Source organism: Rattus norvegicus, chromosome Y, assembly GCF_036323735.1.
Source record: "Rattus norvegicus strain BN/NHsdMcwi chromosome Y, GRCr8, whole genome shotgun sequence".
NCBI classification, from domain to species: Eukaryota; Metazoa; Chordata; class Mammalia; order Rodentia; family Muridae; genus Rattus; species Rattus norvegicus.
The window spans coordinates 28,029,812-28,171,534 of NC_086040.1; the positions used below are offsets into that span (position 1 = coordinate 28,029,812).

Genomic DNA, 141,723 nt, shown 5'->3' on the forward strand with positions numbered 1-141,723 from the left:
CTTTGGAAAACACCCTGGTGTTAAGAAAGAAAGTATTAGATATGAAAATCTGTGAGAATAAATCACATCTAAGCTTTGATTTTTGTGAGTACAGAGAAAGACTTTGACTCCGATGTGAGTGTCTAAAAGTATTAAAAAATCAATATTTCTTTTCTGCAAGTATTCTTCTAATTGCTTACTGCTCTGTCTTCCAGGAGATGAGTGTCAATTGTGTCAATTGCTCTTTGTGGCATGAAAAGGGCTTGTCTTTCGAATGGTTTGCAATTGCCAAGAACTTTGAGGTTCCTGGAGAATGCTTCATCCTGTTAACCCTCATTCTGCTCTCATAGCATTTGCTATCTACACAAATCCAACTCGACACACCCCCATGTACTTCTTTCTGGCAAACTTATGTATCCTGGAAATTGGTTACACTGGCTCTGTCATACCCAAGATATGGAGAGCCTTGTAAGTGAGATCTGAGGAATCGCTCAGGAGGGATGTGCCAAACAAATGTTTTTCTTCACACTTTTAGGTATAACTGAGTGCTGCCTTGGCAGCCATGGCCTTTGACCACTGTATGGCCCTACTTCACTATTCAACACAAATGAGCAGTGAGGTATGTTCCCGTTTGGCAATTTTTTCCTGGGGAATAGGTAGCCTTGTAGGGTTGGGACAAAACTACTTGTGACCCAAATGTAACCACCCACAAGTAGTTGATAAATTCTTGGTCATCTTCCATACTACTGTGATATTCATGCTGAACCCCATCTTCTATAGCTTAATGAACCAAGAAGTCAAGGCAGCACAGAGAAGAACTCTGGGTCAGAAGAAAGTTCTGATAATAAATAGGTAATTAAGAGTCCTAAAGTGCTCTTTCAAAAAGGTGCAAATTCTGTGAAAGAAAGAAAACAAATCCACTATGCTCTTTCTTGCTGTCTTCAAACTTTAAGTAACATAACTTTGTTTTTTTTTTTTTTATTAACTTGAGTATTTCTTATATACATTTCGAGTGTTATTCCCTTTCCCGGTTTCCGGGCAAACATCCCCCTCCCCCCTCCCCCTCCTTACGGTGTTCCCTTTATTCACCACCATGCTTAATTGCAAACAATTGTAAAGCATGCTTGCTACTAAATTACTTTAGTAGATTAGTCCAGTACTTAAACGTTTTCATCTGGTCAGAGTTTAAACCACATACTAATCTCTCAGGGGCCTTGAAAATTCCCTATATCCATTCTTAGCTCTTTGGAAATCTTCCAGAAATTGTTTGTAAATGATCTCAGCTCATTATGCTACAATTCCATATTCCTCAGTACATGTAAATTCATTGCATTGGACAGGAACTGGTAAGTAGTTTTCAGGACAGTGAATTGTTATCCTCTGCTTTGTGTACTATTTGGTCAGTCCATACTTCAGTTCTGGGCACCCAGGTCCTATGATTTTGGAACATGAGTCGTCTTTCCTCCCCTTTTTGATTTCTAATAAGGCAGTGGAAAAGAATTTCAGCTGGTTGATTCTCAACTTCAATATCATAGTTTCAGATAAACAAACACAGACACACATACACACACATGTACAAACACACATGTACAAACACACAGACACACACACATACACACACAGACACACACACACACTCACAAACACAGACACTTGCAAAACTGCTCTTTACTTAGTTTACTTACTTACTTACACACACACACACACACACACACACACACACACACCTGCTTCTTACCTTCAAGGTTACCTAGTTATTTTCATAGTTATTTGTTTATTTATTCACTTTACCTACTGCACACTCCCCCCTCCAGTTCACCCCTCTCACAGTTTTTCTCCTAGCCCTTTCTCCTCTGATCAGGAGTGGACCCCACGGGTATCTCCTCACCTTGCATATCTAGTCTCTGTGTTCACATCATCTGCTACAGAAGCCAGATACAGCAGCCTAGATGGATATAGGTGTGGAGGTAGAGGTCATATCCAGAAAGAGGCAGAGAGCTGGGGTAAGAGATGCCCATGAATCAATGAGTGTTTCCTTAGCTGAGACTCACAGCCTCAGTGATATGGACCTGAAGAAGCCATCTCCTGTAGCCAGAGAGCAAACCAAATGGAATGATAGAGACACCAACTTTTGACCCAAAATTTATTGTGACCACAAGAAATGAATTTCCGTGAATAGAGCAGAGAGTGTGGAATGATTGACCAATGATTAGTGCAGATTAAGACTCACCCCATTGATGAGCACCGATCCCTGACACTATTAATGAAACTCTGTTATGCTTGGAGAAAGGAATCTAGGTTGACTTCCCTCTGAGATACTCCACTAAACTGCTGACTCAGACAGAAGCAGACATCAACTAGCCAAACTCTAGATAGAGCTTGGGACTCTGATGGAAGAATAGAATGAAAAGGATTATGACATCTAAGGACATAGGCACTCCAGAGTCTTCACGTGGGTACCAAAAAAATACAATTGGGCTTTCACAAAATATATTGTCCATAGATGGGACATCTGTGTCTTTAAAATACATTTATTTATTTATTCACATTACATCCCAATATCACAGATGTGCATTCTGATCTTTTAAAGCAGATATGACATATTTATACAGACGTTTAGATTTCTGTTTTTTTAAAGATTCTTATAAGAGTAATTATAAAGATAAATAATACAATACTTAACCATTTATTTCTCTGTAAATTCAAATTGCTTGCTTATGAAGTTGCATTGGCCTTGGGAGTAATTTGTTTTCTTTATGTGTACTTTGTAATATTTGTTCTAATACAGTATTGGGTATCACTTTTTTCATCACTAAGCAAGAGAAGAAAACTAGAACATAATCACAATTGTGTAATACAATATTCAATAAATTAGTGGTCTATATGGAAAATACTGCCTGTTGGGAAAAAGAGAAAACATAGAATTTTGAACTGTAAGTCACATGAATGAACTTGGGAATAAAAATATTATCTAGAAGAATCTCCTAAACTTTTGTTTCTAAATCATTTCTACCCATGCCAAGCCCCAGACTAACTTTCTCCATTCAGAACATGTAACCATTGATGAGGACAAAAGAAGTCTCTAGACTTAGAGAGATGGAGTACATAAAGGTTTCCCCTGGGTCACAAGAGAGTCTCCTGGAAAAGGCACTCTAAACTGGTCAGAGTAAGGAAAGCTGTTCAGCAGGTAGGCCAGGGCAGTTCTCAGTGACATTATCATTAGGCCCTCCCTGAAAAATCTCTTTTATCCTGGAGAGCCCTAGATCCTTCTGTAATGTCACAAGTGTTGCTGTGACAGCAAATGCCTCTCAGATATTCTTTCAGTACCTCTAGGGCTTACTAATTGGCCTTTAATTAAGAGTAAACAGCCATTTGGGAGGGAGAACAAAGAGGATGAGGAGATCAGAGATGGGGAGAAAGAAGCTGCCCCTCTCTATTGGTATAAAAAAGGAAGAAATATGTGGTCCATTGCAGAGATCAGTTAGCACTGGGTAGGGGTTTAGTGGGTTCCCTGAAGAGACAGCCTTGATCTGAGCCTTCCACATATGGGAATCCGGAGATGGAAGAATCTCAGAAACATCTGGACTTCCCTGATCTTATGGTTCCTGAAAATCACAGAGTTTATATCATTCATTTCTTTATTCCAAAAGCCATGTTTTGGGAATGGCACAGTTGTTTCCTGAGAGCCCATGGCCTTTATTCTTTTTGTCAAGAAGAAAAACATCCTAAGGAAGAAGGGATGGACAAGTATTTTGTCCTAAGCTCAGAGTAAACTCCTCCAGGATTATGATCCCTGTAGTGCAGTTTGTGTATGACACTGATATCTGGGAGAGAGAAGTGCTTCTAGTTCAGTCTTCATCATCTCTGTCTTTCACTAGTATTACTCTGACTACCATTCCCTGACAGTGACTCTCTAGACTTCAGAGTCAATAGGTGTGATTAGCTGGCAGTTTCTTTTTTTCATTTTTTTTTTTTACTTTTTACCAAATATTATTACTTTTGTGATTGGATATTTCTATAATAACATTTCAAATATTTTTCCTTTCTCAATTTCCTGTACAAAAGTTCCCTAACAGGTCCCCCTCCCCTTCTTCTATAAACCCCTTGCATACCTTTGACATTCCCTTGAACAGTGTGTCAACAAAGGAAAAACCAAGGGATTCTCTTTCCATTCGTGCCCACCAAAGCCATCCTCTGCTACATATCCGGTTTGAGCCACAGTTCTCTCCTTGCACATTCTTTGAATATGAGTTTAGTACCAGAAATCTCTGGTTCATTGGCTTTGTTTTTCTTATGGGGTTGAAAGTCCCTCCAGCACTTGTAATCCTATCTCAAAATCTACCAACAAGAGACCCTTTCCAAGTTTACTGGTTTGACAGTAGCTTTCCTTTCTGTATTTGATATGCTCTAGCTGTTTCTCTCAGGAAAGATCTATATCCAGTTCCTGGCATCAGGGACTTCTTAGCTTCATCAATCTTATCTAGTTTTGGTGGCTGAATATATATATATATATATATATATATATATATATATATGTATATATATATATATGTATATATATATATATATATATATATATAATATATATACTTTTGGTGGCTCCTACAGGTATGAGGCTAGGTGGAATTGTAACATGGATTCTGTGCAACTAGGCCAAGAATTTAAAATCCAGAAATGACAAAGCCAAATAGACTCCATCCTGTAGTTATGAAACTATTGAAGTTGAGGTTTCCCTTGACTTCAAGACATTCCTCTCCCTGCCCATCTTCCTGACTCTTATGTTTGGCCAGAAGAAAGAATCATGGTAAAACATCCAAAACCCTCAACTCTGGCCCTAGGAACATAGGAAGGTAGATATTATAGAACTAATATCAAATGGGAATATAGAACTGCATTCTATAGTCCATGTTGTCTCTTGCTTTACAGATGTCTCGTAATTTTTGGATGAAATATGCATTTCAGAGTTCATCATTTGAAGTAAGCACAAAATATTTTCACTGTTCTGTTCACTACATAGCTGTGCCCCCTTTGTTACCAAAATCATTGCAAAAATTGAAATGGAAAACAGGATTTTTGAATGCACATTCAGGTATATATATATATATATATATATATATATATATATATATATATATATATATTCCCCTATCAAGTAACGTACAATTAGAAAATGTAATACAATAGTCATTCAAGTAAAGGTCTGAAGGAAAATCCTGGCCTTTGGGAAACATAGGAAAGGTAGGAAATTGAACTGTAAGTCACAGGAACAGACCTGGTAATAGGATAATGATCCAGAAGAATCTCCTCGACTTCACGTTCTGAGATCATTTCGACACATGTCAAGCCCCTGAATAATTTTCTCAATTCAGAGCATGTAACCAATAATGAAGCAAAGAGAAGTCCCTAGCTTTAGAGAGATGTAGCACGTAAAGGTTTCCACTGTGTCACAGGAGACATCCTGGAAAGGGCACCCTCAATACTCTTCAATGTAAGGAAAGCTGTTTAGCAGGTAAGCCATTGCAGTACTCAGTGACATCATAAATAGGCCCTTCCTAAAAAAAATCTCTTTATCTTGCAGAGCCCTTGCTTCTTCTGTGATGTCACAATTGTTGCTGTGACATCATCTGTCTCTCAGATATTACTTCAGTCCCTCTAGAGTATACTAATTGATGTGTAATTCAGAGTAAACAGTCATTTGGGAGGGAGAAAAATGAAGATGAAGAGATAAGAAATGGGTACAAGTAACCTGGACTTCTGTCTTGGTATAAAAAAAGGAAGAAATACGTTGTCCATGGGAAACCTTTGTGAGACCTTTGTAAGGGTTGAGTTGGTTCGCTGAAGAGATAGCCTTGAACTGAGCCTTCCACATATGGGAATCAGGAGCTGGGAACCTCTCAGAAGCATCTGGACTTCCCTCCTTCTTATGGTTCCTGGAAGTCAGAGAGTTTCTATCATCAATATCTTTATCCCAAAATCCAAGTGATGGGAAGGGCACAATTTTCTTCCTGAGAGCTCATGGGTTATGTTATTTTTGACCAAAAGTAAAAGGACCTAAGGAAGAAGGGAAGGACAAGTATTGTATCCCTAGCTCAGAGTAAACTCCTCCATGATTTCTATATCTATAGTGAAGTTTGAGTCTGACACTGATATCTGGGACAGAGAAGTGCTTCTAATTGAGACTTCACCATCTCAGTCTTTCCAATATTATATCTGTGACTACCAATCCCTGACAGTGACCCATTAGATTTCTGTGTCAATAGCTGTGATTAGCTGGCTGTTTTCATTTCTTATATTTCTTTTTTTTTAATTTTCTACAAATTTTATTTGTTTTTCTAAATATGTATTTCTCTATTTAAAATTATAATATTATTTCCTTTAAGAGTTTCCTCCCATAAGATCCCTAACCGGTCCCTATCCACTTCTTCTATAACCCTCTTATTGTCCCTTCAAATTTTCAATAACTCTGAATCAAACCAAGGGAGGACCAAGGGTTTCTTCTTCCATTGGTGCCCAACAAGGCCATTCTCTGCTACATATGCAGCTGGAGACATAGGTCTGTTCACGTTCAGTCTTTCAATATTAGTCTCATACCAGAAAATTTTGGTTCATTAACATTGCTGTTCTTATGGGGTTGAAAGTACCTTCAGCTCTTGTTAGCCTTTCTCAAAATCTACCAACATGAGGTCCATTTTCAGTTCACTGGTTTGCCACTAGCATACACTTTTGTATTTGACATGCTCTAGCTGTGTCTCTCAAATCATATCTATATCCATTTTCTGGCAGAATGCACTTCTTAGCTTCATCAATCTTACCTATTATTGGCAGCTGTATGTATATATATATATATATATACACTTTTGGTGCCTACAGGTGTTTGTTTAGGTGGAATGTTAACGTGGATTCTGTGCAACTAGTTCAAGAATGTAGAATTTACAAAGGACAATGTTAAATAGACTCCCTCCTGTACTTGAAGTTGAGGTTTCACTGTTCCTCAAGCTTTCCTAACCCTGCCCATCCTCCTGTTCCTTATATTTAGCTTTAAGAAAGAATCATGGTAAAATATTTAAAACCTTCAAGGCTGGCCATGGGAACACAGGAAGGTAGATAGTGTATTACAGATATCAAATATGAATAGAGAACTGAATTTATAGTCCATGAGGTCCTTTGTTTTATTGATGTCTGGTAATTTTTCGATAAAATAAGGATTTGGGAGTTGATCACTTGACTTATGTACACAATATCTCCACTGTTGTATTGACTCAATAGAGCCAAGTTTTTTTCCGAATTCATTGCAAAAAAAAAAAGAAATTGGAAATATGAAATTTTGAGTACGCATGCAGGAATGTATATAATGTCCACTGTCAATGAATGTACAATCAAAAAATGTAAAAAATATTCACTCATTTTAAGGTCTGTAGGTAAAATACTGGCACATGGAAAACTGAGGAAACCTAGGGAATAGAATTGAATGTCACAGGATTGGACCTGGGAATAAAATTAATCTCCAGAAGAATCTCCTTCACTCCTTGCTCCTATATCTTTTCTACCCTTGCCATGCCCCTGAGGAACTTTCTCCATTCAGAGCCATAATCACTAATGAAGCAGAGAGAATTCCCTAGAATAGAGAGATGTAAAATGTAAAGGTTTCCACTGTGTCACAGGAGATTCTCCAGGAAAGTGCACCTCCAAATCTGGTCAATGTAAGGAAATCTGTTCAGCAGGTAGGCTATGGCAGTTCTCAGTGACGTCATCATTAGGCCCTCCCTGAAAAATCTCTTGTATCCTGGAGAGCCCTTGCTTCTTCTGTGATGTCACAAGTGTTCTTGTGACTGCAAATGCCTCTCAGATATCCCTTCAGTACCTCTACGGTTTACTAATTCCCCATGTAATTCAGAGTAAACAGCCAGTTGAGAGGGAGAAAAAAAGAGCATGAAGAGATCAGAGATGGGCGAAGGAAGCTGGCCTACTGTCTTGTATGAAGAAATGAAGGAAGATGTGGTATATGTGAAAGCTCAGTGAAACATGGGTAGGCATTGAGTGGCATCATTGAAGTGATAGCCTTGATCTGAGCCTTCCACATATGGGAATAAGGAGATTGGAGCCTCTCAGTAGAATCTGGACTTCCCTGCTTGTTATGGTTCCTGAAAGTCAGAGAGTTTATATCATTACTTTCTTTATTCCAAAGGACAGATTTTCATCTTGGCACATTTGTTTTCCTGACAGCTCATGGCTTTTACTCTTTTTGTCCAGAAAAAACCCTCCTAAGGAAGAAAAGAAAGACAAGTATTGTGTCCTCAGTTCAGAGTAAACTCCTCCATTATTTGGATACATATAGTGAAGTTTGTGTCTGACACTGATATCTGGGAGAGAGAAGTGCTTCTAGTTGAGACCTCATCATCTCAATCTTTTGACTAGTATTACTCTGACTACTATTCCCTGACAGTGAATCTTTACATTTCTTAGACCATAGATGTGATTTGCTAGAAGTTCTTTTTTCTTTTATTTCTTTTATTTTTTTATTATTTTAAAAACTTAATTGTATTTTTAATTGCTTATTTCTATATTTACATTTCAAATGTTATTTCCTTTCCCACTTTTCTGTCCAAAAGATCTCTAACTAGTCCCACTCCCCTTCTCCTCTAATACCCCTTACTGTCCCTTGACATTTCCTTGAACTATCAGTCAAACCTAGGGAGGACTAAGGGCTTCTCCTTCCATTTGTGCAAGACCATCCTATGCTACATATGCATTTGGAGCCAGAGGTCTGTCCACAAACAGTTTTTGATTATTGTTTTAGTTCCAGAAAGCTCTGGTTCATTGACTTTGTTGTTCTTATGTGATTGAAAGCACAATTAGCTCTTGTAATCCTTTCTCAAAATCTACCAACAAAAGGTCCATTTTCAGTTCACTGGTTTGGCACTAGCATTCACTTCGCTATTTGACATGCTCTAGTTTTGCCTGCCAGGAAAAAATCTATATCTGGTTCCTGGCAGCATGCACTACTTCTTAACTTCTTCAATCTTACCTTGTTTTGCGCTGCACATATATACTCTTGTGCTGCTCTGACTATTATTCACCTGACTATGACCCTTTAGATTTCTGAGTCAATAGATATGATTAAGTGGCAGTTCTCTATTCAGGTATATTATCATAGGCTAGCTATGGAAGAGGCTTTGATGAGGGACAAGCTCACCTACACATCTCCTCCCACCCCAGGTAAGAATATTTTTGTCCTTCAGTCAAATGAGGCCAACATTCTTTTCTGCCTACTGTCCTGATGCCTTTGCTGAAAAATCAAGAAATTGTCACTCCTGTGTGCTAAGCTGGACAGTCAATGACTGGTAAGAGAGTGATATATTCATGAATAAAGGGCCAAAGACATGTGACTGGTGGGCGCCATTACTTGCTGCCTTATCCCATGACGGACCCTGGCTAAAAGAGTCTCTTGGCCATGTGACAAATATCACTCCAACCTAAGACCGACAAAGTTCTGGAGGGGTTCATTCCAGGATAAGCATGGCCATTTGACACATATTCTCTTGACTATAGGAAGGGGGAGATGTTGGGAGTGATGTCATTGAAGACCTACGTTGTTGATGTTATTATTATGGTTAGAATTAAGTATGACTGGGTTCATGCAAAATCCCCAGCCAGGTGCAGGAGCCTATTACAAATCTGGTGGTTAAGAAAAATAATAATATGATAAAGTTGTCCTGATGACTAATAATATGACAAATCTGTGTACTTTCTGACATCCTGTAAACATTGCCCGATTTTCTGACCACATGAATATTTTGTCCTTGTCCTACATAAGTGTTTCTTACTTCCCCCTCCCTCTGTTACCCCTGTTACAGTATAAATTCAGCTATGGTGAAAAATAAAATTGACGTGTGGTTCAGACTCTTGTCTTGGTGTCCTTCTTCACGTTGCTTGTCCCCATTTCTCTACCAGGTACCCTCAGACCCCTAACTTACACAGCTCCTGTAATCCTTTCTCAAAATTTACTAACAAAAGGTGCATTTAAAGGTCACTGGTTTGCCACTATCACTCACTGCTGTATTTGACATGCTCTAGCTGTGTCTCTCAGGGACGATCTGTATAAAGTTCCAGGCAGGATGCACTTCTTACCTTCATCAATCATACCTAGTTTTGGTAGCATACACACACATATTGGTGGAATATATACACATTTGGTGTCTCCTAAAGCTTGGAGGTAATGAGGAATTTTAACATGCATTCTGAGCAACTAGGTCAAGAATGTAGAATCCACAAATGACAGTGCCAAATAGACTTCCTCCTTTTCTGATGAAACTATTGACGTTGAGGTTTCCCTGGACCTCAAGCCATTCCTCTCCCTGACCCTCCTCCTATATTTTATGTTTGGCCTGAAGAAAGAGTTATGGTAAAACATCTAAAACCCTCAAGTCTGGCCATGTGAACACATGAAGGTAGATATTAGAGAACTGATATCTAATGGAATTACACAACCACACTATGTAATCCATGTTGTTCTTTGCTTTACTGATGTCTGGTAATTGTTGGATAAAATAAGGATTAGGGAGTTTTTAATTTGGAGGAGGTCCACAATATTTTCACTGTCATATTCACTCTATAGCTGAGCCCTCTTTGTTGCCAAAATCATTGCAAAAACTTGAATTGGAAAACAGAAATTTTTGAATACACATTCAGGAATATAAAGTCCCATATAAAGGAATGTACAATAAGAAAATGTAAAAAAAATTCACTCAATTAAAGGTCTGTAGTGAAAACACTAGACTTTGGGAAAAAGAGAAAACCTAAGAAATTGAATCATATGTTACAGGAATGGTTCACTGAATAAAATTATTATCCAGAAGAATCTCCTCCACACCACATTCCTAGAACATTTCTACCCATGCCAAGCCCCTGACTAACTTTCTCCATTCAGAACATGTAACCACTAATGAAGCAAATGAGGTCTCTAGCTGTAGAAAGATGTAGTACATAAAGGTTTCCTCTGTGTCACAGGAGACACTCCTGTAAAAGGCACCCTTGAATCTGGTCAATGTAAGGAAAGCTTTTCAGCAGATAGGCCATGGCAGTTCTCAATGACATCATCATTAGGCCCTCCCTGAAAAATCTCTTGCGTCCTAGAGAGCCCTAGCTTCTTCTGTGATGTCACAAATGTTGTCATGTCTTCAACTGCACCTCGTATATTCCTTCAGTACCTCTAGGGTTTACAATTACCCTTCTATTCAAGGTAAACAGCTATTTGGGAGGGAGAACACAGAGGATGAAGATATCAGAGATGGGGAACAGGAACTTGGCCTTCTATCTTCATATAAAAAAGGAAGAAATACATGGTCCTTGGTAATACTCAGTTATTCCTGGGTAGAGGTTGAGTGGTTCCACTGAGGTGACACCCTTTATCTGAGCCTTCCACATACGGGAATTGGGAGGTGTCATACTTTTCGAAGCATCTGCACTTTCCTCATTTTAATGGTTCCTGAAATTCAGAGACTTTAAATCATTAATTTCTTCATTCCAAAAAGCACGGTTTGGAATGGGCACAGTTGTTTACCTGAGAGCTCTTGGCTTTTATTATTTTTGCCCTGAAGAAAAAGGTGCTAAGGAAGAAGCCAAAGGCAAGTATTGTGTCCTCATCTCAGTGTAAACACCTCCATGCTTTGGATATCTATTGTGCAATTTGTGTCTGACACTGACATCTGGGAGAGAGAAGTGCTTCTAGTTGAGACTTCATCATCTTAGTCTTTCCACTAGTATTACTCTGATTACCATTCCCTGACAGTGAGCCTTTAGATTTCTGAGTCAATATGTGTAATTAGCTGACAGATTTCTTTTCTTAATTTTCTTTCTTTTTTTTTAATTTTTAGCAAATTTTATTATTTTTTTAATTGGATATTTCTATATTTGCATTTCAACTTTATTTTCTTTCCCAGGTTCCTGTCCATAAGAGACCTAACTAGTACCCCTACCCTTCTTCTATTACATCCCTTAGTGCACCTTGATATTCCCTTGAACTGAGAGTTAAACCTAGGTTGGACCAGGAAATTCTCCTTCCATTGGTTCCCAACAAGGCCATCCTCTGGTATATATGCAGTTGGAGCCATAGGTCTGTCCATGTACAGTCTTTGAATATTGGTCTAGTGTCAGAAAGCTCTTGTTCAATTGCATTGTTGTTCTTATAGGGTTGAAATCTCCTTCAGCTCTTGTAATACTTTCTCAAAATATACCAAGAAGATGTCCGTTTTCAGTTCACTTCTGTGCCACAAGCATTCACTTCTGTATTTGACAGATTCCAGCTGTGTCTCTCAAGAAAGATCTATATCTGGTTACTTGCAGCATGCACTTCTTAGCTTCTTCAATCTTATCTGGTTTTCGTGATATGTATGTATATATATATATATATAATATTTATTATAATATATACATATATATACACATATATATACACATATATATGCATATATATATATATATATATATATATATATATATATATATATATATATATATAAAATGTATATTTTCCATGAGGATGTAATGCTCAGAATGGGATCCTTCAGTTTCTCCTCTAATTTCATAGATATTTTTGTTCCCCCTTTTAAAAAAGAGTGAAGCAAGCACATTTTGGGAGTCCTTCTTGGGCTTCCAGTGGTCTGTAGTCTGCATCTTCGGTAATTTGAGCTTTTGCGGCAATATCTATTTTTGGTGATTTCATACCATGTGTTTTTTTCTGTGGTTGTTACCTCAGTTACTATTACATTTTCTATTTCAATCCATTTGTCTATGAATTTCTTGAAATCTTTGCTTTTAATAGCTGAATAGTACACCAATGTGTAGAAATACTATATTTTCTGTATCCATTCCTATGATTAGTGCAGTTAGGGTTCCTTCTAGCTCCTGGTATCATGAATAAGGCTGCTATGAACATAGTTGAACGTGTCTTTTTTGTTTGTTGGAGCATCCTTTGGTTATATGCCCAGCATAGGTATATCTGGGTCCTCAGGTAGTGAAATTTCCAATTTTTTGAGGAATCTCCAGACTCATTTCCAGAATGGTTGAATCAATTTGTAATCCCACCAATGAAGAAGGATCATTCCTCCTCTTGACATCTTTATCAATATCTGCTGTCTCCTGAGTTTTTTACTTCAGACATTCTTACATGTGTGAGATGGAATCTCAGGGTTGTTTTCATTTACATTTCCTTGATGACTAAGTACTTTGAACATTTCTTTAGATGCTTCTCAGATATTTGATTTTCCTCAGTTGAGAAATCTTTGTTTAATTCTGGAACATAATTTTAATAGGGTTATTTGTCTGTCAGAAGTCTAACTTATGAGTTCTTTGTATATATTGGTAATAGCCCTCCATCAGATGGAGGATTGGTATAGACCTTTTCCAAATCTGCTCCTTGCTCTTTTGTCCTAACAGTGTCCTTTGGCAGGCAGTTTCCTACTACAGTGAAGAACTGTCAGTTAGTAAACTAGAACACGGAGTGGCTCCTTCCTGACTTCCTGACAGTAATTGGGAAAACTAAACAACCATGTTATACCCCTACAAGCATCCCTATCTATAGTAGTGGGTCTAGAGAGACTTATCTGTGATTGTGGGCATCAGTCAAAGAAATGTAGGCTGGGGGAGATTGCAGTTTTCATCCTGACTTCTTTAACTACAGGCTGTGGTGTTGTGAAGCCAAGATATACCATTTGCAGCTGTGAATAGGCCTGAGAAGTCTAACCTCTTGGATTTCTGAAGCATTGCTAAGGGATCCAGAGGAAATCAGCACCCCCTGCACAACAGAGCTCTGGGAATGCTGACACTATTGCTTCATATCTATATGAAGCTAATTAAAAATATCACCTCTCAGGAATGTTCTTGAATATCCTTCAGTGTGCTAGCATTGGACTGCAATGAAATACTATGCAGGAGAAGTGTGGGAAACACCTGAAGTCTTCCATTCAGGATCAGAGCGATGAGCTGTATTCACATTCAATTGACTGTGTACGTTCCTGATCTTTTGCTTTGATCATGGAGATCTATTGTATCATACTTCATTGTTCATGTGGCCAAGTTGTGGGGGAAGCACGACACACAATTATTTCCCATTTTCTAACTCTTCATTTTAGGGTAATAGATTTTAGTGAAACCCTTCACATTTTATATTGTAAATCAACTGACCAACCTTTTCTTCAATAAACTCTTCTCTAATATCCATACACCGTGTGTGTGTTTGTGTGTGTGTGTGTGTTTGTCTACTTATATTTTTAATTTTTATGCAAGTTTACAGAAATCTTGTCACTGAAAGGAGTCTATGTAAGAAATTTAGAAACTGTGGATGAGGAAGCATCCAAATATTCTCCCAAACATGACCTCCTAGAAATAGTAGCATAATCTACAAAAAATAATACACTTGAAAGTAAAACTTGGAGGAAATGTCCTGGCATGGCTACATTATCACTGTTAGCTGTTACATATTTCTCTTGGCTTCTTTGGCCAGACATGAAGGCTCTGAAGCAAAGGTGCATCCTGTTGATCTGTGAATAACCTGTAGCAGACTATCAATTGGTCATATGAATCATATGAAAGGAGTGACAAGAGAGTATCAGGCCATTGTGACACTGCTCTACCAATGGAAACATCGAAGGGTTGACAATCACAGAATGAGGTCTCATGTTTGAACTTTGACACCCAGCTTGGCAAAGTGTAATCAGTCAGTTCACTTCCTGAGTACCATCCACAAGCCAAGGGTAGGCTCAGATGATGGACCGTTGAAAATAGCTGCTATTCATTTTGAGCTACTTTTCAGGATAAGTGGAAGACCATTCATCCTCTTGTGATATGGGAGATCAGAGTAATGAGAGGGGACGGAGGGGACAAATCTGTGTTTTTTTTTGGACCACCATAACTACATTTTCCAAGCTAAGGATTTGCTCAAGGAAGTCTAGTGTCTCACATTGGTATAGACCAATTTTGTATGATCTCAATAGCAGAACTGGCTCCAGGTTTCTTTCTTAGTTACTGGGATTTACAGGCAGTCATTTATACTTTGTTTTCTAGATTGACAAATTATTTTCTGGCTTCTTATACAAAAGGCATAGTATTCTCTCTCTCTCTCTCTCTCTCTCTCTCTGTATGTATGTGTCTTTGTCTCTTTGTCTCATCTCTCTTTCTCTGTCTGCCTCTCTGTCCTATTTTTCAGCTTTCCTACAACAGTCTTTACTAATGATAACATATTTCATGTCATTTTATGCACTTGCTTCTCTCATAAACCCCAGTGTGTTCTGAACTTGCTGTCCACTGGAGAACCACAATTGAAAATAGAATTTATGTCCAAATCTACTAGACTAGAACTTTAACAACTGAGAAGAAGTAGAATATTCAACAACTCACAACAACCCTAGGGGCCAAGGATCATGTATGGAAGGAATATTGGCAGAGATCCAAGAAATGCATGCCAGGCTGACCATGGACTGTCTTCTCTTTACAGGGACGGCCAGCATCAGGAGAAAGGTAACATGGGGTTTTAATAAACATGCATCCTGTAATAATACCTAGTCTCCTCCCTTACTTTACCCTTCCCTGTCTGTGTTTTCCTAATGGATGTTGTACATAAATGTAGTAGTGACTGCCTTTCAGGAGTACAGAAGTTGTCACATGTGGCACCCAAATGAAGAATTTGACTTTTCTTCCCTGGCTGAAACTCCATACCAATGATCTACATACAACATCTTTTTCCCAATGATTCCTGCTTTGTTTTGTGTGTGTGAGTGTGTGTGTGTTTTTTTTTTTTGCGTGTGTCTTTCTGTCTTTCTTTCTGTCTTTCTGCCTTTATCTCTGTCTGTTTCTTCCCCATGATACCTCTCTGTACTTCAGTTTGACAACTTAATTGCTTATTCCAAGATTGACCCATCATGCTTTCTCTGAGTGTTTGCTTTTGATGACTCAAATTACACCTGTCTTAATCAATGCACCTATAGCCAGAACTGTGTACCACTGATCTCATCACAACCAGCCTCATGGCTAAAATAAGTAGTTTTCGAGGCTCTGAAGGAAGTTTTAACAGAATGTATGTTTTCTGTATTTTTTACCCCCTATCCAATCTGTTGTAGTCTGTGGATCTTCCCCAAGTCTTTGCTTAATTGTATTTATCTATGTACATGGCCTACTGGGAAGCCATCAACACAAACTACCAATATTACTTAGCAGGAGGAGTAGATGAAGAATTTGGATACATTACTCATTGAGCTACAGAAGATGTCCCCTGAGATGGATTAACTGTGTTGAATCATCGAATCACTGACAAACAGTCTGAACTATGTTTTCAGTTTACTTTCTTCTTTGTCATTTTGAGTGTGCTACCGAAGGTGAGGGCAAAAATTTGTGGGCTATGTTTGAAAATTGAGTCTTCTCTCTTCATGCATGAACGTGGTAAAAAATACAATAGATCAGTGATATCTCTGGGTAAGAAGGGACAGTGATAGAAAGTCTTCCCTTGTGTCTCAGGCAAAAATCCTTGAAAGGGCAACTTGGCTTGTTTATTTGGATAAGATCTAGTTAATGGGTAGTTTTGTGCTGTTGAAGGGGACTCTCATCTGGATACTCTAATGTATGCTGGAAATTCCACGATATTCTCTGTGATGTCTCTAGTGTAATGGAAACAGAAACTGCCCTTCTGGCATTTAGTAAGTACTCATTGGTTTACCCACAAAAATGTTTTTCAGGATGATCAAGCTATTTACAGAGAAAACAGAGAGCATGGAGAGGCAAAAGAGAGAGGAAGAATAAATTAAGATACTTTCTTGTTATAGAAGTGAACACATAAATTATCTGGTGGGAAAGGGAGAGGGAGAGCAGTGGACTGGTTCTTAGGAGCTTCCTAGAGGAGGTGTTCTTGCCTCAGGCCTTCTAGGAGTAGGACTTATGACCTGAAGTCTCTGGATTCCTAAAGAAGAGACCCAGAGTCAGGAATACCTGATGAATTTTTGGCAGAGAGCCAGGAATTGTCAATCATGCAGCTGGTCTACTATGAGTTCCTTAATTTCATTCTAAATGAGGAAGAATACCAATAAGATCAACAGGGATAAAAGCTTTGACTCTCAGGGTACAGTATTGAATTTTATCTTCAGAGGATTTCTGGACATGCCTTTGGAATATTATGAGAAGGGCTACTTCTCTGGACATGCATCAAGGTCTCTGACTCTTTTTCTTTAACATGCATGATTAAGTCTTGGTGGTTCTAAACACTATGGACTCCAGGACTTACCTGCATCCCATCAGATAAGAACTTAAAATGTCCTCAATTTCTTCATGTCTTGGACTGATTTTGTTGTTAGGTGCCAGGGGGACTACAGAAAGGAGTGAGTCATATGTCTATCGATCATGGTTGGGAGAAAGAAAATAGCTAGTAGGCCAGCTTGAAGAGAGCTTTCCTCCTCCTTCAGCGCTTCAAGTGTCTGTAGATTTCCTCTTTCATCAGGCTTCATTGGGGGATTCAGCATATTCTCTCCTTTGTGTGGGCCTTTGCTGTGCATGTTCCCTGTATTTATCTACACGATCTGCAGGAAAGCCATCTTTCCAAACTTCCACCATCAATGAGCAAGTACAACAGATTAAGAAGATGGAGAAACTGACTATTGAGCTCCAAAAGATGAACTGTGAGTTGGAAAACTCTCATGTATACTGAACAATTGCACGAACAGCATTAGGATTTAAGTTAGTCATTATGCCCACTTCTTTGTATACAGTCCTGACCCCTCTGTGTTAACCTCAGTTTTCTCACACAACAGGAAAATTCAACTGTAATGTCCTCATGTACAAACTAATTTTATTATGTGGCTCTCAGAGCCAGGACATGAAGAAAGGATAGGAGTGTGATAAGAAGCTATTTAATTTCTCATAAAAGCAGAAGCTGTGTTTTGAATAACAGCCTAGGAATATGGCAAGTAATGTGTGAGCTCTCATCATGGATTTTAATAGACATGGAACACATTTTCTGTCCTCAGAGGAATACAAAAAGCTGGTCAGCTAAAGAAGCACAGTACTTAAACTTAGATAAGTAAACTTTTATTTATTTCTTTTTAAAGATTTTTATTATTTGATTTTTGATTATTCTGTAACTTTCAGACACAACAGAAGTGGGCATCAGATGCCGTTATACATTGTTGTATGCCACGATGTTTTTGCTGGAAATTAAACTCTGACCTATGGAAAAGCAGTCAGTTCTAATAAATGCTGAATCATCTTACCAGCCTAAATTACTTTTGATGGTGATGGTGATTTTATTGATGATGCTGATGTTATTGATGATGATGATGGTGATGGTGATGGTGATGATGAGGATGATGATGATGATTAATATTATTATTATACTGCAACTCTAAATAGATCAAAACTTACCCTCCTCCCATGCTCTTCCCCCTATCCTGTCTCAAGAAGAACCTACAATAAGGAAGACACTATCAGAGATGCCCATCCCCCCCAGCACTAAAGAAAGAAAAGATTTTCTTTGACTTGGTTATGGAGATTTTCTTGTTGACTGGGCTCATAACTTCAGACCTGAAGTCAGGTAAACTATGGAAATGGGAGCTCTTTTGGAGGAATCTGTTTATCTTGGAGTAACTGCGAAATAATGAGTAAGCATAAGATGTTGGTCCACCACCTTATCACTTCCTGAGAATAAAGTCTCCTGAGAACTGGGTAAGCAGGGTAAGTACGCATGGTTAACAAGTCAATCCAGGTGGGTAAACGTTTGTCCAATAGGTATACAGGGGGAGCATTTCATTGACTAAACTCAATGTATCTCCTGTCCACTATGTCTAATCCCAAGAAAGGAAAGTATTGTTGATTTTGTCTATCCTGTGGCCCAGCAAGTGTTTTTCACATTCTGTGTGCAGTTTCTTCACTGATATGAACCTTGTGAGAATGGAGGGAGTCAAGGAAAGACACAGACAACAACATTCTACATTCTAGAATGTCTAGGCCTTCTCATACTTTCTTGTAGCTGTGAATTCACCAGGGAGGAAAATTACAACCACCCTCTGGTCATGCTGCATAAAAATTAGCATGAGATAGAAAAACGACTTAAAAATGAGTCAGATCTCTGATACATAGCAAGAAGTGGTCCCGGACAGTGTCACAAATAACATGAAGGTTATTTTGTTGATCAAGAGTTACTCTCCTGGAGTCCTCAAATGTTCATATGTGCTTGGAAATCTGTCATGGAAGATTGTATTGATATCATACTCTAATCCAGAGAGACCATACCCAAAAGTATATTATTTGTTCTGCAGTACTGAGTTAAAATTAATTCACTTCACACATTTGTATGTGAGGCTGAAATTAATGTTCTACATAGATAAAAGCATTATCTCAATACTTGTCTTAGTAATTTGTTTTGTTTTGTTTTGGTTTGGTTTGGTTTGTTTTTTTTTTTTTTAATTTGGAAAACGACTGAGTATTCTTCAGTTCCACAACTGAACTGTAGTGACTGTCATAACCTTAGACGGTATACATAGAGGACATCTGAGTAGTAGTTGACATTTTTAGTCGGCACGTCTCCCCATGGATATATTTGGGCCTGAATAAGTATGCATAGACTTATTTCAGTTACGGGATTCATGTAGTATCCAAAACATTACGGAATCCGTCTGCTGTAAATATTTTCTTTTACACAGGTGAAGGAAGGTGTATCAAAGGCTGTGTATCAAGGGTTGTAGATATGACACCATCAATAGAAGATAATATATCAAGAAGAATTCTGTAGGGCTACACAGATTGATCTAAGTATCCCCACCCAATTCTAAGCCAGGATGGAGAGAAAACACTTCATGGAGAAACTTAAAATAATCTGATGCTATGGTATGTGGACTGTTAATAGACAAAGAAAAATTTAAAAATTATCCGGAGGAATGCAAACTTCTAAAGCAACTTTAGAAATCAGTATGATGTTTCTTCATGAATGTAGAAATGGATACACATAAAGATATACTTCGAGATCATATATCTAAATGTTGATTTATTCTAGTATAGAGACACTTGATAATTTGGAAATATTCAAGTTGTTCTTTAACTTATGAATGCATAAGGAAAATATAGTGCATTGACAGACTGGAAGAGGAAAGCATGTAATTTTCCGGACAGTGACTGGATCTTGTGAAAGTCATAATTGATGACTTAACCCAGATCAAAAAGGGAAAATGGGATACTTATTCACTTGAACCATAATGTTAATTCAGAAGACTGTGTATCTGTGTGATCAGTTTAGTGTCTGCTGTCCTCATTTTGGGAAGTACCAGTGTACTTATGTATTGCTGAGGGACACTGTAAGGAACACGAATATCAAATGTGAAGAGAGAGAAGAGGACGACAATGGAGGGAATATAGAGATGTACAACTAAAAGTACGAGAAATTTGAGTCAGAGAATGGAAACCAAATTGAGTAGAAATACTTTTTTTTTACATTTTTATCAAGGTTAGTAACAATTTATTATAGGTACAGGGACAGAGAATAAAATATTGATTGGTTTTATTTATGTAAATTTTCAATAATAAGTACATCTCAAAAATTATGGATTTCAGCTTTCAGTAAACCTGTAGTACAGATAATGACTGTACAGTCCTTAAGGAGTGAGATGTGAATGTCTCTGTTGGAAACATATATGTATTATATTATAAACACTATATGTGTACAATAAACTATTCATTTGTTTACATTTCAAATGTCATTTCCCCAATTTGTCTTTCTTTATTGAATCACCCAAGCCATTCTGATCCTCTCTGTTTTTAAGATGCTACTCCCCCATCTAATTGCCCACTTCCAATTTAGTCTTCTACCATCCCCCTTCTCTGGGATATGACGTCGCCACAGGACCAATTGACTCCCTTCCCAGATATGGGAGATGAGACAGTTGTCTTCTCCATACACTCTATGATCTATGTAGTAGAAGCCATGGACTGACCCAAGTATGCACTTGTCTGTGGTAAATTTCCTGAACCTCTGAAGGGTAAACTTAATTGATAGTGTTGTTCTTCATATTGGGCTCCAATCCCCTTGAGATCCTTCAGACAATCCCCTAACCATTCTTTTCTGGCTCTCAGTTTCTGTCAAATGGTTATCTGTATGTGAATCTGTCACTGTCAGTTGATGGCAGAGCCCCTCAGAGGACAGACATATTAGAGTCTTATCTGCAAGCACATCTTGATATCAGGAATAGTCTGAGGATTTGGAGTCTGTGGATGAAATTGTTTTTCTGGTTGGTTGGTCTCTGGATTGCCTTTCCTTCAGTCTCTGCCTCTTTTTTTGTCTTTGCAATTTTTTTTGGACTTTGAACATTTATAGGTTAAAGATTTTGAACTGTGTGGGCATCACCTGGTCTTCACAGGTGGGCATGTCTAGCGACCGGAGGCAGACTCTTGTGGTTCTAACTCTTTGCTGCTTATTATTTCAACTACCATCATCCCAATACATTTATGGGACCCTCTTGCATCCCTGGCATCTGTGACTTTCCTGGCAATACCCAAGTTCACCACCCACCACTGATGCTTATTGTTATTTTTTCCAATTTTCCTCCAGATTTCTCTCTTTTCTCTTTATATTGTTTCTACTCCCCCTATTTTGTCCATCCTTCTCTACTTCTAACAATGTCCCTCCATCCCTCTGTCTTCCATTACCATTTTGTTCTCACTTCTTAGTGGGTTGCAAGAATCCACAGTTTGGCCTTCTAACATTTTGCCCTCCATGTGATAAATGATTTGTGTATTGGGTATACTGATCTTTGGGGCTAATGTCTACTTCTTACTAAGTACATCCCATGTTATGTCCTTTTCGATCTCTGTTACTTCACTAATTTCCAGGTCCATCCCTTTGCTTAAAAATTTCTTGGTTTCCTCATTTTTAATACCCAAGTAGTATTTCATTCTTTAAATATAGCACACCTTCTGTATTTATTCCTCAATTGATTTGACATATATCACGATTTTTTCCAGTATTTGACTAAAAAAAGTAAGGCTGTCCTGAACATGTTCAACCCCATGTCACTGTTATATGTGGATCATGTTTGAGTATTTGCATTGAAGTGAGTGGTAAGGCCGGGTTTTCAGGCAATGCTATTTGCAATATTCTCAGAACCTTCACACTGACATCCAAAGTGGCTGTATAGATACCAATCCCACCAGAAGTGGAGGAGTGTTCCACTTTCTCTACATCCTAGCCTACTCTGCTACTGAATTAGTTTTTGTCTTAGTCACACTGGTGTAATGTAGACTCTCAAGTTCATTTCTCTTTGCATTTTTCTGATAACTAAGGATGTTGAACATTTTATGATGTGTTTTCAGCTATTGAGATACCTCAGTTGAGAATACTAGGTTATCTCTCTAACCCATTTTAAGAGTTGGGTTACTTGGTTGTGTGGGAGTTTACCTACCTGAATTATTTCTACATTTTTTATTATGCCACACTACCAGATATAGGGTTGTTTAAAGTCTTTTCCAAATATGTAGATTTCTGTTTTGTCCTATTGGCAGTGTACTTTGCTTTAAAGAAAATGTTCAGATTGATGAGATTTCATATATTGACTGCTGATCTTAGAGCTTGAACCATTGGTATTTTTTCTGAATTTTTTCTCCTGTGCAAATGTGTTTTAGGCACTTTCTGACACTTTGCCTTCTGTTGGTTTCTGCATATATGGTTTTATATAGATTCCTTTGATGCACTTTGACTTAAACTTTTAAGAAAGAGATAGAAATGAATCAATTGGAACTCAGCTATATACAGAACAACAGCTAGGGTAGCATCATTTCTTAAAATGCTTTCTGTTATGTTCAACATACTTAGTCATCAGGTAAATGCAAATCAAAACAACGCTGAGATTCCACCTTACATTAGTTAGAATGGCTAAGATAAAAACTCAGGTGATAGCAGATGCAGGAGAGGATGTGGAGAAAGAGGAACATTCCTCCATTGTTGTTGGGATTGCAAATTGGTACAACCTCTCTGTAAATCTGTCCTGAGTTTCCTCAAAAATTGGACATTGCACTGACTGAGGACCAAGCTATAACTCCCCTGGGCATATACCCAAAAATGCTCCAACATACAACAAACAATCATGTTACACTATGTTCATATCAGTCTTATTAATAATATTCAGAAGGTGGAAAGAACCCAGATGACCTTCACCAGAGGAATGGATACAGAAAATGACATATATTTTCAGAAAGCACTACTACTCAGCTATTAAAAACAATGAGTGCATGTAATTCATAGTCAAATGGATGGACCTAGAAAATATCATCCTGAGTGAGGTTTCCCAATCACAGAAAAACACACAAGGCATGAACTCATTGATAGGTCGATATTACTCCAAATCCTCAAATTACCTGGCATACAATGCACAGACCAAATGAAACTCAAAGAGTTCCAAAATGGAGATGATTCACACCTTCCTTAAAAGGGTAACTAAAATATCCATAATAGGTGTAGGGCGGCATTGTTTTAGGAGACTGAAGGAATGGCCACTCAGAGTCTGCTGGACATGTGCTGGATATATATATATATATATATATATATATATATATATATATATATATATATATATGTCAAAACTTGATAAGGTTGATGAAGCTAAGAAGTGCATGCTGGCAGGTAATGTTTATAGATCTCTCCTTAGAGACACAACCAGAGCATTTGAAACACAGAAATGAATGTCAGCAGCAAATCACTGAACTAAGCATAAGACCCCCTTTGGAGGAATTAAAGGAAGGACTGAAGGAGCTAAGGGACTTGCAACCTCAAAGAAAAAAAAAAAACTGCCAGCTAACCAGATATTCAAGGTACTAAACCACAACTCAAAGACTATACATGATCTGATCCGGGGCTCCAACTGCATATGTAGTCCATTTGGGGCACCATTGTGAAGCCCTTGGTCCTATTAAGGTTGGACCCTTCATGTAGGGGAAAGTACAGATGGGTGATTTAAGGAAGGGAATGGATGTGGAGAGTACAACCATATTATAGAAGGGGAGGGGGAGAGGATAAGGCTGATGGCCTGGAACCACAGAAAAGGAATAAAATTTGAAATGTATATAGTAAATACCCAATTTAATAAAAATGGAAAAAAAGGTGTAATCTTAAACGTCAAAAATCTTACTCTTAAATAAATATAGCTTTTGCGATTTTAACACATTTATTTCCTATGGAGATTAGTATTGTGTATGCACATGGAATACAAGTGATCAGCTCTATATTAGCTAGTTATATGGAGCCTGAGAGTTGAACTCAGATATTCTAGAAATAAATTTCAGAATAATTTTAAAAAGTTTTTTTAATTATTTCTACATTTATCTGACACTTCTTTATTGACTGTATCCAATTGCTATTTAAAAGATACAGAAAAGTACTTATTCTTATTACAAACATTATTACCCATATTCCAGCACTGACTCAATGTTAATTAGGGTCGATATTATAAGGTATTATTTACCTACTGTCTTCCTATAAAAGTAAATTCTGTAACTATTCATTGGATCTTTGATTTTTTTATTGTATGAAATATAAAAATCTAAATTTGCTTGCCATTGTCATTTACAAAGAATATTAAATTAATTGATTGTAATATGGCCCACATGTAATGGACTATGGGAGAAATGTAAGGATTGCTGAAGAGCATACAGTCTGCTCTTTGTTATGCTTGGTATGTATCAAAATCATAAAAGTAAAGTGATTGATATTGATATGTAAAAACGAAGTAATTACATATGGTTTTTTATGCTGTTAAAATGATAAGCAAGCACAATATTCAAGATTTTTAATATTTAAAGGAAACAACGTTGTGTTAGATTGCTTTTAATGGATATCCTTCCGAGGAGATAATGGGCATTAATAAGAAAGGCCCACAAATATGATACACTGCTATGTTATTATTTTAAATTAATAATACCTGGAGGAGGCAAATGCTATATGAAGTTTCATCCACTATACCCCCGTTTAGAGATTGGATATGTCAGAGATGAAAAGGGTTATCTTCGGTTCCTTATTGAATTTTATTTAATTAAATAAATGTACTTAAAAAGAAATATTAAATAATATAGTTTTCTCCCTCCGTGAATTTCACTATAGAGTCAAGAAATTTTGGGGGTTGGGGATTTAGCTAAGTGGTAGAGCGCTTGCAAAGGAAGCGCAAGGTCCTGGGTTCGGTCCCCAGCTCCGAAAAAAAAAGAACCATAAAAAAAAAAAGAAATTTTGTTAGTATATATGAGTCATTCATCAAATTATTCATCCACTAACCTTCAGCATGTTGAAATTAACAACATCAATATTGAAACCTGTACCAACTTTAACTTTATTTCCTTTTCTGCCCTATTACTATTTGTTGCCATTTTTCTAGTATTTACTATGGATTTGTAAATAAACATATTTATCTAGTCCACTCAGAATCACTTGTAAATATTTTTCAACAACTTTCACTCTATATAAAAGTTCAGGCCTTTTACATTTTTTGTTTACAATTGCATGACGCACTTCCCTGCATGAGGTCTTCTACAAGCTCTGCTTTCCCTTCCAGAAGTGTTCTTCCTATTCTTCCTGTCACATGAAGCTATCTTCCACTCCACCCCCATTCTACCAGACCTCTCCACTCCCTGGGGTCTCAAGTCTCTTGACAGTTAAGTGCATCTTCTCTTGTTGTGTCCAGAACCAGCACCCCAGTTTTAGGGGCTTCATATTAGCTGGTGCATGATGCCGCATTGGTGTCTCAGTGTCTGAAAAATCACTGAGGTCCAGGTTAGTTAACACTGCTGGTCCTTCTACAGGGCTGCTCCCCTACTCAGCTTCGTCCAGTTTTTCCCTAGTTTGACCACAGGGCTTAGCAGCTTCTGTTCAATGGCTGAGTGTAATTGTCTGCATGTGACTCTTTCAGCTGCTTGTTGGGTCTTTCAGAAGGCAGTCATGACAGGTATGTTGTAGGAATATTGCAAAGCATGAGTAATAGTGTCAGGCCTTAGGGGCCTCTACTTAATCTGCTTCTCAGATATGGCCGATCACTGGAATTTCTTTTATTCATGCTCTTCTCTGGTTTTGTCCCTGAAGTTCTTTCAGAGAGGAAGAAATATGGGTCAGAGTTTTGATTTGTGGATGGCAATCTTATCCCTCACTTGATGCTCTCTCTTCCTCATGGAGTTAGTCTCTACAAGTTCCCTCTCACCACTCCTGGACATTTCACTGAGTCCTGATAGTCTGTTACGTCTCAGGTCTCTGGAATATTCTAGAGATACCACCCACCCCCAACCTTTTAGTTCCTGAAGTTGCCTTTTTCCATTCATTCTGCTGGCACTCAAGGCTTCAGTCCTACTCCCCATCCATACCTGACCATGTTCTCCTCTTTCCCTTACTGTCTCCTTTCTCACCCAGGTCCCTCACTCTTCTCTCCTGGGGTTTATTTCTTCTCCCTCTCATGTGGGATTGAGATTCATCACTTTGGCTCTTCAGCTTGTTAAACTATTATTTTTTCCTGTTATAAAAATTGGATATTTTTGTTTAATTTCAAATATTATTCACTTTCCCAGTTTTCCAGTCATAAGACTCCTATCCCTTCCCCCACCAGTTCCTCTATAAAGATGTTCCCCCTCACCAACTACTCCCTTTCCCAGCATCCCCTGACATTCCCCTACACTGGGGGTCCAGCTTTGGTAGGCCTAATTGCTTCTCTGCCCATTGATGTCCAAACAGGCCATTCTCAGCTACATATGCAGTTGGAGCCATAGAACTGTCCATGTACAGTGTTTGAATATTAGTTTAGTATCAGAAAGCTATAGGTCATTGTCATTGTGTTCCTATGGGCTTGAAAGCCCATTCAGCCCTGGTAATTCTTTCTCCAAATTTACTAACAAGAGGTCCGTTTGCATTCCAATGGTTTGCCAATAACCTTCACTTCTGTAATTGGCATGCTCTACCTGGGTCTCTCAGGAAAGATCTATATCCTTTTCCTGGCAGCATCCACTTCTTAGCGTCATCAATTTCATGTAGTTTTGTGGCAGATCTATCTATCTATCTATCTATCTATCTATCTATCTATCTATCTATCTATCTATCTATCTCTATATCAATTTCCAATTTCTATATCTTTATCTATATCTTTATCTATATCTTTATCTATATCTATATCTATATCTTTCTCTATATCTATATATGTATATATTTGGTGGGTCCTACAGCTATGTGGTTATGTGGAATTTTAGGATGGATTCTGTGCAAATAGGTAAAAATGTAGAATCAGCAAAGGCCAGTGCCAATGAGATTCCCTCCTGTTATTATGAACCTATTAAAGGTGAGGATTCTCTGGACATCAAGCCATTTCTCTTCCTGCTCATCCCCCTGAGACTTGTGTTTGGCCTGATGAAAGAATCATGGTAAAACCTCCAAAATCTTTAAGTCTGGCCCTTTGAACATAGGAAGGTAGATATTATAGAACTGATATCTAATGAGACTAGAGACCTGCATTCTATAGTCCATGATGTCCTTTGCTTTACTGATGTCTCATAAATTTTGGGTAAAATAAGGATTTAAGAGTTTATCATTTGAATTAGGTATACAATATTTACACTGTTATATTCACTCTATTGCTAATTCATTTCAAAAAATGGAATTGCAAAACAGAATTTTTGAGTACATATTCAGGAAAAAATATATATATATACACACACACATATAGTCTCTTATAAAGGAAAGGACAATGCAAAAATGAAATACTATTCAATCAATTAAAGGTCTGTAGGGAAAACACTGGACTTTTGGAAAGAGAGAAAACCTAGGAAACTGAAGTGTATGTCACAGGAATGGACCAGGGAATAGAATTATTATCCAGAATAAACTCCTCCTCCCCATGTTCCTAGATCTTTTCCACCCATGGCAAGTGCCTGAATAACTTTCTCCATTCAGAGCATGAAACCACTAATGAAGCCAGAAGAAGTCTCTAGCTTTAGAGTGATGGAGTATGTAAAGTTTTCCCCTGTGTCACAGGAGACACTCCTGGAAAAGGCACTCTCCAAACTGGCCAATGTAAGGAAAGCTTTTAAGCAAGTAGGCCAAGGCAGTTCTCAGAGACATCATCATTAGGCCTTCCTGAAAAATCTCTTTTAACCTGGAGATCCCTATCTTCTGTGATGTCACAAGTGTTGTCCTGACAGCAACTGCCTCTCAGGTATTCCTTCAGAACCTCTAGGGTTTATTACTTGGTCTCTACTTCAGAGTAAACATCAATTTGGGAGGGTGAACAAAGAGGATGAAGAGATCAGAAATGGGGAGAACGAAGGAAGCTGGCCTTCTGTCTTGGTATAAAAAAAGGAAGAAATACCTGGTCCTTGGTACAGCTCAGTGAGTACTTGGTAGGGATTTAGTGGGATTGCTAAAGGGATAGCCTTGAACTGAGCCTCCCACCTATGGGAATCAGGAACTTGGAGTCTCTCAGAAGCATCTGGACTTCCCTGTTCTTACGGTTTCTGGAAATCAGAGAGTTTATATCATTAATTTCTTTATTCCTAAAGCCAAGTGTTGGGAAGGACACAGTTATTTTCCTGAGAGCTCATGGCCGTTACACTTTTTGAGAAGAATAGAACGGTCCTAAGGAAAAAGGGAGAGACCAGTATTGTGTCCATAGCTCATAGTAAACTCTGCCATATTTTGGGTATCTATAGTACAGTCTGGGAAGCAGCAGTATTATTAGTTGTGACTTCATCATTTCAGTCTTTCAACTAATATTTCCACTGACTAACACTTTACTTTTCTGAGTCAATAGGTATGATTAGCTGTCAGTTTCTCTTCTTTCATTTCTTTCATTTTTTATGTTTTAGCAATTTTTATTGCTTTTAACTTGACATTTCTATATTTACCTTTAATATTATTTCATTTCCCATTTTATTACCATAGGATTCCTAACCGTATCCTTCTCCTTCTTCTCTAACCCCCCTGACTGTGCCTTCACATTACCTTGAACTGGGAGACAAACCTAGAGAGGAACAATAGCTTCTTCTTCCATTTATGATGCACAAGGTCATCCTGTGCTACATGCAGTTTGAGCCATAGCTCTGTCAGAGTACATTCATTGAATATTGGTCTAGTACCAGAAAGCATTGACATTATTGTTCTTGTGGGTTTTAAAGCTCCTTTACCTCTTGAAATTCTTTCTCAAAATCTGCCAACAAGAGGTCTGTTTCAGTTCACTGGTTTGCCACTAGCATTAATTTCTGTAGTTGACATGATCTACCTGTGTCTCTCAGGAAATATCTATATCTGGTTGCTGGCAGAATGCACTTTTTAGCTACAAAAATCTTATCTAGTTTTGGTGGCTGATGTACATATATACTTCTGGTGGCTCCTACACCTATGTGATTAGGTGGAATGGTAACATGGATACTGAGCAACTAGGTCAAGAATGTGGAGTTCAGAAATGACAATGCCAAATAGACTCCCTCAAGTTCTTATGAACCTATTGAAGTTGAGGTTTCACTGCTCCGCAAGCCATTCTTCTTTCTGCTCGTCCTCCAGTATCTTATGTTTGTCCTTCAGAGAGAATCATGGTAAAACATCTGACCTTCAAGTCTAGCAATGGGAACCAGGAAGGTAGATAGTGTAGTACTGATACCAAATAGGACTAGAGAACTGAATTCTATAGTCATTTTGTCCTTTGCTTTAGTGAAAATGGAATTGGAAACAAAATTTTTGAGTACACATACAGGAATATTAATAAAGTCTCATATCATGGAATGTACAATGAGAAAGTGAAATACAATATTCATTCAGTTAAGGTCTGTAGGCAAAATACTGTCCTATGGAAAACAGAGAAAAACTGGGATATTGAACTGTATGTCACAGGAATGAACCTGGGAATAAAATGTTATCTAGAAGAATCTCCTCCACTCTATGTTCCTAAATCTTTTCCAGCCATGCTAAGCACCTGACTAATTTTGTCCATTCAGAGCATGTAACCACTAATGAAGCAAAGAGAAAACTCTAGCTTTAGAGAAACATAATATGTAAATGATTCCACTGTTTCACAGGAGACACTCCTGGAAAGGGCACCCTCAAATCTGGTCAAGGTAAGGAAAGCTGGTTAGCAGTTAGGCCATGGAAGTTCTCAGTGACATCATCATTAGGCCTCTCTGAAAAATTTCTTGTATCTTGGAGAGCCCTAGCTTCTTCTGTGATGTCACAAGTGTTGTCCTGACTGCAACTGCCTTTAAGATATTCCCTCAGTACTTCTAGGATTTACTAATTGGCCTCTAATGCCGAGTAAACAGTCATTTGGGAGGGAGAACACAGAGGATGAAGTGATTAGACATGGGGTGTAGGAAGCTGGCCCTTTGTCTTGGTATAAAAATGAAGAAATTTGTGGTCAATGGGAAAGCTCCTTGAGTCTTGGGTAGGGGTTTAGTAGGTTCACTGAAGAGTTAGCCTTGATCCGAGTCTTCCACGTATGGGAATCAGGTATTGGGATCCTCTCAGAAACTTCTGGACTTCCCTGCTTATTATTTATCTTGGAAGTCAGATAGTTTATATAATTCATATCTTTATCCCAAAAGCCAGGTGTTGGGAAGGGCACTATAATTTTTTCTGAGAGCTCATAGCTTTTACCCTTTTGCCAAGAAGGAAAAGATCCTAAGGAAGAAAGGTAAGACAAGTAATGTGTCCTCAGCACAGAGTAAACTCATCCATGCATTGGATTCTAATAATGCAGTTCGTGTGTGGTACTGATATCGGAGACGGAGAAGTGCTTATAGATGAGACTTCATCATCTCAGTCTTTCCACAAGTAATACTCTGACTACCATTCCCTGACAGTGACCCCTTAAAATTCTGAGTCAATAGGTGTGGTTGGCTGGTAGATTTCTTTTCTTTTATTACTTTCATTTTTTAATTTTTAATAAATTTTATTGCTTTTTAATTGTATATTTCTAAATTTACATTTAAAATATTATTTACTTTTCCAGTTTCCTGATTATAAGATCCATTACCAGTCCCCTTATTCTTCTCTTATAAACCCCCTTACTGACCCTTGACATTCCCTTGAACTGGGAGTCAAACCTAGGCAGGACCAAGGGTTCTCCTTCCACTGTTGACCAACAAGGCCATCTTCTGCAACACATGCAATCGGTGCCATAGGTCTCTTCATGTACATTCTTTGAATATTGGTCTATTACCAGAAAGCTCTGTTTCATTGGCATTGTTGCTCTTATGGGGTTGAAATCACCTTCACCTCTTCTAATCATTTCTCAAAATCGACCAACAACAAGTTCGATTTCAGTTCACTGGTTTGCCACTAGGGTTCATGTTGTGATTTGCCCTGAAGTTATCTGTGTTTGATGCTAATTCCACTACCCCAAGGTCAGCTACATAGTCCTCTACTCAGAACTCAGGTGAATTCACCAGAACCACCTCCCTATTGAATTTGTAAAGTATATGTGAGTGGCAGGAATAGGATAGAAGGACGGTTATCATGGAGGAGAAGGAAGAATGGGCAAGAGAGATATTTGAAGGAAGAGGAAGAGACAAGAGGAAAAAAAGAGAGAAAGGAATGTGACAGAGTGAGAAGCCATGGCAGGTGAATTTAAGATTCTGCTCTGTGTATTTACAGGTCTTTATTAATGTTCCTAAGTGATGGATAGTACCCGACGTTGTATGTTTCAGTGGGCAACTATATCTAATCAACTAAATCAAAGATTATTGTGCTGTGTGTTTTTTATGTGAGGGTTTGAGTATAGGAGAGTGTGTGACGGCATGAAACACTCGGTAGCCGAGGAGCAGGGTGGTGTTTCTCCCAAGATATCTAGCAGAGAATTTCAGACTCTTCAGTGCCAGAGTTAGCAGGGTAAAACAAAATTTTACTTTTTTTATTTTATTTTTATATTTTTAAAAGAACACATTCAGTTCTCTGTATAATATGCTCTAGCTGGGTCTCAGGAAATATCTATATCTTGTTCCTGGCAGAAAGCACTTCTTAGCTTCATCAATCTTATCTAGTTTTGGATATATATATATATATATATATATATATATATATATATATATATATATATATATTCTTCTGCTACTTGGGTAGGGGGAATTTTCACATGGATTCTGTGTAACTAATTCAAGAATATAGATTCCACAAAGAACAATGTCAAATCCCTCCTGTTCTTATGAACATATTGAAGTTGAGGTTTCACTGGACGTCAAGTCATTCCTCTCACTGTTCTTCGTCTTGTATCTTATTATTCCTCAAGAAGGAATCATGGTAAAACATCCACAAACCTCAAGTCTGGCCACGGGAACACAGTGAGGTTGATAATGCAGAACTGATATCAAATGGGACTAGAGAACCATTGAATTCCATAGTCCATGTTGTCCTTTGCTGTACTGATGTCTGGTAATTTTGGGATAAAAATAAGGATTTGGAAGTTTATCATTTCAAATAGGTACACAATATTTACACTGTTATACTCATTCTAAAGCTGGGCCACATTTGTTGCCAAAATCATTACAGAAAATGGAATTGGATAACAGAATTTTTGAGTACACATTCAGCAATATTTATAAAGTCCCATATCGATTAATGTACAATAAGGAAGTGAAATACAATATTCATTCAATTGACGGTCGGTAGGGAAAATACTGGCCTTTGGGAAATAGACAAACCTACAAAATTGTACTGTATTTTTCAGATTGTACCTGGGAATAAAATTAATATCCAGGAAAATTTCCTCCTCTCCATGTTACAAGATCTTTTCTACCCATTCCTAGCCTTGACTAACTTTTTCCATTCAAAGCATGTAACCATTAATAAAGCAAAGAAAAGTCTCTAGCTTTAGAGAGATGAAGTACATAAAGGTTTCCACTGAATCTCAGGAGACATACCAGGAAAGGGCACCCTCAAATCTGGTCAATGTAAGGAAAGTTGTTTAGCAAGTAGGCCATGGCAGTTCTCAGTTACATCATCATTAGGCCCTGCCTGAAAATCTCTTGTAACCTGGAGAGCTTTATCTTCTTCTTTAATGTCTCAAGTATTGTCAAGTCTGCATCTGCCTCTCAGATATTCCTTCAGTACCTCTAGGGTTTAGTAATTGACATCTAAGTCTGAGTAAACCGCCATTTGGGAGTTAGAACAAAGAAGTTGAAGAGATCAGAAATTGGTAGAAGGAAGCTGCCCTTCTGTCTCGGTCTAAAAAATGGAAGAAATATGTGTGTGTGGGAAAGCCCAGTGAGTCCTTGGTAGGTGTTGACTGGTATTGATGGACAGATACCACTGATATGAGCCTCCCACATATGCAATCAGGAACTGGGATCCTCTCAGAAGCATCTGGACTTCTCTGTTCTTATGGTTCCTGGAAATCAGAGAGTTAATATCATTATTTTTTTTTATTCCAAAGCCATGTAATGGGAAGGGCACTGTTGTTTTCCTGAGAGCACATGGCCTTTATTCTTTTTGACAAGAAGAAAAAGGACCTAAGCAAGAAAGGAAGGAAAAGTATTGTGTCCCTTGCTTAGAGTAATCTCCTCCAAGCTTTATATATCCTTTGGGCAGTTTGTGTCTGACACTGATATCTGGGAGGGAGAAGGACTTCTAGTAGAGACCTCACCATCTCACTCTTTCCAATATTATATCATTTATTTCTCATATTTTTTATTTTTTACAAATTTTATTTGTTTTCTTAAACATATAAATTTCTATATTTACATTTAAAATATTATTTCCTGTAAGAGTTTCCACCCATAGGGGCCCTAACGGGTTCCTCTCCACTTCTTCTATAAACCACCTCACTCTCCCTTCACATTTCTTTTAACTGCGAGACAAACCAAGGGAAGACCAAGGCCTTCTACTTCCATTGGTGCCCAACAAGTCTATACTCTGCTACATATTCAGTTGGATGCAGAGGTCTGTCCAATAACAGTCTTTGAATATTGGTTTAGTGCCAGAAATCACTGGTTTTTGGCATTGTTGTTCTTATGGGGATCAAAGCTCCTTCAGCTCTCGTTATCCTTTCTCAGAATCTACCAACAAGAGGTACATTTCAAGTCATTGCTTTGCCACTAGCATTCACTTCTTTATTTGACATGCTCTAGCTGTGTCTCTCAGGACATATCTATATCTGTTTCCTGGCAGAATACACTTCTTAGCTTCATCAGTCTTATCTAGTTTTGGTGGCTGATATATATGTATGTATGTATGTATGTATGTATGTATGTATGTATGTATGTATGTATATACTTTTGTTGCCTCCTACAGCTATTTGGTTAGGTGGTTAGGTGGAATGTTTACATGGATTCTGTGCAATGAGATCAAGAATTTAGAATTTACAAATGAAAATATCAAATAGAAATCCCTCCTGTACTTATGAAGGTATTGAAGTTGAGGTTTCACTGTTCCTCAAGCCTTTCTTCTCCCTGCTCATGCTCCTGTTTATTATATTTGGCCTTAAGAAAGAATCATGATAACACATCTAAAACCTTCAAGTGTGGCCACGGGAACACAGGAAGTAGATAGTGTAGTACAGATATCAAATGTGTCTAGAGATCCGAAATGTATAGTCCATGTGGTCATTTGCTTTATTGATGACTGGTAATCTTTGGATAAAATAAGGATTTAGAGTTTATTATTTGAGTAGGTACACAGAATTTACACTGTTATACTCACTCTGTACAACAGCCTATTTCATTGCCAAAATCATTGTGGAAAATGGAATAGAAAAACAGAATTTTTGAGTACACATTCAGGAATATTTATAAAGTCCCCTATCAAGGAATGTACAATAAGAAAGTGAAATACAATATTCATTCACCTAAAGGTATATAGGGAATATACTGGCCTTTACAAAACAGAAAACCTAGAAAATTGAACTGTATATCACAGGAATGGACCTGGGAATAAAAATATTATCCAGAAGAATCTCCTTCACTCCAAGTTCCTAAACCATTTCTACCCATGCCAGGAACCTGACTAACTTTCTCCATTCAGAGCATGCAACCACTATTGAACCAAAGAGAAGTCTCTAGCTTTAGAGAGAAGGAGTACATAAAGGTTTCCCATGTGTCACAGGAGAAACTCCTGGAAAAGGCACTCACAAAACTGGTCAATGTTAGGAAAGCTGTTTAGAGGTAGGCCTTGGCAGTTCTCAGTTATATCATCATTAGGCCCTCCATGAAAAATCTCTTGTATCCTGGAGAGTCCTAGCTTCTTGTGATGTTACAAGTGATGTCATGTCTGCAAATGGCTCTCAGATATTACTTCAGTACCTATAGGGTTAACTAATTGGCCTCTAGTTCACAGGAGGCATCAATTTGGAAGTGAGATCAAAGAGGATGAAAGGCTCAGAGTTGGGGAGAATGAAAATGGCCTTCTGTCTTGGTATAAAAATAAGGAAGAAATATGTCGACCCTGGGAAATCTCACTGAGTCCTTGGTAGGAGCTGAGTAGTTACGTTGAAGAGATAGAATTGATATGCGCCTTCAACACATGATATAAGGAGCTCGGGGCCTGTCACAAGCATCTGGACTTCCAAGCTTCTAGTGGTTCCTGTAAGTCAGAGAGTTTATATCATTAATATCTTTATCCCAAAAGTCAAGTGTTTGGAAGGGCACTGTTCTTCCTTTAGAGCTCATGGCTTTTATTTTTTTTGCCCAGAAGAAAAAGGTCCTAAGGAAGAAGTGAAAGACAAGTAATGTGTCCTCAGCTAAGAATAAACTCCTTGATTATTTGGATACCTATAGTGCAGTTTGTGTCTGATACTGGTTTTGGGAAAGAGACGTGTTTCTAATTCATCATATCAGTCTTTCCTCTAGTATTACTCTGACTCCAGTTGCCTGATAGTGACCATTTATATATCTCAGTCAATGTGTGTGATTAGATGGCAGTTTTCTTATCTTTAACTTATTTTTTTATTATTTAGCAATTTTTTAGACCAAGGGCATCTCCTTCCACTGGTGCCGTACAAGGCCATTCTCTGCTACATATGCAGTTGGAGCCATAGGTCTATCCATGTACAATCGTTGAATATTCGAACAGTACCTGAAACCTCTGCTTGGTTGGCATTGTTTTTCTTATTGGATTGAAAGCTGTTTCAGCTGTTATAATCCTTTCTCAAAATCTACAGACAAGAGATCTTTTTTCAGTTCACTGGTTTGCCACTACCATTCACTTCTGTATTTGACATGCTCTAGCTGTGTCTCTCAAGAAAGAGCTATATCCGTTTCTTCTAATCATGGAAGTCTATGCTTCATCAATTTTATCTAGTTTTGGTGGCTGATATATATATATATATATATATATATATATATATATATATATATGTGTGTGTGTGTGTATTTACATATATCTATATATCTATATTTATATCTATCTATATATATACATATATATGTATGCATATATATGTATGCATATATATATATATATATATATATATATATATATATATATATATATATATCCTATAGATATGAGGTTAAGTGGAATTTTAGCCTGGATTCTGGGAAATAAAGTCAAGAAAGTAGAATCCACAAATGACAGTGCCAAATAGACTCTCTCCTGTTCTTATGAACCTAATGAAGCTGAGGTTTCACTGGACCTCAAGCCATTCCTCATACTGCACATCCTCATGAATCTTATGTTTGGGCTATAGAAAGTATCATGGTAAAACATCCAAAAACCTCAACTCTCTTCCTGGGAATACAGGAAGGTAGATATTAGAGAACTGATATCTAATGGGACTACAGAAACACATTCTATAGTTCGTGCAGTCCTTTACTTTAATGATGTTTTGTAATTTTTGGATAAAATAAGAATTTTGGAGTTTATCATTTGAAGAAGGTACAAAAGATTTACACTTTAATTGTTGGTAGCCACCCATACCAGCTGTTGTCTGTTACTACAGGGTACAGCTATTGTCCCCCCTGAAGGACGAAGTGCGCATGCGCAAAGGTTTGTTCACGCCAAGTCTTTGCCCACTCTGGGGCGTTCCAATGAGAATACGGCTATGCAGCCAATCAGGAAGGAACACGTTGCTTTGGGGGATAAAAACTAACACTCTCTGGGGCCGCGGTGCCGCTCCTCTTCAAGATGCAATAAATGCTTTCCTGCACAAGGATCCTTGTGGCCGCGTGCGTTCTTGCTGGCAAGACAATAGCGCGGGTCATTTAATATTCACTCTATAGCTGTTCCTCCTTTGTTGCCATAATCCTTGCAAAAAGTCAATTGGAAAACAGAATTTTTGAGTACACATTCAGGAATATATGTAATGTCCCCTATCAAGGTATGTAGAATAAATTTAAATCAATATTCTTTCAACTGAAGGGCTGCAGGAAAAATAGTTGCCTTTGAGAAGCAGAGAAAACTTAGGAAATTTAAGAGTATGACACAGGAATGTATCTAGGAATAAAATTATTATCCAGAAGATTCTCCTCCAATCCATGTCCCTGACTAAATTTCTCCATTCACAACATGTAACCACTAATGAAACAAAGAGAAGTACTTAACTTGAGAGAGATGGAGTATGTAAAGGTTTCCACTGTGACACAGGAGAAACTCCTTGTAAGGGAACCCTTGAAATTGGTCAATGTAAAGAAAGCTGTTCAGCAGGTAGGCCATGGCAGTTCTCAGTGACATCATCATTAGGCCCTGCCTGAAAATTTTTGTATCCTTGAGAGCCCTAGCTTCTTTTGTAATGTTACAAGTGTTGTCCTGACAGCAACTGCCTTTCAAATATTCCTTCAGTACCTCTAGGGTTTACTACTTGGCCTCTAATTCAGAATAAACAGCCGTATTGGAGGGAGAAGAAAGAGGGTAAAGAGAATAGTGATGGGGAGAAGGAAGCTGGCCTTCTTTATTTGTATAAAAGAGGAAGAAATACTTGGTCCATTGGAAAACTGAGTGAGCTTGTTTAGGGTTTGAGTGGGTTAGCTGAAGACTTATTCTTTATTTGAGCCTTCAACATATTGGAATCAGGAACTGAGAGCCTCCCAGAAACAGCTGGACATCCCTGCTTGTTATGGTTCCTTGATGTCAGAAAGTTTATATCATTAATTTCTTTATACCAAAAGCCAGGTGTTGGAAAGGACCCAGTTGTTGTCTGAGAGCTCATGGCTTTTATAATTTTTCCTAGAAGAGAAAAGTCCCAAGGAAGAATGGAAAGACATGTATTGTGTCCTCAGCTGTGTAAACTCCTCCATGATTTGGATTCCTATAGTGGAGTTTGTTTCTGACACTGATATCAGGGAGAGAGAAGTGCTTCTATTTGAGACTTCATCATCTCAGTCTTTCCACTAGTAGTATTCAGACTATCTTTCCCTGACAGTTACCCTTTAGATTTCTGAGTCAATAGGTTTGATTGGCTGACAGTTAACTTTTCTTTTTTTTCTCTCATTTTTTTAATTCTTAAGCAACTTTTATTGCTTTTTCTAATTGAATATATTTAAATTTACAATTCAAATGTTATTTCCTTTCCCAGGTTCCTGACCATGAGATCCCTAAACAGTCCCACTAACCTACTTCTATAAGCCCCCTTACTGCACCTTGATATTCCCATGAACTGGGGGGGGCAAACCTAGGGAAGAGCAAGGGCTTCTCCATCCATTGGGGCCCAACAAGGCCATCATCTGTTACCTGTGCAGTTGGAGCCATAGGTCTGTCCATACACTGTCTTTGAATATTGGTTTAGTACCAGAAAGCTCTGCTTAGTTGAATTGTTGTTCTTATGGGGTTGAAAGTCCTTTCAGCTCTTGTAGTCATTTCTCAACATCTACAAACATGAGGTCCATTTTCAGTTCTCTGGTTTGCCACTAGCATTCACTTCTGTATTTGACATGCTCTAGCTATGTCTCTCAAGAAAAATCTATATTCAGTTCCTGGCAGCATGCATTTCTTAGCTTCAACAATAATATCTAGATTTGGTGCCAGGTATATCAATATATATATACTTTTGGTGGCTCCTCCTACTATGAATTTTGATGGAATATTTATTGGAATCTGTCAAGAATTGAAACCAGGTCAAGTATATAGGATCCAAAAATGACAATTTCAAATAGACTACCTCCTGTTCTTATAACCTATTGAATTTGAGGTTTCACTGGACCTCAAGCCATTCTTCTTGCTGCCCACCACCCTGAAACTGATGTTTGTCCTGAAGAAAGAATCATGGTAAAACATCCAAAAACCTCAAGTCTTTCCCTGGGAACACAGGAAGGTCGATATTAGAGAACTGATGTCTAATTGAACTACAAAACCACATTCTATAATCCATGTTGTCCTTTGCTTAACTGATGTCTGGTAATTTATGGATAAAATAAGGATTTGGGAGTTCATCATTTGAAGGACCTAAACAATATTTACACTGTTATATTCACTCTATATCTGGTCCCCGTTTGTATCCAATTTTATTGCATAAAATGGAATTGGAAAAATGAAATTTTGAGTACACATGCAGGAATAAATTATATATATATATATATATATATAGTCCCTTATCAATGAATGTACATTCAGAAAATGTAGCACAAAAGTCACTCAATTAAAGGTCTCTAGGGAAAATACTGACACTTGGAAAACGAGAACACCTAGGGAATTGAACATTATGTCACAGGATTGGACCTGGGAATAAAATTAATCTCCAGAAGAATCTCCTTCTCTCCACATTCCTAGATATTTTTTACCCATGCCAAGCACCTGACTAACTTTCTTCTTTCAGAGCATGTAACCACTAATGAAGCAGAGAGGAAGTCTCTAGCTTTAGAGAGATGTAGCTTATAAAGGTTATCACTGTGTCTCAGGAGACATTCCCGGACAGGGAACCCTTGAATCTGGTCATTGTAAGGAGATCTGTTCAGCAGGTAGGCCATGGCAGTTCTCAGTGACCTCTTCATTAGGCAGTGCCTAAAAAAACCCTTGTATCCTGGAGAGCCCTAGCTTCTTCTGTGACATCACAAGTGTCATCTTGACAGCCACTGCCTCTCATATATTCCTTCCTTATATCTATGGTTTACTAATTGGCCTCTAATTCAGAGTAAATAGCCATTTGGGAGGGAGAACATATAGGATGAAGACATCATAGATACAGAGAAGGAAGCTGGGCCTCTTCTTGGTATAACATAAAAGAAGAAATATGTGGTTCTTTGGAAAATACCCTGGGAAGATGACTTTAGTTCATAAAAATCTAGGTGCACCGAGCTCTTGGAGAAGTTGCTGAATATCCTTAAGACTTTTGGGCAGAAGAAGACTTTTGGTAAAGTTTGTAGATACCCCTTTTTAGATTTCAATTGTCCTGGGGATTGTATGGCAAATGGTAAATGTTTCCCAGGAAGAGTGCTAGAGCCCGATTGATTTTTAGATGTTTTAGAAGACATGTGATTTTTCTAGTATACTTAGGCTAATGGCATAAAGTCCAAATGATTTTCTTTTCGATGTGGACATTCCTTCAGACCTTTGGAAATATAAAAATTTTTGTATTTTTGAAGTGTAATTTGCACAATGAAAAAATCACTTTGAGCATCATTGGACGACATGGGATGTCCAGCATTCCCTTGAATGGATTGGTAACTTTTCACATTTCCTTCGTCATTTTTTGAAAATCCAAAGGCCCTTTGGACAGATGGAGAAGGTGTGGGACTCACCTGAAGAGTAGTTGTAGCTTTTGGTGTCTCTTTTGCAGAAAAAGATGGCACAAGATTCCTTTTGGCAGAAGGGGGATGGTTGAAACTGTCTTCCTTAGAGAAGAAATTTTTCAAGACTCCATGAGAAGAATAAAATCTTAACCCTTTGTTTCTAGAAACTGGATGCCTGTGGTCCACTTTGGTTGAGGGAGGATGTCGACTATTTCTCCCCAGAGTGAACATGTGAAATAAATCTACTTGGGTAAATGGGGATAGTTGTAAAGAATGGTGTTCAGACTCAGTAGATCCTAAGACATCCTCCTCAGGTGAGGAAGGTCTTAATGTACTGTGTATATGTGGAGAAATCCTGACTGAAGTCAGAATGGGGGTTAGGTATTAGAGCTTCCTCTGAAGAGCTGACCTCTCCTAAAGCATCATGGACATATGTGAGAAGTCTGAGAGTCTCATGAGCAAATAAGGATGTTTCTATATATTGTTCTGAAATTGAGGAAGTTCCAAGAAAAATTACTTCTGCTGGAAAAGAGGAAACAGACTTTAGTTTAAAAGAGTCAGTTTATCTAGCCTGATTGATAGGCAAAACAGGTTCCAAGGCCCCTTCAGGAGATTAGGTAAAATCCAGAGACTTTGAGGTATTTGGCAGATGTTCTGGGTCCCCTTGTGGGTATAAAGAAGGACAGGAAACCCTTTGTGCACATTTGGAAGAGTGTGTAGCATCTTCTGTAGTTGGGGAAGATGGCTGATCTTGAGGAGACAAGGAAGTTCCCATATCCTCCTGTGAAATTTGCAGAGGTCGTATGCATTCTTTTGCACAAATGGAATCCAAGGATTTGGTTTCCTCAGATGTCGAGGATGCTACAGACACGGGTGTTCGCATATTATGTTCCACCACTACTCTTTCACATATGGTTGGATCCATAATGTTCTCTACAGATGGAATATATCCAAGAAAATCTTTTGTATACGTGTCACATCCACAAGCCGTTTCTTAAGATGTGGCTGTAGGAAGAATGCCTTTAGTAGATGTTTCTTGTCCCACAATCTCTTTATGAGATAGAGTACTCCTCAGAGTATCCTGCTTAGTTTTGAGAAATTCTAGCATCTCTGATGTATATGTGGAAAATTTTGGAGCCTCTCCTTTTGGACAGAATGACCTAGAGTCCCCTGTGGAGAAAGGGGATATTTACTCTTCTCTATACATTGTGTAAATATGGAGTCTGCATGGCTCATTGACTGTGTGTTGTGATAAACTTGTCTCTTCCTGGTCTAATGACAAGTCAGGAGGGTCCTTTTGGGTGGTACAGGATATTTGAATGATTCTCTGATGTATAAGGATATAGGAAGCACTGGGGGAGATGGTGAGGACAGTACATCCCATTTCTTTATAAGCACAAGGCACAAGAGACCCTTGGGTAGACTCAGAGTTTTCTACCACATCTTGTGTGTTGTGGAAATCTAAAGAGCCCCTTCTAATTGGCAATGGTCCTTGATCTAATGGTGTACATGCAGAAAGGTTTCTCTCTTCTTGGGCTTGTATGTGTCTTATGAGGTTCACTTGGGGATTTGTGACTGCATTTTGTCCCCCTTGGACCATAAGTGATGATTTAAACCCATTTTTAATAGTGTAGTACATTGAAAGTCCTCTTTGTTTAATAGGAAATTTCTGAAATTCCCTTTGTCAGCAGAATCAGGTTTCAAACTCATTTAACCAAAAGCTGATTGCTTATGACACTGTGGTGGAGATGGGGAACATCTTAGACTGTCTTTCTGAGTGAACATAGCTCTGCCCTGCTTTGACAGGTGGCAAAGGTATTAAAGTCTCTTGTGGAGAGAGGCAGGAATTAATCCATTTGTGGAATATGAGAAATCACTGAAATTACCTTTAAGAGAAGAACTTTTGCAGGCGTCTTTGTCTGATGGGGCCTGTTGTACCTCCCCTTGATTAGAGGGGTCTTCTCCAACACACTATGGAGGAGAATTGGAAAGACTGGAGACCTGCAGGATAGGTAATGAACATTTGAACCTCCTTTGGAAACTCTGTGGGACAGAGAGCTGATCACCCAGAAGAGTGGGCAATATTGAGATCTCAGGGAAGGAGAGAATCCCACTTCTGTGCACCTGTGCCCACATCGCTAGCCCAAGAGGAAACTGCATAGTGCCTCTGGACAGATGAATATAGGAGCAGTCAAGCTGCAGGAGCCTTGCAGTCCAAACTGCTCCTGTATATGAACTGGTCCAAACAGTATTCTACACCCTAATCTCGTGTGGGGTGAGGAAGTCTTAGACCATGAGAGGGGAAGAAACTCCTGAGAACTCTGCTCACTTTCCTGAATCAAGAAAAAAAAGACCTAGCTCAGTGTGGGCCTCCTGTGCATAGGGACCTAGGAGCAGTAGAGGCAGAACATTTCTGGTTGCAGCCTTCATGGAAAGCTGCAAGTCAGCCCAATGAGCGAATTCAGGCCTTCTCAAAGTGAGCTGACTCATGCGCTCAGGACAAGCAAAAGAAAAACTACCTCGGGACCAGGCATTCCAGTTTCTAGCTGGCTCCTGAACCTCCGTGATCCCTGCCCAGAGCTCCCGATCCTAGATGCTGTGGAAGAGATAGCTGATCACCCAGGATTTTGGGCAATACCGAGCGTACAAGGCACAGAGACTGCCACTTCTGCCCACCATTGCCCACACCTCTAGCCCAAGACAAAACTGCCTAGTGCCTCTGGACACAGCAATGTAGGAGGAGTAAAGCTAAAGGAGCACCATGTTCCAGACTGTGCCTGGATATGAACTGAACTGGTCAAACAGCTCCCTGTACCAAATCCTGAGTGTGGGGGAACTAGACCTTCAGAGAAGTAGACACTCCTGGGAATCCAGAGAGGACTACACTCTGCCCAGATTCCTGACTAAAGAGGAAAACATTTTGTGCCATCTGTGAACCCATCCTCTACAGAGGGACCTCGGAGAAGTATGGTAATTTCCTTCTGGTTCCTGCCCACAGGGACAGTTGAAAGCCAGTGGACAGGACCACCTACATGCCTGAGAGCAGAATAATCTGTTCCCATAACTAGGTTAAAAAAAAACCAGGAAAACAGGTCTACAGCAATCCTGACGCATGAGCCTAAAGGGCAGTCAATCACTGTCAGAAAGACCAAGACATGCTAAATGTAGAGACAACCTGATGGCTAGTCAGGAACACAAGCAACAGAAATCAAGACTATTTAGGCACAACAGAACCAAATTCTCCCATCAAAACAAACACTGTATATCTAAACACACCAGAAAAGCAAGATCTAGATTTAAATTCACATTTTATTTTAACGATGGAGGATGTTAAGAAGGTCATAAATAACTCCCTTAAGAATATACAGGAAAATAGAAAATTCAGAAGTAAACAAGTAGAATCCCTGAAAGAGAGTACTCAAAAATACTTTAAAGTACTTCTGGAAAAACAGCAAAACAGGAGAAGGAAATAAATAAAACAGTTAAAATAGAATTAGAAACAATAAAGAAAGCACAAGGAAGACAACCATGGAAATGGAAAACCTAGGAAAGAGAACAGGAGTCACAGATGTGAAAATCACCAACAGGATAAAAGAGATAGAAGACATAATCTAAGGAGCAGAGGATTCCACTGAAATCATTGACACAACTGTCAAAGATAATGTAAAATGGAAAAGCAGCTAGCCCAATACATACAGGAAATCCAGGACACGATGAGAAGATCAAACCTAAGGATAACAGGTATAGAAGAGAGTGAAGACTGTCAACATCAAGGGACAGTAATATCTTCAACAAAATTATACAATAAAACTTCCCTAATCTAAAGAAAGAGATACCCATAAACATACACAAAGCCTACAGAACTCCAAATAGATTGGAACAGAAAAGGAAATCCTCCCATCACATAATAGTCAAAACAACAAAATCAAAAAAATAAATAAAAATATTAAAAGCAGTAAGGGAAGAGGTCAAGTAACATATAAAGGCAAACTTATCAGAATTAAACCAGAATTCTCACCTGATACTATGAAAGCCAGAAGATTCTGGACAGATGTCATACAGACACTAAGAGAACAAAAATGCCATTCCAAGCTACTGTATTCAGCAAAACTGTCAACTGGAGAAAGCAAGATATTCCATGACAAAACCAAATTTGCAGAATATCTTTCTACATATCCAGTCCTACACAGGACACTAATGGCATAACCCAAAAAAAGAGGCAAGTAAAATTATAGATAAAGCAAGAAATTAATATTTTCAGAACAAAACAAAGATAAGAGAAGCACACAAACATTAACTAACCTCAAATTATGAAAATAAAAGAAAGTGACTGTCACTATTCCGTAATATCCCTCAACATCAATGGACTCAATTCCCCACTCAAAATACACAGATTGACCACTGGATATGTAATGAGGACCCAGCGTTTTGCACTACAGGAAACACACTTCAGAGACAAAGACAGACACTACCTCAGAGTAAAAGTCTGGAAAAAACTTTCAAAGGAAATGGTCTGAAGAAGAAGCTGAAGTAGCCATTCTAATATCATATAAAATTGACATTCAACCAAAAGTCATCAAAAAGCATATGGAAGGACACTTCATATTCACCAAAGGAAAAATCCACCAAGAATAATTCGAAATCATAAATATATATGCTCCAAATACAAGGGCACCTGCATACATAAAAGAAACCTTACTAAAGTTCAAAGAACATATGGCACCGCAAATAATAAGAGTACGAGATTTCAACACCACATTCTCACCACTGGACAGATCACAGAAAGAGAAATTAAACAGAGACATAGACAGACTACCAGAAGGTATAAACCCAACGGACTTAACAGATATTTAGAGAACAATCTATCCAAAACAAAGAATATACATTCTTCTCACCACCTCATGGCACTTTCTCCAACATTGATCATATAATCAGTCAAAAAGCAGTCCTCAAATGATACAGAAAGATAGAAATAGTTACATGCACTCTATCAAACAACCATGGGCTATCGCTGTTCTTCAATAAAAAATTAGGAAGGAACACTTACACATACATGGAAGTTGAGCAATGCTCTACTGAATGATAACTTGGTCAAGGAAATTTTAAAGGAAGAAATTAAAGACTTCTTAGATTGTAATGAAAATGAAGGTACAGTATACCCAAACTCTTGGAACACAAAGAAAGCTGTGCAAAACGAAAACTCATAGCTCTGAGTGCCTGCAGAAAGAAACAAAAGAGAGCATCAGCAGCTTGACAAGACACCTAAAACCTCTAGAACAAAAAGAAGCAGATATATGCAGGAGTAGTAGAAAGCAGGAAATAATCAAACACAGGGCTGAAATCAACCAAGTAGAAAAAAAGAGACTATACAAAGAATCAACAGAACCAATAACTGGCTCTCTGAGAAAATCAACAGGATACATTAACCCATAACCAGACTAGCCAGAGGATACAGAGAGTGTGTCCAAATTAAGAAAATCAAATATTAAAAAGGGAGACAAAACAGCAGAATCAGAGTAAATTTAAAAAAAAATTATTTTACTACAAAAGCCTATGTTCAGCAAAACTTGAAAATCTGGAAAAAAAGGAAAATTTTCTGGACAAATACAATGTACCAATGGTAAATCAGGAAAAGATAAACCATTTAAACAACCCAAAACTCACAAAGGAAAACAAGAAATCATCAAAACTCTCCCAACCAAAAAGAGTCCAGTATCAGAAGGGTGTAGTGCAGAAATCCATCCAAAATTAACTGAAAATTTCATAACAATACTGTTCAAACTATTCCGTAAATTTGTAACAGATGGAGTACTACCAAATTGCTTTCATGAAGGCACAATTACTCTTATAACTAAAACACAGAAAGACCTAACAAAGAAAGAGAACTTCAGACCAATTTCTTTTATCAATATGGACGCAAAAATACTCAAAGAAATTCTTTCAAACCTAGTCCTACAACACATTAAACAATAATCCACTATGATTAAGTAGAAATCATCCCATGCTTGCAGGGATGCTTTAATATACAGAAAACCAACAACCTAATCCACTGCATAAAAAAACAAAAAGATGAAAACCACATGATCCTTTCATTAGATGCTGAGAAAGATTTTGACAAAATTCAACCTCCCTTGATGATAAAAGTCCTGGAAAGGACAGGAATTTATGTCCCATACATAAACATATACAGCAAATCCGTAACTAATATTAAACTAAGTGGAGACAAACTTGAAGCAATCACACTGAAATCAGGAACTAGACTTGACTGCCCAGTCTCTCACAACTTATTCAATATAGTTCTAGACATCTTAGCCACAGCAAGCAGATACTGAAGGAGGTCAAAGGGATATAGATCGGAAAGGAAGAAGTCAGAATAACACTTTTTGTAGTTGATATGATACTATACTTAGTGACCTTAAAAGTACCACCAGAGAATTAATAAGCCTGATAAAAAATTTTAGCAAAGTGGATGGGTATAAAAAAAAAAAAACAAACAAACAAAAAAAAAAAAACTCTGCAAAAAAGCTAAACAAGTGGAGAAAGAAACTAGGGATATGACACCCTTCATAATAGCCCCAAATAATATAAAATATCTCAGGTGACTTGATCCAAGTTAGTAAAAGATGTGTATGAGCAGAACCTCAAGTCTCTGAAGAAACTGAAGGAGATTTCAGAAGATGGAAAGATCTCCCATGCTCATGGACTGGCAAGATTAATACAGTAAAAATGGCCATTATACCAAAAGCGATCTACAGATTCTTTCCAATCCCCATCAAAATTCCAATCCAATTCTTCATGGAGTTAGACTGATCAATTTATAAATTCATCTGGAATAACAAAAAATACAGAATAGCTAACACTGTCCTCAACAATAAAAGACTTCCTTGGGAATCACTATCCCTGAACTCAAGCAGTATTACAGAGTAACAGTGATAAAGACTGTATGGCATTGAGACAGAGCCAGGCAGATAGACCAGATGAATAGAACTTGAGACCCAGAAATGAACCCATACACCCATGGTCACTTAATTTTTGAGAAAGGAGCCAAAACCATCCAATGGAAAAAAAGATTGCATTTTCAGCAAATGGTGCTAGTCCAGCTGGGAGTCAGTATGTAGAACGCAAATTGATCCACACTTACTGCCCTGTAGAAAGCTTAAGTCCAATTGGATCAAGGACCACCCCATCAAACCAGATACACTCAAACTAACAGAAGAAAAAGTGGGGAAGCATCTCGAACACATGGGCACTGGAGAAAATTTCCTTAACAAAACACCAAAGGCTCATGCTCTAAGATCAAGAATAGACAAATGTGATCTCATAAAACTACAATGCTTCTGTGCGGAAGAGGACACTGTTGTTAGGACAAAATGGAAACCAACAGATTGGAAAAAGACCTTTACCAATCGTACAACAGAGAGAGTGCTAATATCCAAAATATACAAAGAAATCATGAAGTTAGACTAAAGGGAGTCAAAAAACCCTATTGAAAAATGCGATTCAGAGCAAAACAAAGAAATCACAGCTGAAGAATTTATAATGGCAGTCAAACACTTAAAGAAATCTTCACCATCTTTAGTCAAAAGGGAAATGCATATCAAAACAACCCTGAGAATCCACCTTATACCAGTCAGAATTGCTAAGATGAAAACCCAGGTGATATAAGATGCTGGTGAGGAAATAGAGAAAGAGGAACACCCATCCATTGTTGGTGGGATTGCAGACTGGTACAACCATTCTGCAAATCAATCTGGAGGTTCCTTAGAAAATTGGACATTGAACTATCTGAGGACTCAGCTATACCTCTCTTGGGCATATACCCAAAAGGTGTCCCAACATATAACGAAGACACGTGCTCCACTATGTTCATAGCAGCCTTATTTATAATAGACAGAGGCAAGAAAGAACCCAGATTCCTTCAACAAAGTAATGGATACAGAAAATGTGGTACATCTACACAATGGAATATTATTCAGCTATCAAAAACAATGACTCTTCTAAATTTATAGGCAAATGCATGGAACTGGAAAATACCATCCTGAGTGAGGTAACCCAATCACATAAAAACACACATGGTATGCACTCATTGGTAAGTGCTATTAGCCGAAATGGTCGAATTACCCTAGACGCACAGAACACATGAATGTCAAGAAGGATGACCAAAATGTGAATGCTTCACTCTTTCTTTAAAAATGAGACAAGAATACCCTTGTCAGGGAATAGGGTGGCACATTATAGAACAGAGGCAAAAGGAACATCCTCTCAGAGCCTGCCTCAAATGGGGCCCACACATATACAACCACCAAACGAGATAAGATGGATGAAGCAGGACAGAAGTGCAGGCTCACAGAAACCAGATGTAGATCTCTACTGAGAGACAAATCCAGAATATGGGAAACACTTAGGCAAATGCCAGCAGCAAACCACTGAACTGAGAAAGGGATCCCAGGTGAAGGAATCAGAGAAAGGCCTGAAAGAGCTGAAGGGGCTTGAGACCCCATATAAACAAAAGTGCCATCCAAGCAGAACTTCCAGAAACTAAGTTAGTACCCAAAAACTATACATGAACTGACCCTGGACTACAAATTCATACGTATCAATCACTGCTTATTAGGGGCACCTGTGGAAGGGGAAGTCTTTGGTCCTCCCAAGACTGAATACCCCGTGAATGGCATTTTTGGGAGAAAGGCAGTAATGTGGGGAAGGATCGGGAGAGGAACACCCCTATAGAAGAGGAGGGGGAGGGACTAGAAAAATGTTAACGGGGAAACCTGGAAAGGGAATAACATTTGAAATGTCCCAAGTAAATAATTCCCAAGTTAATAATGATTGAAAAAAAAAACACTCCTTCTGGAAGAGGAGAATGTATGATGTTCCGTTCAGGATGTGTGGTTGGAATTTTGGACACCTTGACAAATGTGGAAAAAACCTATAGAACATTGGAAACATTTAGTTATTTCCGGAAAGTCTTGGGTGGGTAGGAACATCTTGGGGGAAAATGGGAGATCCAAGTTCTCCATGTCTAGATAGGGAAGGATGTTGGGAACCTGTAATGTGTGGGGAAATTACCTGTGCCAGTTTTTCAGTAGAAGAGTCAGCAGATGGTGGCCCAGGCACGGGGTGATCTTCTTTGAGACTTTCACTGCTCTCTCCACTACTGTGTTTTGTAGACGTTGCAGGCACTCTGGCTACCAACTCGTCATAGTCCACATGTTCTTCAAACCCAGTAGACAATCTGCCTTTTTTTTTTCATCTTCCCAAGAATGGGCACTAAAGATGAGGCCACTCTTTTTCTAGTAGCAGGATGTAAAGCAGATGTTCTGGTATCCCTGGCCAGTGGGTTACTCAGTGATGTGCTAACCTTGGTCAGTGGATTACTCATGCCCTCAGAAACCCTCAAAGGAAGTGGAACTGTCCATTTCTTGTACTCCGTCAGTTCCCTTCTGGGGTTTAGGGCCCTCTTATTGACTGAAGCCTTTATATGATCTTTGAGTTTCTGTAGCTTTTCTGTAACACGAGCATCAGGTTTTTTTAATCTCTGGTCTTCATAAGGTTTTCTGCATCTGAACTTGTGCCGAGTCCTTCTAAGATGTCCCGGAGGTGCAAAGTCCCTCGGGTTTCTGCTGTTCAAGTGTTTCCCCAGTTGGGATAGGATGTTGCAATCTGGTTGGTGGACACTGAAGGGGGTCCAGGCGGCGGTGGCTGGGAACCCTTCAAGTGCTTCCACCATTGGAGTCCTATGTTATAATCATCTTGGAGGGCACTGAAGGGGTTCACAGGCTGTGGAGGCTGGGATATAGGCGGTGCATGGTCTGAGGGTAAAGTCCGGTATGAGGCTCGCTGGTCCCTCTCCACACGTTTGCCCATTGAGTCATTAAGGAAATTGAACAAGAAATGTCAAGTGGCCTACTACCCCGTGAAGGGGCAGTGAATGTGCTTTCCAATGGTGAGTCGTGGAGAACATCAGTTAAGCTCTACTCTTTGAGTATGGCTCTCTCTCCCAAGAACCATGGACACTTCCTGAACTGGAAGCAGGCCGAACTCGAATGTACATTGATCTCGAGAAACAAGCAAAGCTCGAGAGGGACTGTTCTCGAGTCTGCACCGGCCGTCAGGGGCTGCCTCACTTGACAGTTCTGCTTATAGTAGCGGGGCGATCATCCAAGCTTTCTGAATAAGGGGGAACCCTGTCGACTATCTTCCTTTGAGTTCACCACAGGAGGGATACGGATCACCTCATTATTCTACAGCTGCCCTGGCAAGGGGACAAGCCTGCGCATGTGGGATAAACTGATTATTACCAGACAGGACTGGATGTGGGCACCATCTTTATTTTACCGAGCCGCTCCCTACCCTGAAGGGTGGTTGAATTTTGTCAAATGCTTTCTCAGCATCTAATGAAATGACCATGTGTCCTTATCTTTGAGTTTGTTTACATGTTAGAAAACATTGATGGTTTTCTGTATATTAAAACATCCCTGCATTCCTGATCAAGATGGATGATTGTTTTTTAGATTCGGTTCGCAAGAATTATATTGAGTATTTTTGCGTCAATATTCATAAAGGAAATTGGTCTGAAGTTATCTTTGTTGGGTCTTTGTGTGGTTTAGGTATAAGAGTAATTGTGGCTTCATAGAAGCAATTTGGTAGCGCTCCGTTACAATTTTGTGGACTAGTTTGCACAGTATTTGTATGAAGTCTTCTATGAATGTTTAATAAAATTCTGCCCGGAATCCTTCTGGAACTGGGTTTTTTGTTTTGTTTTGTTTTTTTGTTTTTTTGTTTTTTTTTTTTTTTTTTTTTTTTTGCTTGGGAGACCTTTAATAACTGCTTCTATTTCTTTAGGATTCATGGGGCGTTGAGATACTTTATTTGATCCTGATTTAACGTTGCTATCTGGTATCTGTCTAGAAAATTGTCCATTTCCTCCATATTTTTCAGTTTTCTTGTATATAGACTTTTATAGTGGAATCTCCTGATTTTGGGAATTTCTTCAGATTCTTTGTTCTGGATCCATTTCATTTCTGATTTAGTCAATTTGGATACATTCTCTGTGACCACGGGTTAGTCTGTCTAAGGGTTTATATATCTCAAAGAAACAGCTTCTGGTGTTGTTGATTCTTTTAAAGTCCTTTTTGTTTCTACTTGGTTCTTTTCAGCTTTGAGTTTGATTATTTCCTGCCTTCTACACCTCTTGGGTTTACTTTTTTCTTTTTGTTCTAGAGCTTTTAGGTGTGTAGTCAACCTGCTGATATAGGTTCTCTCCTATTTCTTCTCCCAAGCATTCAGAGCTATAAGTTTTCCTCTTAGCACTGCTTTCATTGTGTTACTTATGTTTGGGACTGTTGTATCTTCATTTTCATTAAGTTCTAAGAAGTCTTTATATTCTTTCTTTATTTCTTCCTTGACCAAGTTGTCATAAAGTAGAGCATTGTTCAATTTCCACATATACGTGAGTTTTCTGACATTAATGTTATTGTTGAAGACCAGTTTTTGTGTGTGGTGATCTGAAAGAATCCATGTGATTATTTCTGTCTTCCTGCATATGTTGAGGCCTGTTTAGTGACTGATTATATGGTAAATTTTGGAGAAGGTTCAATGAGGTTCTGAAAATAATGTATATCCTTTTATTTTTAGGATGGAATGTTCTATAAATATCTGATAAATAAATTTGGTTCATAACTTCTGTTAATTTCTCTACATCTCTGTCCAATTTCTGTTTTCATGATCTCTCCAGTTATAAGAGTGGAGTGTTGAAATCTCCTACTATTATCTATCATGAGAAGTCCAATGTATGCTTTGTACTTCAGTAAGGTTTCTTTTATTAATGCAGGTCACCTTTCATTTAGAGTATAGATACATACGGTTGAGAGTTCATCTTGGTTGATTTTTCCTTTGATGACTATGATGTCATAATCCTCCTTTTCCTCCTTAGAAAGCCATGTCCTTCCTTATCTTTTTCTTAAAGACTTTTAGTTGAAAGTCAATTTTAATTGATATTATAATCTAACTTCAGTTTGTTTATTCAGGCAATTTTCTTGAAATTTGTTTTCCAGTCATGTACTCTGAGGTAGTATCCGTCTTTGTCTCTGAGGTGTGTTTCCTGTCTACAGCAAAATGCTCGCTACTCTTTATGTATCCATTCTGTGAGTCTGTGTCTTTTCATTGGCGAATTGAGTTCATTGATGTTGAGAGATAGTTATTTTCCTAGTCAGAGGTAGAATTATGTTTCTTTGTCTCTCTTTTCATTTCATTGCAAGGAAATTATATTCTTGTTTTTGGTATGATGTATTTTCTCTCCTTGTGTTGGAGTTTTCCATGTATTTTCTTTTGTAGGCCTAGATTTGCTGAAAGAGATTTCATAAATTTGGTTTTGTCATGGAATATCTAGGTTTCTCTGTCTATGATCCTTGAAAGTTTTACTGGATACAGTAACCTGGTCTGGCAATTGTGCTCTCTTAGGGTCTATTTGAAATCCGTCCAGCATATTCTCACTTTCATTGTCACTAGTGAGAAGTCTGGTGTAATTCTTATAGGTCTGACTATATATTTCACTTGGACCTATTTCCCTTACTGCTTTTAATATTCTTTCTTTGCTTTGCACATTTGGAGTGTTGACTATTATGTGATATGAGTAATTTCTCTTCTGCTCCAATATATTTGGAGTTCTGTGGGCTTCTTGTTTGTTTATGGGCATCACTTTCTTTAGGTTAGGGAACTTTTCTTTTTTAATTTGGTTGAATATATTTACTGGCCCTTCAAGTTGGGAGTCTTCTCTTTCTTCTATACCTATTAACCTCAGGTTTGAACTTTCATTTTATCCTAGATATCCTGTATGTTTTGGGCCAGGAACATTTGTTTTCCATTATCTTCATCAGTTGTGTGGATGATTTCTATGGAATCACCTGTCCATGAAATTCTCTTTTCTATATATTGCATTCTGCTGGTGATTCTTGTATCTACGGTCCTTTGTCTCCTCCTTTGTTTTTCTATCTCCATCTTTGTCAACTTTTTACTTTCTCTATTATTTCTATATCTATTTTCAATTCATCTTCCTCTTTGGTGACGTTACCTGTAATTCTTTCATGGATTTTTTTTTCCTCTTGAAGGGCTCCTACTTGTTCACTTGTGTTTTCATGAATTTTTCTAAGGGGATTCTTTAGGTTTCCCTCAAAGTCCTCCAACATTATCAACAAATGTGATTGTAAATCTAAGTCTTGCTTTTCTGGTGTGTTTAAATATCCAGTATTTTCTTAGGTGGGATAACTGGGCTCTGCTGATGCCAAGTAGTATTGGTTTTAGTTAGTTAGGTTTCTTCGCCTGCTCCTAGTTATTGGGTTGTCTTTGGTGTTCACTTGCCTTACTGCTTCTGTGAGTGACTTGACCCTGCTGTAGCCCTCTGTGTCAGCACTGTGGTAGAACTCTTTTCTTGTTTTCTTTCAGCCTTTCCTGCGAACAGGTGTTCTGTTCCCATATGTGTAGGCACTCCTGGAGACCTTCTTCCAGCTCTAGGAACAGGCAGGAATCAAATGATCATGAGCCTGACTGTTCCTGTATGTACTTACCCTCCATGGGCAAAGTTGGCACTGTGCAAAACCCTCTTGGGTCTTTATGGTGGGAAGCTGGGTATTCTCCTCTGACTTCTCAGGATTATCCACACTCCTGAGGGTCCAGCTCTCTCCCCTAAGGGATTTGCGTACAGGGAACTGTTTGGCCATTCAGTGCAGGCCTTGTTACAGACCCGAATCGTGGGTACCGGTGGCTGACTGTTCCTGTATCCCAGTGTCCAGAAGTACTGTTCAATTTCTCCTTGCATCAGGGATGTGGGCTGAGGTTTGTTTTAATTTAATATTGAGAAATATTTACAGTACATCAAAATAGGTGTGAAATGCATCACAATAGAATCCTCTGCATTCCACCAATTTTTATACAAGACCAGAGTCCACTGAGAGGTCTGTACAACAGACCTCCTGCTTTATAATTGTCAGAGTTTTAAGTCTGTCTCGTTCTCTACACTTAGATTTTTATAACTTTTGCATGAATGGGTGCAGATCTAATCTTATAGATCTAATAAGCTAGTATACCTTACTAAGTCTCCAGCCCCCATGAGGGACTATGTATTGTTTTGCTTTTTTGTAGTTGTTGTTTGGAGAACTGTGTTTATCAGTATCCCAAATAGAAAATTAATCTAGTGATGAATTAGTGAATAGAAACGAAAATTATGAATGATTATGAGGAATTCCCCAAAACAGAGTGAACACAAAGGTAAATCTGAAATGTGTGTGGGTAGACATGCACACATGCTCATGACCCATGTAGCTGACAAGCATTCAACACCAGACCAACTTGAGTGATTTGGGAAATTAACTTATTTCACACACAAGCAAACTCATTGGGAATACATTGTTTTCTCAGTCGCGTCTTTAAGTGACCAAATGGTGAAACAGTATGTAAACAAATACTGTTACCCTGCTTTGTTGTTTATACTAACATTTTAATTCATGTACAATCTTCATGTGCTCTTTCTCTATTGTGTTTCTCTCTGTCTGTGTTTCTGCATGAATATATAGGAACACATGTGTATGTGGCATACATGTGAGTGTTTGTGCATGTGTGTGTGTATATGTGTGTGCGTGTGTGTGTGTCTTTTATGGAATTTGTAAACATAAGTAACATGTGTATTTATAATTTGGAAATACTGAAACTCACATTTGATTTGTTGGTCAACCATGCGACTGATCTACTCACATATCTCTGAAATTCCATTATATCAAGTGAATAGAGAGAGAACTTAATAGGCTTGTGGTATCTCCAATTCTACCCTTGTCAGGAAAAAATATTTTTTGGCAACAAAACCCAAACTTCAGCAAACACATATACACCCTACAAAACAGAAAAGGTTATGTCATTTAAAGGGAAAAGATATCAGACTGGGAGAAAAATGAGTAAGCCATATCTCCAATACTTGAGAGACATGAGATTGAACTTCAGAAGATATAACGGGAAGGGACAGGCAGAATCCCTAAGAAGCCAAAATAAGCTAAACACTGGAGCTTCTCATTACATGACAGCTCATGGGTTGGTAAGGATGGTAGACCATACTCAGTCTCCATATAAGACTACAATTTGAACAAGGTGAAAAGCCTACACAGTGCTAACAGCTACTTTACAAGTTACAGTGTGAAAAACAGAATGTAACTGTAGAAAGAAGAGAAGGATGATATCTGAAAACAGACCAGGCTGTGCTGGAATTGAACAGCTTTCCATGTAAGTAACCAAGCAACACAGCAGCTGCCCTATGCAAAAGTGAGCAAAGAGGAATGAACAGTATAGATACTATGTGTATATAAATACAGGCAATTTGGTAGATTTTTAAGATGTTGAGATGAAAGAATAGGAAGAAATTTCTATCAAGCTCGGCACAATGTCTTGCTCTTAGAATACTCACATTTAAGAGACTGAGGGAGAGGAATAAGGAATTTCAGTTTACCCTGGAATACATATCAAGACAACACCTCTTTTTTTCTCTTTTTTTTAAATTCAAATCACTAGTGTGATTGATAGAATATCATGAACAATTTTAAGAAAACAGAAATGTAATGTCTATGCAGTGATACTCTCACTAAGAAAACATGTTCTATAAAGAGACAGGTATTATTAAGTTACAGATAACAGCTGCATTATTGAAGGATGTAGCATGAAGGGTTATGATCCTGTTTGGTTGATCCTTCTTCTCTTTCATGGCTCAGCATCTCTGACCACATCATTATTGTGCAGACATCTAGATGTTCCCTGGCTTTAAATTTATGTATGTAAACCAGTAATCATTTATATATCCAATGATTTTTTGATTTTACTTTATCTTCAAAAACGATGAGTCTTTAGGAAATGATACCTTTATTGTGTGGGTTTGAATATACATAATTGCAACCAGAGAATAATCTGGGCTCCACACACACACACACACACACACACACACAGGATGGTTGGAGATACTATACTTGTGGCATCAGAAAGCATAGAGATGAGTGCTTTGATCAGTTTTTCTGTATAATATTGATGACAGGTTAATGATAAGACTGGGTAAAAATTGAAATACAGTCAAGGTTTTTTTTTTCCTTCCTTTGATTGATAGCTTGTACAGCATGTGAAACTGAACTTAAACGCAAGGTAAATCTTGTGCCTGAGCTTCATTAGTGGCAGGACTCGATGTTTCCACCTTCTCTTGTAAATATATGGACACTTGGCTCAATGCTTAGCACACTTTAAAAAAATCCCCTGGTGTTAAGAGAGAAAGTATTAGATATGGAATTATGTGAGAAAAAATCTTTTCTAAGCTTTGATTTTTTTACTGCAGAAGAAGACTTTGACTCTGATGTAAATGAGGCTCTAAAATACTAAAAAAATAATATCTCTCATCTGCAAGAATCCTACTGACTTCTTACTGCTCTGTGTTTCCGGAGATGAGTGTCAATTGTGTCAATTGCTCTTTGTGGCAGGAAAAGGTCTTGTCTTTCAAATGCTTTGCAAATGCCAAGTTCTCTGAGGTCCCTGGAGAATGTTTCCTCCTGTTCACCCTTATCCTGCTCTCATTGTCTTTGCTATCTGCACCAGTCCATCTCTACGCACCCCATGCACTTCTTTCTGCTCAACTTATGTAACCTGGAAATTGGCTACATGGGCTCTGTCATACCCAAGATATGGAGAGACTTGTCAATGTGATCTGAGGGCTCTCTTAGGAGGGATGTACCACACAGATGTTTTTCTCCACACTTTTTAGTATAACTGAGTGCTATCTATTGGCAGTCATGGCCTTTGGCTATGGTATTGGCAAGATTAACTATGCAATCCAAATGAGTCATGGGGTATGTGTCCATTTATCAATTATTTCATGGGAAATAGGTTCCATTGTAGGGTTTGGACAAAATTACTTGAGGCCCAAATATAACCACACATCAAGAGTTGATAAACTCTTGGTCTATACAGCAGTGACATCCATGCTGAACCTCATCATCTATAGCATAAGGAACCAAGAAATCAAGGAAGCACCAGGAAGAAATCTGGGTTTGAAGAAAATTGTGATAATAATTATGTGCATAGTCTGTGAAAGAAAAAAAACAAAACACTGTGATCTTTCTGGCTGTTTTGAAAGAAACTTTAAGAAACATAACTTTGTTTTAGAGTGTTCTCTATATTCACCACCATTCTTAATTGTAAACAATATTAATGTTTGCTTGCTATTAAATAACTTTAGTAGATTAGTCCAGTACTTAAAGATTTTGATATGGGCAGAGTTTAAACCACATGCTAATGTCTCAGGGGCTTGAAAGTCCTCTGTATCCTTTCTTACATATTTGGAAATCTTCCAAGAAAATACTTCAGCACATTATGTTTCAATTCCAAACTCTTCAGTACATGTAAATTCAGTGCATTCGACTGGAACTGCTAAGTAGTTCTCAGGTCAGTAAATTGTTAGTCTCTGCTTTTTGTACTATTAGGTGAGTCCACATGTCAGATTTGGGCACGCAGGGCCTATTATTTTGGAACAGGAGTAATCTTTCCTCCCTTTTATGATTTCTAACAGGGCGGTGGAAAAGAATTTCAGCCAGGTGATTCTCAAAATCAACTTCCGTGTTTCAGATAAACACACACACACACACACACACACACACACACACAAACACGCACACACTCACACACACACACACATACACATGCATTTATCTGCACATTATACAGAAAATTAAGTGGGTTTACAAGTGACAGAAGACTAATATAAATGGTCAGCTTGTGTCAGATAATTAGATTCTGGGTGTTATTCCCAAATAAAATAAAATAAAATAAAATAAAATAAAATTAGAATAGTGTATAATGAAAGAAAAATAGAATTCTTTTCAAGTGTGCAGAAAATATGGAAGACTTTAAAATATAAATTACAATGACACTAAATCTAGAGTATTATTTTAGGCATGAGTCACCCATACAGAAAGACAATGATTAGATTCTCCTCAGAATCATTGTTCTCAGTCTACTTACACGCAGTAAGGACCATTAAGGCCAGAGAGTTGGAAAAAAATGACGGAGAAGCTGAAAACAAAGCCTAAAGTTTTGAAGAGACACACAGTCTTTCCATAGTCTTCAAGTACTTCTCCTATAACTTCTATTACTTTAAAAGAAAATTTAAAAGAAAAATACATTAAAATATTTTAAACTACAAAAGAAAAATAATTTAAAATAATTTCATTGCTCCTTAATTGGGTGTTATTAAGATGCCAGTCATCCACCTAATGCTGAACTGAGATAAACAAAGCAGGAAACACTTTTTGGCATCTCTGCCAAGTACATAGAATCTCGACCTAAAAGAGAAAAAACACTAGGCAAATCCAAATTCAAAGACATTCTAGCAAAGTAATTATTTCACTTCAAAGGTGTAGTCACAGAAGATAAAAATAGTAATGAATTATCACAGAATAGAATAAACAAAGATATGTAATGATTAAGGGTCAACTGGATTTCTGGATTTTATACGGGCATAGAACATGTACAGTAGTAGAACCATTGCTTTTATGATTTGCTCAAATCACTGTGGTACTTGTAATATGTTAATGTTTTTCAATTATCTGATTTTTGAGAATTACTCATTAGATGGATTATGGAATATAAAATTGAGGAATTAGATTACGATAAAAAAATAGTACTGTTTCCTATCAATTAAATTTGATTTTCCTGTACATTTTGACTTCAGCTTTATTTTTGGTATTTATTCATTTTTTTAATTTATATCTCAAATGTTGCCCTCCTTCCTGTCTTCCCCCACAGAGTCCTTTACCTCAACCCCCATCCCTTTTTGATTTCTTCTTCTAAAATGACAGAACAACAGTAGACATAAGGCATGATTAGTTCCTGAATAGCTGTTTTACATGTATTTGAAAATCTACAACACCGATAGTACAGACATCAGGAAATAGTTTCAAAAATGATCTTCAAAAATTAAATATTCTCAAGTTATCAGCTATAAGCTATCAGCTTGACAATACTGGAAAGATCCAAGAACATAAGTATCTTTGTCATATACATAGTTAAAAATGATCAGACAAGAAGAAAAACATATAGCAACCTTCCTAGATTCAACATAAGAGAGCCTCAACAGAGATTATGGGATAATACCTGGAAATTAACTCCTACAAAAACCAAGAACAAACTAACCACAAACTGCAATATTTATAAAAGCCAAACAATAGGTGGAAAGTATTATTTTCAGCTCTATATGAGAATATTAATGTTTATTAATTTGTATATTAATAAAATTTTAATTTCATGACTGCAAATTTTTATTGCAAATTTTTAAATCAATAGATTTTAAGTGACTCGTGATCATTAACTTTAGTGGCTTTGATTGCATTATAGATTACTAAAGTATTTATTTGACTGTGATTATCACTATGAATATTCACAAAAATCAAATTATGTCAATCAGGAACTGCTCTTCTGTTTTTATTCTTTTTGTTCTACATATGTAAGAGTTTTACCTGCTTGTTCACGTGTGCAACTCATCCATGCCTAGTATCCAGGAGGTTGAAGAGCGTGTCAGATTCAATGATGCTGAAATTACAGCCACTTGTGAGCTGTCACTTGGGAGCTGTATATCGGCACTGGGTTCTCTGGAAGAACAGATAATGCTATTAATCACCGAATCATACCTTCATCTTCAGCAACGCCATTTTTTTCTTAATATAGTGCCTAAACTGTCCTGTCTTCTGCATAAACCACTATTTTCTCAATTGTGATAAGTTAATATTAAACACATGCTTCTTGCCATCATATATATATATATATGTGTATATATATATGTATATATATACACATATATATATGTATATATGTATATATATATATATGTATATGTATATAATATAAACACACAGACACACACACAGACACACACACAGACACATGCACAACTGCTCTTACTTTCAAGTTTACTTACTTACACACATACACAGACACATGCACAACTGCTCTTACTTTCAAGTTTACTTACTTACTTACATACACACACACACACACACACACACACACACACACACACACTGCTTCTTACCTTCAGGTATACTTAGGTATTTTCAAAGCTATTTGTTTATTTATTCACTTTACATACTGCACACTGCCACCCTCCCGTTCACCCCTCTCACAATCCTTCCTCTAGCCCTCTCTCCTCTGAGCAGGAGGGGACCTCACAGGTATCTCCTCTGCTCGCATATCTAGTCTCTGTGATCACATCCTCTGCTACAGAGGACAGACACAGCAGTCTACATGGATAAGGGTGGTAAGGTAGATGTCATATCCAGAAAGAGGCAAAGAGCTGGGGTAAGAGATGCCCTTGAATCAATGGGTGTTTCCTTAGCTGAGACTCACAGCCTCAGTGATATCTACATGAAGAAGACATCTCCTGTAGCCAGAGATCAAACCAAATGGAATGATAGAGACACCAACTTTTGACCCAAAATTTATTCTGACCACAAGAAATAAAAAGGCAGTGCATAGAGCAGAGAGAGTGGAATGATTAACCAATGGTTAGTGCAGATTGAAAACCACCCGATGGATGAGCCCCAATCCCTGATACTATTAATGACACTCTGTTATGCTTGGAGAAAGGAGTCTAGCATGGCTTCTCTCTGAGAGGCTCCACTAAGCTGCTGACTCAGTCAGTAGCAGACGTCAACTAGCCAAACTATGGGTGGAGCTTGGAACTCTGATTGAAGAACAGAATGAAAAGGATTATGGCCTCTAAGGGTATAGGCACTCCACAGGCTTTGTCTTCATGTGGGTACCGAACAACTAGAATTGGGCTTTCCCAAACAAGTTGTCTACAGATGAGACATCTGTGTCTTTAAAATTTATTTATTTATTTTCTCACTTTACATCCCATCTTCAGGGTACACCAACACCCATTGTCGGGGGAACCCATAAAAAGAAAAAAAGCTACACATTTCCTTCCTATGTCCTAAGGGCTCAGGTTCAGTACAAGTTCACTCTCTGGTTGGTGGTTCAGTGTTTGGCAAAACACAAGAGTCCCTGTGAGTTGACTTTATTGGTCTTCCTGTGGAGTCCCTCATAATATCTGGGCCTCGAATCTTCACCTGTTTTTTTAAAGACTCCCCAAGCTCCAGCTAATGTTTGGTGGTGAATCTTTACACTTCTTTCTCTCAGCTGTTGGGTGGAGTCACTCAGAGGACAGTTATGCTAGGATTCTGTATGCAAGCATGATAGAGTATCTGTAATAGTGTCAGTGATCGGTGATTGCCCACGGGGTAGATATCAATCTGTGCTAACCATTGGTTGGACGTACCTACCATGTCTGCTCTATCTATCTTTGTCTCTGAAGGTCTTGTAGGTTGTGTTCATTTTGGACTGAAGGTTTTTTGGTTGTTGTTGTTTTTTTTTTTTTTTTTTTCTTGTCACATCACTGGTAGTCATGTGTGGCAACAGAAGTGGCATTTTAAGAATCCTTATCCCCATTGCGAATGTCACCCTAATAGACACCCTGGGGATTTGCCTTTCCCAGGTCTCTGGCACTTCTTAGAGATGCACACCCCACACTTGTGATTTCCATTCCCTTTTCCCTTCATTCACTATACCTAGTTCCTCCAAACCCACTATATCCAATTCCTCCTACACATTCCCTTCTCTACCTCCCCTCCCATTCAGTTTCCTCCTTTCCTCCATCTGCCTCAATATCTATTCTGCTGAATACATTTTAAAGTCAATATTTAGGAAAAATACTGAGTAAGTATAGGGAGAATTTCAGTAATTATGGTCGATGTTTAGGCAAGATATGAACATATTAAATTTTATAGAGGCCACAATTACTACATATATTGATATAAGAGTCACTGTCTTTATTACATTCAACTTGAAGGAAAACCATTTATATATTCTATTAAGTTATACAAGGGAATCTGTTAAAAGAGTTACATACATCACACAACTTTATTACTTTGAATGCTCTCTTTATTGCAAATATTTACGAAATGAAAAGTACAACGGTTTAAACTCATGTAAGTGTACTTTGTTGTAAAGTTAAAGTTTATATATACAGGTTGATGACTACAGTCATCTCAGATTCACAGGAGATAAATACACCAGGGAGTCATCTATTACCTTACCTGTCTTCTTTCCTTTATTCCTGATGAAGACTCATCTCATTTGCAGCCCCTCATGTGAGAGATGGATCAGAAAATGCTGAGTGTCTACAACCCAGTATACAACGATAGAAAAGATAAAAGACAACATCTCCAAATAGTATACACAATCGAAACTTTCTTGTAGATCTTGAAACAAAATGCAAAGAACAAACCCACATCTTAGGATATTACCACATATAGGAAACGGTAGCTGGAGGAAGCATTCTCAGGGTATTTTAAACATTTGCACCTAGGAATGAAACTGGCTCCGTGAACATGAAGATTTACTCTTTTGGCAAGAAAGTCAGTCTGTCTCCTGATAGTCATGTCATCTGTCCATCACTAGAGCAACGGCCATGCTTTATGAATGTGTACAGATAAACACATACTGGTTTCCACGTTTTTCAAAGAATTACAAGAAGAACCTGAAAAAGAGTACATAATTTTCCAGAGATGAAATATGGAATTTAAATTAGTCATCATACATATGTTGTTAATTTTTTCAGCCTACTATTATTTAATAATTATGACTATTCCTGCTATGAATGAAGAGATGGTTATTTAATGTCTACCAATCCTCAAAGCCTGAAACATTGTGAAAAATTGTATTATTTCTCCCTACCTTGTGTCTTTGGTCACCAACCTTTCCATTGCTCGTCCAAATACTCTTTCTCAAATAGATCAGAGGACTACGTGAGGGTGTCAGTCTCATGAAGAAGACCAAGGAACTTTCTGTACTTGCATGTATTTGCTCTACGGAACATGTAAATAAAACTTTCAGTTTCAAGAACTAAAACAGGGCCGTCCATTGGGGCCCACATGAACCATAATCTTCCTGGCATCAGTGAATATTAGCAAACTAGTAACAGCGCAGACAATAATATAATGGAATAATTCTGGGATAATAATAATAATAATAATAATAATAATAATAATAATGATATATAATGATGATGACAATAATAATAATAATAATAATAATAATAATAATAATAATAATAATAATAATAATGGAATATTCCCCTCAAGGGATCACAGACTAAGGAAAGTAAATGTAGAGACGTTTTTTTCAAGGGTTATTGTATCAATTAAAGTAATTCTCACTAGGACAGACTCCTCATACATGAAAATCACTCAACCTGTCATGTCTTCACAGAGAGTTGAGAACCAGGGTGGTCTTTTCTTAGGACAAGAGAAAGATTTGCCAACCTTCCAAAAAGAAAAGCAAACCAGACAGTCTGTGTGTAAGGATGGTTAGCTTGTGCATGACTAACACACACACACACACACACACACACACACACACACACACGCATGCACACACACACACAGGCACACACACACACATGCACACAAACACAAACAGACACACACACGCATACACAAAGATACACAGAGAGACACAGACCGATAGACAGACAGAAACATACACACAGAGACACAGACACAGAGACAGACACACATACACACATATACAGACACACATAAACACAGAGAGACACACAAAGAAACACACACATACAAACTCTCCCACACATAAAAATACACACACAGACACACACACACAGACTCACAGAGAGACACACAGACACACAATCACACATAAACACTCACACACATAAAAATACACACACACAGAAACACACAGACACAGACACACACACACACACACACACACACACACACACACACACACACACCTCTGATGTATGCTTCCTAGAGTGTTTAGGTGCAAAAGGATGAAGTGGCCCCAGGAACTAGTCGGTCAACACAATATTGGTCAGCCTGCAAGTGAGTTGGGGGTTGCTCCAAGGTATTCAGTGTCACAACTCTCTTAGAAGGTATTCAGGGACGTGCTGTGTGCATATATTTTACTCAGGTTGAACAAGGGCTACACAAATCTTGGAGAGGGGGAAGGGGTTTTCGGGTGCATTTACATCGATAAGAGGCTTAAGGTACCAGGAAGGCATCATTTGCTTGAGCTTTTATAATCTCTGTCCCAGCATCCGTCTGTTGTTCAGGGATCTCCATTTGACTTCCTCAGAAACGGACTCGACTGAATGTGACCATCCCCAATCCTGAAGTCCTACTCCCTTGATTTCAAAGGATTGAAGGTTCGGACTCTGCGTTCTCTATCAGATTACATCCTCGGGAGGTTGCCCTCTAGATGCCGTGAATAAACCAGTTCATCCATCAAGTTTCTGCACTAACCCGTATGTCCCCTAACTCTGGCCGGTTCTCTTTGCACCGCGCTATCTCTCCTTCTTCCCCTCTGACCTTCTGCTCATGTCCTCAGTCGCCCTCACTCATCCACAGAATCTGTTCCAGTTTTCCTTTCAGAGAGGTCAATGCTTTCCCCTCACCGGCCTTCACCTTTCCTGTGACCTCTCTCCATTTGTGGATTGTAGATAGAATAAGATTTATCTCACAGCTGATACTATCCATAGGTAAACGTGCGCCACCTTTGTCTCCCTAGGTCTCAGTTCACTCTCGGGGTGTTTTTTTTTTTTCCTAATTTCAACTATTTTCCATGAAGCTTCATGATATCATGCCCTCATCACGATGATATCATGCCCCCACCTCCATGAGGTCATGTCCCACTCTCATGATGTCATGTCCCACCCACACGATGTCATGCCCAACACCCATGATTTCACGCACTCATCCCAGTGATGTCATGCCTGCGGCCCTTGCTTGAATAGTTGCATATATTCAACAGGTAACATTCTGAATGCTGCCCTTTCACCACACTCCTCCAGGCTCCACCCATTTACAGTCCCTCCTTCTATTCACTCCCCTTCTTCTCTGACAGAGTGGAGGACCCCTCTTGGTGCAACCTCTCCCCTGGCACATCAAGTCTCTGTAGAACTAGATTCATTATCTCCCATCAGGTACTGAAAACGCAGCCCGAGTAGGAGAACAGGATCCACAGACAGGCGACAGGTTTAGTGAACACACGTGAAGACTGTTGTGCTCCTCTACCTCTGTCAGTCCTTCCTTCAGCTCTTCAGTGAGAATCACTGAGCTCCGTCCGATATTTGGCCGTGTGCCTCTGCTTCTGTGTCTGTTGGCTGCTTGGTGGAGCCTGGCTGAGGACATAACGCTACCCTCCCGTCTGCAAACACAAGAAAGGACCATTAATAATGTCAGTGTTTGTCGTTTGCCATTAGGATAAGGCTCACATCCGGGCACTTATCCTTTGGCCATTCCCTCATTTCCTTTTCTATTTCTGTCCATGTGTTTCTTATGGTGGAGGCAATTTCTGAGTCAAAATTTTGGGGGTGGCTTTGGGTCCTTATCCTTCCACCTTGGGTCCTCTCTGGCTAAAGAAAGTGACCATTTCAGTATCTGTATCCCCACTGTTACGAGTCTCAGCTAAAGTCACTCTCATGGACGCAGGGGTAGTCTCACCCATCCCAGATTGCAGGGAAATCACAGAGATAGCACCCACCCTGCCCAGTCTTTGATTTCAGTTTGTTCTCTTGGCCCTCTGTCCCTCTTGCCCGTCTCTCCCAAGAAATGATTCTCAAACCCCATTTCCCTTCCCATCCCCTTAGGGACAGAATTTTTTCCTTCCATCTGCCTCCTCTCATTAGTTTATTCCTCCTTCTGAGTGAAATTAAAGAATTTTTCTTGGCCCTTTCTTCTTGTTTATCCTCTTTAGTTCTGTAGATCTTAGTGTGTGAATTCTGTAGTTTATGGCTAACACCCCCTTTAAATGAATATGTACATGTTACTTTGGGTCTCAGTAACCTCATTCAGGATAATACTTTCTCATTCCATCTACTTGACTGCAGCTTCTCAATGTCCTTATTTTTCATATGTGTGTAGTATTCCATTGTGTAAAGGAACCACATTATCTGTAGCCATTGTTTGGTTGAGGGGCATCTGGCTTACTTCTAATTTCTGTTCATTATGAAGAAATCCACTATGAACATAATGGAGTACATGTCCTTGCGGTATGGCAGAGGTCTTTTCAGATATAAGACAAGATGTAGTATAGCCAGTTCTTTAGGAAGAATATTCCCCATTTTATCAGAATCCACTGGATAGATATGGAAAGCATTATAAGTATTTGCTCTTCCCCCAGCAAAAGTAATTTGTATCCTGATATTTATCTGCTTCCTTAAAGGAGGTTTCCCCCCGACTGGCCCTCTGTCATGGACTCAGGTGATTGCATATGAACCTTCTTCCCATTTTAACCGTTCAATAAATGCCAGAGCCTATTACTGAGAGCCAGAGGGGAAAGTTGGTACTGGAGGTTTGACTGTGGGGTTAGGTAGAGAGGCAGAAGAGGGTAAGAGGGGAAGGCAGAGGACTGAAGAAAACGAGGAAGAAGTAATGATGGAAAGAATCCATATGGCCTTGAGAAAGCACATGTAGCAACGTGTTTTCTGGTTGGGGAATACATTATGATAGCGTTAGATCTGCCCAATACACATTTATAGATAGTAATTATAATAACCAGATTGTGCGTTTTCTTTATGGGTTCATTGGGTTCAGAAATTCCAACAAGCTTTCCTCAACAGTATTTCTGGATTAAATTTTCTGTTAATAGAGATCTCCCATTGTAGGGTCTCTAACCATTGCTCCAAAGTCCAGTAGACAAACTTGTTTCTTCTTTGGTCATGTTTGTTGTAATTTCTATGGATATCTGTGTCTTCAGTGGCCCAGGCCCAGTTTTCCCTTTTCTCGAGGTCTTCAATGATGTCACTCAGAGGAATTTCAGGTTTCTCAACTCGTTCCATCTAGTTGACTGCAGCTTCACAATGTCCTTATTTTTCACAGCTGCATAGTATACCATTTCAAATATTTCCTGATAATAGTGAACCGTAGCGAGCAGGTTAAAATTTCCCAAGAAAACATTAAACATTCAGTCTCTAAATCTAGATCTCCTCATCCAATGATGCTTGGGCTGATTGAATGGCGTGGCATGAGCAGTTTGTTTTTACAGACACCAAATCCATTTCCTTCTCCAGTAATGGCTGCCATCCCTCTGTCAGAGATTTTTACCCTGGTTATTTTCGGTGACTTATGTGATTTAGAAATTGTGACACCATCTGCATGTTAGAAAGCTAGAGATGTTTCAGGTTGACCCTGCCTCCACAGCCAATGAGGTAACATGTGCTCATTGGGCAACCATGTCACACCCAAATAGCAAGATGTCGTCTTTGACTCCACACATGACTGCAAGATTGCCTCTTGTCCTGCATGCACCTTGGCAACCATGTCACACCTGACAGTGAGATAGCAACTTTGTATCTTCACCCAAATTAAGATGGCCTCTTTGAATCTCTTAATCCTACCTGTCCGTGAGCATGGGAGGTCTTTTTGTCTTCTGCTACCTTCCTCAGTTTCTCTCTTCAGAGACTTGGAGTTCACACCAGACATGTTTCTGATGTGCTAGGTTAGAGTTATTTTATATTTCATATACATATATATGCCCATTATGAATGGCATTGCTTCCCTAATTTCTTCTCAGCCTCTCTGTCATTTGCATGACAGATTATTTTCATTTAATATTTCATCCGTCCACTCGGCTGAAGGTGTTTTTCATATGTAGGTCATTTCTGGTAAATCTTTGGGATCACATATGTTCACTATTATATGATGTGTGAATGGTGATACACGGAGTTCTGATTTTCCAATATCATCCCCTCTACTTCCTTTGGTTGTCTTATTGCTCTAGCTGGGAATTTAAGGACTTTACTGAAAGGATGCTGCGAAATGAGCATTCTGTTCTCATTCTCCAATTTAGTCGAATTGCCCCCATATTTGGTATTAACTGTTGGACTGCTTTATTTCATTTTATGTAATATTTTTTTATTTATTTTAGTATTTTATTGCATTATGTATGTGCCTGTCATCCCTGGTCTCCCTGAGACCATAAATAGCGAATGACGATTTATTCTGTCAAAGGCTTTTTCAGCATCTAAAGAGATAGTCTTGCATTTTTTTCTTTGTTTCTTCAATTCTGCTCCTTCACACCATTGTGTAATAGTGCATATTAAAAATTCATATTAAATATATTAATAATTAATATATTAATTTTGATATATTAATGTACTATTTCATTTAATTTATTATATCACTATTTATTAATTTAATATCGTATCATAATATATCAATATTAATTATATTTACCATATTAATATAATTTAATGTATAATACAAAATGTTAATATTAATATAATATATTAATATTAGTTATATATTATAATATTAGGATATAACAATTTAATATGTTACTATATATATATATATATGTAAATATATATATATTTCATGATATGCAACTACCAAAAAGTAAAATCAAAGGAGAGCTCCCACGTTAATGTAAAGTGCTGAGGGCAGAATTTTTTTTTCAGTTCAGTTTGTTAATATGGTGGATCACTTTGATAAGTTTTCATCGATTGATCTACTCCTGCATCCTCAGGTGCAAGCCTACTAAATGGCGCTGGATGGCGGATTGAAATGTCCTTGGATTTTGTTTTCAAGCATTTTACCTAGTCTTTTTTCCACCAATGTTCGTCAGGGAAATTCGTCTGAAATTCTTTCTTTGTTGAGTTATTTGTGATTTTGGTGTCAGGGCGACAATGCTGTCATGGAATCAGTTTGGCTACTTTCCTTCTGTTTCTGTGTTTAGGCGTAGGTTGAGATATCTTTGAAAATCTGGTAGAAGTCTGCGCTCAATCAATCTGGTCCTGGCAATTTTACAGTGGGCAAACTTTTAATTACTGTTTAAAGGTTAAATTACTCTTTAAGTGTTGTAGAGCTATTCACATAGTTTATCTGACCTCAGTTTACCTGTGGTCAGTGTTATCCTTCGATACAATCATCCATTTAATTCAGAGATTCTAATTTTGCAGACAGCAGGTTTTTGACACCTAATGATTCTGTGACTTTCATCAGTGTCCATCTATGCGGCTCCCTATTCATTTCTGATTTTGTTATTTGGATGCTGTCTTACCTCCTATTACATTATTTGTTTAGGGCTTTGTGTGTCTGCTTGATTTTCCCAAGGAACTAGCTCTACTTTTTGTTAATTTTTGTATTCACTTTGTTTCTGATGGATCACTCTCACCCCGAGTCTGATCATTTCTTTCTGTCCCCTCCTTTAATATGTATTTGCTTCTTTTTATTTTAGAGATTTAGGGTATGCTGGGAAGTTGCTAGTGTGAGGTCACTCTGATTTCTTTATGAAAGCTCCCTGTGCTGCATATGCATGTTCCCCTTAACACTGCTTTCGTTATGTCCCTTAAGTTTGGGGAAGCTGTGCCTTCATTTTCATTAAATTCTAAGAACGCTTTTTCTTTTTCTTGTCTTCTCTGAACTTGTGGTTCTTCAGTTTGGAGCTATTGAATTTCAATGAGTTTATATACTTTTTCTTATTGTTGAAGTCCAGTTTTAATCCCTGGTGATCTGAGAAGATCCAATGCTTAGCATAGTCTTTTTGTATCCGTTGTGGCTTGTTTAGAGTGGGAGAACAAGGTCAGTTTAGGATAAGGTTACATGAGGTACTGAAAAGAGAGTGTGTACTTTTGTGTTCATGTGAACTATTCTGTAGATATCAGTGTGGTCAATTTAATTGAACCCCGTGTTAGGGACATCATTTATTTTTTTTTTGTTTCTGTTTCAATGGTCTGCCCTTAGTGAGAGTGGGACATTGATGGACCCCACTATTAATGTGTGAGCTTCAATGTGATATTTAAACTTCAGCAATATTTCTCTCACCAATATTACTGCTTTTGTCTTTGTCTTATAGACATCCAGAATCGAGATGCCATTTTGGTGGATATTTCCTCTGATGCATAATAAGTGTCCTTCCCAGTCTCTTTTCATTACTTTTGGTAGAAAGTCTGATTTGCTGGATGTTAGAATGGTTACACAATCTTGTTTCTTGTGTCCATTTGCTTGGAAAAACTTTTCCAACCCCTTGGTCTGAGGTTGTGTCTAGCTCGGTACCTGGATTGTGTTTCTTGGGTGCAACAGAAGGATCTTTCCTCTTTTTAAATCCATTGTGTTATCCTGTGTCCTTTTACTGTTGAGTAGAGGACATTAATGCTTAAAGTTATTAATGCGATGTTGCGGAAGCAGGGTTTTTTTGCTTGCATGTTTTTTGGTTTTGTGTTTTCGATTGAGATGTTTGAGAAGGTATGTGAGTATTACTTCTCTTCAGTGGGGTGCATGTTTTTTTGTTTGTATTTTTTGTTTTTGTTTTCTGGGGAGCTATTGGAGTATGCATGTAAATGTGAGATACTTTCTGTACTTTATGCTGTGTAATTATTAATTTCTAGTGGGAGGCTGGGATGGTTCAATTTCTGAAAATCCATCAATATAATTCACTATAAAATGAAACTGAAAGAGAAAAATCACATGATAATCTCATTATATGCTGAAAAAGCTTGCAAAAATATTCCAACACCCATTCATGTTAAAAGCATGAGACCAATCAGGGATACGATTCCTATGCAGAAACATAATAGAGGCAATGGACAGCAGGCCGGTACCCAACATCAATCTAAAGGGAAAGAAACGTAAAGCAATTCCATTAAATCAAGGACAATGTAAGGCTGCCCACTCTCCCTATTCTTTATAGTATTTGAAATTCTATCCAGGGTAAAAGCATAGTTCAATATTGATTCTGACATGGAGTATGGCCAAGGCCTGTGAAGGAGGAATGGCACACAGCTTTAGAACTCCTGGGGTATGGCCCACTCTTCAGCACAGTCTCCTTGGACCTTGGTGAGTCATGAACCCCACGAGAACTTCCCACAGAGTGTCATTCAGTTATTGCAATCATTCTCTCTTAATCTAAGAAGTGCATGAAAATCCTCATGGAGCTTCCCACCACTCAGAGGGCAGTGCCATTGGCATTTGCAATAACCGTGGTCCAGGTCTTTTAGCAATTGCCCCTGGGGTAGATCAGTGCTTCTATCGTTGACCAAGGAAATGTAGAATTGTCACAACCCGTAAAAAGGACCACAACCCTTAAAAAGCATTTGGAAAAATAAAATTGATTGTGAAGCTGGCTAAGATCTTTTCCCTACTGACTCTGTTATAAAAAACAATGTATGAAACAATTGGTAGTTCAGAAAGGCTGGGACCTTTTAAGGTCAGGGATCAAGAACAATGGCAGCACAGACTAATGGTGTGACTGTCACAAAGGCTGGAATGTTGATGACTGATTTCTGAACCAGTTTTACCCTCTGCTTCCTGATAGGATTTAATAATGATTCCCAATTACAGATGTGCATTCTGATCATTTGAAGCAGATGACATTTTTATACAGATGTTTATATTTCTGTTTTTTTTAAAGATTCTTATAAGAGTATTTTTGAAGATAAATAATACAATACTTAACCATTTCTCTGTAAATTCAAATTGCTTACTTATGAAGTTATGTTGGCCTTGGGAATAATTTGTTTTCTTTAGGTGACTATGTAATATTTGTTCTAATACTGTATTGGGTATCACTTTTTCAACACTATGCAAGAGAAGAAAACTAAAACATGATCACACTTTTTGTAATACAATATTCAATAAATTAATGGTCTATAGGGAAAATACTGCCCATTGGGAAACAGAGAAAACCTAGAAAATTTAACTGTATGTCACTCGAATGAACCTGGGAATAAAAATGTTATGTAGAAGATTCTCATATACTTTATGTTCCTAAGTGATTTCTACCCATGTCAAGTCCCTGACTAAATATCTTCATTCAGAGCATGTAACCACTAATGAAGCCAAGAGAATTCTCTAGATTTAGAGAGATGTAGTATGTAATGGTTTTGACTGTTTCACAAGAGACTATTCTGGAAAAGGCACTCTTGAACCTGGTCAATGTAAGGAAATCTGTTCAGCATGTAGGCCATAGCAAGTCTCAGTGACATCATCATTAGGCCCTCCATTAAAAATCTCTTGTATCCTGGAGAGCCCTAGTTTCTTCTGTGATGTCACAAGTGTTGTGACATCATCTGCCTCTTAGATATTCCATCAGTACCTGTAGAGTTTACTAATTGATCTGTAATTCAGAATAAACAGCCATTTGGGAGAGAAAAAAAGAAGATGAAGAGATCAGAGATGGGGAGAAGGAACCTGGCCTTCTGTCTTGGTATAAAAAAGAAGAAATATGTGGTCCATGGTAAAGCTATGTGAGACCTTAGTAGGGGTTGAGTGGGTTCTCTTGAGAGACAGCCTTGACCTGAGCCTTCCACATATGGGAATCAGGAGCTGGGAAACTCTCAGAAGCATCTGGAGTTTCCTGAATATTATGGTTCCTTGAAGTCAGAGAGTTTCTATCATTAATTACTTTATTTCAAAAGTCAAGTGTTGGGAAGGGCACAGTTTTCTTTCTGAGAGCTCATGGCTATTATTCTTTTTGACAAGAAGAAAAAGGACCTAAGGAAGAAGGGAAAAACAAGTATTTTGTCCCTAGCTCAAAGTAAACTCCTCCATACTATTTTATCTATTGTTTAGTTTGTGTCTGACACTGATATCGGGAAAGAGAAGTGTTTCTAGTTGAGACTTCACCATCTCAGTCTTTCCAATATTATTTCTCTCACTACCATTTCCTGACAGTGACCCATTAGATTTCTGTGTCAAGAGCTGTGTTTAGCTGTCAGTTTTCTTTTCTTTTATATCTTATTTTTTTAATTTTTACAAATTTATTTGTCTTTTTAAATGTTTATTTCTCTATTTACAATTATAATATTACTCCCTTTAAGAGTTTCCTCCCATAAGATCCCTAACCGGTCCTTCTCCACTTCTTCTATAACCCCCCCCCCTTACTGTCCCTTCAAATTCTCTTTAACTGTGAATCAAACCAAGGGAAGACCAAGGGCTTCTTCTTCCACTGGTGCCGAACAAGGCCATTCTCTGCAGTTGGAGACATAGGTCTGTTCACGTACAGTCTTTCAATATTAGTCTCGTACCAGAAAACTTTGTTTCATTAGCATTGTTGTTCTTATGGGGTTGAAGGTTCCTTCAGCTCATGTTAGCCTTTCTCAAATTCTACCAAAATGAGGTCCATTTTCAGTTCACTGGTTTGCCACTAGCATTCACTTCTTTATTTGACATGCTGTAGTTGTGTCTCTCAAAACATATCTATATCCGTTTTCTGGCAGAATGCACTTCTTAGCTTCATAAATCTTATCTATTACTGGTGACTGATACACACACACACACACACACACACACACACACACACACACACTTTTGGTGCCTCCTACAACTATTTGGTTAGGTGGAATGTTAACATGGATTCTGCACAACTAGGTCAAGAATGTACCATTTACAAATGACAATGTTATGTAGACTCTCTCCTGTACTTGAAGTTGAGGTTTCACTGTTCCTCTAGCTTTCTTCACCCTGCCATCTTCCTGTTTCTTATATTGGCCTTAAGAAAGAATCATGGTAAAATATCTAAAACCTTCAAGTCTGGCAATCAGAATACAGGAAGGTAGATTTTGTAGTACAGATATCAAATGTGACTAGAGAACTGAATTGTATAGTCCATGTGGTCCTTTGCTTTATTGATGTCTGGTAATATTAGGATCAAATAAGGATTTGGGAGTTGATCATTTGACGTATGTACACAACATTTCCACTGTTTAGTCACTCTATAGCTGGGCCAAGTTTGTTGTCGAATTCATTGCAAAAAAAAAATGGAATTGTAAAAATGAAATTTTTGAGTACACATGCAGGAATATATATAATGTCTCCTGTCAATTAATGTACGATCAGTAAATGTAAAACAATATTCACTCGATTAAAGTTCTGTGGGGAAAATACTGGCATATGGAAAACTGACGAAACCTAGGGAATTGAACTATATGTCACAAGATTGGACCTGGGGAAATAATTAATCTCCAGAAGAATCTCCTTCACTCCTTGTTCCTAGATATTTTCTACCCATGCCAAGCCCCTAAGAAACTATCTCTATTCAGAGCATGTGTACCCACTAATGAGCAGAGAGAAGTCTCTAGTTTTAGAGAGATGAATATGTAAAGGTTTCTACTGTGTCACAGGAGACACTCTTGGAAATTGCACCTCCAGATCTGGTCAATGTAAAAAAATCGTTTAACAGGTAGGCTATGGCAATTCTCAGTTACATCATCATTAGGCCCTCCGTGTAAAAACTCTTGTATCCTGGAGAGCCCTAACTTCTTCTGTGATGTCACAAGTGTTGTGCTGACAGCAACAGACTCTTGGATATTCCTTCAGTACCTCCAGGGTTTCATAATTGGCCTTCAATTCAGAATAAAGAGCCAATTGGGAGTGTATTTGTATAAAAAAATAAAAATAAAAAAAAATACTTGGTCCAGTGGAAAGCTCAGTGAGCCCTGTTTAGGGGTTGACTTGGTTTGCTGAAGAGATAGCCTTTACCTTAATCTTAACATAAGGGAATCAGGAACTGAGGGCTTCCCAGAAGCATCTGGACATCCCTGCTTGTTATGTTTCCTTGATGTCAGAGAGTTATATCATTCATTTCTTTATTCCAAAATCCAGGTGTTGGAAAGGGCCCAGTTGTTCTGTGAGAGCTCATGGCTTTTAGTTTTTCCCAGAAGAGAAATGTCCTAAGGAAGAAGGGAAAGACAAGTATTGTGTCCTCAGCTCAGAGTACAGTCCTCCTTGCTTTGGATTCCTATAGTGAAGTTTGGGTCTGACACTGATAACTGGGAGAGAGAAGTGCTTCTATTTGAGATTTCATCATCTCAGTCTATCCACTAGTATTACTCTGCTTACCATTCCCTGACAGTTACCCTTTAGATTTCTGAGTCAATAGGTATGATTAGCTGGCAGTTAACTTTTCTTTTTCTGTCATATTTTATATTTTTTAAGCAATTTTTATTACTTTTCCTAATTGGATATTTTTATATTTACATTTCAAATGTTATTTTTTATCCCAGGTTCCTGTCCATGAGATCCCTAAACAGTCCCACTAACCTTCTTCTATAACCCCCCTTACTGTACCTTGACATTCCCTTGAATTGGGAGGCAAACCTAGGGAGGAGCAAGGGCTTCTCCTTCCATTGGGAAGGAGACAAGACCATACTCTGTTACCTATGCAGTTGGAGCCATAGGTCTGTCTATGCCCAGTCTTTGAATATTGGTTTAGTACCAGAAATCTCTACTTAGTTGAATTGTTGTTCTTATGGGGTTGAAAGTCCATTCAGTTGTAATCCTTTCTTATCATCTTAAAAAAAGAGGTCCATTTTCAGTTCTTTGGTTTGCCACTAACATTCACTTCTGTATTTGACATGCTCTAGCTGGTTCTCTCATGAATGATCTATATCCAGTTCCTGGCAGTATGATCTTCTTAGCTTCAATCATCGTATCTAGTTTTGGTGCCTGGTATATCTATATATCTATATCTATCTATATCTATCTATCTCTATCTTTATCTCTATCTCTATCTCTATCTATCTCTATCTCTATATCTAAATCTATATCATCTATATCTATACATATGTATATATATCATCTATATCTATAACTATATCTATATCATCTATATCTATATCTATATCTATACCTATTTCTATATATATCTATACCTATATCTATATCTATATCTATATCTATCTATCTATCATATATATACTTTATATATACTTTTATACTTATATATACTTTTGTTGGCTCCTACAACTACGATTTTTGATGGAATAGTTACATGGATTGTGCCTAACTAGGTCAAGAATATATGATCCACAAATGACAATGCCAAATAGACTCCCTCCTGTTCTCATAACCTACTGAAGTTGAGGTTTCACTGGACCTCAAGCCATTCCTCTTGCTGCCCATCACCCAGAAAATAATGTTTGGCCTGAAGAAAGAATCATGGTAAAACATCCAAAATTCTCAAGTCTTTCCCTGGACAAACAGGAAGGTTGATATTAGAGAAAGGATATATAATAGAACTACAGAACCAAATTCTATAGTCCATGCTGTCCTTTGCTTAACTGATGTCTGGTAATTTATAGATAAAATAAGGATTTGGGAGTTGATCATTTGAAGTAGGTACACTATATTTCCACTCTTATATTCACTCTACAAGTGGGCCCCATTTGTTGACAAATTCATTGCAAAAATGGAATTGGAAAAATGAAATTCTTGAATACACATGCAGGAACATAAATGATGCCCCCGGTCCATGAATTTCCAGTCAGAAAATGTAGCACAATATTCACTCAATTAAAGGTCTGTAGGGAAAATAGTGGCAACGAGGAAACAGATTAAACCTAGGGAATTGAAATTTATGTCAGAAGGTTGGAAATTGGAGTAAATTAAATCTTGAGTAGAATCTCCTTCCTTCCTTGTTCCTAGATCTTTTCTACCCATGACAAACCCCTGAATAACTTTCTTCATTCAGAGCATGTGATCACTAATGAAGAAGAGAGAAGTCTCCAGCTTTAGAGAGATGTAGCATGTAAAGATTTCTACTGTGTCACAGGAAACACTCCTGGAGAGGGCACCTCCAAATCTGGTCAATGTAAGGAAAGCTGTTCAGCAGATAGGCCATGGCACTTCTCAGTGACATCATCATTAGGCCCTCCATGAAAAATCTCTTGCTTCCTGGAGAACACCTGCTTCCTCTGTGACATCCCAAGGTTTATCTTGACAGAAACTACCTCCCAGATATTCCTCCTATATATCTATGGTTTACTATTTGGCCTCTAATTCGGAGTAAAGAGCCATTTGGAATGGAGAACAGATAGGATGAAGAGATCAGAGATGGGGAGAAGGAATCTGGCCTTCTGTCTTGATATAAAATAAAAGAAGAAATATGTGGTTCTTGGGAAAATACCCTGGGAAGATGACTCTAGTTATGTTGTTCTCTAGGTGCACCGAGCTCTTGGAGAAGTTGCTGAACATCCTAAAGACTTTTGGGCAGATGGTAAAGTTTCTAGATACCCCTTTTTAGATTTCAATTGTCCTGAGGGTTGTATGGCTGGTGGTCAATGTTTTCCAGGAAGAGTGCTAGAGCCAGATTGATTTTTAGATGCATGGGCTAATGGCATAAGGTCCAAATGATTTTTTTTGATGTGGATATTCCTTCAGACCTTTGGAAATATAAAAGGATTTTGTATTTTTGAAGTCTAATTTGCACAATAACAAATCACTGTGAGCATCTTTGGACGACATGAGATGTCCAGCATTCCCTTGAAAGGATTGGTAACTTTCCACATTTCCTTCATCATTTTTTGAAAATTCCATGGCCCTTTGGACAGATGGAGAATGTGTGGGACTCACCTGAGGAGTAGTTGTAGCTTTTGGTGTCTCTTTTGCAGAAGAAGATAGCACAAGATTTCTTTTGGCAGAAGGGGGAAGGTTGAAACTGTCTTCCTTAGAGGAGAAATTTTTCAAGACTCCATCAGAAGGAACAAACCTTAAACCACTGTTTCTAGAAACTGGATGCCTGTCGTCCATTTTGGTAGAGGGAGAATGTCGAGTATTTCTGCCCAGAGTGGACATGTGAAAGAAATCTATTTGGGTAGATGGGGATAGTTGTAAAGCATGCTGTTCAGATGCAGTAGATCCTAAGACATCCTTCTCAGATGAGGAAGGTCTTAATGTACCTTGTACATGTTTAGAAATCCTGACTGACATCAAAATGGGGTGTAGGTATTAGAGCTACCTCTGAAGGTGAGACCTCTCCTACAGCATCATGGGCATATGTGAGAGGGCTGAGAGACTCATGAGCAGATAAGGATGTTTCTACATATTGTTGACTAATTGAGGAAGTTCCAAGAAAAATTTCTTTTGCTAGAGAAGAGGAAACAGACTTTCGTATAGAAGAGTCAGTTTCCCTAGCCTGCTTGATAGGCAAAACAGGTTCCAAGGCCCCTTCAGAAGGTAAGGAAAAGTGCAGAGCCATTGAAATATTTTACAGATGTTCTGGGTCTGCTTGTGGGTATAAAGAAGGACAGGCAACCCTTTCTGCATATTTGGAAGAGTGTGTAGCATCTTCTGTAGTTGGGGAAGATGGCTAATCTTGAGGAGATAAGGAAGTTCTATAGACTCCTGTGAAGTTTGCGGAGGTCATATGTATTCTTTTGCACTAATGGAATCCAAGGAATCCCTTTCCTCAGATATCGGGGATGCTACAGAACTGGTGTTTGCGTATCATGTTCCACCACTCCTGGTTCACATATGGTTCGATCCATAACCTTCTCTACAGATGGAATATGTCCTAGAACATCTTTTGCACATGTGTCCAATCCACAAGTCAATCCTAAAGATGTGGCTGTGGGTAGAACTTCTTTTGTAGATGTTTCTTGTCTCACAGAATCTTTATGAGATAGAGTACTACTCAGAGAATACTGCTCAGTTTTGCGAAATTCTAGCATCTCTGATTTATATGTGGAAAATTTTGGAACCTCTCCGTTCAGGACAAAATGACCTAGAGTCCCCTGAGGATGTAGGAGATGTTTTATCTTCTCTGCACATTGTATAAATATGGAGCCTGCATGGCTCATTGACTGTGTGTTGTGATAAACCTGGCTCTTTTGAGTCTAATGACAAGTTACGTGGGTCCTTTTCAGTGGTAGAAGATATTTGAATAATTCTCTGTTGTATAGGGACATTTGCAGTACAAGGGGAAATGGTGAGGGTGCTAGAACATATTTTTTATGTTCGGAAGGCGTAAGAGTTCCTTGGGTGGACTCAGAATTTTCTAACACATCTTACATGGGTTTGGAATTCTCAAGAGCCCCTTCTGAAACTGGCAGTGGTCCTTGAACTAATGGTGTAAATGCAGAAAATTTTGTCTCTGCTTGGGCTGGTATGTGTGTTATGAGGTTCACTTGGGGATTTTGTCCCCCTTGGACCATAAGTGATTATTTAAGCCCATTTTTAATAGTATAGGACATTGAAGGTCCTCTTGTTTTAATAGGGAAGTTCTGAAATTCCCTTTGTCAGCAGAATCAGGTTTCAAACTCATTTTACCCGAAGTAGATTGCATAAAGCACTTTGGTGGAGATGGGAGGCATCTTTGTCTGTCTTTGTGACTGGACTTGGCTCTGTTCCCTGCTTTGGCAGCTGGCCAAGATAGTAAAGTCTCATGTGGAGACAGGGCAGGATTTAATCCATTTGTGGAATATGAGAAATCACAGAGATTACCTTTAAGAGAACTTTTGCAGCCCTCTTTGTCTGATGGGAACTGTTGTACTCCCCTTGAACAGAAGGGTCTTTTCCAATACACTTTGGAGGAGAATTGGAAAGACTGGAGACCTATAGAATAGGGAATGAACATTTGAAACTCCTTTGGAAACTCTGTGGGACAGAGAGCTGATCACCCAGAAGAGTGGGCAATACTGAGACCACAGGGAAGGAGAGATTGCCACTTCTGACCACCGGTGCACACATTCCTAGCCCAAGAGGAAACTGCAGAGTGCCACTGGACACATGAATATAGGAGTAGTCAAGCTTCAGGAGCCCTGCAGTCCAAACTGCACTTGTATCTGAACTGGTCCTAACATTATTCTACACCCTAATCTCGTGTGGGTTGAGGAAGTCTTAGACTGTCAGAGGGACAGAAACCCCTGAGAACTCTGCTCACAGTCCTGACTCAAGAAAAAAACACCTAGCTCCATCTGGGCCTTCTGTTAATAGGGACCTAGGGGCCGGAGGGGCAGAACAATTTTGGTTGCAGCCTTCATGGAAAACTGCAAGTCAGCCCAACGAGCAACTTCAGGCATGAGACAAGAGGTGAATCAAACTTTTCTGCTCGAAGTGAGCTGAGTTGTGGTCTCAGGACACACAAAGGAAGAACTGCCCTGGGACCAGGCAGTTCCAGTTTCTTGCAGGCTCCTGAACTTCTGTGGTCCTGGCCCAGAACTCCCTGATTCTAGATGCTGTGGGAAAGAGAGCTGATCACCCAGGAGTATGGGCAATACCAAGCGTACAATGAACAGAGACTGCCACTTCTGCCCACCATTGCCCACACCTCTAGCCCAAGACAAAACTGCCTAGTGCCTCTGGACACAGGAATATAGGAGGAGTAAATCTAAAGGAGCACCATGTTCCAGACTGTGCCTGGATCTGAACTGAACTGGTCAAACAGCTCCTTGTACCAAAATCCTGAGTGTGGGGGAACTAGACCTTCAGAGAAGCAGACACTCCTGGGAAACCAGAGAGGACTACACTCTTCCAAGATTCCTGACTCAAGAGGAAAACATTTTGTGCCATCAGTGTCCCCAACCTACAGTGGGACCTATGAGAAGTATGGGGATTTTCTTCTTGTTCCCACCCACAGGGAAAGATGAAAGGGAGTGGACAGGAGCAACTACATGCCTGAGAACAGAATACTTTGTTCCTATAACTGGGTAAAACAAAACAGGAAAACAGGTCTATAGCAATCCTGACACACAAGCCTACAGGGCGGTCAACCACCGCCGGAAAGACCAAGAGAAGCTAGCTCCAGAGACAACCTGATGGCTAGTCAGGAACACAAGCAACAGAAAACAAGACTACTTAGGCACAACAGAACCCAATTCTCCCATCAAAACAAACAGTGTATATCTAAACAAAAGCAAGATCTAGATTTAAATTCACATTTTATCATGATGGGGGCGTGTGTTAAGAAGGTCATAAATAACTCCTTTAAGAATATAAAGGACAATAGAAAATACAGAAGTAAACAAGTAGAATCCCTGAAAGAGTGAACTCAAAAGTACCTTAAAGAACTACTGGAAAAACTGAAAACAGGAGAAGGAAATATACAAAACCACCCTGGAGTTAAAAATAGAAATAAAAACAATAAAGAAAGCACAAGGAAGACAACCCTGAAAATGGAAAACCTAGGAAAGAGACCAGGAGTCACAGATGCGAGAATCACCAACAGGATAAAAGAGATTGAAGACATAATCTAAGGAGCACAAGATTCAATAAAAATCATTGACACAACTGTCAAAGATAATTTAAATGGAAAAGCAGCTAGCCCAACACATCAAGGATATGCGGGGCACAATGTGTAGATCAAACCTAAGCTTAACAGGTATAGAAGAGAGTGAAGACTGTCAACATCAAGGGACAGTAATATATTCAACAAAATTATAGAAAGAAACTTCCCTAATCTAAAGAAAGAGATGCCCATAAACATACACAAAGCCGACAAAACTCCAAATAGATTGGACCAGAAAAGGAAATCATCCCATCAAATAATAGTCAAAACACCAAAATCGAAAAACAAATAAAAATATTAAGAGCAGTAACGGAAGAGGTCAAGTAACATATAAAGACAGACCTATCAGAATTAAAACAGAATTCTCAACAGATACTATGAAAGCCAGAAGATCCTGGATAGGTGTCACACAGACACTAAGAGAACAAAAACGCCATCCCAGGATACTGTATCCAGCAAAACTCCTAATTAACATAGATGGAGAAACCAAAATATTCCATGATAAAACCAAATTACAGAATATCTTTCTACATATCCAGTCCTACAAAGGACCCTAACTGGCAAACCCAAAAACAAGGAGGCAAGTAAAATCATAGATAAAGCAAGAAATTAATCTTTTCACAACAAAACAAAGATAAGAGAAGCACACAATCATTTTTTAATCTCCAATCATGAAAATAACAGAAAGTGACCATCACTATTCTTTAATATCTCTCATCATCAATGGACTCAATTACCCACTAAAAATACACAGATTGACACACTGGATATGTATTGAGGACACAGCGTGTTGCACTACAGGAAACACACTTCAGAGACAAAGACAGACACTACATCGGAGGAAAAGACTGGAAAAAAACTTTCCAAGGAAATGGTCTGAAGAAACAAGCTGGAGTAGCCATTCTAATATCATATAAAATCAACTTTCAACCGAAAGTCATCCAAAAGCATAAGGAAGGACACTTCATATTTATCAAAGGAAAAATCCACCAAGATGAACTCGAAATCATAAATATCTACGCTCCAAATACAAGGTCACCTATATACAAAGAAGAAACCTTACTAAAGTCAAAGAACATATGGTACTGCAAATAATAAGAGTATGAGATTTCAACACCCCATTCTCACCACTGGACAGATCACGGAAAGAGAAATTAAACAGATACATAGAGAGACTAACAGAAGGTATAAACCAAATGGACTTAACAGATATTTAGAGAACATTCTATCCAAAACAAAAGGAAATACATTCTTCTCACCACCTCATGGCACTTTCTCCAACACTGATCATATAATCAGTCAAAAAGCAGGCCTCAAAGGATACAGAAATATAGCAATAATTCCATGCCCTCTACCAGACTTCCATGAGCTAAGGCTGTTCTTCAAAAACAATCGGGAAAGAACACCCACATATACATGGAAGTTGAATAATGCACTACTCAATGATAACGTGGTCAAGGAAAAATTAAAGGACGAAATTAAAGACTTCTTATAATTCAATGAAAATGAAGGTACAATACACCCAAACTCTTGGGACACAATGAAAGCTGTTCTAAGAGGAAAACTCATATCTCTGAGTGCCTGCAGAAAGAAACAGGAGAGAGGATACATCAGCAGCTTGACAGCACACCTAAAACCTCTAGATTAAAAAGAAGCAAATACACCCAGGAGGAGTAGAAGTCAGGAAATAATAAAACACAGAGCTGATATCAACCAAGTAGAAAAAAAGGGACTATACAATGAATCAACAGAACCAATACCTGGCTCTCTGAGAAAATCAACAGTATATATTAACCCATAGCCAGACTAAACAGAGGATACAGAGAGTGTCCAAAATAACAAAATCAAATATTAAAAAGGGAGACTTAACAGCAGTATCAGAGGAAATTTAAAAAAAAATCAATCTACTACAAAAGCCTATGTTCAACAAAACTTGAAAATCTGGAGAAAAAGAACAATTTCCTAGACAAATACTAGGTACCAAAGCTAAATCAGGAAAAGATAAACCATTTGAACAACTCATAACTCCCAAAGGAATACAAGCAATCATCAAAACTCTCCCAACCAAAAAGAGTCCAGTATCAGATAGGTTTAATGCAGAAATGCATCCAAAATTCACTGAAGTTTTCATAACAATACTGTCCAAACTATTCCATAAAATTGAAAAGATGGAGTACTACCGAATTGCTTTCATGAAGCCACAATTGCTGTAATAACTAAAACACAGAAAGACCCAACAAAGAAAGAGAACTTCAGACCAATTTCTCTTACCAATATCGACACAAAAATACTCAAAGAAATTCTTGCAAACCTAATCCTACATCACTTTAAACAATAATACACTATGATTAAGTAGGATTCATCCCAGACTTGCAGGGATGCTTTAATACAGAAAACCAACAATCTAATCCAGTGCATAAAGAAACTCAAAGATGAAAACCACATGATCCTTTCATTAGATGCTGAGAAAGATTTTGAAAAAATTCCACATCCCTTGATGATAAAAGTCCTGGAAAGGACAGATATTTAAGGCCCATACCTAAATATATACAGCAAATACATAGCTAACATTAAACTAAGTGGAGAGAAATTTAAAGCAATCACACTGAAATCAGGGACTAGACAAGGCTGCCCACTCTCTCACAACTTATTCAATACAGTTCTAGACGTCTTAGTCAGAGCAAGCAGACACTAAAGTAGGTCAAAGGGATAAAGTTTGGAAAGGAAGAAGTCAAAATAGCACTCTTTGCAGATGATATGATAGTATACTTAGTGACCTCAAAAGTTCCACAAGAGAATTACTAAGCCTGATAAACAATTTCAGCAAAGGGCCTGGGGATAAAAATAACTCTGCACAAAAGCTAAACAAGCGGAGAAAGAAACTAGGGAAATGACACCCTTCAAAATAGCCTCAAATAATATAGAATATCTCAGGGTGACTTTATCCAAGCAAGTAAAAGATATAAGCACATGAGCAGAACATCATGTCTCCGAAGAAAGTGAAAAAGATTTCAGAAAATGGAAAGATCTCCAATGCTCATGGACTGGCAGGATTAATATAGAAAAAATGGCAATTATACCAAAAGCAACCTACAGATTCATTCCAATCCCCATCAAAATTTCAGTCCAATTCTTCATGGAGTTAGACAGAACAATTCATAAATTCTTCTGGAAAAAAAAAACCCAGGATAGCTAAAACTGTCCTCAACAATAAAAGGACTTCCCTGGGAATCACTATCCCTGAACTCAAGGAGTATTACAGAGCAATAGTGATAAAAACCATATGGCTTTAAGTCAGAGTCAGGCATATAAACCAGTGGAATAGAATTGAAGACCCAGAAATGAACCCATGGTCACTTTTGAGAATGGAGCCAAATCCATCCAATGGAAAAAAAGATAGCATTTTCTGCAAATGGTGTTGGTTCAACTGGAGGTCAGCATGTAGAAGAAGGCAAATTGATCCATACTTACTGCCCTGTAGAAACCTTTAGTCCAACTAGATCAAGGACCTCCACATCAAACCAGATACACCCAAACTAAGGGAAGAAAATTGGGTAAGTATCTCAAACACATGGGCACTGGAGAAAATTTCCTGAATAAAACAAAAATGGCTCATGCTCTAAGATCAAGAATTGACAAATGTGATCACATAAAATTGCAAAGCTTCTGTACGGCATAGGACATTGTTGTTAAGACAAAATGGCAACCAACAGATTGGAAAAAGATCTTTACTAATCCTATAACAGATAGAGAGTGTATATCCAAAATATTCAAAGAATACATGAAGTTAGCCGGCAGGGAGACAAAGAACCCTATTGAAAAATGGGGTTCAGAGCAAAATAAAGAATTCACATCTGAAGAATATCGATTGGCAGGGAAATACCTAAAGAAATGTTCAACATCTTTAGTCATAAGGTAAATGCAAATCAAAACAACCCTGATATTTCACCTCGCACCAGTCAGAATGGCTTAGATCAAAAACTCAGCTGATAGCAAATCCTGGCGAGGATGTGGAAAAAAAGGAACACCCCCCATTTTTGGTGGGATTGGAGACTGGAACAACAATTCTGGAAATCAGTCTGGAGGTTCCTCAGAAAATTGGACATTGATTTATCTGAAGACCCAACTACACCTCTCTTTGGCATATATCCAAAGATGCCCCAACATGTATCAAAGACACGTGCTCCACTATGTTCATAGCAGCCTTATTTATAATAGGAGAAGCTGGAAAGAACCTAGATGCTTATCAACAGAAGAATGGATACAGAAAATATGGCACATGTTCACAATGGAGTGTCATTAAGAGATACCAACTAAATAACGATGGAGAAACTTTACTGGCTCTTTATCTGATGTATGGATCATATCTATAAGACACAAAATACCTTATTCATCAGAAATAAAGTAATGCAATTAAATATGCAATATGGTTGATTAAATGCTTAAAATAATGGCACAGTAATTATCAAAAATTATATGAAAATTACTAAACCCACAAATCGTTGATGAAATACAAATACAAATGACAGTGTTTGAATAGTGTTGCTGGAACAAAGAACCCTGGTATATGTTTGTTGGATCTAAAATTCAATATAGCTACTAAAGAAATTAATATAAAACTGAAAACTGAAATTATTTGTGATTCAATAGTAACACTGAAGGAATATGTACCTTGAGGAATATGTCTATTCCAGGTATAACTCCATGACTGTATTTACCTTCTCACTGTTCAAAATATCCATGTTACAAAATATGAAAAATAATTTATATAGGCACCAGACCTTTTTTTTAACCATCAAAAGAGCAAAATTATATCATTGGCATGGATATTGATGAAACTAGTTATCATTGTGCCAGTTGAAAATCCAGAAATATGAAGACAATTATATAAATTTTATGAAAATGGCCAACTGCTGTTTGTTTGACTTTGAAGCCTCTACTATAGAAGGAAAGTCAGATGTCATGTTGTAAACACGGTCACATTTTCCCCATGGCTCACATGGCCATAGAGAGGATCCTACTATTCCTGTTTTGCTAAATGGCCATGTTGTTATACTGCCTTCCAATACTAACTGTTTTTATCCATACATTACTACTTTTAATGATCTGTGGTCAGAGAAATGTATAGGTGTACTGTGCAGTAATTACTGTTGATCTGTGTAACTTATATAAGTGCTAAGACCATGAGAAGAAGAAAGCTGAGCATAAGGATGGGGAAACAGCAGAAAAGGAGAAGGCCAAATTGGGGAGTGAGAGGATCCAACCGTGACATCTATAGATGAAACAGTTGTTGGACCAATGGACTCACTGCATCTACAGTCGTATGCACAAGTCCTGTACACAGTTAAGACAATGAATTAGGGAAGATCCCAACAGGCAGTAATCAGTGAACCAATAGATTATAAAAAAAATAAAACAGGAAAATATAAAGAACATGAAGCTGGAAATGGAATGAATCCAGAGAGAGTAGAACCAAGTTAAGGATCGGTGTGATCAAGGTACATTGTATTCGTGTGTGAAGAATAAATAAAATTCTAAAATAAGGAAAAAGTTCTGAAAATATATTAAGGATTTTTATATCCTATGGAAGTCATTTTTTGCCCAAAAATAGAATGGAGAATCCTAACTTTTTGTAAGTTGCAGAATATTCAGTGAAAAAATGTAGTTACATTAGTTCAGTGCATGCTGTCTGCATTATGGAAATATCAAACTGAGACTCATTAATCTGTACAGTTAACTTATATCACCTGTTCAAATAAAATAAAATGAAACACTGTGTAATGATCCACAAAAACCAAACTGCACACTAGAGATTGAAATGCAAACCTAAAAATGCCCTGTTCTTAACCTCAACAATTTTACTCTTTGAATCTCCAAATACTTATGAATATAAAAGTTCTAACCTGATAATCAGCATATATTATGGTGTCTCTGTGACTTATATAGTAAGACTTTTAGAGTTGCACATTGCCATCAATTATGTCATTCACTTTTAAAATCCTAGGACAACAAGATCTAAAATTCATGGGCTTTGGTCCTGACAGCCAGGGAGTGCACTCTGTACATGATCACTTTATATTAATTAGCTAAACTCTGAAAGGCAATTTGCTGCCTCACATAATTAAATTGATTCATTGCTATGGTTATGGTAAGGGTTTCATGTATATATATATATATATACATATATACACATATATACATATATATATACACACACACACACATATATATATATATATATATATATATATATATATATATATTTCTCAGGACAAATTTGCTTTCTCTTGTAATGGATAGTGGGCTATTGATGAGCTTAAACCTCTTCCTTCCCAACATAGCACTTACAATAGATTATTTTTCACTCTCGATCCTAGACACAATAAAGATAGGAAAAACACTGAATATAGTATGGGCTTTGTTCTCTGTCCCAAAAGATCGTTTTTGACTTCTTCATCATATTCACCACCACAACCAACACCACCACCAACACCACCACCCCCTCCACCACCATCATCAACATCAACATCATCATCTTCATCTAATTTACATGAAATTGAATTTGGAATCTTGTTACACCAAAGGATGAAATGAGAAGTATTTTGCTTGAAGAAGAGATGTTGATTAACACTAACTCCTGTACAGTTATTTTAATGTTATAAAGACATTATCAAGGTTTCTTCAGATGATTGATTGAAATGCTAGCGTGCTGTACATCAGGGTTTGAAATTCCTGTTGAGAGAGAATGATCTTTTACAGCAAGGCCTTCATTATCAAACTTTAATTTAACCAACGAAGTGAAATTGTCCCAGAAATAAAGTAGTGCCTCTCCAGAAACAGCTTTTATCCACTGATACACATCTACTTCTATTTCTTAATTGTCATGCTGATGTGGGCTTAGGCTACAATATATTCTGAATTATTAATGGTATTTTAGTATTATTTGGGTTAATTGTGAAAATTTCAAAGGATCATACCTCTTCCTTGATTGTATCCCATACATTTAATTTGATCTTGAAGAGTTTCATGAAAACTGAAGTATCGAAAATGTATATCTTCCCATTGAAAATTTCTAACATCCATCATGTGAAACTCCCACTGGACTTCCGTGGATTAATATCTCTGAAAGCATTTAAAGAATTTCCTATTGCAATATTGCAACTCTACAGAAGCTTCACTCCCATAGTTGTAGTTCCAGATTGGCTGTAAACAAATAATTTTCCTTGCCTTGGAAAGGGTTTAAAATATTTTTATTAACTTTTAATATAAAATTTGTTAAGCCTTTGAGAAAAGTGGGCAGACAGGCACTAGAAAGTATGTTTTTTAAAATTCTTTTCTTAAAATTTGACTTTTTCATGCAATGTATTTGAATTATGATTTCCCTTTCCTCTATTCCCTCCTTCTTCTATTCCTCTCCAGTCATCTGTATCTACATTCTTCTGACTCTCACTAGAAAACAAACAGTCATCTAAGGGATAAAAATAAAATGAAAGTTCATGAATTTGAATAGAACAAAACAACAGATAGAAAAGAGCCAATGCAGGCTACAAGAATCTGATACAGACACAGAGACACAGATTTCCATTCACACAATCAGGTATTTCATGGAAACAGAAAACCAGGAAAAAATATATACACAAAACATACAGAGTAAAAATTAATAGATAAATAAATAAATAAATAAATAACAAAAGGAAAAAGACATTCCGAATAAAAACTCCTGTCATATTATGAGACAAGGATCCCCCAAAGATGTTGTTCAGTTCCCTTATTTCTTTATACGAATTCTACCCTTAAAATTAGTTTGGTTACCCAGTGAGATTCCCTTGGAGAAAACTAAATTTTCATTTTCAAATGATTATCCACCGGAGATAACTTCCAGTGTAGAGATAAGGTGATATGCAGGGCTTGGCCTCTTTCAAGGGCTAATTAATAGGTAAGGAAATCTGTTAGGTGCTGTCTTCTGAGCTTGATACAGTTGTGGCACTCAGGAACTCAGAATTCTTACATCTATCTGAACAGACCCTATATAATATTGACCCTGCCTATTCAAAGGAACTAAGCGAAGTGTTGGAGAATAGAAAATGATGTAGCCACTGGTGTCTTACCAGTTGTTAAGTGTATAGCTTCATGGTCTTTTTCACAGAAGTGACTCAGGTTAAATCCAGGGGGTCATGAAAGAAAAATAAAAGATATGCATGTGCTGAGGGGATTTGGTCTAAAGAGGATATTTTGGTTGGGGAAGATAAGATATTGGGAGTGTAGTGGGCTTCCATACATGTGTTGTGCATGTATGGAATTGTCAAAGAATAACTTGCTTTCTTAAAACTTCCAAATGTAACCACTAAGATCGGTTTGGCAGATATTCTTTCAAATCAGATCTATTTGTTTTTAAAATTGGATCTCATTGTGTAGCTCAAAATGACCTAGAACTCCCAGTGTTCTGTCTACTGCCTCCCATGCTCTTGTATCAGGTTTACTCTACATTGACAAAATTATAGAATATATGTTAATCTTCTGTTTATAAAGTTTAATTACATAATGCAATATTCTCTCATTTGTTTTTCATTTAACAATATATCTTGAATACATGTGCATGAGGAATTTCTTTATGGAATATCATGCATTTAATAAATGGTAGATTACTCATTTGTTTAAATAATAACCTAATTGTGGCATTCAGATTATTTTCATTTTCATTAAGTAAGGTTCGCTACAGAAAATCAGCATGGACACTGACTTTGGCACTGTACTCAGTGGTGATTATTTACAATATATTTTGTTTAAATTACAAAACACATTGTTGGAATGATCTCAATGCTGTAAAGTAATGAAATACTTGTATAAATACTGCCAAATTTCCATCTCTGAAGACTATGATAAATACATAATGCTATCAATTTTTTGTGAAAGAACCCATAGTGTACCATTCAAAATTAAATGATACATATATTTTAAAACGGTATCAGTCTCTGATTTCTGTCAGTTGTTGGATTAGGGGAAGGATTGATGAAGTTGAAGTGGGGGGCAACCTCTATAGGAAGACCAGCAGTCTCAACTATTCTGGACTGTTGATATCTCCCAGACACTGAGCCAACAACCAGGCAGCATACACTATCTGCTCTGATGCCCTGACACATGTATAGCTGACGACTGCCTGGTCTGACCTAATCCTTGAGAGTTTTGAGGCCCCAGGGATTATGGGGCCTGGCAGAATCTGGGGAACATCGTCTTGGAGTCAGGGAAGGAAGAGGTGGAATGGGATGAGTAACTGTGTGAGGGGACAAGGAGATTGTACAATGGAAGGAATGTATTTAAATAAAATAATTTATAAAATAGTTTTACTCATAAATTCAAATGTTAGATTTTTTTAACATCCACATTGCAATTCAATAGTGAAGTTTAACATTTTATCCTTACTGAACTGTGTAAGCTTTAATCCTTAATTTACTCTTCATACTATTTGCGAATTGTCTTCTTTCTTATTATATTGTAGCAATTGTGTTTGCATATGTAGAATGCTTACTATTCATAATATGTGCAGAAAATACATTCATGAATCTTTTTTATTTGAGTGATCTGTTATGTGTGAATGCGTATGAATAGATTTGTGCACATGGACACAGGCACCTGGGGAGACCAGGAGATGTCAGATCCCCTGGAGCTGCTTTTACAGCTGGTTGCAAGTGGCTTCGTGGATGTTGGAAACTGAATGTGTTTGCTCTTAAGAGTATAAGTGCTCTTAACCACTAAGCTAATATTACAATACTTATTGCATAATAAAATCAACCTATTTATCATTTTCTCATGTATTTCTGGTGTCTTTGTATTTGAGACATCTTGGCACATTCTAGGTGCTGAGACTACACTCAGCCATTATTTTTTCCAGTTTTCTTTCCTTTATCATTGTAAGATGTGTTTGATTAAATATGTTAATATTATACAGTAGATCTTTCCAATTTTTCTTATAGAACCTTGGATAAGTGTCTGTTTCTGTCCTCTGCACAATCGATCTCATGTGTTTTTGCTTTCATATAGAATGAAGTAAAAGCCAGTTAGTTTTTCTTTGAATAGTTAATGTACTAAGAAAATGTGTTTAATTTCCTATTTTGAGACCAATACAATATATTATTTATTTAAAATGTTCCTATAGTTTTTTTTCTTTTTCTTATTATTACTGTTCTCATTAGTCTCATTATTAATATTCTGTGTAGCCTTTTATGTGTGCAGGTGTTGTGGTGAATATTGAAGTCTTCAAAACATATATGTGTAGGTATCAAATTTAGGTTCTTGGTTTTTCAAGGCATGAAATTTTATCTGCTGGGACACCACACTGGAACACACTATAAAACTTTAAGGTGACATATAGCTCCAGGCTGCTTTTATGTAAACAATATTTTCATCATTTTGCTTTTAATAAATATTTTTGGTTATTCTAATATATTTTATTTTCCATTTTACTTGGTAACCCAAGTATGCTTATTTTAATATCTAATTAATAATTTAATCATAATTATTATGCACTTGAAACCTAGCTAATATTATATAATCTTATATACAATTGAATAAATGCAATTATTTACCTAAAGCATGAAGCTTGGTACATAATTTTGCTCATTATTCCTATGTATTTGCATAAAGCAGAGAATATTTCATCTTTACAATCCTGATGCCAATTTTACAAAGTATGACAGCTACCAACTACATGTGACTTTTAATCACTTAAAAGGTGTTTGGATTATACTATTAAATTATATTTCCCCAACATCAAGTAAATATTTATTTTGCTTAATTTAAAAAATGCTCTATAGCAGGAAAAGTTTAATTTCCTTTTGTTAGTTTAAGACTAAGTTTAACTTTTACATTCTCCTGAGTATCAGAAAGTAACTATTAAAGAGAAAGATATGCCGGGCACGGGTCTAATTTCTAGTATATCATATAATTACAATCACCAGTCTTGTCAGTTTCAAGTGATTGTTCACATCATACCTGTAAAACACAATGATCAACATGACAGGATAAACATAAGGGCAGTGCAGTGGCATAAATAGCTTGGTGATAGCCAACAGTTCTCTAATTTTGCTTAAGTCCTGTTCAATGAACATGAATGGTAATGGTAATTTAGCCACATATATAAGGCTATTGCAGCTGTGACTATGGGGGAGTATATACAGTCCCTTACTTACTTAAGCCAGTATCATACCTAACATCAATCAAAGTCATGTGTCCTTATATACAGAATTAATTACAGTCTCTGCAACAAAGATCACAGTAAAAATCCCAGCCTTTCAAAATGCAGGACAGAAATTTCAGGTGCAGTCTCAATGCATCTATCTATAAAACGTCACTTGATTCAAGGCTGAGGAACATTACAGAAGAGGGGAAAGAAGATTGTAAGAGATTAAAGTATACTATGAGATGGTGTTCCAAAGTAACACCAGAAATTACACTTATAGCATCTTACTAACATGACTGCCTAAACAACAGCTGAGGAAGAGAGGAAATGGGGAAGTATGGAAGTTTATTTTTCTTTCTCTTTCAATTCCTTCTTCTTCTTCTTCTTCTTCTTCTTCTTCTTCTTCTTCTTCTTCTTCTTCTTCTTCTTCTTCTTCTTCTTCTTCTTCTTCCTCTTCCTCTTCTTCTTCTTCTTCCTCTTATTCTTCCTCCTCTCTCTCTCTCTCTCTCTCTCTCTCTCCCTCTCTCTCTCTCTCTCTCTTTCTCCTTCACTCTTTCTCTCTCTCACTGTTGGATATTTCCTGTTTACATTTCGAATGTTATTCCCTTTTCCAGGTTTCCAGTCCACAAGCCCCTTAACCCTTCCCCCTACCCTTCTATAAGGGAGTTCACCTCTCACCCACAGCCTCCCCATACCTCCCCACATTCTCCTACACTGGGGGTACAACATTGTCCGAAAAAAAATTGTTTCTCATTCCATTGTTTCTCAACAAGACCATCCTTTGCCACATGCAGTTGGAACCATGGGTCAGTCCATGTATAGTCTTGCTGTTGGAAATTTGGTCCCTGGAAGCTCTGTTTGTTTGAGATTGTTGTTATTAACTTCAGTTCTTTCAATCATTTCTCTAATTCCTCCAACTGGGGTCTGATTTGCTTCAGTGGTTTGCTGTTGCCATTTGCCTCTGTATTTGACATTTTCTGGCTGTGTCTCTCAGGAGGGATCAATATCCAGTTATCGTCAGCCTGCACTTCTTAGCTTCATACATCTTATCTAGTTTTGGTGACTGTATATGTATGGGCTACGTGTGAGCCAGGCTCTGAACGGCAGGTCCTTCAATATCAGTTATAAACTTTGCCTCCTTATCCCCTCCCATGGGTATTTTGTTTCCCCTTTTAAAGAAGGAGTGAATCATCTGCATTTTAATCATCCTTCTTGAGTTTCATCTGGTCTGTGTATTGCACGATGGGTAATTCAAGCTTTTTGGATAATATCTACTTACCAATGAATGCATACCAAGTATGTTTTTCTTTGATAGAATAACCTCATGTAGGATGATATTTTCTAGTTTATTCTATTTGCCTATGAATTTCATGAAGTCATTGTTTTGATAGCTGAGTAATATTCTACTGTGTAGATGTACCACATTTTCTGTATCCATTCCTCTCTTGAAGGGCATCTGGGTTCTTTCCAGCTTCTGACTATTTTAAATAAGGCTGCTATGAACATATTCGACTATATTGCACTGTTGTATGTTGGAACATCTTTTGGTTATATGGCCAAGAGGGATATTACTGGGTCCTCAGGTAATGGAATGTCCAATTTTCTGAGGAAACTTCAGATGATTTTCAAAAGGGTTGTACCAGTCTGTAATCCCACCAACAATGGAGGAGTGTTCCTCTTTCTCCACATCCTCGCCAGCATCTGCCATCACCTGAGATTTATATCTTACCCATTCTGACTGGTGTGATGTGGAATCTCAGATTTGTTTTGATTTGAAGTTCCCTGATGACTAAGAATGTTGAACATTTATTTAGGTGTTTTTTGGCCAGTTGAAAACCTTCAAATGAGAATGTCTTGTAACTCACTCTACCCCATTTTTAATAGGGTATTTTTGCTTTCTAGAGTCTACCTTCTTAAGTTCTTTGTATATTTTGGATATTATCCACTGTCAGATATAGGATTGGCAAAAATCTTTTCCAATCCGTTGGTTGCAGTTTTGTCCTAATGACAGTGTCTTTTGCCTTACAGAAGCTTTGCTGTTTTATGATCTCCTATTTGTCAATTCTTGATCTTAAAGCATAAGTCACTAGTGTTTTGCTCAGGAAATGTTCTTCAATGCCCATGTGTTCAAGATTCTTCCCCACCTTTTCTTCCATTAGTTTGAGTGTATCTGGTTTTATGTGTAGGTCCTTGATTAACTTGTACTTAAGCTTTGTACATGGTCATAAAATTGGGATTATTTGCATTCTTCTACATGCTGACTTCCAGTTTAACCAGCACTATTTCTGGAAAATGCTATGTTTCTTCATTTGGATGGTTTTATCTCCTTTGCCAAATATCAAACGATAGGGTGTGTGCGTTCATTACTTGGTCTTCAATTCTATTCCACTGGTCTATCCATCTGTCTCTTTATCAATACCATGCAGTTTTTTATCACTATTCCTCTGTAATACTGCTTGAGTTCAGGGGTGATGATTCCCCCAGAAGTTCTTTTATTGTTGAGGATAGTTTTAGCTACATGGCTTTTTTCTTATTCGGAATGAATTTGAAAATTTCTCTTTCTAGCTTTATTAAAGAAGTGAGTAGGAATTTTGATGGAAATTGCATTGAATCTGTACATTGCTTTTGGCAAAATAGTCATCTTTACTAAATTAATCCTGTCAATGCATGAGCATGGAATCTCTTTCTATCTTCTGAGATCTTCCTCAATTCCTTTCTTCAGATACTTGAACTTCTTGTCATACAGATCATTCCTTTGCTTGTTTAAACTAACACCAAGTTATTTTATAATATTTGGGACTATGGTGGAGTGTGTGATTTCATTATTTTTTCTCAGCGTGTTTATCCATTGAGGAGTGGAAGGCTACTGGTCTGTTTGAGGTAATTTTATACCCTGACACTTTGCTGTAGTTATTTATCAGGTTGAGAAATTCTCTGGTGGAACTTTTGGGGTCAATAAGTATATACAATCATATCATCTGCAAATAGTGATATTTTGATATCTTCTCTTCCAATTTGTATCTGGTTGAACCCCTTATGCTGTCTGATTTCTCTGACTATGGCATGGAGTTCTGTTTAGAAAGAGTAGGGAGAGAGTTGGGCAGCCTTTTCTAGTTCCTGGTTTTACTGGGAATGCTTCAAGTTTCTTTCCATTTAGTTTGATGTTAGCTACAGGTATGCTGTATATTTCTTACACTATGTTTTTTTTTTTTTTGGTTCTTTTTTTCGGAGCTGGGGAAAGAACCCCGGGCCTTGCACTTCCTAGGTAAGCGCTCTACCACTGAGCTAAATCCCCAGCCCCACACTATGTTTTGATATGAGCCTTCATTTCTTGATTTTTCCAGGATTTTTAGCCACAAGGGTTGTTGAATTTTGTCAAATGCTTTTATACCATCTAATGAAATGTTCATGTGCTCTTTAATTTTGAGTTTGTTTATATGATGGATTACATTCCTGGATTTTCCTATATTAAACCATCCTTCCATTCCTGGGTTCAAGTCTACTTGATCATGATGGATGATTTTTTTGATGTGTTCTTAGATTCGGTTTGCAAGAATGTTATAAGTATTTTTCATCAATATTCATAATTCATCAATATGAAATATTCATATTTTCATCAATATCATAAGGGATATTGGTCTGAAGTTCTCTTTCTGTGCTGAGTCTTTGTGTGGGTTAAGTATAAGAGTAATTGTGGATTCATGTAAGGAATGTGGTAGTTCTCTGTCGTGTTCAATTTTGTGGAAGTGTTTGGATAATATTTGTATGAGGTCTTCTAAGAAGGTCTGATAAAATTCTGCACTGAACCATCTCTACTTGGGCTCTGTTTGGTTGGGAGATTTTCAATATATGCTTCTATTTCTTTAGGAGTTATGGGGTTCTTTAGATAGTTTATTTGTTCCTGTTTTAACTTTGCTACCTGGTATCTGTCTACGAAATTATCCATTTCCTCCAGATTTTGTAGTTTTGTTGAATATAGGCTTTTATAGTAGAATCTGATGATTTTTTTTTTTACTTTCTTCAGATTCCCTTGTTACGTCTCCCTTTTCTTTTCTGATTTTGTGAATTTCGATACAGTCTCTTTTACCTCTGGTTGGTTTGGCTAAGGGTTTATCTATCTTATTGTTTTTGTCAAAGAAACAGCTCCTGGTTTTGTTGATTCTTTGTATGGTGCTTTTCATTTCTGCTTCATTGATTTCAGCTCTGAGTTTTATTTCCTGCTTTCTACCCCCCTTGGGTTTACTTAGTTCTTTTTGTTCTAGAGCTTTTACATGTGCTATCAAGCTCCTGATATATGCTCTCTCCTGTTTCTTTTCGCAAGAACTCAGATCTATAAGTTTTTATTTTTAGTTCTGCTTTCATTGTGTCACGTATGTTTGGGAATGTTGTGTCTTCATTTTCATTAAGTTCTAAGAAGTCTTTAATTTCTATCCTTATCTCTTCCTTGACCAATTTGTCATGGAGTAAAGCATTTTTCAACTTCCATGTATACGTGAGCATTCTGACATTATTGTTATTGTTGAAGACAAGTCTTAGTGTGTGGTGATCTTATAGAATGCATGGGATTATTTCTATCTTCCTGTATCAGTTAAGGTCTGCTAAGGGACCGATTGTGTGGTCAATTTTGAAGAAGGTTCCCTGACGTTATGAGAAGAATGTATATCCTTATATTTTAGGATGGAATGTTCTATAAATATCTGTTAAATCCATTTGGTTCATAACTTCTATTATGTTCTCTACATCTCTGTTTAATTTCTGTTTCCAAGATCTCTCCAGTGATGAGGATGGGGTGTTGAAATATCCTACTATTATCATGTCAGGTGCAATGTGTGCTTTTAGCTTTAGTAAGTTTTCTTTTATGAAACCTCAGGATTTCTCGTGAGTCATTTTTACTGCACAAATCCAAATGTAAATACAACATTCTAGTTCTTGAGTTAATATTCTGGAAATTTACCTGGGAGAAGAAAGGCCTCACTCTCTAACTAGAGAGCTAACTATACAAATACAGAAATTACTAATGAAAAGTAAGTTGCTGTAAAAATATTTCAAATTAAAATATAGTCATTCTCTGTGTTGGCTGTGGGAAGGTTGTTTATTTGTTTTTGTTTTTGTTTTTTGTTTCTTTTATTTTAATATGGACAAATATTTACACTACATCAAAATAAGTGTGAAATGCCTAACAATAGAATCCTATGCATTCCAGCATTTTTTTTTCTACAAGAAGAGAGTCCACTGAATGGTCAAGTATGTTCAACAGCACTCTCGCTTCATAATTCTCAGAGCTTTAAGTCTACCCTATGTTCTCTACACTTAGATTTTTATAACTTTTATATGAATGGGTCAGATCTAATCTAATAGATCTAATAAAGTATTATACCTGACTATGTCCCCTGCCCCCACAAGAAAATCGTGTATTGTTTTTCTTTTTTTTTTTTGTTGTTTTTGTTGTTTTGGAGAGCTGTGTTTTTTCATTAACCCAAATAGAAAATTAATATAGTGATCAATTATTGAACAGAAACGAAAATTATGTATTGTGGTGAGAAATTCCCCAAAAGAGAGTGTACCCAAATGCAAATCTAAAATGTTTGTGGCTAGACATGCACACAAGCTCAGGACTCATGTAGCTGACAAGCATTCCACACCTGATCAACTTTAGTGATTTGGGAAATTAACTTATTCATACAGAAGCAAACTCATGGGGAATGCTTTTTTTCTTAGCCGTGTTTATAAGTGATCAAATGGTGAAGCAGGATGTAAACAAATACTGTTATCCTTCATTGTTGCTTATTTTAACAGTTTAATTTATGTACAACCTCTACGTGCTTTTTTCTATTGTGTTTCTCTGTGTCTCTGTCTCTCCATGAATATATAGGCATACAAGTGTGTGTGTGAGTGTGTGTATGAGTGCGTGTGTGTGTGTGTGTGTGTGTGTCTTATATGGTATTTATAAACATAGATAACATGTTTATTTATTTAAAATTTGGAAATACTGAAGATCACATTTGATTTGTGGATTAACCATGTGCTGATCTACTCACATATCTCTGATATTTTATTATATCAAGTGAATAGAGAGAGAGCCAAGAGGCTGGTGATATCTCCTACTCTACACTTGTCAGGAAAAAGTGGTCTATTTTTTGTCAAGAAAACCCAAACTTCAGCAAAGACATATACACTCCACAAAACAGGAAAGGACATCTCATTTGAAAGGAAAAGTTATCAGAGTGTGAGAAAAATGAGTTTGCCACATTCCAATATTTGTGGGACATGAGACTGAACTTCAGAAGATATAATGGGAAGGGACAGGCAGAATCCCTAAGGAACCAAAGTACGCTTAGCACTGGAGTTCCTCATTACATGAGAGCTCAGATATTGGTAAGGATGGTAAACATAATGATAAGAACTTTGCAGTCCATACTCAGTCTCCATATAAGGCAACAATGTGAACAAGATGAAAAGTAGTCACCACTACAGTACTAACAGCTACTTTAGCAGTGGTATTGTGAAAAACAGAGTATAACTGGAGAGAGAAGAAAAGGTAGATATTTGAAAACAGACTAGGCTCTGCTGGAACTGAACAATTTTCCATGAAAGTAACCAAGCAATCACACCACAGGTGCCAAATGCAAAAATGAGCAAAGATTAACTGTATAAATACTATGTGTACAGAAATACAGGTAGTTTGTTGGAATTCTATGATGTTGAGATGAAAGAATAGGAAGGAATTTCTATCAAGTCAGGCACCATATCCTGTTCTTAGAATACTCACATTCAAGAGACTGAGACAGAGAAGTTAGGAATTTCAGGTTAGCCCGAACTACATATCAAGACAATACATCTTTTATTCTTTTTTTCTTTATTTAAATCAAAAGTCTGGTTGATAGAATATCACGAACAATATTAAGAAAATAGAAATTTAACGCCTATGCAGTGATACTCCTGCTAAGAAAACATGTTCTATAAAGAGACGTTAATTATTAAGTTACAAATACCAGCTGTCATATTGAAGGTTGTGGCATGAAGGGGTATGGTGTTGTTTGGTTGATCATTCTTCACTTCCATGTCTCATTTTACACATCTTAAAAAGCTTCTCTGATGACCTCCTTACTGTATAGACATCGATATGTGCCTTGCCTTTAATTCTATGTATTAAAACCAGTAATTTATTTATCAAATGACTATTTGATTTTGCATTATCTTCAAAAATAATGGGTCTTGAGGAATTTATACCTTTATTGTGTGGGTTTGAATATTCATAATAGCAATCAGAGAATAATCGGTGCCCAACACACACACAGGGTTTTTGGAGAGACTATACCTGTGGCAATACGAAAGCATAGAAATAAGTAGGTTGATCTGTTTTTCTGCTTAACATTTATAACTATTTACTGATTAGAATGGGTAAAAAGTTGAGATACAGTCAAGGTTTTCTTTTCCTTAATTTCAATGATTGCTTATACAGCATGTGAAACTGACTCACCCCTGGTAAAATTTCTGCCTGAACTGCATTAGTGCAAAGACTACAAGTTTGCACCAGCTTTGTAAATATTTGGACACTTGACTCAATGCTTAACACACTTTGGAAAATCCGCTTGTGTTAAGAGAGAAAGTATTAGATATGAAAATCTGTGAGAATAAATCACTCCTAAGCTTTGATTTTTGCGAATACAGAGAAAGACTTTGACTCTGATGTAACTGAGTGTCTAAAAGTATTAAAAAATCAATATCTCTTATCTGCAAGAATCCTTTTAGTGGCTTACTGCTCTGTCTTCCAGAAGATGAGTGTTAATTGTGTCAATTGCTCTTTTTGGCAGGAAAAGGGCTTGTCTGTCAAATGCTTTTCAATCGCCAAGAAGTTTGAGGTACCTGGAGAATGCTTCCTCCTGTTCATCCTCATCCTGCTCTCATGGCCTTTGTTATCTGCACCAGTCCATCTCTACACACCCCCATGTACATTTTTCTGATGAACTTACGTATCCTGAAATTTGGTTACACTAGTTCTGTCATACACAATATATGGAGAGACTTGAAAGTGAGATCTGAGGAATCTCTCAGGGGGGATGTGCCACACAGACGTTTTTCTTCACACTTTTTGTATAATTCATTGCTGCCTATTGCCAGCCATGGCCTTTGTCCACTGTATGGCCCTGCTTCATTCTGCAGCCCAAATGAGTAGTGAGGTATGTTCCAACATGGCAAGTGTTTCACGGGGAATAGGTTGCCTTGTAGGGTTGGGAAAAAACTACTTGAGATCCAAATCTAACCACACACAAGGAGTTGAAAAATTATTGGTCATCTTCCATACCACAGTGATATCCATGCTGAACCCATCATCTTTGCTTAAAGTATGAAGAAGTCAAGACAGGACTGAAAAGAACTCTGGGTCTGAAGAAAGTTCTGATAATAAATAGATAATTAAGGATCCCAAAGTGATCTTTCAAAAAGGTGCAAAGTCTGTGAAAGAAAGAAAAAAAATAATAACTGTGTGTTTTCTTGCTGTCTTGAAACAAACTTTAAGAAACATACCTTTCTTTAAAGTGTTCTCTTTATTCACCACCATGCTTAATTGCAAACAATTGTAAAGTATGCTTGCTACTAAATTACTTTAGTAGATTAATCCAGTACTTAAGTGGTTTCCTCTGGACAGAGTTTAAACCACATGTTAATGTCTCTGGGTCTTGAAAATTCTCTGTATCCATTCTTAGCTATTTGGAAATCTTTCAGAAATTGTTTGTACATGATCTCAGCTCGTTATGATACAATTCCATATTCTTCAGTACATGTAAATTCTTTGCATTGGATGGAACTGCTAATTAGTTCTCAGGAGAGTGAATTGTTAACCCCTGCTTTGTGTACCATTTGATCAGTCCATACTTCAGTTCTGGTCACCCAGTGTCTATTATTTTGGAACAGGAGTAGTCTTTCCTCCACTTTTTGATTTCTAAAAGGGCTGTGGAAAAGAATTTCAGCCAGGTGATTCTCAACATCAGTATCATAGTTTCATATAAACACACACACACGTACACACACACACACACAGACACACACACACACACGCACACACACACATACACACATGCACAAACACACACACACCCACACACACACAAATATGCATTCACATACAGGAACTGAAGTGAGTTTACAAGTGACCGAATATAAAAATAAAAGTCAGCTAGAGTTATATAATTAGATTCAGGTTGCTATTCAACAGGAAAATAAAATAATATACAATTAGAATCTTGAGTCTTTATGAGTATAATGAAACAAAAATAAAATTCCATTTAAGTGTGCTGAAAATATTGAAGACATTGACAAATTACCATGACACCAAAACTACAGTATTGTTTTAGGCATGAGTCACCCATACAGAAAGACAGTAATTATATTCTCTTCAGACTCATTGTTCTGAGTTTTCTTACATGGAGTAAGGATCATTCAGGTCAAAATGTTGGTGAAAAAATGACAGAGATGCTGAAAACCAATCCTAAAGTTTTGAAGAGACACACAGTCTTTCCATAGGCTTTAAGTGATTCTCCCATAACTTCTATTACTTTAAAAGAAATACAAAAGAAAATACATTAAAATATTTTAAATATGAAAGGAAAATAATTTAAAATAATTTCATTGCTCCATTTTTGGTTCTTGTTAAGATGACAGATATCCTCCTAATGCTTACCTGCGATAAGCGAAGCAAGAAACACTTTGTGGTATCTGTGTCAAGTACATATAATCTCAACCTAAAAGAGGAAAACCACTGGGCAAATCCAAATTCAGAGACATTCTTGCAAGGTAAGTAGTTATCTTCAAAGGTGTGGTCACAGAAGATAAAAATAGTAATGAATTATCACAAAACTGAATGACTTAAGATATGTAATAAGTAAATGTTAACTGGATTTCTGGATTGGATATGGGCATAGAAAGTGTACAGTTCTAGAAACATTGTTGATATGATTTGGTAAACCTACTGTGTTACTTGTAACATTTTTTTTTCAATTTTCTGATTTTTGAGAATTAGTCATTAGATTGCTTAAAGTATAAAAATTCAGGAATTAGGACACGATATAAAACCATACTGTTTCCTAGCAATTAAATCGGTTTTTCCTGTATAGTTTGAATTCTTCTTTATTTTTTGTATTTATTTATTTTATTAATTTATTTATGTCTCAAATGCTGTCCTCCTTCCTGTTTTCCCCCCAGAGTCCCTTAAAACAAACAGCATCCCTTTCCGATTACTTCTTTCAAAAAGACAAAGCAACACTAGTTAAAAGTCATATTTAGTCCCTTGATAGCTGTTCCTTTGGCCACACATTTGAAAATCTATACCATTGATAGTGCAGACATTAGGAAATATCTTCAAAAATGATCTTCAAAAATTAAATATTCTCCAGTAATCAGCTATCAGCTTGACAAAAGTGGAAGAACCCATGAACAAAAATATCCTTGTAATGTACGTAGAGAAAATTGATCAGACAAGAAGGAAAACATGTAGCAACCTTCCTGGATTCAACACAATAGAGCCTACGTTCCTGTAGTGTATTCTTCATGAGTTTATAGAGTTTATGGGCTAATACCTGGAAAAGAACTCCTACAAAAACCAGCAGCAAATTAACCACAAACTGCAATATTTATACAAGCCAAAGAAATATGTGTAAAGTATTATTTTCAGCTCTATATGAGAATATTAATGTTTTTTAATTCATACAGTAATAAAATTTTAATTTCATTTCTGCAAATTTTTATTGCAATTTTTTAATAAATAGATTTTAAGTGACTCATGTGATCATTAACTTTTAGTGGTTTTGATTGCACTATAGAACAATAAAGTGTTTATTTGACTGTGATCATTACTATGAATATTCACGAAAATCAAATTATGTCAACCAGGAACTGCTCTTCTGTTTTTATACTTTTTGTTGTCCATATGCTTGTTCACATGTGCAACACATGCATGCCTACTGTCCAGGAGGTTGAAGAAGGTGTGAGGTTCCGTGATGCTGAAATTACAGCCACTTGTGAGCTGTCAACAGGTTCTCTGGAAGAACAGATAATGCTATTAATCACCGAATCATTCATTCATCTGCAGCAAACACCATTTTTTGTAAATATAGTGACTAAATTGTCCTTTCTTCTGCATAGACTACTGTTTTCTCAAATGTGATAATTTAATATTAAACATACACCCACCTGTTCTTAACTTCATGTATATATATATATATATATATATATATATATATATATATATATACACACACACAAATACATACACAGCCACACACACTCACACTCACACACACACACACACACACACTGCTCTTACATTCAAGTTTACTTACTTACTTACACACACACACACACACCTGCTTCTTACCTTCAAGTAGACTTAGTTATTTTCATAGTTATTTGTTTATTTATTCACTTTACATGCTGCACACTGCCCCCTCCAGTTCACCCCTCTCACAATCCTTCCCCCAGCCTTTTCTCCTCTGAGCAGGAGGGGAACCCTCGGGTATCTCCTCACCTTGCATATCTAGTCTCTGTGATCACACCATCTGCTAGTGAGGACAGACACAGCAGCCTAGATAAATGGGTTGAGGAGGTAGAGGTCATATCCAGAAAGAGGCAGAGAGCTGGGGTAAAAGATGCCCATGAATCAATGGGTGTTTCCTTAGTTGAGACTCACAGCCTCAGTGATATGGACCTGAAGAAGCAATCTCCGGTAGCCAGAGAGCAACCCAAATGGAGTGATAAAGACACCTACTTTTGACCCAAAATTTATTCTGACCACAAGAAATGAAGGCGCCGTGCATAGAACAGAGAGTGAGGAAATTTCAACCAATGGTTAGTGCAGATCGAGACCCATCCCAGGGATGAGCACCAATCCCTGACACTACTACTGACACTCTGTTATGCTTGGAGAAAGGAGTCTAACATGGCTTCCCTCTGAGACACTCCACTAAGCTGCTGACTCAGACAGAAGCAGACATCCATTAGCCATACCAGGGGTGGTGCTTGGGGACACAGATGGAAGAACAGAATGAAAAGGATTATGGCCTCTAAGGATATAGGCAGTCCACAGGCTTTGTCTTCATGTGGGTACCGAACAACTAGAATTGGGTTTCCCCAAAACATGTTGTATGTAGATGGGACATCTGTTTCTTTAAAATTCATTCATTTATTTACTCATTTTACATCCCAAGATCGGTGCTCCATCGTCAAGGTACGCCAACACCCATTGTCAGGGGAACCCATAAAAAGACAAAGCTATACATTTCCTACCTATGTCCTGGTGGCTCAGGCTCAGTCCATATTCACTCTCTGGTTGGTGGTTCAGTCTTTGAAAAACCCCAAGAGTCCCCATGAGTTGATTCTATTGGTCTTTCTGTGAAGTCCCTCATATTATCTGGGCCTTGATTCTTCACCTGTTTTTTTAAAGACTCCCCAAGCTCCAGCTAATGTTTGGTGGTGAATCTTTACACTTGTTTCTCTCAGGTATAGGGTGGAGTCACAGAGAGGAAAGTTATACTAGGAAACTGTGTGCAAGCATGATAGAGTATCTTTAATGTATCAGAGATAGGTGATTGCTCATGCGGTAGGTCTCAATCTGTAATAACCATTGGTTGGACATTCCTTCCATGTCTACTGTTTCTATCTTTGTCTCTGAAGATCTTGTAGGCTGTGTTAACTTTTGATTGAAGGTTTAATGGGTGGGTTTTTTTCCTTGTCACATCACTGTGGGTCATTCCTGGCTACAGAATTGGCAAATTAAGGATCTGTACCCTCATTGCTACAGTCACCCCAATAGACATCCTGGGGACTCGCCTTTCCCAGTTCTCTGGATCTTCCTTGAGATGTGCACCCCAAACTTGTGATTTCCATTCTCTTTTCCCTGCTTTCCCTATAACTAATTCCTCCAAAGCCCACTCCCTTCCCTACCTCCCCTCCCTTTCAGTTTCCTCCCTCCCTCCATCCTCCTCAATATTTATTATGCTAAATGCATTTTAAAGTCAATATTTAGGAAGAAACACTGAAAAGTGTAGAAAGTATCCCACTCACATGTTGCTAACAGTGGACTGTGCTAGTGGAAATGTGTCTCTACAACCTCTCAGTACTAGAAGTGGTCTTAGGCTTCCTATGTGTATAGATATTGGTCTTTCTCAGATTTCTGGCACGGTTGGAGACTGATTATAGTCTCGTTGCTTATCAGGCCGTATAACTCTGGATATACATATTTTTCGGATAGTTATCAGATAGTATACAATCTAGCCAAGACATAATATAGATTTTAAGCCTTTCTGAAGCTGAAATGAAGAACTAAATGTTATTTCTAACTGATATAGTGACAGACTGGGTGTTGTGTATATCAAATGCTTTAAAATTGTTGAATGGTAATAATCTTACTCAATTGATATGTAAATTAAAAGTCTGTTTAACTGGACAAAAAGGGGGAAACATTGTTTACACTGAAGTTATCTGTATTTTGATGCTAATCCACTGCTCTAAGGACAGCTGCCTTGTCCTGTATTCAGAACTCAGGTGAATTCTCCAAAACCACTTTCCCATTAAATTTGTGAAGTACAGGTGAGGGGCGGGTCCAGGAAAGAAGGAGGCCTATCATTGGAGGAAGGAAGAATGGGCAGGAAAGAAGTTTGAAGGAAGTAGAAGAGACTAGAGGAAAAAGGAGAGACAGGAAGAGGAGAGGTGAGAAGCCATAGCAGGTGAAGTTAAGATTCTGCTCTGTTTATTTACTTGTTGTTATTAATGTTCCAAAGGTATGGATGGTACCAGGCTTGGTATGCTTAAGTGGGCTATTATATCTTATCAATTGGGTCAAAGATTATTTTGTTGTGTGTTCTTTTATGTGAGGATTTGAGTAAGAATGTGTGTGGCAGTAAGAGACACTGGGCAGATGAGGAGTAGGGCTGTATTCAACCAAGATATCTAGCAGAGGCTTGGGAAACTATGGTGACAGTGTTAGCGGGGTAAAAGACTACTTTTTTATTTTTATATTTTTGCAACAGCACATTCACTTCTGTATTTGACATGCTCTAGGTGTGTCCCTTAGGGAAGATCTATATCTGGTTCCTGACAGAATGTGCTTCTTAGGTTCATCAATCTTATCTAGTTTTGGTGGCTGATTATATATATATATATATATATATATATATATATATATGTGTATGTATATGTGTATATATATATTATATATATGTATATGTGTATATATATTATATATATGTATATGTGTATATATATTATATATATGTATATGTGTATATATATGTATATATATGTATATGTGTATGTATATATATATATATACTTTTGGTGGTTCCTAGAGCTATGAGATTAGGTGGAATTTTAACATGGATTCTGAGCAGCTACGTCAAGAATGTAGAATCCACAAATGCCAATGACAAATAGAATCGCTCCTGTTTTTATGAGCCTATTAAAGTTGAGGTTTCACTGGACCTCAAGTTCTTCCCTCCCTGTCAATCCTCCTTTATCTTATCTTTGGCCAGAAGAAAGAATCATTTTAAAACATCCAAAATGCTGAAATATCACCCTTTGGAACACAGGAAGGTACATATTACAGAAATGATATCTAATGGGACTACAGAAACATTTTCGATTGTCCCTGCTCTCCTTTTATTTACTCAGGCAGCTATGTATATGCATAAAATAAAAATTTGATAGCTTATCATTTTAAGTAGATACACAATATTTACACTTGCAAATTCACTTTATAGCTTGGCCACCTTTGTTGCCAAAATCATTGCAAAGATCTAGAATTGGTAAACAGAATGTTTGAGTACACATACAGGAATATCTATAAAGTCCCCTATCAAGGAATGAACAATTAGAAAATGAAATACAAAATTCACTCAGTTAAATGCCTGTAGAGAAAAAAAATGGCCTTTGAGAAAGAGGGAAAATCTAGAAAATTGAACTGTTTGTAACAGGAATGGACCCGGTAATAGAGTTATTATCCAGAAGAATCTCCTACAACCCATGTTCCTAGATCTTTTCTACCCAATACAAGCCCCTAACTGACTTGGTCCGTTAAGAGCCTGTAACCACTGATGAAAAAAAGAGAAGTTTCCAGCTGTAGAGAGATATAGTACATAAAGGTTACCACTGTGTCACAGGAGACTCTCCTGGAAAAGGCACCCTTGAATCTGGTCAATATAAGGAAAGCAGGTAGGCCATGGCAGTTCTCAGTGACATCATCATTTGGCCCTCCCTGAAAAATTTCTTGTACCCTGGAGAGCACTAGCTTTTGTGATGTCACAAGGAACTGCATCACAGATATTCCTGCAGTACATCTTGGGAATACTAAATGGCCTTTATTTCAGTACAAACAGTCATTTGGGAGGGAGAACAAAGAGTATGTACATAACAGAAATGAGTAGAAGAATGTTGGCCTTCTGTTTAGTTTAAAAAAATGAAATATGTGGTACATGGGAAAGCACAGTGAGTGCTGTGTAGGGGTTGTGAGGGTTCACTGAACACATAGCCTTGATCTGAGCCTTCCATATATGGGATTCAGGAATTGCGAACCTCTCAGTAGCATCTGGTTTTCCTTGCTTGTTATGGTTCCTGGGAATCAGAGATTTTTTATCATTAATTTTATTATTCCAAAAGTCAGGTGTTGGGATAGGTATAGTGTTTTTTTTTTTCTGAGAGCTCATGGCTTTTATTTTTTCCCCCAAAAGGAAAAAGACCTATGGAGGAAGGGAAAGACAAGTATTGTATGCTCAGCTCAGAGTAATCTCCTCCAGCTTTGGATTCCTATAGTACAGTTTCTGTCTGACACTGATATTTGGGAGAGAGAAACGCTTCTATTTGAAACTTCATCACCTCATTCTTTCCACTAGTGTTATGCTGACTACCATTCCCTGACAGTGTCCCTCTAGATTTCTGAATCAATATGTCTGATTACCTTGCAGTTTTATTTACTTATATTTCTTTGATTTTTTTTTAATTTTTAAGTTAATTTTAATATTTTTTGGATATTTCTATATCTACATTTTAAATGTTTTTTTCCTTTCCCAGTATCCTCTCCATAAGAGACCTGAACGTTTCCCTTCCTTTACATTTAAACCCCTCTTACTGCCCCTCGACATTTCCTTGAACTGGGAGTCAAACCTAGGGAGAACCAAGGGCCTCTCCTTCCTTTGGTGTCCAACAATGCAATCCTCTGCTACATATGCATTTGGACCCATAGGTTTGCCCATGTACAGTCTTTGAATATCTGTATAGTACCAGAATGTTCTTGTTCATTGTCATTGTTCTACTGATGGTGTAGAGCATCTTCAGCTCTAGTAATCCTTTCTCAAAATTTACCAAGAAGAGGTCCATTTACAATTCTCTGGTTTGCCACTGGCATTCACTTGTGTAAATAACATGCTCTAGCTGTGTCTCTCAGGAAATATATATAACCTGTCCCTGGAATCATGCACTTCTAAGCTTCATTAATCTTAATCATATCTAATTTTGGTGGCTGATCTATCTATCTATCTATCTATCTATCTATCTATCTATCTATCTATCTATCTAGTTATCTATCCATCCTTGTCTCTGTCTCTGTCTCTCTACATATATATATATATATATATTTGGTGGCTTCTACATCTATGAAATTATGTGAAATTTTAATATGGATTCTGCGCTCCTAGGTGAAGAATGGAGTATCCACAAATGACAATACCAAATATATTCCCTCCTGTTCTTTTGAGCCTATTGAAGTTGAGGTTTTAATGGAACTCAAGCCATTCTTCTCCCTTCCCATCATCCTGTATCTATTGTTTGGCTTGAAGAAAGTATCATTGTAAAACATCCAAAAGCCTGAAGTCTCACCCTTGGAACACAGGAAGGTAGATATTAAAGAAATGATATCTAATGTGACTACAGAACTGCTTTCTATAGTCCATGCTGTCCTTTGATTTACTGATGTCAGGTAATTTCTGCATTAAATAAAAATTTGGGTGTTTATCATTTGAAGTAGGTACACAATATTTACACTATTAAATTCACTCTTTAGCTTGGCCAGCTTTGTTGCGAAAATCATTGCAAAAAACTAGATTTGAAAACAGAATTATTGAGTACACATTCAGGAATACCTATAAAGTCCCCTATCAAGGAATTAACAATTAGAAAATGAAATACATAATCCACTCATTTTAATATCTGTAGGGAAACAATGTCCTTTGGGAAACAGATAGAACTTAGGAAATTGAACTGTTTGTCACAGGAATGGACCTGGTAATAAAATTATCCAGAAGGCTCTCCTACATCCCATGTTACTAGGTATTTTCTACACATGCCAAGACCCTGAATAACTTTGTCCATTCAGAGCAGGTAACCACTCATAAAGCAAAGGGAACTCTCTAGCATTAGAGAGATATTCTGCATAAATGTTTCCACTGTGTCAAAGGAGACACTCCTGGAAAGGGCACCCCAGAATCTGGTCAATATAAAGAAAGATTTTTAGCAGGTAGGCCATGGCAATTCTCAGGGATAACGTCATTAGGCCGTCTCTAAAAAATCTCTTGCAACCTAGAGAGCCCTAGCTTCTTCTGTTATATCAAAAGTAATGTTGTGACTGCAGCTGCCTCTCAGACATTCCTTTAGTACCTCTAAGGTTTTTTAATTGGCCTTTATTTTAGTTTAAACAGCTACTTAGGAGGGAGAACAAATAGGATGTAGATATCACAGATGGGGGGAAGGAAGTTGGCCTAATGTTTTAGTTTAAAAAACGAAGAAATACATGGTACATGGGAAAGCTCTGGGTGCTGTGTAGGGGTTGTGAGGGTACACTAAACACATCGCCTTGATCTGAACCTTCCACATATGGGATTCAGGAGGTGAAAGCCTCTCAGTAGCATCTGCATTTCCTTGCTGGTTATGGTTCCTGGAAATCAGAGATTTTTTATTATTAATTTCTTTATTCCAAAAGGCAGGGGTTCGGAAGGGTTCAGTTGTTTTTCTGAGAGCTGATGACTTTCATTATTTTTTTTCCATGAGAAAAAGTTCCTAAGGAAGGAGTGATGACAAGTATTGTATCCTCTCCTCAGTGTAAATTCCTCCTTGCTTTGGATTCCTATAGTGCACTTTGTTTCTGACACTGATATCTGGGACAGAGATTTGCATCTAGCTGAGACACCATCATCTCAGTCTTTCCACTAGTATTACTCTGATTACAATTCACTGACAGGTACCCTTTAAATTTCTGGGTCGATATGTATGATTCCTTGACAATTTTCTTTTCTTTTACTTATATCATTTTTTAAGCAATTTATTGCTTTTTTAATTGGATACTTCTATATTTTCTTTACAAATATAATTTTCTTACCCAGTTTCCTCTCCAAAAGAGCCCTGACCTGTCCATTTCCCCTTTTTCTATAACCCCCTTACTGCCTCTTGACATTCCGTTGATCTGGGAATCAAACCTAGGGTGGACCAAGGGCCTCTTCTTCCATTGTTGCTCACCAAGACCATCTTCTGCTACATATGGAATTGGAGCCATTGGTCTGTAATGTGCAGTCTTGAATGTTGATTTAGTACCAGAAAGGTTTCGTTCATTGTCATTGTTCTTATGGGGATTAAAGCCCCATTCATATCTTGTAATTCTTTCTCAACATTTACCAACAAGAAGTCCATTTTCAGTACAGAATTTGCCGTTATCGTTTAACTCTGTATTTCACATACTATAGCTGTGTCTCTCAGGAAAGGTCTATATCTGTTCCTGGCATAATGTATGCACTTTTTTTTTTTTTCTTTCTTTCTTTTTCACTAACTTTTTTTTTTTTTATTAACTTGAGTATTTCTTATATACATTTCGAGTGTTATTCCCTTTCCCGGTTTCCGGGCAAACATCCCCCTCCCTCCTCCCCTTCCTTATGGGTGTTCCCCTCCCAACCCTCCCCCCATTGCCGCCCTCCCCCCATAGACTAGTTCACTGTGGGTTCAGTCTTAGCAGGACCCAGGGCTTCCCCTTCCACTGGTGCTCTTACTAGGATATTCATTGCTACCTATGGGGTCAGAGTCCAGGGTCAGTCCATGTATAGTCTTTAGGTAGTGGCTTAGTCCCTGAAAGCTCTGGTTGCTTGGCATTGTTGTTCTTTTGGGGTCTCGAGCCCCTTCAAGCTCTTCCAGTTCTTTCTCTGATTCCTTCAATAGGGGACCTATTCTCAGTTCAGTGGTTTGCTGCTGGCATTCGCCTCTATATTTGCTGTATTCTGGCTGTGTCTCTCAGGAGCGATCTACATCCGGCTCCTGTCGGTCTGCACTTCTTTGCTTCATCCATCTTGTCTAATTGGGTGGCTGTATATGTATGGGCCACATGTGGGGCAGGCTCTGAATGGGTGTTCCTTCAGTCTCTGTTTTAATCTTTGCCTCTCCCTTCCCTGCCAAGGGTATTCTTTTTCCTCATTTAAAGAAGGAGTGAAGCATTCACATTTTGATCATCCGTCTTGAGTTTCGTTTGTTCTAGGGATCTAGGGTAATTCAAGCATTTGGGCTAATAGCCACTTATCAATGAGTGCATACCATGTATGTCTTTCTGTGATTGGGTTAGCTCACTCAGGATGATATTTTCCAGTTCCAACCATTTGCCTACGAATTTCATAAACTCGTTGTTTTTGATAGCTGAGTAATATTCCATTGTGTAGATGTACCACATTTTCTGTATCCATTCCTCTGTTGAAGGGCATCTGGGTTCTTTCCAGCTTCTGGCTATTATAAATAAGGCTGCGATGAACATAGTGGAGCACGTGTCTCTTTTATACGTTGAGGCATCTTTTGGGTATATGCCCAAGAGAGGTATAGCTGGATCATCAGGCAGTTCAATGTCCAATTTTCTGAGGAACCTCCAGACTGATTTCCAGAATGGTTTTACCAGTCTGCAATCCCACCAACAATGGAGGAGTGTTCCTCTTTCTCCACATCCTCGCCAGCATCTGCTGTCACCTGAGTTTTTGATCTTAGCCAATCGCACTGGTGTGAGGTGAAATCTCAGGGTTGTTTTGATTTGCATTTCCCTTATGACTAAAGATGTTGAACATTTCTTTAGGTGTTTCTCAGCCATTCGGCATTCCTCAGCTGTGAATTCTTTGTTTAGCTCTGAACCCCATTTTTTAATATGGTTATTTGTTTCCCTGCGGTCTAACTTCTTGAGTTCTTTGTATATTTTGGAAATAAGGCCTCTATCTGTTGTAGGATTGGTAAAGATCTTTTCCCAATCTGTTGGTTGCCGTTTTGTCCTAAGCACAGTGTCCTTTGCCTTACAGAAGCTTTGCAGTTTTATGAGATCCCATTTGTCGATTCTTGATCTTAGAGCATAAGCCATTGGTGTTTTGTTCAGGAAATTTTTTCCAGTGCCCATGTGTTCCAGATGCTTCCCTAGTTTTTCTTCTATTAGTTTGAGTGTGTCTGGTTTGATGTGGAGGTCCTTGATCCACTTGGACTTAAGCTTTGTACAGGGTGATAAGGATGGATCGATCTGCATTCTTCTACATGTTGCCCTCCAGTTGAACCAGCACCATTTGCTGAAAATACTATCTTTTTTCCATTGGATGGTTTTGGCTCCTTTGTCAAAAATCAAGTGACCATAGGTGTGTGGGTTCATTTCTGGGTCTTCAATTCTATTCCATTGGTCTATCTGTCTGTCTCTGTACCAATACCATGCAGTTTTTATCACTATTGCTCTGTAATACTGCTTGAGTTCAGGGATAGTGATTCCCCCTGAAGTCCTTTTATTGTTGAGGATAGCTTTAGCTATCCTGGGTTTTTTGTTATTCCAGATGAATTTGCAAATTGTTCTGTCTAACTCTTTGAAGAATTGGATTGGTATTTTGATGGGGATTGCATTGAATCTGTAGATTGCTTTTGGTAAGATGGCCATTTTTACCATATTAATCCTGCCAATCCATGAGCATGGGAGATCTTTCCATCTTCTGAGGTCTTCTTCAATTTCTTTCCTCAGTGTCTTGAAGTTCTTATTGTACAGATCTTTTACTTGCTTGGTTAAAGTCACACCGAGGTACTTTATATTATTTGGGTCTATTATGAAGGGTGTCGTTTCCCTAATTTCTTTCTCGGCTTGTTTCTCTTTGGTATAGAGGAAGGCAACTGATTTATTTGAGTTAATTTTATACCCAGCCACTTTGCTGAAGTTGTTTATCAGCTTTAGTAGTTCTCTGGTGGAACTTTTGGGATCACTTAAATATACTATCATGTCATCTGCAAATAGTGATATTTTGACCTCTTCTTTTCCGATCTGTATCCCTTTGATCTCCTTTTGTTGTCTGATTGCTCTGGCTAGAACTTCAAGAACTATATTGAATAAGTAGGGAGAGAGTGGGCAGCCTTGTCTAGTCCCTGATTTTAGTGGGATTGCTTCAAGATTCTCTCCATTTAGTTTAATGTTAGCAACTGGTTTGCTGTATATGGCTTTTACTATGTTTAGGTATCGCCTTGAATTCCTATTCTTTCCAGGACTTTTATCATGAAGGGGTGTTGAATTTTGTCAAATGCTTTCTCAGCATCTAATGAAATGATCATGTGGTTCTGTTCTTTCAGTTTGTTTATATAATGGATCACGTTGATGGTTTTCCATATATTAAACCATCCCTGCATGCCTGGGATGAAGCCTACTTGATCATGGTGGATGATTGTTTTGATGTGCTCTTGAATTCGGTTTGCCAGAATTTTATTGAGTATTTTTGCGTCGATATTCATAAGGGAAATTGGTCTGAAGTTCTCTTTCTTTGTTGTGTCTTTGTGTGGTTTAGGTATAAGAGTAATTGTGGCTTCATAGAAGGAATTCGGTAGGGCTCCATCTGTTTCAATTTTGTGGAATAGTTTGGATAATATTGGTATGAGGTCTTCTATGAAGGTTTGATAGAATTCTGCACTAAACCCGTCTGGACCTGGGCTCTTTTTGGTTGGGAGACCTTTAATGACTGCTTCTATTTCCTTAGGAGTTATGGGGTTGTTTAACTGGTTTATCTGTTCCTGATTTAACTTCGATACCTGGTATCTGTCTAGGAAATTGTCCATTTCCTGAAGATTTTCAAATTTTGTTGAATATAGGTTTTTATAGTAAGATCTGATGATTTTTTGAATTTCCTCCGAATCTGTAGTTATGTCTCCCTTTTCATTTCTGATTTTGTTAATTTGGACACACTCTCTGTGTCCTCTCGTTAGTCTGGCTAAGGGTTTATCTATCTTGTTGATTTTCTCAAAGAACCAACTTTTGGTTCTGTTGATTCTTTCTATGGTCCTTTTTTGTTTCTACTTGGTTGATTTCAGCTCTGAGTTTGATTATTTCCTGCCTTCTACTCCTCCTGGGTGTATTTGCTTCTTTTTGTTCTAGAGCTTTTAGGTGTGCTGTCAAGCTGCTGACATATGCTCTTTCCTGTTTCTTTCTGCAGGCACTCAGCGCTATGAGTTTTCCTCTTAGCACAGCTTTCATTGTGTCCCATAAGTTTGAGTATGTTGTATCTTCATTTTCATTAAATTCTAAAAAGTTTTTAATTTCTTTCTTTATTTCTTCCTTGACCAGCTTATCATTGAGTAGAGCATTGTTCAATTTCCACGTATATGTGGGCATTCTTCCCTTATTGTTATTGAAGACCAGTTTTAGGCCGTGGTGGTCCGATAGCACGCATGGGATTATTTCTATCTTTCTGTACCTGTTGAGGCCCGTTTTTTGACCAATTATATGGTCAATTTTGGAGAAAGTACCATGAGGAGCTGAGAAGAAGGTATATCCTTTTGCTTTAGGATAGAATGTTCTATAAATATCCGTTAAGTCCATTTGGCTCATGACTTCTCTTAGTCTGTCGACATCACTGTTTAATTTCTGTTTCCATGATCTGTCCATTGATGAGAGTGGGGTGTTGAAATCTCCCACTATTATTGTGTGAGGTGCAATGTGTGTTTTGAGCTTTAGTAAGGTTTCTTTTACATATGTAGGTGCCCTTGTATTTGGGGCATAGATATTTAGGATTGAGAGTTCATCTTGGTTGATTTTTCCTTTGATGAATATGAAGTGTCCTTCCTTATCTTTTTTGATGACTTTTAGTTGGAAATTGATTTTATTTGATATTAGAATGGCTACTCCAGCTTGCTTCTTCTGACCATTTGCTTGGAAAGTTGTTTTCCAGCCTTTCACTCTGAGGTAGTGTCTGTCTTTGTCTCTGAGGTGTGTTTCCTGTAGGCAGCAGAATGCAGGGTCCTCGTTGCGTATCCAGTTTGTTAATCTATGTCTTTTTATTGGGGAGTTGAGGCCATTGATATTGAGAGATATTAAGGAATAGTGATTATTGCTTCCCGTTATATTCATATTTGATGTGAGGTTATGTTTGTATGCTTTCATTCTCTTTGTTTTGTTGCCAAGACGATTAGTTTCTTGCTTCTTCTAGGGTATAGCTTGCCTCCTTATGTTGGGCTTTACCATTTATTATCCTTTGTAGTGCTGGATTTGTAGAAAGATATTGTGTAAATTTGGTTTTGTCATGGAATATCTTGGTTTCTCCATCAATGTTAATTGAGAGTTTTGCTGGATACAGTAATCTGGGCTGGCATTTGTGTTCTCTTAGGGTCTGTATAACATCAGTCCAGGATCTTCTGGCCTTCATAGTTTCTGGCGAGAAGTCTGGTGTGATTCTGATAGGTCTCCCTTTATATGTTACTTGACCTTTTTCCCTTACTGCTTTTAATATTCTTTCTTTATTTTGTGCGTTTGGTGTTTTGACAATTATGTGACGGGAGGTGTTTCTTTTCTGGTCCAATCTATTTGGAGTTCTGTAGGCTTCCTGTATGTCTATGGGTATCTCTTTTTTTAGGTTAGGGAAGTTTTCTTCTATGATTTTGTTGAAGATATTTACTGGTCCTTTGAGCTGGGAGTCTTCACTCTCTTCTATACCTATTATCCTTAGGTTTGATCTTCTCATTGAGTCCTGGATTTCCTGTATGTTTTGGACCAGTAGCTTTTTCCGCTTTACATTATCTTTGACAGTTGAGTCAATGATTTCTATGGAATCTTCTGCTCCTGAGATTCTCTCTTCCATCTCTTGTATTCTGTTGGTGAAGCTTGTATCTACAGCTCCTTGTCTCTTCTTTTGGTTTTCTATATCCAGGGTTGTTTCCATGTGTTCTTTCTTGATTGCTTCTATTTCCATTTTTAATTCCTTCAACTGTTTGATTGTGTTTTCCTGGAATTCTTTCAGGGATTTTTGCGATTCCTCTCTGTAGGCTTTTACTTGTTTATTAATGTTTTCCTGTGCTTCCCTAAGTGTGTTCAGGTCTTTCCTGAAGTCCTCCAGCATCATGATCAAATATGATTTTGAAACTAGATCTTGCTTTTCTGGTGTGTTTGGATATTCCATGTTTGTTTTGGTGGGAGAATTGGGCTCCGATGATGGCATGTAGTCTTGGTTTCTGTTGCTTGGGTTCCTGCGCTTGCCTCTCGCCATCAGATTATCTCTAGTGTTACTTTGTTCTGCTATTTCTGACAGTGGCTAGACTGTCCTATAAGCCTGTGTGTCAGGAGTGCTGTAGACCTGTTTTCCTCTCTTTCAGTCAGTTATGGGGACAGAGTGTTCTGCTTTCGGGCGTGTAGTTTTTCCTCTCTACAGGTCTTCAGCTGTTCCTGTGGGCCTGTGTCTTGAGTTCACCAGGCAGCTTTCTTACAGCAGAAAATTTGGTCTTACCTGTGGTCCCGAGGCTCAGGTTTGCTCGTGGGGTGCTGTCCAGGGGCTCTCTGCAGCGGCAGCAACCAGGAAGACCTGTGCCGCCCCTTCCGGGAGCTTCAGTGCACCAGGGTTCCAGATGGTCTTTGGCTTTTTCCTCTGGCGTCCGAGATGTGTGTGCAGGGAGCAGTCTCTTCTGGTTTCCCAGGCCTGTCTGCCTCTCTGAAGGTTTAGCTCTCCCTCCCACGGGATTTGGGTGCAGAGAACTGTTTATCCGGTCTGTTTCCTTCAGGGTCTGGCGGTGTCTTCGGAAGGGGTCCTGCCGCTCCTGGGCCCTCCCCCACGGGAGCCCAGAGGCCTTATACAGTTTCCTCTTGGGCCAGGGATGTGGGCAGGGGTGAGCAGTGTTGGTGGTCTCTTCCGCTCTGCAGCCTCAGGAGTGCCCACCTGACCAGGCTTTTGGGTCTCTCTCTCACCGGGTCTGGGAGCAGAGAGCTGCTGCGGGCCGGGATCCGCGGGTGTGGGACTTCCGGTAAACACAGAACGTGCCCGGTTCTAGAGAAATTCTGCTTCCGTGTGTCCCAAGCTCACCAGGCAGCTTTCTTGCAGCAGAAAATTTGGTCTTACCTGTGGTCCCGAGGCTCAAGTTCGCTCGTGGGGTGCTGCCCAGGGGCTCTCTGCAGCGGCAGCAACCAGGAAGACCTGTGCCGCCCCTTCCGGGAGCTTCAGTGCACCAGGGTTCCAGATGATCTTTGGCTTTTTCCTCTGGCGTCCGAGATGTGTGTGCAGGGAGCAGTCTCTTCTGGTTTCCCAGGCCTGTCTGCCTCTCTGAAGGTTTAGCTCTCCCTCCCACGGGATTTGGGTGCAGAGAACTGTTTATCAGGTCTGTTTCCTTCAGGGTCCGGCGGATGTATGCACTTCTTAGCTTCATCAATTTTATATCGTTTTGGTGGCAGATGTATATATATATATATATATACATATATATATATATATACATATATATATATATATATATATATATATATATATATATATATATATATAATACTTTTGGTGGCTCCTACAACTAGGTGGTTAGGTGGAATGTTAACATAAAATCTTCCCAACTAGGTAAAGAATGTAGAATTCAGAAATGACAATGTCAAATAGACTCCATCCTGTATTATGAACATATTGAATTTGAGGTTTGACTGGTAATAATGCCATTCTTCTCCCTGCCTATCCTCCAGTATCTAAGGTTTTTACTTAAGAAAGAATAATATTAAAACATCCAAAACCCTCAAGTCTGGCCATGGGAAAACAAGAAGATAGGTAGTACAGAATTAATATCAAATGGGACTAGAGAACCAAATTCTATAGTCCATGTTGCCCTTTGTATTGCTGATGTCTGGTAATTTTTAGATGAAATAAGCATTTAGGAGTTTATCATTTGAAGTGTGTACACAGTATTTACACCGTTATGCTCAGTCTATAGCTAGGCACAATTTGTTGCCAAAATCATTGTAGAAAATGGAATTGAAAATCAATATATTTGAGTACACTTTCAGGAATATTTATGAAATGCCCTGTCAATGAAAGTACAATAAGAAAGTAAAATACAATATTCATTTAATTACAGGACTGTAGGGAAAATACTGGCCATTGTGATACATAGATAACCAAGAAAATGGAACTCTATGTCACTGGAATGAACCTGGGAATAAAAATATTATCTAGAAGAACCTCCTACACTAGATGTTCCTAAAACTTTTCTACCCATGCCAAGGCCCTTATTAACTTTCTCCATCCCAAGCATGTAACTGCTTAAAAAAATCAAAGAGAAATCTCTAGCTTAAGAGAGATGGAGTATGTAAAGGTTTCCACTGTGTCACAGGAGACATACATGGAATGGGCACCCTCGAATCTGGTCTATGTTAGGAAAGCTGTTTAGCAGGTAAACCATAGCACTTCTCAATGACATAATCTTTAGGCCCTCCCTGAAGCATCTCTTGTAACCTGGAAAGCCCTAGCTTCTGTGATGTCACAAGTATTGTTGTGACTGAAACTCCCTATCAGATATCACTTCAGTACCTCTAGTGTTTACTAATTGAATTCTAATTCAGAGTAAACAGCCATTTTGGAGTGAAAGCAAAGAGGATGAATAGATCAGAGATGGGGAGAAGGATGCTGGCCTTCTTTCTTTATATAAAAAAAGGAAGAAATACATGGTCCTTGGGAAAGCTCAGTGAGTCATTGGTACAGATTGAATGGGATGGCTGAAGAGACAGCCTTGATCTGAGCCTTCAATTAAGGGTAACAGAAGCTAGGAGCCTCCCCAAAACATCTGGACTTCCCTGTTATTATAGTTCTTGGAAGTCAGAGAATTTATATCATTTATTTCTTTATTTCAAAAGTCAAATGTTAGGAAGGGCACAGTTGTTTTCCTGAGATCTCATAGTCTTTATTCTTTTTGTCAAAAAGAAAGTGTCCTAAGGAAGATAGGATTGACAAGTATTGTGTCCTCTTCTCAGAGTAAACTCCACCATGCTTTGGATACCTATGCTGCCGTTTGTGTCTGACACTGATATCTGGAAGATAGAAGTGCTTCTGTTTGAGACTTCATCATGTCAGTCTTTCCACTAGTTTTACTCTGAATACCACTTTGGATTTCTGAGTCAATATATGTGATTAATTTTCAGTTTTCTTTCATATCTTTCATTATATTTACTCTTTAGCAAATTTTATTATTTATTTAATGGGTTGTTTCTATATTTAAATTTAAAATATTATTTCCTTTCCCAGATTCCTGCCCTTAAGATCCATATTTGTTCCCTTTCCTTCTTTTCAAACCCCCTTTTCTGCCAATTGACATTCCCTTGAACTTGGAGACAAAGCTAGGGAGGACAAAGGGCTTCTACTCCCATAGTGCCCAACTATGATGGGGAGAAGGAACCTGGCCTTCTGCCGTGGTATTAAAATAAGAGAAAAATACGTCGTCCTTAGGAATGCTAAGTGCATACTTCATATGTGTTGACTGGAGTAACTAAAGAGATAGCCTTGATATGAGTCTTCACCATATGGGAATCAGGAGCTGAGAGCTCCTCAGAAGCATCTGTACTTCCAAGTTCTTATGGTTCCTAGAAGTCAGAGTGTTTATATCATTAATTTCTTTATTCCAAAAGCCAAGTTTTGGGAACAGTACAGTTGATTTGCTGTGACCTCATGGCCTTTATTTTTTTTTTGTCCAAAAGAAAGACGTCCTAAGGAAGAAGGGAAAGACAAGTATTGTGTGCCTAGCTCAGAGTAAACTCCTCCATGCTTTGGATTCCTATAGTGCAGTTTTTATCTGACTCTGATATTTGGGAGAGAGATGTGCTTCTAGTTGAGACTTCATCATCTCTGTCTTTCCACTAGTATTACTCTGAATACCACTTTAGATTTTCGAGTCAATGGGTTTGATTAGATGACTGTTTTCTTATCTTTTATATCTTGAGTTTATTTATTTTTTAGCAAATTTAATTGCTTTTTTTAAACTAGATGTTTCTCTATTTACCTGTAAAATATTATTTTCTTTCTAATTTTCCTTCTTATAAAATCCCTACCTATTCACTATCACTTCTTTAATGACACTTTCTGCCCCTTGACAATCCCTTGAACTAGAAGACAATCCTGGGTTGGATCAAGGGCTTCTCCTTCCATTGGTGTCCATTAAGATCATCATCTGCCACATATCCATTTAGAGAAATTGGTCTGTCCATGTAAAGTCTTTGAATAATGGTCTAGTACCAGGAAGTTCTGGTTCATTGGTACCGTTGTTGTTATGGTGTTGAAAGCACCTTCAACTCTTGTAATCCTTTCTCAAAATATACCAATAAGAGGTCCGTTTTCAGTTCACTGGTTTGCCACTAGCATTCACTTCTGTAATTGACATGCTCTAGCTATATCTCTCAGGAAATATCTACATCCAGGTCCTGGTACAATGCACTTCTTAGCTTCATCAATCTTATTTAATTTGGTGGCTGATATACATATACATATATATATATATATACATATATATATATATATATATATATATATATATATATATACTTTTGGTGACTCTTACAATTATGAAGTTAGGTGGAATTTTAACATGGATTCTGCGTAAATAGGTCAAGAAGGTAGAATCCACAAATGGCATTGCCAAGTAGACTCTCTCCTGTTCTTATGAACCTATTGAAGTTGAGGTTTCACTGGTCCAGAAGCCATTCTTCTTTGTGATCATCCTCCTCTACCTTCTGCTTGGCCTTAAGAATGAAACATGGTAAAACATCCTAAACAATTAAATCTGGGCCTGAGACACTAGAATGTAGATATTTTTGCAGATGATATCAAAAGTGACTAGAAAAGAAAATTCTATGCTCCATATGGTCCTTTTTTAACTGATATGTGGACATTTTGGATAAAATATAATTTTGGAGTTTATCGTTTGATGTCGCTACACCATATTTACACTGTTATACTCAGTCTATTGCTGTGCGCCTTTGTTGAGAAATCATTGCAAAAAAATGAGTTGGAAATTAGAATGTTTGAGTACACATTCAGGAACATTTATAAAATCACCTATCAAGGAATATACAGTAAGAAGTGAAATACAATATTCATTAAAACTAAAGGTCTGTAGGGAAAATACTGGCCTTTTTGATACAGAGAAACCCTAGAATTTGAACTGTATTTCACAGTAATGTACCTAGGAATAAAATATTATCTAGTAGAATCTCCTACACTCCATGTTCCTAAATCTTTTCTACCCATGCCAGGTCCCTGACCAAATTTCACCATTTAGAGCATGTAACCACTAATGAAACAAAGATAAGTTTGTAGATTTAGAGAGATGGAGTTCGTAAAGGTTTCCATTGTGTCACAAGTGACATACCAGGAAAGGGCACCCTTGTATCTGTTTCATGTAAGGAAGCTATTTAGCAGGTAGGCTTTTTCTGTGATGTCACAAGTGTTGTTGTGACTGCAACTCCCTTTCAAATATTCCTTCAGGACCTCTAGAGTTTACTAACTGGCCTGTAATCAGAATAACGAGCCATTGGGGAGTGAGAAGAAAGAGGATGAAGAGATCAGTGATGGGGAGAAGGAAGCTGGTCTTCTGACTTGGTGTAAAAAAAAAGGAATAAATATGTGGTCCTTGGGAAATCTCAGTGAATCCTTGGTAGGTGTTGAGTAGGATCACTGAAGAGATAGATTGGATCTGAGCCTTACACATATGGGAATCAAGAGCTGTGAGCCTCTCCGAAACATCTGGACTTCGCAGTTCTTATGGCTGCTGGAAGTCAGAGATTTTATATCATTCATTTCTTTACTCCAAAAGCCAAGTGTTTGGATGGTCACAGATGATTTCCTGAGAGCTCATGGCATTATTTCTTTTCGTAAAATATAAAAAAGGTCCAAAATAATAAGGGAGAGAAAAGTATTGTGTCCTCTGCTCAGAGCAAACTCCTCCATGCTTTGGATACCAATAGTGCAGTTTGTTTCTTACACTAATATCTGGGAGAGAGAAGTCCTTCTAGTTGAGACTTCATCATCTCAATCTTTCCACTAGTATTTCCACTGACTAACACTTAAGTTTTCTGAGTCAATTGGTGAGATATCTTGCAGTTTTCCTTTCTTTTATTTCTTTCATTTTTAAAATTTTTTTAGCAAAACTCTCAAATATCATCCTGGGTGACGATGTAGATTAGACCCATCAGATGAAATGAAGAATTGAAAAACTCTCCTGGGGATGAAAATAGTAAGGAAATCACATTGATGTATCATAAATGCAGTGCCAAGAGCAATATTCAGACTAGTCTGGGGAGATGCTGCCTTTATCAGAGACCACAGACCTTTAGTTTAGAATGATTCAGTACTAAACTGGGAATGGAAAATGATAGTTGATATGGTTCTAACAGATCACATAACATTAAAAAGGGTCTCTTCCAGATCAGAGAATGATTATTGTAAAGCAACTACCAGAATAAACTTATGAGACCCACCATCAGCCTGTGAAATAATGTGCTAAAGAAGAAATTAGTGTCTCTTCAGGGACAAACTGTTGCTTGCAAACAAACAGTAAAGTGTCCATTCTATGAATGATACATAGATATATACACATTATAGCAAGATGTATACAGAGTTACTTCAGGTCCATGAAAGAGGTATTCAGCAGTTGACCTGGCTCAGCAATAAAGTTATTTTTTTGCCAACTCTTGAGACCTGAGCTCCTTCACTAGGAGATCCATGATTGAAGGAAAGAACAAAATTCAGACAACTTGTCTCAGATTTCTATGTAATTCAGATTTCCTGGTCTTGGTCCTCAGAAGGAACGACATCTTGTTTTTCAATTCTTGTTCATCCTATAATCCTTCTCTCTGATGCACTAATGCAAATAAATTAGGGTGCATTTCATTGATAGATTACAATTGATATTTTAATTCTGTTGCCAAGAACTATAGAAAATAAGAAGGGCTGTATCAAAGCATCCTTTGAAAATCAGACTACAGGAATGTGTCCATTGGAAATTTGTAACTGAGCTGAAACTCTTACTAGAGACAAACTGCTGTAGAAGGTCTTCTCTAGATACCTGGTGTAGTAGTTGGTGTTCCCAAACAGATAGTAAAGGATGAATCTCTCTGTACAGAGGAATCTGATTGGTTTAAATGATCACAGACTATGGACCACATAATTTAACAATGGCTGACTATTTGTAAACTCCTAGAATCCATTAGTTTATTAGTCCAAAAGGCTTGGTGTCTCATCTGGTCATAAGTATATGGATAAATTTTCACTATGCAGGTTCTAATGTATGTGAGGGTTTGTTAGCATTGTGAGTGCAAACATGAAAAAGTAAAAGCTTCTTTCTTCCATGTTTTCTATGGGGATTCAAATAAAAGGCATATTTAAGAATAGACTGGGATTGCCATTCTCAAACAGACCAGTATCTTCAACTGAACATTCATTTCTGGGAAGCTGCACGCTGTCAGAATGGCTCAGGTGTATGTGAACTGCAAGATCTAGTCTGGGAAGGCATTCCTGTTCATCAATCACACCTGCCCCTACTACAGAAACACCCAAGACTTTCTCAATCAACTTTTTTGGACACATGGTCTTCTGGGATTCAAAGAGATTAGATCTACTAACAACAATAATGCGATTCAAGATTACTTACAACAGGTCACTGGAGTGAGAATAGTTCATTGGATCTTTAAAGGTAGAGAAAGACTGCATAGGTAGTCACAGTGATCTAATCTCCCTGCAACAGAAAGAGGATATAATGATGTTGCTGAAGCAGTTTGGAGCTCTGCAGTTATAAAAGGGATGGCTGTAAAAGCCCATGCTGACAGCAGACATTCAACCATGCTGAAACCATGCTGAGAGTTGAAGTGCATCACAGATGATTTATTTCAGTATTTTCTTAGGATTGGGATTTAAAACAAATTGGCTTTTATTCTATTCCTCAGTGCAAAAAAATCTGTTGCTGTTTGCCTCAAACCATGGGGTAGGGAAACTTAAGAGACAACAGAGGTTTGATTTTCCAGTCTTCATGTGCTGACATGTCTCTACCTCTAAGTCCATGTTTCACAATCCAGATCATTTAAATCTCCAGGGAATCAGTTACTGTTTGCCTACCATGCTGGTCTTCTGAAGTCATTTTACAGAAGTCCACTTCCTAGAAATTATTAAAGCAATGAATATTATGAAGTTGTTTATGATCTACACACAGGCCTTTCATGCCCCAAGTATGTACCATCCCACGTCTGCCTTGGCAACTCTCAGCTAGTGTTTTAACCTATTCATCCAACAACCCACAGAAGTCCACACTTGTATGAGGATGTTGTTTGAAAAAGAGATGAATAGCTTTAGCATGGTTGTTCTTCACTGTAGCCATATTAACACAGACGGTAGAGCATATGATGCATTCAGCTCTGTTTGTCGTGTTTAATTGTCCATAAAGTCCAAAACAGTTCTGAGTTGATTGTGTCAGAGTACGAGCAAAGTCAAATATAAAATGCAAAATTTCAGAACTCTCCTTCCAAGGCTGTTTGTGAAAGAAGTTGTTCGCAAAACAATGTCCTAATAAATTTATTCCATTCTCACTTTGATATTTTGATTTGATGTCTTGAAGTGCCATTTAATTATCATTGAAATGCAGGTTCCCTCTATGGTCTCTAGTGAGAAGGATTCATTTTTCAAAGGGATGTATCTGCAGATGCCTGAAAAAATAAATATAAAGAATAGATCTTGATAAAATTCTAGGGTAAAGATGCAACATCCTACTCCAAAGATCCATATAAGAAGCACATTTGACATTGACCTTATATTATTAAGAAATTCTTCACATATTCCCTCTATCATTGGGGATTAAATAATCTCAGATGAATAGTTGACAAACAAGAATAGCCTTTAGAATCATTTTACCCTCTTCACTAATAGTTTTGAGCAAATAGAACACTAAAATTTCACATAGAAGAAATGGTTATAATCAAAAGATACATGGGGGTCAGCTCTAACTCTCATGGTCAAGGTCAATTTGGACACGCTCATTGTGGTCATGGATTGCTCTCATAAGACTCTGCGTAAGGTTTTTTCTATTGCCTCAGTGTAAGCTCCAGGAAGACCAAGCTACCAGAGCTGATCAGGTTCCCTTAGAATGCACATGAAAGCCACATACGCTGAGGAACTTTTGATGTGCTTTAGCTCTATTGTCAAGTTTTTTTTAAGCCTCTAACAAATAGCAAGCTGTCCTTTTTACTCCCTTCTCAACACCTCTAAATGAGCCCTAGCTCAATTGCTCAGTTTCATTGGTCATAGCTCAGCACCCCAATATGCCATCATCTTACTGTGTTTCTAACATCCTGCCTGCTACACCAATGGCCACTCCATACTAGATCTCACATGACTGGTAGCTATTACTCCACCCTTAAATCCTTTCTCCACCCCTGTGTCTACTAGCCTGTTTGCAGGAATACTAGATATTCACACAACTGGTTGGCCAAGAACATCTTTATTGAACTATACAGAATCAATTTCGGAACAGGACCTTCAGTGTTTGCAGGAAGATTCCCGATCGAAGAATCAAAACGTGACCAAACAAGACTCAATCCATATCTCTGGTTTTGGGAGGGAGATAGAGCAATTAGAATTTCAGAGTTGAAATTCAAATAATTATAATATATTTATAGTATTAATTATGCCAGGATAAAAGGATCCAAAAAGTGGAAATGGGCAACATTAAAGGCAAGAGAAATTCCCTAGTACAGCAAACAATGTGGACCTGTTAGAAAGACTGGGCTCTTCCCAGCCATCTGAATTTGAACTTGAAATTCTTCTGACCAATTCTTGATCTCTGTATGTACAAATAACAAAAAGAAAAAGAAAACATAATAAAACAAAAAAAAACAAACAAAATGAAACAAAAAGCAAAAGCAAAACCGAATCAACCCCAATCCTAAAAGAAGAGGACCGAGTGAAGATTGTTTGAGGTCCTCATTTTTAACTACACTACAAGCCACCAATAGCTTTCAATGCAAAAATTTTTCATTATTTTATTTGAAACTTCTCTTTGGGTCCAAGGAACAAGGTTTATAAGCTGCAAAAACAGGAAACAGAAACAAATAATACTGTAGAGCTCACCACTGGTATCACTATGGTGCCTGTGGGCAATGCGGAAAATACTGCTGTTTGACAATGGGTCTTATGGTTTTCTATATGCTGACAATATCTATGACTCTGAAATGAGTTAGAGTCATCACCAAATCATGAATAAATTTACTGTTCTTTTTCTTTGGAGCACAAGATATGGCAATCAGTTGACTGACTATGATTTGTATTTTGTACCTAGCCTCTGTGGTAAAGCTAAGGCTTCTGATGGAAAATCCTCCACCAGAAGGATGGTTGTTCTTTGGTGGATGTTCAATGGTGCTGCCAGCCAAAATCCATTTCCTGAGGATACCTTTCAATCTCCAGAAGAGGTTTCAAAATCTCAAACCTAACAATATTTTATTTGTAGCTTTGTCTTGTTGTCACTTTTATTTTAAATAATGTGTGATTTCTGGCCTAATTCCTTCTAATTTCTTCAACACATAGAACTTCACTTTTTACCTCAAATTCCATTCATGAAGGGGTACTCTTACCTTGCATTGACTAAATTTTCTATTTTCTTTTTATGGCTTACTGTGATTGCTTATTGTGGCTGTCTAAACAATGCATTATTGAGCAACTGACTCCATCAGAATGGCTTGTACGCATCAGTGTATTGCATTTTCTTGATGGCTAGTTTATGTATGGGGACTTTGCCCACTGTGGATGGTACCAGCACTAGTAAGCTGAGGAGGTTATAGAGAAAAGGTAGCTGAGCAGATTAATAAGCAGAGTTCCTCTTTCATTTCATGCTGCTGCCTTGTGTTCTTTTCTTGGATTCCATTGATTATGAACTGGAACTTGTGCTGTGAATAAAACTTTCAATTTCCCACATTGGCATTTTATATTTACTAAAAGATAGTAGTTACTAACTAGAACATTTGGCATTTTCTTGAGATCTGATCCGATAGTCCATCCTCCTGCTGGTATGTAACCTCACTTTTAAAACAATAAATAAATCCTGGATGCTCCAATCTTTTGAAATATTTACTCTGCCAACAACATCATATGTATGTAACTCTTACTTTTTTTAATCTCATGATATTTTTCCTCCCTCTTTGTTTCTCTTTAAATTTATCCCCCTAGACATGTTAGCACTTTGTATTTTAAAGTTTTCCCCTGTCCCATAGTAGAATAATTATAGTCAAATTCTTGAGTTTTGTAAAAGTGGGTGATTTATTGTAGTAAAATTTTCTAATCAATATTTATTGCATTAACTTTTTAATTAATCAAAACTTGACATTATTATATTATCTACTTATCCTCAAAACTATAAAAGATTTGATTTATTCAAGTCTTTAAGGTTCTTCAGAACATCAGCTGGAACGTTCTTATATATATTCTGGATGGATCATGTTTACTTCATATGTCTTCTAACTAATATTATGCTTTATAACTATGCTAATCTACGGTATTTTGTTATATACTTTAAGAGTGTTTCAGGTGGAATATTTCCTTGATTTCCCTCCTATGGTTTGAAATTGGAAAACAGGAAAGATAACGTGTTTCTTGTGTTCACTTTGAATTCTACTATTTTATGAATGTATTTTCAGCTTTAAGAAACTTAATCTTTCAGAGAACAATTGTCTCTATTCAGGATCACTTCTAGCTAATTCATAGTGGTCTTTGCATTTTAAATATTTTTATCCACAATATTTTATTTTATATTTTCAGATTATTATGAGGGGAATTTTACCCATATTTTCTCACAGTATGGTTTGGATTGGCATAAATGAAGGCTCAGGAATTATGTGTGTTCGTATGATATTCTACTTTTATGACCATATTTTTCAGTCTTAAGAGACTGACACATTTTTAGAGTTTTTAAAATGGTATCATTACATCTGCAAATGAGACCAAATTGATTTCTTCATTTTTCTTTTGTATTCCTGGATCTTCTTCAGTTGTCATATTGTTCTAGCTAAAATTACAAATACTGTAATATATAGGTATGAAACCAGTGTATATACTTGTCTTCTTCCTGCTTGTAGTAGAACTGCTTTGAATTTTTCTCTCTTTAGCACGATGCTTGTGGTGGGCTTCTTGTACCTTGCCTTTACTATGTTGAACTATATCCTCCATACTTATAGCTTCCCCAAGACTGATCAAACTTGTAAGTCTGGGAATTGGAGAAAGCTTACCTGGTTGAAGATTATTTTTTTTCTTTTTTTTTTTTTTATTAACTTGAGTATTTCTTATATACATTTCGAGTGATATTCCTTTTCCCGGTTTCCGGGCAAACATCCCCCTCCCCCCTCCCCTCCCTTATGGGTGTTCCCCTCCCAACCCTCCGCCCATTGCCACCCTCCCCCCATAGACTAGTTCACTGGGGGTTCAGTCTTAGCAGGACCCAGGGCTTCCCCTTCCACTGGTGCTCTTACTAGGATATTCATTGCTACCTATGGGGTCAGAGTCCAGGGTCAGTCCATGTATAGTCTTTAGGTAGTGGCTTAGTCCCTGGAAGCTCTGATTGCTTGGCATTGTTGTACTTTTGGGGTCTCGAGCCCCTTCAAGCTCTTCCAGTTCTTTCTCTGATTCCTTCAATAGGGGACCTATTCTCAGTTCAGTGGTTTGCTGCTGGCATTCGCCTCTGTATTTGCTGTATTCTGGCTGTGTCTCTCAGGAGCGATCTACATCCGGCTCCTGTCGGTCTGCACTTCTTTGCTTCATCCATCTTGTCTAATTGGGTGGCTGTATATGTATGGGCCACATGTGGGGCAGGCTCTGAATGGGTGTTCCTTCAGTCTCTGTTTTAATCTTTGCCTCTCCCTTCCCTTCCAAGGGTATTCTTTTTCCTCATTTAAAGAAGGAGTGAAGCATTCACATTTTGATCATCCGTTTTGAGTTTCGTTTGTTCTAGAGATCTAGGGTAATTCAAGCATTTGGGCTAATAGCCACTTATCAATGAGTGCATACCATGTATGTCTTTCTGTGATTGGGTTAGCTCACTCAGGATGATATTTTCCAGTTCCAACCATTTGCCTACGAATTTCATAAACTCGTTGTTTTTGATGGCTGAGTAATATTCCATTGTGTAGATGTACCACATTTTCTGTATCCATTCCTCTGTTGAAGGGCATCTGGGTTCTTTCCAGTTTCTGGCTATTATAAATAAGGCTGCGATGAACATAGCGGAGCACGTGTCTCTTTTATATGTTGAGGCATCTTTTGGGTATATGCCCAAGAGAGGTATAGCTGGATCCTCAGGCAGTTCAATGTCCAATTTTTTGAGGAACCTCCAGACTGATTTCCAGAATGGTTTTACCAGTCTGCAATCCCACCAACAATGGAGGAGTGTTCCTCTTTCTCCACATCCTCGCCAGCATCTACTGTCACCTGAGTTTTTGATTTTAGCCATTCTCACTGGTGTGAGGTTAAATCTCAGGGTTGTTTTGATTTGCATTTCCCTTATGACTAAAGATGTTGAACATTTCTTTAGGTGTTTCTCAGCCATTCGGCATTCCTCAGCTGTGAATTCTTTGTTTAGCTCTGAAACCCATTTTTAATAGGGTTATTTGTTTCCCTGCGGTCTAACTTCTTGAGTTCTTTGTATATTTTGGATATAAGGCCTCTATCTGTTGTAGGATTGGTAAAGATCTTTTCCCAATCTGTTGGTTGCTGTTTTGTCCTAACCACAGTGTCCTTTGCCTTACAGAAGCTTTGCAGTTTTATGAGATCCCATTTGTCGATTCTTGATCTTAGAGCATAAGCCATTGGTGTTTTGTTCAGGAAATTTTTTCCAGTGCCCATGTGTTCCAGATGCTTCCCTAGTTTTTCTTCTATTAGTTTGAGTGTGTCTGGTTTGATGTGGAGGTCCTTGATCCACTTGGACTTAAGCTTTGTACAGGGTGATAAGCATGGATCGATCTGCATTCTTCTACATGTTGCCCTCCAGTTGAACCAGCACCATTTGCTGTAAATGCTATCTTTTTTCCATTGGATGGTTTTGGCTCCTTTGTCAAAAATCAAATGACCATAGGTGTGTGGGTTCATTTCTGGGTCTTCAATTCTATTCCATTGGTCTATCTGTCTGTCTCTGTACCAATACCATGCAGTTTTTATCACTATTGCTCTGTAATACTGCTTGAGTTCAGGGATAGTGATTCCCCCTGAAGTCTTTTTATTGTTCAGGATAGCTTTAGCTATCCTGGGTTTTTTGTTATTCCAGATGAATTTGCAAATTGTTCTGTCTAACTCTTTGAAGAATGGATTGGTATTTTGATGGGGATTGCATTGAATCTATAGATTGCTTTTGGTAAAATGGCCATTTTTACTATATTAATCCTGCCAATCCATGAGCATGGGAGATCTTTCCATCTTCTGAGGTCTTCTTCAATTTCTTTCCTCAGTGTCTTGAAGTTCTTATTGTACAGATCTTTTACTTGCTTGGTTAAAGTCACACCGAGGTACTTTATATTATTTGGGTCTATTATGAAGGGTGTCGTTTCCCTAATTTCTTTCTCGGCTTGTTTCTCTTTTGTATAGAGGAAGGCAACTGATTTATTTGAGTTAATTTTATACCCAGCCACTTTGCTGAAGTTGTTTATCAGCTTTAGTAGTTCTCTGGTGGAACTTTTGGGATCACTTAAATATACTATCATGTCATCTGCAAATAGTGATATTTTGACCTCTTCTTTTCCGATCTGTATGTACTTGATCTCCTTTTGTTGTCTGATTGCTCTGGCTAGAACTTCAAGAACTATATTGAATAAGTAGGGAGAGAGTGGGCAGCCTTGTCTAGTCCCTGATTTTAGTGGGATTGCTTCAAGTTTCTCTCCATTTAGTTTAATGTTAGCAACTGGTTTGCTGTATATGGCTTTTACTATGTTTAGGTATGGGCCTTGAATACCTATTCTTTCCAGGACTTTTATCATGAAGGGGTGTTGAATTTTGTCAAATGCTTTCTCAGCATCTAATGAAATGATCATGTGGTTCTGTTCTTTCAGTTTGTTTATATAATGGATCACGTTGATGGTTTTCCGTATATTAAACCATCCCTGCATGCCTGGGATGAAGCCTACTTGATCATGGTGGATGATTGTTTTGATGTGCTCTTGAATTCGGTTTGCCAGAATTTTATTGAGTATTTTTGCGTCGATATTCATAAGGGAAATTGGTCTGAAGTTCTCTTTCTTTGTTGTGTTTTTGTGTGGTTTAGGTATAAGAGTAATTGTGGCTTCGTAGAAGGAATTCGGTAGGGCTCCATCTGTTTCAATTTTGTGGAATAGTTTGGATAATATTGGTATGAGGTCTTCTATGAAGGTTTTATAGAATTCTGCACTAAACCCGTCTGGACCTGGGCTCTTTTTGGTTGGGAGACCTTTAATGACTGCTTCTATTTCCTTAGGAGTTATGGGGTTGTTTAACTGGTTTATCTGTTCCTGATTTAACTTCGATACCTGGTATCTGTCTAGGAAATTGTCCATTTCCTGAAGATTTTCAAATTTTGTTGAATATAGGTTTTTATAGTAAGATCTGATGATTTTTTGAATTTCCTCTGAATCTGTAGTTATGTCTCCCTTTTCATTTCTGATTTTGTTAATTTGGACGCACTCTCTGTGTCCTCTCGTTAGTCTGGCTAAGGGTTTATCTATCTTGTTGATTTTCTCAAAGAACCAACTTTTGGTTCTTTTGATTCTTTCTATGGTCCTTTTTGTTTCTACTTGGTTGATTTCAGCTCTGAGTTTGATTATTTCCTGCCTTCTACTCCTCCTGGGTGTATTTGCTTCTTTTTGTTCTAGAGCTTTTAGGTGTGCTGTCAAGCTGCTGACATATGCTCTTTCCTGCTTCTTTCTGCAGGCACTCAGCGCTATGTGTTTTCCTCTTAGCACAGCTTTCATTGTGTCCCATAAGTTTGAGTATGTTGTATCTTCATTTTCATTAAATTCTAAAAAGTTTTTCATTTCTTTCTTTATTTCTTCCTTGACCAGGTTATCATTGAGTAGAGCATTGTTCAATTTCCACGTATATGTGGGCATTCTTCCCTTATTGTTATTGAAGACCAGTTTTAGGCCATGGTGGTCCGATAGCACGCATGGGATTATTTCTATCTTTCTGTACCTGTTGAGGCCCGTTTTTTGACCAATTATATGGTCAATTTTGGAGAAAGTACCATGAGGAGCTGAGAAGAAGGTATATCCTTTTGCTTTAGGATAGAATGTTCTATAAATATCCGTTAAGTCCATTTGGCTCATGACTTCTCTTAGTCTGTCGACATCACTGTTTAATTTCTGTTTCCATGATCTGTCCATTGATGAGAGTGGGGTGTTGAAATCTCCCACTATTATTGTGTGAGGTGCAATGTGTGTTTTGAGCTTTAGTAAGGTTTCTTTTATGTATGTAGGTGCCCTTGTACTTGGGGCATAGATATTTAGGATTGAGAGTTCATCTTGGTGGATTTTTCCTTTGATGAATATGAAGTGTCCTTCCTATCTTTTTTGATGACTTTTAGTTGGAAATTGATTTTATTTGATATTAGAATGGCTACTCCAGCTTGCTTCTTCTGACCATTTGCTTGGAAAGTTGTTTTCCAGTCTTTCACTCTGAGGTAGTGTCTGTCTTTGTCTCTGAGGTGTGTTTCCTGTAGGCAGCAGAATGCAGGGTACTCGTTGCGTATCCAGTTTGTTAATCTATGTCTTTTTATTGGGGAGTTGAGGCCATTGATATTGAGAGATATTAAGGAATAGTGATTATTGTTTCCCTTTATATTCATATTTGGATGTGAGGTTATTTTTGTGTGCTTTCATTCTCTTTGTTTTGTTGCCAAGACGATTAGTTTCTTGCTTCTTCTAGGGTATAGCTTGCCTCCTTATGTTGGGCTTTACCATTTATTATCCTTTGTAGTGCTGGATTTGTAGAAAGATATTGTGTAAATTTGGTTTTGTCATGGAATATCTTGGTTTCTCCATCAATGTTAATTGAGAGTTTTGCTGGATACAGTAACCTGGGCTGGCATTTGTGTTCTCTTAGGGTCTGTATAACATCAGTCCAGGATCTTCTGGCCTTCATAGTTTCTGGCGAGAAGTCTAGTGTGATTCTGATAGGTCTCCCTTTATATGTTACTTGACCTTTTTCCCTTACTGCTTTTAATATTCTTTCTTTATTTTGTGCGTTTGGTGTTTTGACAATTATGTGACGGGATTTTTCTTTTCTGGTCCAATCTATTTGGAGTTCTGTAGGCTTCTTCTATGTCTATGGGTATCTCTTTTTTTAGGTTAGGGAAGTTTTCTTCTATGATTTTGTTGAAGATATTTACTGGTCCTTTGAACTGGGAGTCTTCACTCTCTTCTATACCTATTATCCTTAGGTTTGATCTTCTCACTGAGTCCTGGATTTCCTGTATGTTTTGGACCAGTAGCTTTTTCCGCTTTACATTATCTTTGACAGTTGAGTCAATGATTTCTATGGAATCTTCTGCTCCTGAGATTCTCTCTTCCATATCTTGTATTCTCTTGGTGAAGCTTGTATCTACAGGTCCTTGTCTCTTCTTTTGGTTTTCTATATCCAGGGTTGTTTCCATGTGTTCTTTCTTGATTGCTTCTATTTCCATTTTTAATTCCTTCAACTCTTTGTTTGTGTTTTCCTGGAATTCTTTCAGGGATTTTTGTGTCTCCTCTCTGTAGGCTGTTACTTGTTTATTAATGTTTTCCTGTGCTTCCCTAAGTGTGTTCATGTCTTTCTTGAAGTCCTCCAGCATCATGACCAAATATGATTTTGAAACTTGATCTTGCTTTTCTGGTGTGTTTGGATATTCCGTGTTTGCTTTGGTGGGAGAATTGGGCTCCGATGATGCCATGTAGTCTTGGTTTCTGTTGCTTGGGTTCCTGTGCTTGCCTCTCACCATCAGATTATCTCTAGTGTTACTTTGTTCTAATATTTCTGACAGTGGCTAGACTGTCCTATAAGCCTGTGTGTCAGGAGTGCTGTAGACCTGTTTTCCTCTCTTTCAGTCAGTTATGGGGACAGAGTGTTCTGCTTTCGGGCGTGTAGTTTTTCCTCTCTACAGGTCTTCAGCTGTTCCTGTGGGCCTGTGTCTTGAGTTCACCAGGCAGCTTTCTTGCAGCAGAAAATTTGGTCTTACCTGTGGTCCTGAGGCTCAAGTTCGCTCATGGGGTGCTGCCCACGGGCTCTCCGCAGCAGCAGCAATCAGGAAGACCTGTGCCGCCCCTTCCGGGAGCTTCAGTGCACCAGGGTTCCAGATGGTCTTTGGCTTTTTCCTCTGGCATCCGAGATGTGTGTGCAGGGAGCAGTCTCTTCTGGTTTCCCAGGCTTGTCTGCCTCTCTGAAGGTTTAGCTCTCCCTCCCACGGGATTTGGGTGCAGAGAACTGTTTATCAGGTCTGTTTCTTTCAGGTTCCGGCGGTGTCTCAGGCGCAGGGGTCCTGCCGCTCCCGGGCCTTCCCCCACGGGAGCCCAGAGGCCTTATACAGTTTCCTCTTGGGCCAGGGATGTGGGCAGGGGTGAGCAGTGTTGGTGGTCTCTTCCGCTCTGCAGCCTCAGGAGTGCCCACCTGACCAGGCGGTTGGGTCTCTCTCTCACCGGGTCTGGGAGCAGAGAGCTGCTGCGGGCCGGGATCCGCGGGTGTGGGACTTCCGCTAAACACAGAATGTGCCCGGTCCTAGAGAAATTCTGCTTCCGTGTGTCCCAAGCTCACCAGGCAGCTTTCGTGCAGCAGAAATTTTGGTCTTACCTGTGGTCCCGAGGCTCAAGTTCGCTCGTGGGGTGCTGCCCAGGGGCTCTCTGCAGCGGCAGCAACCAGGAAGACCTGTGCCGCCCCTTCCGGGAGCTTCAGTGCACCAGGGTTCCAGATGGTCTTTGGCTTTTTCCTCTGGTGTCCGAGATGTGTGTGCAGGGAGCAGTCTCTTCTGGTTTCCCAGGCTTGTCTGCCTCTCTGAAGGTTTAGCTCTCCCTCCCACGGGATTTGGGTGCAGAGAACTCTGAAGATTATTTTTTAATGTTGTCTTGAATCTGTTCACAAGTATTTTATTGAGAATATGTGTGTATAGGTGCAAATTAGTGTGTGATATCTTCCTCTCTTTCTGCCAGTCTTCTGTAACTCTTTTTTCCTGTGGCTTCCAACCCTGACCAGCAGGAAAGGTGTGACACAATGATGTTCTTCCCAAAGCAGTTTATTCAGGAACCCTTTGTCTGCAAGCCAGAACAATACCTCCATCCAGCCCCTGAGCCCACTCCCTTATATGCGCCCTCAACCACGTCAACCGTCCAGTCTGCATAACCTCCATTCATAGGTCCATGTCACATGGCCTGATCAATCGTCATGGTACACAGGTGCAGCTCTCATGATGGGGCGTGGCTTAATTTCACGTGCTGGTCGGGAGACTCGGTAGCAGTCCCAGGGTCCATCTTGGGATTTCCGCTAAACTCGCTTCCCACAGTAAATCATGAATGCTTTAAAAAATATTCTAGATTTGGGACTGTAAATCTAAATAGTCTGTGTTTTCTCCATGTTTCCTATATTCTCTTTCATTTTATTAATTCAAACCTTTCATTACCTAACATGGCCAGAGGGTATGACGATCTTGTTAATACCTTCCAAGAGTGACCTCTTCCTTTCTTTCATTATATAGTTGTCTACATTTTATTGATTTCAGCCATAATGAGTTGGATACACATGTTATACCCCTTCCCCAAGGCTAAAAAGCCATCCTGAAACAAGGTGCAAAGAGAGTGTAGATGCCCAAATTGTGGATTGGATCAGACATGAAGCGTCTTCTGGATACAAGAAGTGCTGCCCTCATGTCACATAGCAGCTGTGGCTTCCTACACAGCTTCAAGCCAGTCAACAGTCAAGAATCCAGTGAAAAGACCTGAAAGCTGCTATAACTACCTGACATACTATGGACAGTTAGTGTCTTCTGTTGGAGGGTTGAAAAAATATTTGTAAGGGTTTATCATAGAGTTATTAAACACTATTTTAATGTAGAAGATTTTTACAGGTAGGATTCAAAGAAATAGAGTGATATGTGTAAAATAAATGGAAAAATATCAAAATTCATTGGTGGAAATTCTCAAAGAGTAAAATATATAAACTATATTCCTCAATATTATGTATATAGAAAATGTTTTATTATATAGGGATATTTAATGAAGCTACCTTATGGTTTCTGTTGGTTACAACAGATCTGCCAATTCTGTGAGTTTAATGAGTGCATTTTGTAATTTTATCTTAATAAGTTTAAAGTGGCTTTTTTCAAAAATAGTAAGCATTATTTCCATGTACATGTTCAACAACAGGCTTCTATAAATCATATTATAAAAACCAAAACACTATATATCAAGAAAACATAATTATATTGGGCTACATATCCAAACAAAATATTCAAAAGTGAAGAAATTCAAGTGACTAAGAATCGAAAGTGAAATATTTATCATCGTTATACATTACTGAAATGCAAATCAAAATTATTCTGAGATTTTTTTCCTCCCTTTCTGAAAATTTAGTTTTATAACACATGAGTCAACTTTTGTTTATTGTGTTGTGGAAGGAGTGGAACATTCCTATTCTCCTGGTGGGAATGCAAACTTGTACAGCAACTTTGGAAATCAATATGATGTTTCTTCAGGAATGCAGAAATGGAAATAACTCGAGGAAAATATATCCAAATGTTGATTCATCCTAGTATAGAAACCCTTGAATATTTGGAAATGTTCAAGTTGTTCCTTAACAAATGAATGCATAAAGAAAATGTGGTGCTTTTAACAGATTGGAATGGGAAAGCATGTAATTTTCAGGACAATGAATGTATTTTGTGAGAGTCATCATAGATGAGATAATCCAGATCAAAAAAGAAAAATGGGATACATTTTCACTTTAATCTGAATGTTAAGTCTCCACACTGTATTGCTATGATTAGTTTAGTGTAAATGTCAAGGGATGTGGTCCAGACTGTCCTCACTTTGGCATTTACAAATGTACTTATGGATTGCAGAGGAACACTGTCAGGAACGGGAATGTCAAATTTGAAGAAAGAGGGAAGAGGATGACAATGGAGGGAATATAGAGATGTACAGTTAAATTAGGAGACATTTAAGGCATTGAATGGAAACCTAATGAAACAGAAATAAAAAAATATTTTTTTTTATTTTTTTTTTATTTTTTTTTGTCGAGGTAACTAAAGATATATAGCTATAAGAACAGAAAATAAAACATTGATTGGGTATATCTATGTGAATTTTCAATAATAGGAAACTCACAAAAATTATGGATTTCAACTTTCAATAAGCCTATAGTATAGATAATGAAATATATATTCCTTAATGAGACGATGTGAATATCTCTGTTGTAAATATAAATGTATTATATTATATACATTATATGTGTAAAATAATCTATTTTTTATTTACATTTCAAATGTCATTTCCCAAATTGGTTTTTCTTTCTTGAATCCCCTAAGCTATTCTGATCCTCATTTTTCTAATATTGTGCTACCCCATCTACAGGACCACATCCCCCTTCTCTGGGATATGAAGTCTCCACAGGACCAATTGCCTCCCTTCCCAGATATGGCAGATGAGGCAGTTGTATTCCACATATGCTCTGATATCTATGTAGCAGAAGTCTTGGACTGGACAAAGCATACTCTAGGAGGTGGAAATTTTCCTGAACATTTTAAGAGAAAACTTAATTGATACTTTTGTTCTTCATATTGGGTTCCAATCCCCTCCAGATCCATAATTCATTCCCCTAAATCTTCTTTTGTGGCTGTCAGGTGTTGTCAAATGCTTAGGTTTTTTGCATCGGTCACAGTCAGGAGATGGCAGAGCCCCTCAGAGGGGAGACATATTAGAGTCTTATCTGCAAGCACATCTTGATTTCAGGAATAGTCTGAGGATTTGGAGTCTGTGGATGAAATTGATCTTCTGGTTGGGTGGTCTCTGCATTGCCTTTCCTACAGTCTCTGCTAATTTTTGTATTTAGATTTTTTAGATTTGACATTTATAGATAAAAATTGTGAGCTGTGTGGGCAGCACCAACCCTTCACTGGTGGGCATGTCGAGCTACAGGAGGCAGTCTCTAGTTGTTCTATCTATTTTCCTGCTCGGTATTTAAACTACCACCATCACAGTAAGTTTCTGGGATATACTTACATCCCTGGCATCAGGGATTTTCCTGGGGATACCCAAATTCACCACCAACAACTGATGCTTATTTTTATTTACTCCACGCTTCCTCTGAATTTCTCCACTGTCTCTTTTAATTGTTGCAACTCCCACCACTTTGTCCATCATTTTGCACCTCTAGCTACTCTCTCTTCCTGCACTCCTCTGCCTTCCATGTTTATTTTGTTCTCCCTCCTAAGTGGATTGCAGGCATCCACAATTTGGCCTTCTAACATGTTACCCTTCATGTTATAAAGGATTTGTATAGCGGGTATTCTGTTAGCAGGGCTAAGATCTGCTTGTCATTGAGTGCATCTTATGTTTGGTCCTTTTCGATCTCTGTTACTTCACTATTTTCCAGTTCATCCTTTGTCTACAAAGTTCTTGGTGTCCTCATTTTTAATACCTGAATAATGTTCCATTGTTTAAATATAGCATATTTTCTGTATTTATTCCTGAGTGGAGATGAGGTATACCATGATTGTTTCCAGCATTCAAATATTATAAGTAAGACTGCTGTGAATATCTTCAATCACATGACCGTGTTATGTGTGGATCAAGATTGAGTCTATTTGTTGAAGTGAGTGGTAAAGCTGGGTTTTCAAGTAAAGCTATGTGCAATTTTCTCTGAACCTCCACTTAGACATCCAAAGTGACTATCCAGCTACAAATCCCACGAGCATTGTAGGAGTGTTAAACTTTCTCTACATTCTAGCCCACTATGCTACTGCATTAATGTTTTGTTTTAGCCATCCTGATTGTTTTAACAAAGACTCTTGTGTTCATTTTGATTTGCCTTTTTGTGAACTAAGGATGTTAAACATTTCTCGATATGTTTTTCACTTACTGAGCTACCTCAGTTGAGAATTCTTTGTTAGCTCTGTAATCCAGTTTAAAAGTTGTGTTGCTTGATTGTCTGGGAGTTTACATTTCTGAGTTCTTTCTATATTTTTGGTTTTGGCCCTCTCTCAGATGTATGGTTCATAAAACTCTTTTCCAAATGTGTAGGTTGCTGTTTTCCTATTGTCAGTGTACTTGACTTTAAAGAAAGTTTTCAGAATGATGGGATTTCGTAAATTGATTGGTGCTCTTAGAGGCTGAACCTTTGGTGTTCTGTTCTTAAAATTTTCTCCTGTGCAAATATGTTCTAGGCACTTTCTGACACTGTCCCTTCTATTGGCTTCTGCATATCTGATTTTGTGAGGATTTCATTGATGTTCTTGGCCTTTAACTTTGAAGGAGAGAGAAATGGATCACTTGGCACAGAGATATATCTAGACCACCAGTTAGGAGAATATCATTTCTTAGAACGCTTTGTGTTATGTATAACATACTTAGTCATCACTTAAATGCAAATAAAAACAACTGTGAGATACCTCCTCACATCAGTCAGAATGACTAATGTCAAAATTCAGGTTACACCATATGCTGTCAAGTATATGGAGAAAGAGGAACACTCCTCCATTGTTGTTGGGATTGCAAACTGGTAAAACCTCTCTGTAAATCAGTCCTGAGTTTCCTCCAAAATTGCACTTGCTGAAGACGCAGCTATACCTTACCTGGGCATATACCCAAAAGATGCTCCAACATACAACAAGGACACATGTTACACTATGTTCATAGCAGCCTTATTCATAATATCCAGAAGCTGGAAAGAGCCCAGATGTACTTCACCAGAAGAATGTATACAGAAAATGGCCTATATTCACACAATGGACTAGTACTCAGCTATCAAAAACAATGAGTGCATGAAATTCATAGGCAAATGGATGGACCTACAAAATATCATCCTGAGTGAGGTTACCCAATCACAGAAAAACAAACAAAGTATATAATCATTGATTATTGAATATCAGCCTAAATGTTGTAATTAGCTATGATACAAGGCACAGACCACATGAAACTCAAGAAGGAGGAAAAAATGCACATGATTCACGCCTTCCTTAAGGGTAAATAAAATATCCATAAGAGGGGTAGGGAGGCATTCTTCTTAAGAGACTGAAGAAATGGCCATTCAGAATCTGCTAGATTTTTGGCACACACACACACACACACACGCACACACACACACACACGCACACACACACACACACACATTATATATATATATATATATATATATATATATGCAACAAACTATTTTGGATTAAATAAGGATTTGAGAGTTTATCATTTGAAGTAGGTCCACAATATGTACACTGTTATAGTTACTCTATAGCTGGGCCCCCCTTTGTTGCCAAAATCATTCCAAAAAATGAAATTGTAAACCAAAATATTTTTGAGTACATAATTAAGGAATATTTATAAAGTCCCCTATCAAGGAATATACAGTAAGAAAGTGAAATACAATATTTATTCAATTAAATATCTGTACGGAGAATACTGGCCT

At 37.9% G+C, this 141,723-nt stretch overlaps 1 long non-coding RNA gene across 4 annotated transcripts; it reads left to right on the top strand.

The window, feature by feature from the left end:
* Positions 1 to 28,087: 28,087 nt before the first annotated feature.
* On the top strand, positions 28,088 to 102,944 carry LOC134484457 (uncharacterized). Of its 4 annotated transcripts, none has more exons than XR_010061913.1 (4): positions 28,088 to 28,345; positions 76,478 to 77,682; positions 100,681 to 101,046; positions 102,520 to 102,944. It is a non-coding gene; the product is annotated as an uncharacterized LOC134484457 (long non-coding RNA). The 4 variants fall into 4 exon arrangements; XR_010061916.1 differs by having other exon boundaries at positions 77,628 to 77,682; positions 102,520 to 102,942; XR_010061914.1 differs by lacking the exon at positions 28,088 to 28,345 and adding an exon at positions 71,109 to 72,924 and having other exon boundaries at positions 77,628 to 77,682; positions 102,520 to 102,942.
* Positions 102,945 to 141,723: the final 38,779 nt, after the last annotated feature.